Raw genomic sequence first — 144,179 nt, 5'->3', positions numbered from 1 at the left:
TAAACACCAAGTTCCGTTCTCAGAGGAAGTGAGAGGTGTCCAATGCGGTCATGTAGAACGCAGCTGGCAGCTCTAAACGAAACAAAGCGGCCACTCTGAAGGAGGTGTTGTCCCTGGGCCGGTCCAGGTTGAGTCAGAGCAGACGCCACTCCCACGTCAAAAATACTGGGCCACCGTCCCATGGAGCTGGGCCACTCACTCAGGTCACTTCCGCCCCACTCCTGAAATCCACACTAAAAGGAAAAAAGAAAAGGGAAGGGAAGGAGAAACGGAAAGGAAAGGAAGCAGAAACCAGGGTGGCGACAAGGAGAGCCACCCAGTCAGAGCCGCGCTTGTGTGCCTATGTGGGGTGTGCCAGGAACCTGATGGCCTCGGGCCGGGACGGTGCTTGTGCCCATCAGGCCATCTTAGCTCTGGTTATATCCAGGACCCAGGAGCATATCTATGCTGTGTGGGGCCCAAAGACTTGCAATTTGGGGCACTCCTTAATACAAAGAATATAAAAAGTATGAAAGCAAAATTAAGTACCAAAGTGGGTATTTTCCTTCGGAGGAGGGGGAGGGGAATCACAGCAAATTGCTGACACCCTGCAGATCGGCCCCTTTCTTCAGCAGTCTCCGTGGGCAGTTTACCAGAAATGTTCACACAGCAACACTTCCTGTTTGTAACCTGCCTTCTCTTCCCTGCCTAGAACAGTCCCAACGTCTCCCTGCTCTCTTGGGCGACGGAAGCTTGTGTCTCTTCAGCTTTATGGTCAGAGCACATCAGACGAGGCTTCTGAGTTGACCATTCTGAAAGCTGTGGGCTGGTGGACATCACCCAGGGCAGGTGTTCCTAACTTTCTGGGGTCTTGGTTGCCTTTGAATGAGAGTTATGGAACCCTCCCCAGAAAAATGCATACTCAAGTCCATCAAATTTTACATACGGCTTTAGGGATTTTTTTTTTTTTTTTTTTTGAGACAGAGTTTTACTCTTGTTGCTCAGGCTGGAGTGCAATGGCATGATCTCAGCTTACTGCAACCTCTGCCTCCTGGGTTCAAGTGATTCTCCTGCCTCAGCCTTCCAAGTAGTTGGGATCACTGACATGCACCAGCACATCTGGCTAATTTTGTATTTTTAGTAGAGACAGGGTTTCTCCATGTTAGTCAGGCTGGTCTTGAACCCCTGACCTCAGGTGATCCTCCCGCCTCGGCCTCCCCAAGTGCTGGGATTATAGGCGAGAGCCACCGCGCCCAGCCATGATTCTTAGATTCCCTAAAGCCTGTCTGCAGATCCCAGGTAGGGAACCCCTTACCTAGGAGGTCCACTCATTTCACAGATGAGGCAACAAATCCCAAAGTGGTGAGTGACTTTTGCAAGGTCACCCAGCTGGACTTGATCCAGCCCCTGACTGCCTCCCTTTCTCCATTGTAACAGTTTTACCTTCAGCACTGGACAAAGAATAGAGTCTCCAGGGGAAGGAGACCCCAACTTAGGGCCCCTAGAGGGTCTTTCTTATGTCTTTTGGTCTGTTTCCGAGACACGTATTTTTGCTTAGTGCAGCTCAGGGAGGGCAGGAATGATGGTTTTTAAATACACAGACAGGAAAAGAAGACTCCCACAGCATGTGAGTATGAATGCAATGAGAAATACATAGGAGAGAGAGAGAAAGCGAGGGAAGTTGTAAGCAAATAACATGCAAAGCTCCTGGGAAAGACCTTGGGCTGCTCTGTTTGGTAGCTGGAGACCTGAGCCCTGGGGAAAACCCAGGAAGAGTCAGATCTGATGGGCCCTGGCTGAGGCTCTGTCCTCTCACCACTCTCTCCCTTTTTACCCACTTGGGTTGGGGTCCTCTTTGTGCCCCAAGCTGTGTGCTTTGCACACAGGTGCAAACCACAGGTGTGGTTTCTTCTGCCTGCACAGCTTCTCCTTCCCCCAGCCTCAGCATCCCCCGCCCCGACCCCAAAGCTGCACAGCTGCCCGGATACTTCCTCTGAGCCCCAACAGACTTAGATCTCCTGGTACCACCCCCCTCAGCACCTGGCTTCTTTTTCATGGCATATAGAATCACTTACAGTTTTGTATTTGTTTGTTTCAGGCTGTGCTTTTATGAGACATTAAGCTCGGTGTGAGCAGGGCCTGAGTCCTTGGTGCCTTTGACCTGCATGTGGAGTCTGTCCCCCATCCCTTGGTGATTTAAACAAATGGTGGCATCTGGAGGTTTGAACGAGGGCATAGGAATAAATGCCCGCTGGCCCACTCATTCCTGAAATCCTGTTCAGGCCTGAGCCCAGCTGGGAGCTTGCTTAAGCCTTTAGCTTGTAGGCACAAATGGAAGGTAAGCAGGTGGCCAGCGCATTGAATGGGTCCAGCTCCTCAGAGCAGAGTCATCAGCCCAGCAGGCATAGACCTCCAAGCAGGGCTTTGCACATCTTTAAAGTGGGTTCTGGATGCTCCCTCCTTTTCTCAAGAGCCCATCTCTTTGAGCTGTGAGGCTCCCTCAAATTCCCAGTTGGCTGGCTCACCAGCGGTCAGGCCAGGGGCTGTCAGCCAAGGTCATAAGCAGATGGCTGACATGGGCGCCCTCTGAGAGCTACACTCACCAGGAATGAGTCAGAAGCTCCGAAACAGCGCCCTCTCCTGCCCACTGGACTCACCTCCAGATAATGCAGCTGTCTTGAGGGGACAGCCTGCCATTCATACCCAGTATTTTCCCTTTCATTCCATTTAGTTTAGGGTGGAGTGTATTCTTTTTTTTTTTCTACTTGACACCCATAACTTCATGACAGATCAACATCTGTCATGTTGCGTGACTACCTCCCTACCAAGACCCAGGGAGCCCTGATCAAGTCTTCTTTCTTCTTTTTCTTTTTTTCGCAGTGTTGGATTGCTGGGGTGGGGAGGGGAAGGATTTATGTGACACAGGAGCCCTGAGGTACAGCTTATTTCTTTCCTCCCAGGCTTGCAGCCTGGGGAGCAGGGGCTGTGGAAGGAGAGCACTGTTACCAACTGTAGCCAAATTTCCCTTAACAGTTTCTCACCCCACACTTGCCTCATCCCCCCAGCAACTGGGAGCAAAATCTGACCACAGATGGGGGGCAATGGGGGGCAGGGCCAGGTGAGTTCATCCCAGCAGGTGGGTGCTGCTCCAGCCTGCCCCTTGCTTCCTCTGAAACCCACTCTAGTGGCCCAGCCTCCTTCCCTCTCCCAACCTCAGGTGACATAATCAGTATGAAATTTTTTGTCTCCTGACAAGATGCCACGTACTTTTCTTTCACGAATCACCTTTGCAGGAAGATAGGAAATAAACTCTGATAGGATATTTAGGCAGCTGAATACAACCGATTGGTGTTCTTGGGCGTGAGATTTGGGGGAAAGGGTACACCAGTGTTCTCATCCTCTATTTAATCACTATGTGGCTTTCAGCAGAGAGCCACAGCCTCAGTAGAATCGAGACATCCTTATGGTCTCTCGACGTCATGACAGTGCCCAGCAGCCTCCCTCCCTGCCTTACTCAACGCTGACTGTGCCTTAGATCATTGCATCATGGCTTTAGCACTTTGGCTGTGTTCCGGAAAAGCCTTTGCTCTGTCATAGCTTCCCTGACCTCCCAAGGCCAGTGCATCAAAACAGGATCGCCCTCCTGAAAATAATGTTTCTGCTCCCAGGTGAGCAGCAGGCGTCACACATCAGGGTGTGTGGGGCTGTCAGGAAAATTGTAAGGAAATATTTGTGTGGAAAGAAACAGCTGGTTCTTTTTGCAGAATCTAGCACTGGGTCTTTATTGCTTCAGAGCTCCATACATTCTTGTCGAATGAACTGATGAATACCTAGGGTTCCCAAGGATGTGAGCTGTAAATAGGGGGGGCTCCGCACACAGTCTCTGGCGTGCATTGCCCAGCATCGAACCTTGGCTCTGCCCCTTGCTATGTCTGGCATTCTTCTTGATCTCTCTGTGTGCTTACTTCCTCACCTCTAAAATGGGGACAATAAGAATTAATAATTAAGCACTCTTATATGTAAAGCAGTTAAAATACTTCCTGGCACACAATGAGCATCATGTAAGTGTTCGCTATTATTAAGACTAGAAAAATAGTCACTCCAAGGAATTGAATGTTACTTTTAACCAGGAGCTGTGAATTTCCTTATCTTGTAGGCATTCACCCCTCCTACCGTCCCTCCCAAACTCCTGCCCCACCTATGACACCATCTATTGCAGGGATTTGCAGGTTTTACTGTAAAGGGTTAAATAGTAAATATTTTAGACTTTGCAGGTCACAGTTTCTATCACGACTACTCAACTCTACAGTTGTGGGTGTGACAACATGTAAATGAGTGAGCAAGGCTGTGTTCTAATAAACCTTTTTGATACAAAACAGGAGGTAGGTCAGATTTAATCCACTTTGTAGATTCCTGATCTATTGTAATTCATTTTACTAAACTCTGCTCAATTCCTACCTCTTTTAAAAGCCTACCTACTCCCCTGCTGTGAGATTGTACATTCCTCTCCCTGGATTTCAAAAGCACTGAGCTCAGAGGGAGCTTAGGACCATGGAAAGAATATGCAAGAAATTTGGATTAAGCTCTGGCCCTGCTGCATGACTTTGAACAAAGCACTTACACTCTCTGGAGCCTCAGTTTACCCACCTGTTAAATAGGTTTAAGATTTTTTTTTGTCTTACCTAATATGGTTTTTTGAAGATCCAATAGATGAATGCACATGGATGTGACTTGCAAACTCAAAAGCACTACACAGTGGAAGTACATCTTCATGGTGTTCCCAATGTGCAGCCCGGTGCTTGATACTCAGTCAGTGTTGACTGAACCAAATCCCAGTTGTGGTATTAAGTACAAATTTTTGTATCAGAAAAATGAGTAAGTGCCTATTTATCCCCTTGGCTGGATGGAGAATTCGAGGGACACAGGCCTGGGGAGAAGGGACAGCATTTCTGAGGCAGGCTCTGCAGAATGCTTATCTACTTGAGCTGTAGATCAGGGTTGCACTACAGTGGGTCTGGACAGCAATGACAAGACTAAGTCATCTACAGGCAAATGTGGCTAGAAATATGGGCTTGTTAACTGAGGCTCTGTAACAGATAACCACAAACTGGGTAACTTAAAGCAACAGAAATTTGTTCTCTCAGAGTTCTGGAGACCAGAAGTGTCCCAGATACTCAGGAGTCTGAGGCAGGAGGATCACCTGAGCCCAGGAGATTGAGGCTACAGCGAGCCGTGATCATGCCACCACACTCCAGCCTAGGTGAGGTGCCACCACCCTCAGCTAATTTTTTAAATTATTTGTAAAGACAGGGTCTTGCTATATTGCACAGGCTGATCTTGAACTCCGGGACTCAAGTGATCCTCCTGACCCAGCCTCCCAAAATGCTGGGATTACAGGCATGAGGCACCACACCCAGCTAAAACCACTATTTTTGATGGCTTATAACATTCCATGTTGTGGATATATTATCATTAATTCATTTTCCTCTTGTTTGGCAGTTAGGTTCTTCATAGTTATCCACTATTAATATAAGGACACATTGAATGGGCGTTAGAGTCTTATCTTCCCAGATGAAATTCTGACTCTGTCATTTACCAAGAATGTGACCTTAGTCAAGTTTCACCAACTTTTCTGAGCCTCAGTTTTCTAATTTGCAAAATGGGGATCATAATCCTTGCCTGGTGGGGTAACTCAGAGGATGAGATGAAAGAAAATAAGTGAAGTGGCCAGTGGCAGAATATTTGGCACATGTAAGTGCTTAGTAAATTGCAGCCACTTTTGTTTAACTAATATTGATGACATCTCAGTTCATTTCCTTAGGATGGATTCATAGACATACTGTTCCCAGATCAAGGGGTGTGGACAGTTTTAAGGCTCTTGGTTTGTACTGTCAAATTGCTTTCCAGAAAAGCATTGGCAAAGATGCTCAATCTCACTTAATCCTACATAGTGACTACTATCATGGATTCTGATGACTACCTTCATCCATGGACAAGAACTTTACAAGTTATAGAACCAAGGTTAGGCTTTGAAAAGCTTATAGTCCACTAAAGACCACCGAATTGCACACATGAAACAAGACCAAAAAAAATGGGATTCGGTAACTCCGCAAATGTTTATTGAGCATCTCCTACATGCCAGCTACTCTCTTAAATGATAGATATTATACCTTGGTGAACAAAGCAGAAATGGTCCTTGCCCTCATGCCCTTATAATCCTTGGGTCAAAACTAGGCTGCAACACTTCCTTCCTACAACAGAGCTCAGGGAAAGTAGACTCACAGAGACCAGGTGGATGGTGAGGCTTCAAGGAGGAGGACACGGACATGGACTTGAAGAAGGAGGAAGGACTAGAAGGAAATGAGTTGGTGGGTTTGGAGGCTTGTGACTTACTATCAAAGATGGTTTTCCAAGGGCAGGAGTGGGAAAAGGGCTAGGTAGGCTCCATCATGGAAGGCCAGGACAGCCTTGAGCATTGCCTTAGCTGGGGAGGTCATGTTTGTTTTGCTTTTGAAAATTAGAGACTCATAAAATTTTCTGAGCAGGGAAAGGCCCATGAAAGGCATTTGGAAAGAATGGAAGGGTCCGGATGAGTCAAGCTTGGAGTCAGACTGTCAGCCAGGCTTGGATTCTGTAACACTTAAAGCCTCAAACCTCCTCCCACTTCACAAGCAGGGGCTGGTAGTAGGACTTGGTAATAGGGCTTGTGCTACTTGGCGCATGGAGTCCTGAGTCCCATCCCATACCTTCCTCCACCCACCATTTCCTTCCAGTGCTGATACGGTTTGGCTGTGTCCCCACCCAGATCTCATCTTGAATGGTAATCCCTATAATTCCCATGTGTCGAGGGGGGTACCTGGTGGGAGTTGCCTGGATCGTGGGGGCAGTTCCCCCTTGCTGTGCTCATGATAGTGAGTGAGTTCGCATGAAATCTGAAGGTTTTACAAATGTTTGACAGTTCCTCCTTCTCATGTTCTTCTAGATAGAAGAAGCCATGTGAAGAAGGTCCTTGCTTCCCCTTCGCCTTCTGCCCTGATTGTAAGTTTCCTGATGCCTCCCAGCCACGTAGAACTCTGAGTCAATTTAGCCTCTTTATAAATTAACCAGTCTTAGGTAGTGTCTTTATAGCAGTGTGAGAATGGACTAATATGAGTGTCCAACACTGAGCCCTCGGTGAGCTCCAAGTTTCTTAATGAGTGTCTGCCTTTGCTTCTTGGGGGTGAATGAATCCTAGTTGTTCCAGTCTTGAGATATATTAATCTGATATTTTCTTGTTAACTGTCCAGGCTATAAGTGTACCAAAGCCATTGACTCGTCCAGGAATTTCTTTTGTTCCACTGTGATGTGGTCCTCAGGGTGTGGTGAATATCTAGTGATTGACCAGCTTTGTGTTCCTGATATAGTTGTATATTTGTCCTCAAAATCGCGTGATGAAATTTAACCCCCAGTGTTGAAGGCGGGGCCTGGTGGGAGGTGTTTAGGTCATGGGGGTAGAGCCCTCATGGCTTGGTGTTGTCTTCATGATAGTAAGTTCTAGTGAGACCCAATTGTTTAAAAGTACATGGCACCTCCCTGCCCTTCTCTTTCTTGCTCCTGCTTCTGTCATGTGATGTGCCGGCTCACCTTTTGCCTTCCTCCATGAGTAAAAGCTACCTGAGACTTCCCCAGAAGCTGAGCAGATGCTTGCACCATAAGTGTATAGCCTGCAGAACTGCGAGCCAATTAAACCTCTTTTCTTTATAAATTGCCCACTGTCCAGTACTTCTTTATAGCAACACAAGGACGGACTAACACAGTCCCCCTTGGTGATTCATATACTATTATAGTAGGGATGGGGTACAGAGAAGGAGGAAGTCTTCTCTCCATTTCCACCTGACCACCCAAGCTCTTGTCAGTGTTGACACGAGCTGGCAGAGGGAAGAAAATGTAGGGGACCCTGGCTGGGTGTGTTGGCTCATGCCTGTAATCTCAGTATTTTGGGAGGCTGAGGCATGTGGATCATTTGAGGTCAGGAGTTCGGGAGGCTGAGGCATGTGGATCATTTGAGGTCAGGAGTTCAAGACCAGCCTGGCAAACATGGTGAAACCTGTTTCTACTAAAAATTCTAAAATTAGCTGGCTGTGGTGTTGGGTGCCTATAATCCCAGCTACTCTGCAGTCTGAGGCAGGAGAATTGCTTGAACCCAGGAGGCGGAGGTTGCAGTGAGCTGAGATCGCATCACTGCACTCCAGCCTGGGCAACGGAGCAAGACTCCATCTCAAAACAAAGCAAAAAACAAGAAAATGTAGGGGACCCTGAACGGACTATGAGGAGACCCTGTGACCCTGCGTATGCAGGGAACCCTTCTTCCAACCCAACCATGAGGTCCCTCCTGAGTCACAGGTCTGGTAGGTGGAAGTGAGAGGCTGGCTCATTTAGAGTCTTTATAAAACTGAGAAAGAGACACTTCTCTAATTTCCTCCCATTCCTATAAATTGCACCTCACAATGCATGCCCTACCCAGACAGGCAAGGTGATTGTCTTGTATAGGGACACAGGCAGGCCCATTGAGGCCATCACATGTGACTCATGCTCTGGGGCTTTCCTGTTGCAGGGATCCAGTGACCCTAAGCTCAGGAGACCCAGGTGAGTCGTCAAAGTTAGAAATTGGCTTGAAATCCCTGACCAACCCCCTCATGGTACAGAGAAGGTCAGTGAAGTGCAGGGTCACCCATCAGGGGCTGGGCTTTAAACAACTGAGCCTCCAGACCGCCTGCCCTCAGACTGGAGCCCCTCCTACAACTTTGCCGGGCCTCTGAAAGTCAGTCTGTCCTTCTTGAAGGTGATTTTCACCAATGGAAGTGGTTTTGGCTTGCTGGCTTGCTATTACTTGGCACATCCCTCTTTAATTTAAAAATAGCGAAGTTTCTGAATAGGTCAGAAAAATCAATGGATCCATTTAAACCTCGAACAAAAACAATTCAGATAAAACCACAGAGGTTTTTTTTTTTAAAAAAAAAACTTGCCCTGGGAAGGCTGGTCTACCTACATAAGTATTGCTGAGGGCCAGCATTGAGATGAAAAGAAAGAAAAACTGAGGAAGTTCTCACTAAATGGCCTTTATTTTGAGAAGGAATGGAGTAAAGAGTTTAAACAGTAAGTGGGGAAGAGGGGACCTGCAGAGGGAAAGAAAAAGGACCCATGGAAGCTGGGAAACCCTCTTCCGTGCATGGAACTTTGTTCAGAGTGAGGAGGAAAAGGATGATGGGACGAGAGCCTCCAGCTCAGCCAAGCACCTTCTGGAAGTCCGGCTCATGCAGGAATGTGGCTCTGCTTGATCCCTACATCTGCTCCATGCTTTATTATCTTGGACCTGTTGAAAGAAAACTTTTAGGCAAATTAAATTTAACACAATTGAGCAAAGAACGATTCATAAATTGGGAAGGCCCCTGAACCAGAATAGGTTTGGAAGGACTTGGCACTGCCTCATGGTTGAAGAAGGTTTATGGATAGAAAAAGGAAACAGACCCACAGAAACCGGAAGGGAGATACAGAAATAGCTGGATTGGTTATAGCCTGGCACTTGCCTAATTTGAACGTGGTTTAGACAACTGATCAACCATCTTTGATAGGCTGAAACTTGGTGATTGGTACTACTAGGTTATGGTGTGTTTACACATCCAGTTAGGTTACAGTTCACTATGTACAGAGAAACCTTTAGGCCTAACTTAACATATGTAAGGAGGCAGCTTTAGGCTAAACGTAATTTAACAGATCCTTCGTTTTTGGTCTGCTGAAATGCTCCTCCCTGCCATCTCAATCAGATGACATTTTACCTATGCTTTCTTCTTTGAAAAAAGAAATTAGAGATGGGGTCTTGTCATGTTACCCAGGCTGGTCTCAAACTCCTGGGTTCAAGTGATCCTCCCACTTCAACCTCCTAAAGTGCTGGGACTGCAGGCACCCGCCACCATGCCTGGCCTACCCATCCTTTCATTTACTCCTTCATTCAGTGACTTATTCATCAATATGTAATGAGTGTTCATTGGAAGCTGGAGATGCATCTGAATAAGATGATCAGGGTAACCACCCTCTCCAAGCTCATGTTTGGGAGGTGACGGAGATGGAGGGCAGAGAAGGAGGGAAGGCAGATATCAGACAGTTAATAGTTAATTTCATGACTAATTATTACAAGACAATCTAGGTAAGACTGTGAAGGAGAAGTGCAGGGCTTCTGAGCATTTGATGGGATCTAGCCTTGTCTAGAGCAGTCAGGAAGGGCTCCCTTGTGGAAGCAACATTTCAGAGGGGCTCTGGAGGCTGAGTCTAAATTAATTAATGGGAGGTTGGAGGGCACAGAAGAAAAGGGGGCCAGAATGTGTGTGGACCCAGAGCAGGAGGGCTGTTTGAGGACAGGAAAAGCAGGTGTGAAGAGTGTGGCACAGTGAGGTAGTGGAGGCATGGGAGAGGGCATACAGCCAAGGTTGGAAGTCCTCATTTGAGGCTGTTTGCTTCAGAGAAAATGGAGGGGAAAGAATTAAAATTACTAAAATTAAAGAATTAATGGGTCATCTACCAGCTGCAGGTCAGAGTCACAAACTCATGGGCTGGGCAGATAAGATAGAGTGGAGCAGGCCTGTAAAAGGCAATAGGGAGTGGTGGGGACTGTGGAAAACTGAAGGATACACACACACACACACACACACACACACACACACACACACACACAAATACACTATGCCCAAAGGCATTTTCATTTGAAATGTGTTCAAACCTGTTGCTGGTCAAATAAAGCAAAATCTGCCAGCCAACAGAGTTCTGGGCCCCTGATTTCAGAGGAATAAGTTGCCTGGAAACAGAAAGTTTTGGGGGATGGGGAAGAGGTGGGAGCTGCTTGGCAATAGAGCCAGGAAAAGAGTCAAAAGAGCCCCTTTGAGGACTGCACACTTTCACTTACACTAAAGGCTTTGTCTCCCCAATCTGCAGATTGTTTTCCATAGAGAATAAAGCTCTCCCTTTCCCCCGCAGCAAGAGAGAGAGAGAGAGACAGTGAAAGAGACAGAGAAAGCGAGAGAGAGCACGCCCCTTTGGTTGTCTGATGGACAGCTCTCTACCCATGTTTCTGTGGTCCAGCTTGCCTCTTGTAATTCCACTCTCCCCAAAAGCCAAGTCAAGGACAAGATGTTAACCGCTGACTAACATGAATGGTGAAATGGAAACAGGGCCCCTCTCACAGCCATCCTCAGCTCGGGAAGGCCTGTCTGCTGGCTGCAAGCCCTGCTGATTCCTTGTGCTCAGTAACACTGGCAAGCTCCCATGACATTAGACTTGGGGGTAGGTTGGAGTTGGGGAAATAAACAGAAGGAAGATGCAGAAAGGAATGAAAGGAGACACCTAAACCAAGAAAATAAGATTAGAGGGTTGACATACTCATAGGTTATTTCAGTGTTAATTTCCCAGCATAATTTGGGGTCATTTGCATCCCAGTGTTGCCTCCTTCAAAGCTTGAGGTAGGGGGCTCCCCCACCTTCCCTGTGTGACCATAAACACTTGGCTGAGCTTGCTAACAATCATTTATTTGGCCAAAACAATCATTTTCTCCCCTCTTTGCAGATTCAAATGTCCTGACATGTGGTGGGGGTTTCCAGCACCTCCTGTCTTCCCAGTTGTGCAGAAGGAACATGCAGGTCTTTGCGGTTTTGTTTTTTCTGCAGTGCAGATTAAGAACTGAATTTGTTTTGCAGACCTTTGTAGGGCAAACATCTTTACTTGACACGGGAAGTCTTCTTCTATCTCATAAAGGAAGAAATCTTTTTAAAGGCTATTTCAACATATAAACACTTCTTTTGCCACATGCATGCCTTTAATTGCTTATTTCTACCACCCACTAAAACCTAACGCAGAGCTATTTGTTGAAGGAAACTCAGCTGTCTGAGCCGGAATTTTGAAACGACAGGCTTGTAAGCAGCAAATCCCCAAAAGATAGTGAATATTTGTGGCTTCCTGATGGCTGATACAGTTTGAATAATTCTCCCCTTGAATCTCATGTTGAAATTTGATCTTCGAAGTTGACAGTAGGGCTGGGGGGAGGTGTGGGGGTCACGGGGAGGATAGCTCTTGAAAGACTTGGTGCCTATCCTATGGTAATTGAGTTTTCACTCTATTAGTTCACTAGAGAGCTGGTTGTTTAAAAGAGTGTGGCACCCCTCCCCTCCTCTCTCCTTCTCTCTCACCATGTGATGCCTGTTCCATTTCACCTTCTGCCATGAGTGGACTTCTTGAAGCTCTCCCCAGTAGCAGATACCAGCACCATGCTCCCTGCAGCCTGCAGAACCATGAGCCAATTAAACCTCTTTTCTTTATAAATTACCCAGCTTTGGCTATTCCTTTATAGCAACATAAACAGATTGAGAAAGGGCCCAGCGTCCATTCCTGTAAAGCCCGAGAGCACCGGGTATTTGTTCAGATACCACTCCTTCCCCCTTAGTTCATGAGATTCCAGTGGAGTTGACTCTGCGTTGAATCTCAGAAAACGCATTATATTCAGGCTGGGACAACCAAATGACCACATTCTCTAATTAATTGAGGGACAGCCACTTTACCTAATTCTGGTCAATAAGAGTTAAGGAAACTCAATTGTAGCCAGTAAAGCCAGGGAGGACATGAAGCTTGGGCTGCCATGGCCATCCTCTCCACGCAAGGGGTACGTACGAAAAAGGAGCCAATACATGTGAAGGTGGAGCCAAAGATACGTCATTTGAGCATTGGAATCTAGCCAGACCTAAAGACAGCCCTACTCCATGGGCTTCTAAGCTACACAAGAGAATAAATTTCCAGTTTTTTCCTAAGTCAGTTTGAACTGCCTTCCGAGTATCATTTATCCAAACATAAAGCAACATGCCTGGTTCTAGTATATGATTCTGGTAGAATCTGTCCCATTAGTTTATAGTCATACCTTATTGTATCTGTAAAATGCATTCAACTTCTTAAAGTATTTTAACCAATGTGTTATTGCTTTTCATCCAGACCCCTCTTATGAGAGTTTGCCCACATTACCTCCACATGATAAGCAACTCTCCCAAGGTGAAGAGTCGTAGACAGAAGAGTCCTAATTTCCCAACAGTCACCAAAAAGACCACTCCCTTGTCCACATTCTCTTAAATATTAAAAAGACTACTCCTAGGAGACTGGGTCTGCAGAAGAATGAAACAGAGGTTCATATTCACTGCAGTCTTATTTATAATAGCCAAATATTATTTTTAAAAAAATTTTTTTTTTTTGAGACGGAGTCTCACTCTGTCACCCACACTGAGTGCAGTGGCGTGATCTCAGCTCACTGCAACCTCCACCTCCCATGTTCAAGTGATTCTCCTGCCTCAGCCTCCAGAGCAGCTTGGACCACAGGCGCATACCACCACACCTGGCTAATTTTTTGTATTTTTAGTAAAGACGGGGTTTCACCAAATTAGCCAGGATGGTCTCGATCTCCTGACCTCGTGATCCAGCTGCCTTGGCCTCTCAGAGTGCTGAGATTAAAGGCATGAGCCACCATGCCTGGCTATAAAAAACAATCTTAAATGTCCATTCACTGGCACCTCTATAGAGTAGAGTAGTATGAAGCCTTTAATGAGGCAGAGCAAAATGTCCTGGTATGACACAGTTGCCAAGAAATAGTTTTAAGTGAAAAGGCAAGCACTGTGTGGTATGCTATTGCTTGAAATTTTAAGAAAGAGAAAGTCTATGTACCCACAACCTTACACACGCATCGACTGTCTCTGGCATGAACTGGTGATGGTGCTACCTCTAGAGAGGGTGCTTGGGAGGCTGGAGACAGGGGTGAGAGCAAAGAGACTACGTTTTTCACCATGTACCTCTTTCTACCTTTTCAATTTTGTAAATGTACATGTTTTACCTATTTTATAATTAGATTAATTTTTTTCAAAAAGAAATACAACACATTAAAAAATACCCATTTCAGTGTGAAGACATCACAAAGCTTCTAAGGAGTCTCTGGGCTTTTAACCCTGTGACTTTCCTCCTTCCAGAAGCCGGGGCTGGGGCTTGTTCTACCTGGACGCTGATTTTTAGGTGCATGGTTGCCGATTGTGAGTCCGTTTTGAAGGCTCTTAGAAGGAAAAAGTCACAAAAGCTGTTGGAACAATTAGGCAAAATGTAAATGAAATCTATTTGGGGAGGGGTGGGGAAGGCTGCAAGATGTGGTTCATCAGTGGGGCTGCAGGGATCTGCAGCTGGAAGGAAAAGAGGCAGCCGGTTCTTTTCAGCAGGAAAAGGTAGGTCCTTGGTACTCTGTGTGTGCATTTAGTCAATGTCTTAACATTTCATCATGTGTCTTCTATTCAGTCAACAATCTGGGCTATATTCACAGGGGCCAAGGCCATGATTGTCCCATTGTCTAATGCTTCTGGGAGACCTTATTTTTGTACAAGCATATGACTTAAAAATTTCATATGACACACGCCATAAAAAATGTATTAAGCTCTTGGGGAGGGAACAAAGGAATGAAGGAGGCAGGAACTTAAGAATCTCATGGGCACCACACCATCCTTAGTCCTTGAGGAGGTGGCATCGGGAACACAGAGTCCACAGCAGGGAATCACAGCAGGAGATGGAGAAATACTTTGAGAAAAGTGAGTACCCAGCCTCCAAGGAGCAGAAGGGCCACAGGACTCAATCTGAGCAAACACCTGTGGTTCATGAACCAGCAGGCCAAATACTCTGGACAGCATCTCAGCAATTGCCAGGGGGCAAAGCTTGTGGCAGGGAGCCTGGAGGATCTTCCCACCCAAGACCCTTTCAGGGGTCCTTTCTTACCCCTTATGATGTCTGGGCACCAAGCAGGGGCAGGCTCTGCCGACAGGAATAACCCCAGCATTAAGAGGCTACTGAATTCATGGTGAATCCGTTCCTGGGATGCCCTGCAGATCCTGTGGGGAAGTCAGATAGGACCAATGGTATCTGAAGCTGTGGCTTGATGGTCTTTACTGCTGTTTACTCTTCCAAAGTGTGAGTACAACAGCTTTCATTTATCCAGTGTGCTCGGGTGGACATTTGGCTTATTTCCATTTTGCAACCATCACAAACCCTGCTGCCGTGAATGCTCCCATATCCACCACTGTGTTTGTGCACACGCTGCTGTTGGTTCCTAGGATGAGGACTAGCAGTGGAACTACTGCTCACGGGTCCGGCTTCTCATGTTCAGCTTTAGTGGAGGCTGCCAAAGAGTGCTCTGAAGAGCTTTGACAGGCTTACTTCCCACCAGAGTGTTCAGGTGCTCCTGATGCTCAGCATCCTCACTGACGCCCGGGATTGAGAGGTGTTTTAGTTTTTTGTGAGATGTTTTAGCTTGGTTTTTGTTGATCTGGTGGCTCTGTGGCATTCTTTGTGCTTTTAATTTCATTTCTCTGGTGATGGTGAGGTTGGACACTACTCACCTGTTCTTGAACCTTGGGATTTCCTCATATAAAGTGTCTCTCCATGGCTTTGCCTTTTTTTTTTTTTTTTTTTGCCCATTTTATTTGAATTAATGCTTATAACTCCTTTGACAATTAATGTGTTGAAAATTGTTCTGCCATGTTATGACTTGCTTTTTATCCCTGTGTGTCTTTTCATTGCTAGCATTTCTTAATTTGAATGTTATCTATTTCCCCTATGGGTGGTGGACCAGTTTTTCTGGTTTTATTTCAGTTAGTGGAAGACCAACATGTTCTGAAATGAAATAAGATTATTAAATACATGGAAATTTTTTTAAGTGCTAAGACAATTGTCAAGGAAAATTTGCTGCATCCTTTTCTGTGACTTTGGCTTTTAATACTCCACTAGGTTTTCTTTACATAAAGCAACTGTATAAAGTCAGACACATTTAGACACTCAATGGATGCTTTAGAATCGAAGATGGAGAGAATAAAGGTATGAAGCTGGCCCGGAATGCTGGAAATGAGGCATGAAAGGAAAGACAGTTGAGCTACCAGACATTAAAAAGAGGAACACTAGAAAACCAGGATAATGACAAAATGTCCTCAAACAGAAAAGTCTGAAAACAAGCAGATTAAGAGTGGAATACGCTCCACCCTAGCATATTTCTCACCATATGAAGTGGTCTACCGGAATCTGAGCAGGGAACACAGCGATCTTACTCATTTGCATGCCATTGCCCAGAATGCTCTACGGGTCCATCATTCTGAGAAAGAACTCTGCTAGCGTCAGAGTTTGGAAACGAAAGCAAATTAATTTTAGACATGGCAAGATCATCTATTCTCCTTACTCACGGAATTCTTCATTGAAGTTTTGGTTTCGCATCATCCAGCATCATTAATTTGCCCAGATGGTATCTGGAGTGTTATTCTCTAACCTTTCAAGCTTTGGGAGTTAACTCAGCATGGCCTATTTCAAACAGGTCTCCTTTAAAAGTCATAGTATGTGTTAACTTTTTGTTTAGCTGCTCCTCTGGGCCAGCTTTTTCATAATCAAAGATAGAGACAGAGATAGAGAGACAGAGTGTCAGAGAGACACATAGAAAAAGCAAGCATGCTATGCCAGTAGTGTCTTTCTTTGTAAGAATCACCTGCTCATTTTTCTTGATCTCATTTCCACCAGACTCTGGCAGATAAGTGGCATAAAATTATAACTGAAGATGGTGAATCTTTCCTGACTCACTTCAGTGTTCCATGCTGTTCAGTTTTCAGCTTGCTGGGCAATACAGGCAAAGAAATGGGAATGAACGCACAGTCCATTAACATCATGAATGCTTGGATTGTGCATGAATGTCTAGTCTATGAGTGCTGAATGTGTGGGTGTTGCCGTGTGGGTTGAGTGTGTGTGAACGTGTGTATTGAGTTGTGTTTCTGTTGGGTGTGTGTATGTTTAGCATGTGTGCTGAGTGGGTGTGTGTCTGTGTTAACTGGGTGTTGAGTGTTTATTATTGAGTGTATATTAGGTGTGCATATGTATTGAATGTGTGTGTTGAGTGTGTGGGTCTGCTGAGTGTGTGCCTGCAAATATGCTGGTAGTAGGGACATGTGGCAAAGACAGCAGGAGGATTAAAACTCACCTGCCTTAGGTCTCCGATGTCACTTCAGGAATCCAAAGGGCTGCTTCTGCAGTCTGACTTTGTTTGTGTGGTTTGCAGCTTTAGTACAAATAAACAGTAGAGAGAAGCTATTATTAATTTGAAAAAGAGAGAGGACCCCAGGTTCTGCTTCTGTCAGTCCGCACTCCGATCTCATGGTTAGTACTTCTTAGTTGCCTCTTTCTTTAGTGGGGCTCATGGCTCTCTTTTGCCCCCTTTCAGGTTGAAAAAAAATCTTAATTATCCAGAGACAATCACTGGATGAGACACAATTCACCAAGAAAGTCAATGGGGCAGGGGAGGGCAATGACAACAAATTGGTCACCAAGATATTGGTTCACAGGCTTTCTTGCCCAGTAACCTAAGTCACGTGTACAATCTAGACCCTCAACTAGATGGAAAAAGCTCTTCAAATGCTGGGATTTTCTCTTCATTTCCCTAACCGCCTCCTCCCCAGCTCTCTCACACTTGGCATTGCTAAGCTCTTAGTAACAATGGTGATGGCTAACACTGAGCACCTGCTTGTGCCATACCTGGTCTGAAGCTTCATTCCAGTTGAAAGGTGCCATAATGTGATTTGGCCCTCACAGACCACTGCCTTCGCAGCTCTGTGTTCTAATTACACCAACATTTTTTTTTTCTGTTTCTTGAATTCACCAAGATTGTCCCCCATCTCAGAGCCTTTTCATCTGCAGTTTCCCCTGTCAAATGCTGCTGAAAGGCCAACTGAGTCCACAGTAGAGCAGTAGTCACTGGACTTGGGCAACACAGATATGACTGAAGATCTGACGAGTGTCATCCCCGTGGCTGAACAGAGACAGAAGCCCCAACTGCAGAGGATAGAGGAGAGAATATAGAGTCAATAAGCAGAGACAGTAACTACAAAATTTTTGCTGTGAATGGAAGCAGAATAATAAGGTGATGGCAGGAGACAGATGTGTGGGGGTCAAGGAAGACTTTGTTTTCTTGCTTCCTTTAAAGTAAGAGGTAAGGCAGCAATGGACTGTCTTAGTCCATTTGTGCTGCTGTAATAGAATTCCTGAGACTGGATAATTTCAAAGAACAGAGATGTATTTCTTCTAGTTCTGGAGGCTGGGAGGTCCAAGGTCAAGTGGCTGGTGTCTTGTGAGGTCGTTCTTGCTGTATTATCTTATGCTGAAGGTGGAAAGGTAAGACAGCAAGAAGGGGCCAGGCTTGCTTTTGTAACAAGCCTATGATAATGGCATTAATCTAATCACTTCTTATTAGGTCCCACCTCTCAGCACTGTGGCATTGGGGATTAAGTTTTCCAACATGTGAACTTTGGGAACACATTCAAACCATAGCAGCCCAGATATGACACAGGTTCTGGAAGAGGGCCCAGATGCAAAAGAGAGAGGGAACACTTACTGAAAAGAGTCATTTTGGAGAACAGCAAAATGAAAATGAGATCTGATAGAAAAGGGTTGCAGGGTTGTAAGGCATTATTGAGTTTGTTCAAAAAATTTAATGGTCATGAACTCCTATCAAGCGCATATTGTTATTCTCATTATTTAATAGACAAGGAACCTAAGAACCAGAAATGTTAAGTCACTTGCCCACAATCATACTGCATCCAAGTGGAGGAGCTAAGATTTGAAGAGAGATTTTTGACTCAAGGCTTGAAATCCAGGTACTAGAGAAGTCAAATCGCTCTGATGGTTTATAAACGGGGACAATTTCAAGATTTTGTCTAGCTGCTAGAAAATACATCTGTTGGCAATGTCTTACTTCCCAAGGGGGAGGTGGACAATTGGGCATTTCTTTTGCGCTAAATCACTGAGCTGAACCACATTTCTGTGTTATATGCTTTTCTGTATGTGTGCATTATTTCCCAATAAAAGGTTTAAAAGCTTGCTTGTTGATGGTAGATGATATGGGACCATGTCCTTTCAAAATGTGGCCCACCTTAATAGTTCCCAAAACTGACTGGTCATCTGAACCACCTGGGGAACTTCTAAAATGAAGATTTCCACCCAAGACCCAGGGAAACAGAATTCGCTTGCACAGAACCGAGAATGTGTATCATCAGAAGGCTTCCTGTGACTCTCATGCTCAGCCAAGTTTGGGAACCACCAGCCTCAAGTATGCCCATTCAGTTAAAGCTCAAAACATGCCTCACACAAGACAGAGTCTGGTTAATTCCACAATGTTGCATGTTCTCTTTTTCTGCCCTACACTCTGAACGGAACATCATCCTCTCCCTTCTGATACTTTCATTACTCTGTACCACAGATACAATGTGTTATAAGAAAAGCCCTTTAGCTTAAACACCATATGGTCATAAAACGGATTGCGTCTCTTCCTTTAGCGTTTCTCTCTCTTGACACCTTCTGAGGAAAGACCTCGTGCCACCCTGAGATGAGAGCTTTATAGGAAGGTCAGGGTCATGGGTGGAGGCACCTGCTCCCACGTGGGAGTGGACAGGCCCCTTGGTTGAAATGAATGTAGTCGCGGTTAGGCTGTTCCCCTGCTTTGAGGGCCACAGCAGTATACCACTGGTTAGAGGAGGAGAAGTTCTCCACACTCTCCTGAATCTAGGGTCAGCTGAGAAACCATAGACTGTAGCCACTCCTCAAAGGAGGCAGACGAGCTCAGAAGGAGAAGCTGAGAGCAAAGACAGAGCCAGCTGTGCTGACCATGCAGACTCACAGAGGCCATATAGACACCAGCTCCCGGAGTATCACTTTCCCTCCTTCTCCAACCTAGAAAGAGTGCAGTCAAAACACAGTTCCATTCGTTGCCCTTTCCTGGGGGGAGAAAAGGAGAAAGGGGCAGGAGTTGAGGATTTGCTTTGCAATTTGAATCTCAGGAACGCATAAGAAATGCAGTTGGCAGTGGCTGCCTCTGAGCAAAGGCGCTCTATTGAAACTTGACTCATCCTTGGCAGTTTATTGTGTTTTTCTCTCTCTCCTTCCTTGTGACACAGAGGAGTGAGGTGAGTAATGCTCTGCGCAGTGAGAGAAAAATAGATCCCCAAATGCCTTCCATTATGCTAAAGGCCTGTGTTACCGGCTGTGGCGGCAGGGGGTGTGGTCCCATCCATTAGCAAGGGAAGATTCGGAACATATGACTCCCTCTCTCTGAGGCTATTTGTGGTTCTAAAAGATTGAAAACTGATAAACACAGAGAAGTCTGAAAAGCCCTGCTGGGGGTCCTGTGAGAGCCAGGATGGACAAGAGCTCTTATATGCGGGAGTTCTCAAGGCCACACAAAAGGAAAACAGTCAGACCTACTTTCCGCTGCCTAACAGCGCCTGGTCCCTTCCCCACAGGTATAAGAACAACCTCTTCTACCAGAGAGTAAAAATAGCTTATATTTTTTGAGAGCCTGTTACATGCCAGGCATTGATCAAAGCATTTTCTTTTATGACTATTATTATTATACTTTAAGTTCTGGGGTACATGTGAAGAATGTGCAGGATTGTTACATAGGTATACACATGCCATGGTGGTTTGTTGCATCTATCCCCCGGTCATCTACATTAGGCATTTCTCCTAATGTTATCCCTCCCCAATCCCCCCACCCCCTGCTATCCCTCCCTTAGCCCCCCATACCCCCCAAGAGGCCCCAGTGTGTGATGTTTCCCTCCCTGTGTTCATGTGCTCTCATTGTTCATCACCCGCCATGAGTGAGAAGATGCAGTGTTTGGTTTTCTGTTCTTGTGTCAGTTTGCTGAGAATGATGGTTTTTAGCTTCATCCATGTCCCTGCAAAGGAGATGAACCCAACCTTTTTATTGCTGCATAGTATCCCATGGTGTATATGTGCCACATTTTCTTTATCCAGTCTATCCTTGATGGGCATTTGGGTTGGTTCCAAGTCTTGAGCAAAGCATTTTCTATGGACTCTGTCACCTAATTCACATGCATGCCCATGCACACACACATGCCCATGCACACACACACATCCATGCACACACACATGCCCATGCACACACACATGTCCACGTGCACACACACCCATGCACACACACACATCCATGCACACACACATGCCCATGCACACACACATGTCCATGCACACACACATGTTGATGCACACACATCCACACACACACATGTCCACGCACACACACATGCCCATGCACACACACATGTTGATGCACACACACATGTTGATGCACACACATCCATGCACACACACACATGCACACACACATGTCCATGCACACACATGTTGATGCACACACATCCACACACACACATGTCCACACACACACATGTCCACGCACACACACATGCCCATGCACACACACATGTTGATGCACACACACATCCATGCACACACACACACACACCCCTTGAGGTGGGTGCTATCAGTATCTCCTTTTACAGATGAAGAAATAAGACTCAGGAAGGGTAAGTAACTTGTCCAGGGTTTACCAGGTTAAAACAGATCCAGGCAGTCTTCAGAAGACACCTATACATAAACACAGCTGTATTAGAATATCTGCTTGGTTAAATGTAGTTACTTGAACAATGAACAAGAGAAGTATAGGAAAAAAAATTTGTTGCTTCATTTATTTTGCTTTAGACAGTCTATGTCTAGATCTTACCCCAGAGGTAGGACTACGATTCGATAACCCCAGCCTTCCTAGAAGTGTTTTTGGCTGCCTTCTAAAAGGAGGAAGTGAGAATGTGGTCACTGCCAGAGTCAGAAGATGGTTAATAAGTCAGCAATAGGTACAGATCACAAGTCGTTATTATGAAGCGTCTCCCTCACTTCCAGAAACCATTTTTAAAAATTAAAAGCCTCCATCTTTCCCTATGCAGTTTTAAAAGTATATGTTAAGTTCCAGTACATAATAAACATATATTTCCCTTCTGGAATTGACCACATTTTCCTCCTATCCAACCAGAATCATGCTAGGGAGAAAAATAAATGTTTATCTCAACGGTATTTTCTCATTCGGCTAATTGATTTTTTTTTTTGAGATAGAGTTTCACTCTTGTTACCCAGGCTGGGGTGCAGTGATCCAGTCTTGGCTCACTGCAACCTCTGCCTCCCAGGCTCAAGTGATTCTCCTACCTCAACTGTAGCTGGGATTACAGGCATGCACCACCACACCCGGCTAATTTTTTCTTTTTTTTTAGTAGAGACAGGGTTTCACCATGTTGTTCAGGCTGGTCTCAAACTCCTGACCTCAGGTGATACATCTGCCTCAGCCTCCCAAAGTGCTGGGATTACAGGAGTGAGCCACCGCACCCAGCCAGTTTTTTAAAATAACAATAATGCCTGAACATTCAGCTACCTAATTAGTGGCGGTTTTTTATTTGCACTATCATTAACTTCACAGCTGCCTTGTTAGTAACAAGTGGTACCACAGAGACATCGGCCACAACTGTTAGTTTGTGAAAGGAGAAATGTGAAAAAGGACCAGTTCCTCTTTGGCAAAGGTCAGAGAGGGCTTCAGGCTGACTCCAGCAGCACAAGTGCCCGATTTCAAGTGGAGGAAGCTGCTTCTGGAACCATGTTGGGTGGATGGGATCTTGGAGAGCATCCAGCTCAATCCTCTCCATTGACAGGTGAGAAAAGGACCGCAAGGTCCAGAGAGGTTAAGCAAATTGGTTAGGATTATACAGCTAGTTACCTTCAGTGCTGGAACTGAAGCACAGGCCTCCTGATTCCTTTGTTACTTTTTTTTAATATTAATTGAGGCATACATACAGAAAAGTATACATATCATGAATGTACAGCTTAATTATATTTAAGTGGGCACATCCATGTAACCACCACTGAGGTGAAGGAATAGAACATTGCTAGCATTCCAGAAGCTCCTGATATTTCCCTTCCCTTTGCTACTCCTGATTCTGACTTCTAATGTAGCAGATTAGTTTGGTTTGGCCAATATTTTTTTGAATAAAGAGCTATTTTATGTGAAGCTCATCTCTTTAAAGCTGAAAAATGAAGCTTGTTCTTTCAAGGAGTATGTTAAATGGAATATTAAGAAAGCATGTCCCATTTGTTAAGGGACACAAAATTACCACGAAACAAGAGGAATTAGTTCTAGTGGTCCATACTACTGCGGTATGACTATTGTTAGTAATATGTAGTTACCAATAGCTGGGAGGATATTGAATGTTTCTAACACGAAGAAATGATGCATGTTTGACATGATGAATATGCTAATTATTCCTGATCTGAGCACTAGACAGTATATGTATCAAAATGTCACTATGTACTCCATAAATATGTATAATTACATGTCAATTTAAAAAGTAAGTTAGGGCCAGGCACAGTGGCTCACATCTGTAATCCCAGCACTTTGGGAGGGTGAGGCAGATAGATCACTTGAAGTCAGGAGTTTGAGAACAGCCTGACAACATGGTGAAACCCTGTCTCTACTAAAAATGCAAAAAATTAGCCAGGCATGGTGGTACCTGCCTGTAATCCCAGCTACTGGGGAGGTGAGGCAGGAGAATCACTGGAACCTGGGAGGAAGAGGTTGCACTGCACTCCACCCTGGAGACAGAGCAAGACTCTATCTCAAAAAAAAAAAAAGCTAATTAGGTCCGGTGCAGTGGCTCTTGCCTGTAATCCCAGCACTTTGAGAGGCTGAGGCAGGAGGATTGCTTGAGTCTGGGATTTCCAGACCAGTCTGGGTAACATAGTGTGACCCTATCTCTACAAAATTTTTTTTATAATAGGTGAGTCTGGCGGAGTACTTGCCTTTAGCCCTAGCTACTCCAGAGGCTGGGTTGGGAGGATTGCTTGAACCAGGAGGTCAAAGTTACAGTAAGCTCTGGTTGCACCACTGTACTCCAGCCTGGATGACAGAGTGAGACTCTGCCTCAAAAAAAAAAAGATCAATTGATTAATTTCTTAAAAAGAAGTAATTAGGTTTAAGCGAAATCATAAGGGTGAGCCCTAGTCAAATATGACTGGCTTCCTTATACAAAGAAGAGATTAGGATGCAGACACAAATGCAGAGAAGACCATGCGAAGACAGGGAGGAGAAGACAGGCATCTCGAAGCCACGGAGAGCTCCCTCAACAGAAAGCAGCGCTGCCAACACTGTGATCTCAGACTTAGGGTTCTCGTCTCCAGAACTGTGAGAAAATATATTTCTGTTGGTTAAGCAAGAAAGAAAATAGGAAAAGAAAAAAGGAGCTCCAGGAATGTCTATCCTATTGCCCATTTGGCACCTCCACTTGGCTGTCTTGCACAGCTGAGGCAGAAATGTGGATTCCTTTCCATCCCACCTTGGCTTTCTCATTTTTGTAAATGGCGCCGTCATTCTTCACCTAGCTGCTCAGCCTGAAGCTGAGTCATTGCGCTGAAATCATCTTTTCCTCACACCTCCCTTTAACCCACAGTACGTCCTACTGCCAAGCCTCCAAAACGTATCCTGAATGCAACCCCCTTTCTCCATTTCCGCCTCCACTGCTCCAACCCTGGCCTGGGGCCCTCCGTCATCTCCTGCCTGGACTATTGCACTATCTCCTGATAGGTCCTCCTTACTCCCCTCTTGCCTTCCTTAAGTCTAACCTTCAACCCACATCTAGAATAATGTTTTTAAATGCAAATCAGGTCTCAGTAACTCCAGTGAGTATCTGTTGCATTCAGAATAAAATTTAAATTCTCACAAAATTGAGGGGACTGCCTGAGCCCCCCTCTCTGCCCACTCCCTCTCTCTACTGGTCTCCTTACTCAAGACATCCCAGCCACACTCTCTCTACTGGTCTCCTTACTCAAGACATCCCAGCCACACTCTCTCTACTGGTCTCCTTACTCAAGACATCCCAGCCACACTCTCTCTACTGGTCTCCTTACTCAAGACATCCCAGCCACACTCTCTCTACTGGTCTCCTTACTCAAGACATCCCAGCCACACTCTCTCTACTGGTCTCCTTACTCAAGACATCCCAGCCACACTCTCTCTACTGGTCTCCTTACTCAAGACATCCCAGCCACACTCTCTCTACTGGTCTCCTTACTCAAGACATCCCAGCCACACTCTCTCTACTGGTCTCCTTACTCAAGACATCCCAGCCACACTCTCTCTACTGGTCTCCTTACTCAAGACATCCCAGCCACACTCTCTCTACTGGTCTCCTTACTCAAGACATCCCAGCCACACTCTCTCTACTGGTCTCCTTACTCAAGACATCCCAGCCACACTCTCTCTACTGGTCTCCTTACTCAAGACATCCCAGCCACACTCTCTCTACTGGTCTCCTTACTCAAGACATCCCAGCCACACTCTCTCTACTGGTCTCCTTACTCAAGACATCCCAGCCACACTCTCTCTACTGGTCTCCTTACTCAAGACATCCCAGCCACACTCTCTCTACTGGTCTCCTTACTCAAGACATCCCAGCCACACTCTCTCTACTGGTCTCCTTACTCAAGACATCCCAGCCACACTCTCTCTACTGGTCTCCTTACTCAAGACATCGCAGCCACACTGGCCTTCTTTCTGTCTCTTGAACAGGCCAGTCTTGTTCCTGACTCAGAGCCTTGACACCCGCTCTTCATTCTCAGAGCAGTCTTGCCCCAATCTTTAAACAGCTGCCTCTTTGTATCTTGCCATTATGACCTCAATTCAAATGCTGCCTCCTCTGAGAGAGCGGCCCTGTCTGAGAGCAGGTGGCTCCTATTTAATCTTAATAGCTCTTATTTATACCTAAACTTTTTTTTAATGTTGATGTCTACTCTAACGATTGTCTCCTCCTGCTGGAATATAAGCTCTTTGAGGGCAAGGACTTCTGTTTATAATTGTAACCCCAGTACTTAGAACACTATCTGGCAAGAGAAATCACTACATAAATATTAATTGATTGGCTGGATTTTCTCTCTTTTTTTTTGAGATGGAGTCTCTCTCTATCGCCCAGGCTAGAGTGCAGTGGCTCAATCTCAGCTCACTGCAACCTCCACCTCCTGGGTTCAAGCAATTTTCATGCCCTCAGCCTCCCAAGTAGCTGGGATTACAGGCGAGCACCACCACACCTGGCTAATGTTTGTATTTTTAGTAGAGATGGGGTTTTGCCATGTTAGCTAGGCTAGTCTCAAACTCCTGGTCGCAAGTGATCCACCCACCTCAGCCACCCAAACCGCTGGGATTACAGGCGTGAACCATCACGCCCATACTGGAGTTCATCAGCTCTGACCAGATAGGAAAGCAGTTACTTATCATACGGTCTCCATTGTTTATCATTTCAGGACACCAAGTTGTTAGTGATGGAAACCCAATACACACTGTTAAGCAATAGTTATAGAGAAGACCAGGAGTAGGCCTCTCTTCAGGCACAGCTGGTACCAGAGACTCAAATTACGTGACCAGAATTATTGTCTTTCAATCTATCCCCCATCTCCCCAACTATGCTTTTTTCTGAATTGGTTCCACGTGCTGCCAGGCCAGCACCATGCAGTGACTCCTGCCAACTCTGGGTCTACATTCTACATTGTATAGCTCAGCAACCTCAGCAGAGAAAAATTGTCCCCTTCTTAGTAGTTCTAGCAAACATCTCACAATTCACTTCCATTGGAATGACTGAGATCACGTGCCCATCCCCGAACTAATCACTGTGTCTAGAGGGATGGATTATGCTAATTAGCCAAGGCACTTGCCCGCTCCTAGATAGGAGAGCATGGTTGGCAGTGATCCTTTGCCACAGGGTTCCCATTGAAGCACTTTTGCTGGTTGAACCGATCTATCTGTACAATGAGAAACATAAAACTTATTTCTCTAGAGAAGTGGCTAACCTGACCCACAAGTGCTGTTTTATTCCCACCAGAATGTAAAATCCATAAGGACGGGGACTTGGTTTAGTTACTACTTCATCTACAGTCCTCGGCAAGTCTAGTATTCAATGACAATGAATTTTTTCATTCATTCACCAAATGCTTACTGAAGCATTTACTAAAGAGGGCATTACCTGAGCTGCATGATTGGAGGGCAGAGGAGGGGCGGTTCCCCAAGGAAAAGTGCAATACTATCTCTAGGGAGATAGAGAAGCAGGTTGAGCAAAAACAAAAGAAAAGTTATCTCAATTATCTGTTTGGGAAAACTAAAGCGTGTTACTGAAAGTTTTACCAGTTCTAGAAGAACCAGTAATTTTAGAGCTTAAGGATGAAAAACACTCTGATTGCTGCCATCTCACAGCCCAGCCTAGTGACTGCATTCACCCATTTAACATTCATACAGCACTGACTGTACCATATTTCACAGACCTTACCCTTGAAGGGGACACCCTTTGTCAGTCTCCTTTCTGTCAGCTGGAGCTGAGTTTTATTACTAACACCTAACTTCAGCATCTTAAGGTCACAGTCTTTGCTTCTTGTTCCCCAAGTGTCCAGGCTTTAAAGTATCCTGAGCCCTGCTCCATGAAGCCCTCATTTCCCGGGTCTAGAGTGTTTACCTTTGCCTGGTGTTACTACTAACCTTCCTGAGTTTGGCCATTACCTCAGGTTGCTGGACTGCCCCCCTTCCTATCCTACCCCTTGGAATTTGCTCTCGGACCAGCCCAGCTGAATCACCAGGCCTGTTGCCCCCAAACCTTTCTTCATTTCAGTCATTTTACTCTTTCCTTAATCTAAGTGATGATTAGCTAGGTAGCCACCCTAGCTAGCGATGACTTTCCCAGAGAAGTTATGGGATCATCCCAACACTTGTGCAAAGAATACATCTAAGGCAATCTTGAAAAAGAGTCTATCCTATACAAAAATTAAGAAGAAAGGCTGTCCCCCAGTTTAAGCTGCACTGGACAATCTGTACTTTGAAAGAATCCTCCCTTTGCCTGCTTTCTTGCAGATGGAAGACCCAGAGGTGAGCTGATCACTCTCTCTCGTGATTACCTTGCACTGACTCGAATATTAACATTCAGCAGGGCGTCAGTTTCCCCTTCTTCCAATTTCATTCATTTGTTAACATCGAGTTATCCTAAATCTTTCAGACTGTTACTCCTCACTTGGTCTTCTGCAGTTGAGAACCTGTCTTATGCTCTGAGGTTGAAATCTGGAACAACAGCCCTGTAGTTTTTCCTCTGAGTCATAAACTTAGTGACAAAGTATTCTTCATGATTCTAGTTGTTCCTTTTTTTTTTTAGCTGCAGAAAGTTACTCTTGTGGTCAGGTGAATTCCTAAGCAGTGATCCTTTGGCACAGTGTTACCATTCTAACCCCTAATGTTGGTTGAACTGATCTATTTGTACAACTAGTAACATAAAGATTATTTTTCTAGAGAAGTTGCTAACCTGACCCACAAGTCCAGTTTTATTCCCACCAGAATAGAAAATCCATAAGGAAAGGGACTTCTTTTAGTTGCTATTGTATCTCCAGTACCTGGTAGGTCTAGGCACTCAATGACAATGAAGTCATTCATTCATTCGTTCAACAAATGCTTGTTGATGCATTTACTAAAGAGGGCATGTGTCAGGTAATACTTGAGAAGGAATTAAAAGCAAATGTAGCCAGAAGAATATTTCAGGCACATGTAACAGAACTGCCTTAAACAATGAGGCATTTCCCGGTGCACAGAAATGGAAATCCAAATTGAGATCAGCTCAGGGTTGCTCCATCCGCCATCAAAGACTGAGGCGTTTTCACAGCATCATCTGAAGCCCTGTTACCTTTGGGGAAAGGAGAGAGGAAAGAGAAAGAGAAAGGTCCCAGAATGGCCGTCAGTAACAACTAGAGTCACGATAGGAAAGTGAACTTCCTGTATAAGGGAGGGAGACTCTTCCCAGAAGCCTCCAGCAGTCCTTTTGGGTCTCAATGGCCAGTCACATCCCCACTCCTGAATCATGGAATTAGGCTCAGACCAATCAGCCCTTCACCTGATATTGAAAGCAGGGTCAGCTTCCCTGAAGCAACAGGGCTGCATGGAGAAGGAGTGACCCTCTGAACAGAGCCTTTGGAAAAGGGAGGAGGAGTTAGAGGGGTTGGATGGGGTCAGGGGCAACCGCAGCATTCACTACGAGTCATAACTCGCATTTGTCATGGAAATCTAGTTTTTTTGTTGTTGTTAATCAATGAGAGCTTGTTGTGTTGTTCAGGTTGGCCTTGAACTCATAGCTTCGCCTCCTCAAGTGCCGGGACAACTGGCCGGAGCCACTGCTCCCGGAAATCTATAGTTTAAAAAAGTATCTTTCTACACGTTAACTCATTTAATCCTTCAAGTGATGGCAAGCCAGTGGTTCTTATTTCAGCAGCAAGTCGGAGTCACCTATGGAGTGATTTTGATTTCAGAAGGTCCCAAGTGGGGCCTGGACATTTGCAGTTTATTTGTTGTTGTTGTTGTTGTTGTTGCTGCTGCTGCTGCTGTTTGAGTCGGGGTCTTCCTCTGCCACCCAGGCTGCAGTGCAGTGGCGTGAACACGGCTCACTCTAGCCTCAAACTCCTGGGCTCAAGCAATCCTCCCACCTCGGCCTCGCAAGTAGCTGGGACCACAAGTGCATGCCACCATGCCCGGCTAATGTTTTTAATTTTTAATTTTGTTGAGACAGGGTCTCACTGTGTTTCCCAGGCTTGTTTTGAATTCCTGGGCTCAAGCAATCCTCTCGCCCCAGCTTCCACTGGGATTATAGTGTGAGCCACTGCACCCAATCTACACATTTGTAGAGATGGAGTCTGGCTCTGTTGCCTAGCTGGAGTGCAGTGGTGCAATCTCAGCTCACTGCAACCTCCGCCTCCCAGGTTCAAGCTATTCTCCTGCCTCAGCCTCCCGACAGCAGGTGCATGCCACCACCCCTGGCGAATTTTTTGTATTTTTAGTAGAGCTCCCCACAGGCCAGAATGCTGGTAAAAGTTCCCGGGCAAGAGTGAGAATGAAGAAAACTTGGGTAGAGAAGCAAGGGCAGTGATGTAGCCAGAAGGACACAGCATGAGCTGGGGTAAAAAAAGATGGAACAATCGTCAAATTCATGTGTCATCTTTCTCAGAGGACAGGATGATCTCTGTTGTCATATTAGTTTGTGGGAAAGGGAAGTTTTCTTATCATAAGCCAATGACTGGAGAAACTGAAGTTTGTTTCCAGAACTCGGTGAATCAATGCTACCTGAAATTCCTGATACTTTGCTGAAACTGTTTACCAAACTTCCTCTTAGAGTTCAAAGGGGATTTTAAGAGGCAACATTGGGGCTTTCACATAATTTATGTTTTTAAAATCAGATACACCCAGTGGAAAAACCCTATGAGATCACCTCTGTGCTCTACCCAAGCTGTGCAGGGGCTACACAATCATCTTCTTAGAGGAGGCATTTCAATTCCTTCTCAAAGCAAACAGAGATCAACCTGATCAAATCCAGCCAGGCTGCAAAAGTGATTAGGAGGAAGGCTGGAAACAACCTAGAGAAAACAGAGGAAGTTAATTGGCTGGCAGTTGGATTAAAGATGTAATCCATTCAATTAGTGACAGATTCAGAATAGTGTTTCCATCAGTGAGTTGTTAACTACTAGGCAGAGGCTTGGTGGTTTGCTGATAGCATAGAAGGTGAGTCATTGTTGGGCTGGGACAAATGTCACACACTCACTTTGATGGATACACCCCAAGCATAGAAATATGTGGTCAACAGGAGTTCAAGACCAGCCTGACCAACATGGAAAAACCCCGTCTCTACTAAAAATGCAAAATTAGCCCTGCACGCTGGTGCATGCCTGTAATCCCACTTACTTGGGAAGCTGAGGCTGGAGAATCGCTTGAACCCAGGAGATGGAAGTTGTGGTAAGTGGAGATTGCAGCATTCCACTCCAGCCTTGGCAAGAAGAGCAAAACGAATGAATGAACAAATGAATGAAAGAAAGAAAGATGGGAGGGAGGGAGGGAGGAAGGAAGGAAGGAAGGAAGGAAGGAAGGAAGGAAGGAAGGGGCCAGATGTTGATTTTTTTGAGTTTTATTATTACTCACTGTTCTCAACAAGTTACTTTCCTTCTTTGGTTTACCTTTTTTCATGCTACTTCTAATGCTTCTAAATTGCTTTTTAGTAAACCCTGAAGGGGTCTCCCTCATGCAAAAGGAGTTTCTTGGGGGTACAAAGAGAGTTGGCAACAGATGTTCAGCATGCGGCTTGGGCTGGACACTGGATGCTCTGGAGGAATATTGCCTCTCCCAGGTCTACTGAGTGGACTGAGGATAAGAACTCTGGGCTAGTCAAGAGATATCTACAGAAAGCACTAGTGTGGTAATTAGCTCCAGCAATGAAAATAAACAAAATATGTACAAATCTTTCAAGTACAGTCATAATGAAATCTTTATAAGAGAAATGTTATCATCTGGGAAGACAATAGAAGAGAAAGAAAAGCACCAGGTCACAGAATAGGGGACTGGCATAAACCAGTGAGGAAAGGTATGAGCTGGCTCATAAGGTCCCAGGGCCTTTGCTCAACCAGCTCCAGAAGACAAGAGGGAAGAGCAGGAATGTGTGGGAGGGCAGCGGATGTGGCTATGCAGCGGCAGAGAGGCCTCCTGACAGAGCTAAACATGACTGACGCCCATTTGTCTGGGACAGCCAGATCTTTCTGCAGGTCCCATTGTTCCTGACTGAAGCTGGTCTCTACGTTGAGTGAGAATTATTTTCCTGGGTGTCAACTCTGTGGTATTCCCTTCAGAGTGGACATGAAATCAATAATGCTGTTGAACTGAAAATGATTGCAAACAAAAGACAATATTTTGGAGAAATTTGGGCTTCGTTTTGGCAAATGAGTTGCTTAAGAGTTAGAAGCAAGGATCCTAGGGATGTGAATGATGGGTGTGAGCACTAGTCCACAAAAAGTGGTATGAAAAGCAAAGAAGGGTAGTCTCTCACCTACAACAGAAAAGAGTGCAAAACAGTTTCATTGAAAAAGATCACTCTCCAAGTTTAAGCTTGTTGCTGATCTACTCATATGCTAGTGACCATATAAGGTTAGGGAGGTGAATTGCTTAGCCCGACGCATCTCCTTGGTGGAAAAAATAAGCCCAGTTGCCTCACTGCCCCTTATCTAAGCCTGTGTACAAAATTCCTCTCCTTGGCCTTTGCCTCAGACTCCTTGCTAATTTTCTAACCTGGATAATCTTATTTGGGGAGGTTTATCATGGCAAAAGGAAAACTTATTGCCTAAGAAACAGATAGGCTCCATATAGGTAATCAATTCAAACTCTGTTAGACTCAGGGTTTTGCTCATTCAACAAATGGCACCAGCCATTTACCATGTTCTAGAGAGCTACAAATGAATAAGACCTGATGCTAAAGGAAAATCAATGATAAGAGCACAATGGAACACCAGATGTCATAGAGGTAAGTGAGCACAGATACCACAGCACTACACAGGAGGAACAGGGGGCATCCACTTTTATGTAGGGAAAGGTGTCGGGGACGTTTTCCAAAAGAAGACCCTTGAGTTGATTATTGAAGGATGAGTACAAATCAGCCTGAGAAACAGGAGAATAAGCTTCCACTAAAAAAGGTCAACATTGGCAAAGCCACAGAGCTGTGACACTGTGGCTGATTTGGAGATCTCCAAGTGATTTGGCATAACTAAGGCTGGAGAGACGTTGGGACCCAGATCTTGAAGCAATATGCTAAGGTATAGAAACTCTGTTTCCAAAGGGATGGAAAATCACTGGAAGATTTTAAATTGGGAAGTGACAAGGTCAGAATTAGGGCTTAAAATAACCATTCTGGCAGCTGAAGGGGAAGAGATCAGGATGACAATTTAGGAGGCTCCCAGGCTATAAATATGGAACTGAACTAAGACAGCAGCTGTGAGAGGGGAAAGAGGCTTGAGCTATGTAATGACATAGTAGATGGAGTTGGTGTCCCATTGAGGTAGAAAAGAAAGGAGAAGAATGAGTTCAAAGGGAATCTGGGGCTCCCTCTTGAAGAATGCAGCAGGTAGCATGATTTCCTAAAAAAGTAAATATAAGAAGAGAAGCAACTTCGGAGGGAAGAGGATAAATTCCATTTTGGACACATGTGCAAAATGTCCGTGACTTCTTTTACTTTTAGCAGTTTGAGTAAAATGTGCCTAAGTATGGTTTTCTTTGTATTTATCCTGCTTGGGGTTTACCAACATTCTTGAATCTGTAACTTTATGTCTTTATGTCTTTCACCAACTTTGGTAAAACTTCAGTCACTATTTTCTTATTTTTACTTTTCTGATAGGGAGTCTTGCTCTGTCGTCCAGTCTGGAGTGCAGTGGTGCAATCTCAGCTCACTGCAACCTCTGCCTCCCAGGATCAGGCAACTCTCTTGCCTTAGCCTTCTAAATAGCTGGGACTACTGGTGCATGCCATCACACCCAGCTAGTTTTCGAATTTTTAGTAGAGATAGAATTTCACTGTTGGCCAGACTGGTCTCAAACTCCTGGCCTCAAGTGATCCACCCATCTTGGGTTCCCAAAGTGCTGGGATTACAGGTGTGAGCCACTGTACCTGGCCTATTTTCTTTTTTTGTTTGTTTGTGGGTTTGTTTGTTTTTTTTGAGATAGGGTCTCACTCTGTTGCCCAGGCTGGAGTGTAGTGGCATGATCATATTGCACTGTAGCCTCAGCCTCCTGGGTTTAAGAGATCCTCTTGTCTCAGCCTCCTGAGTAGCTGAGACTACAGGTGTGCACCACCACACTTGGATGATTTTTTAATTTTTCTTTTATAGAGATGGAGTCTCGCTATGTTTACCAGGCTGGTCTTGAACTCCTGGGTTCAAGCAATCCTCCTGCCTTAGCCTCCCACAGTATTGGGATTATGGGCATGAGCCACTGCACCCAACCTCAGCCATTATTTTCTAATAAATTTCCTCTTTATTGAGAATTACAAGTGTGCCTATGTTAGAATTTTCTATATTGACCCAGAGGTCACTGAAGCTCTTAATTTTTCTTCAACCTTTTTTTCTCTTTTATCTTCTGTTCTGATAATATCTGTCTTCAAGCTCACTGATTTTCATCTGCCATCTCTAGTCTGTTAAGTTCATTGAGTGAATTTTTAATTTTAGATGTTGTATTTTTTACTTTTAGAATCTCCTTTTGGTTCATTTTTGTAGTTTGTCACTCTATGGAGGTTTCCTCTCTGTTCATTCATTATAAGCATATATTTATTTATGTCCTTGAGCAGAGTTATTACAGTTTACAATAGTTAAAATAATTGTATCCCAATTCAAACTTTTGGATCATCTTAGGTTCAATCTCTATTAATTGCCTTTTCTTTTGAATATAGGTCACATTTTTCTGTTTTCTTTGATTGTCCAGTAATTTTGGATTGTGACCTGCACATGGTAAATTATACATTATAGAGACCATGGTTTCTGTTATGTTCCTCTGGAAAGCTTTTAATTTTTTGTTTTACAAAATAGTTCAATTGGCTATACTAAAACTTCAAACTCTTTCTCTTGTATAATGTGCAAGAATTAAAATTTCCGTTCTATTCTTTTGTCATTAGCTAGGCTACTTGAGTTCTGCCCTTTATTGGTTTAATTAGGACAGTCAGAGATTTGGGGGAAGTTTATACACAGAATTTTTGGCTTCTCTTCTGTGGGTCTCTCCTTTTTAGGATACCCACCACCACAACTGTTTTCCAGTTGTTTCAAGAGCTGTGATAACCTCAAGTTCCGACTTCCAGTTCCTCAGAATTGTATATTTCTATCCAATTTTAACTATCCTATTATAGAGCTGACAGAGGCCTCTCCTCAGGCAAAAATTCATTAGGAAAAAAAAATGCAAACACATCCAGTACCATTTTCTCCTTACAATTGTAAATTATCCTCTGGTTTCTAGTTTGGTCACTCTGTATGTTTTTAGGTCAATTTTTTCCTCCAGAGTTTATAATTGTTATTTGCAGAAGGGTTAATCCAATATGAACTACTCTGCTATTAACAGAGATGGAATTCCAGGTGCTTAATAAATATTTATTCAATAGATTCAAGTACCCACTTTATAGCTACATGTTGATCATCGACAGACACTATACACTTAATCTAGCCCAAATTAACTAAACTCCTGATTCTCTCTCTCATTCCTAACTCCCGCCAACTTGCTCCTCCCCAAGTCTGAATATATTTTCAATTGCCTTGAGATTTCCAACTGAATAAATAAGAGGCCTTTCAAATTCAACATATTCAAACAGGATCACACCCCTTCAGGGTCTTTTTACTTGCTGTTCCCCCCGCCTGGAATGATCTTTCTCCAGATATCCACATGGTTCACAGTTCACGCTGCCTTCAGGCCTCAGCCCCAAAGTCAACTTTGCAGTGAGGCTTTCCTGACCATTTGCTGTAACACAAATAAACTCCTTCCCCCCTTTTCCACTACCTGTCTCCTTGCTCTCCTTTACTTTTCCCCATAGCACTTCTCTTCATGTAACTATTATCTGCTTTTTAAACGGTTGCTGTGTCTCTCCCCTCACTACAGTGTAAGCTCCACAAGGGCAGGGCCTTTTCACTGCTTTCTCCCAAACACTGAGCAAAGAGCAGGGTATAGAATAGCTGTTCAATAAATATTTGTTAAATGAATGTGGAAGCTACTTGAATCAAAGTGAAATGAAAACCTGGATAAGGAAGGAACATTAATATTCACCGGCCATGTGTTAGAACAAAAGCCTATAAAAACAAAGGGTTCCATCAGCCAAAGAGAGAAAATCCAGGAGAGAATAATGTCACAGATGCCACAAGAAGAATTTTCATAAGGAAGTTGTCATATATTGCAAAGATCAAGCAAATGGCAGAGTAGCTCTCTGCCTTTGAGAGTTAGGAGGGCTTTGATGACGTTGTGAATGACAGTCATTTCAGTGATACAGTGGAAGACTACGGTGGGCTATAAAGTGTCAGCAAACAGAAACATAGGGTCAAAAGCTAGGAAAAGGGGCTAAAAGGCAAGCAAGGATGAAGCTGCAGGAATGAGGGAATAGTGAGAGAGGAACTTTGGGGAGAGATAAGCTTAGCCCAGCTGCAGCGGTTTGCCCTGGACAAGAGCAAGGAGACCTTTTTTTGACTCTGAGACGCAAGAAAGGAGGAGAAGAAGGGTTTCTTTGATACAGAGTCAGGGCTGGTACATACGGGTATATTGGTTATGTCCTGTATGTGGACCCCTGGCTGAGAGGAGCAGTCTGCTCTCCAAGTCATAAGCCCTGATGTGGGGCTGTGTCTACCCAGAGGCGTTCTCACTCACGTAATATCTAAACATACCTCTGGCATCACATTTGCTGAAGGGAGGGATTACTTTTGAAATGGGAGTTTTCCCTTGTCTGCGTCACAGGGCATGCGACAAGGCTGTGGCTTGATTTTTGGTGTCCTGCTGCTCATGCCGCTAGTGGGAGTATGCAGACAGACGGGTCATGGGGAGCATTTCTGGGCTCCGACTTGCTGGCTGGCCTGTCTAGGGTTGAGTGCGAACAGCTCCCAAAGCCCCAGTGGGCATGTGTTACAGTGTGCTCTTTCAGTTTTGCTGTCTGCAGGTGGCTTATGTTAACCAGCCCAGTTAGACCCTCTGCCTCATTGCAAGGACAGAGGGTTTTCTGTATCCTGGGTTCTTGCCTTAGTGTACTGGAAAAATTGGGCCACATGTGGGCTTGGATGATGGGTGCAAAGTTTTTTTATTATGTGGTAGAAGTAGCTCTCAGTGAGATGGAGGGGGAGGCAAGAAGGGGAATGGAGTGGGAAGGCTGTCTTTCCCTGTGCAGCCAGGTCCTCTTCCAATCATGCACGCCCCCCTCCCCCCGCCCACCGCCACCAAATTGCACATTGTCCCCCATCGGTGGCCTGCCAGCATCTGCTCGTGTCTGTCGGTGTGCTCTTCTGCTCCTCTGTTCCTCTTAGCGTGTGTGTCCACTAGGATCTTTGGGTTTTTGTAGGCACAGAATGGGGGGTGTGGCAGGCCAGAGTGGTCTTGGTAAATGTAACATTTGGGCAGGAAGCCAGGAGTACCTGTCCTCACTTAGGTCTTTGGCCACAAGCCCAAGGGTGGAGCCCTCACCAGGGACCTTGGCCTTCTCTACTCAGCACTTCCCTGCCCCCCTCTCATATCGCCTTTTTCTAAGATTTACAAAAGTGGCCTTGTATTGAACTTACATATTTTTAAATAAATATGCCATGAAGACTCTTATGAGATCTTGATTTCTCTTCTTTTTAAACATATGAAACATCATATATGGAAGAAATAAAATATTATAGACATAGTGAAAAGCTTTCTGCAGTACCCCAGTGCCCCTCCTTCCCCAGAGACAACCACGGTCCTGAAGTTGACATTTTTCATTCCCATGCATGGTTTTAGACTTTGCCACTGATGTGTCCCCATAAACAATATGAAATATTTTTCCATGACTTTAAAATTTGTATAAATGGTCACAAACTATGCATATTACCCTGCTGCAATATTCTTTTCTTTCTTTTTTTTTTTTTTTGCTTAACATTTTTTTGAGATTTATCCATGTTGATATTGGTTCCTCTAGTTCATTTGCTTTTAGTCATTTCATAATTTTTTATTTGATATTTTATTGAATAAATATATAACACTTTCCCCAGCATTTTCTTACTGATGGGCATTCAGGTTTTGTTTTACAGTTTTTATTTTTAAAATTAAAGCTGTAATCAGGCTGGGCACAGTGGCTCATGCCTGTAATCCCAACACTTTGGGAGGCTGATGCAGGTGGATCACCTGGGGTTAGGAATTTGAGACCAGCCTGACAAACATGGTGAAACCCCATCTCTATTAATACAAAAAAAAAAAAAATTAGCCAGTCATGGCGGCAGGCACCTGTAATCCCAGCTACTCTGGAGGCTGAGGCAGCAGAATCACTTGAACCCGGGAGGTGGAGGTTGCAGTAAGCTGAGACTGCGCCACTTACACTCCAGCCTGGGCTACAAGAGTGAGACTCCATCAAAAAAACAAAACAAAACAAAACTGTAATCAGTTTTATGTGTCTCTTTATTACATATCCAAGAACTTCTCTAAGAGCGGAATTGCTGGCTCCCAGAGTACCCACCTGACCTTCACTAGATAATGCCAAATTGATCTCCACAGTTGATATAACAATATGTACTTCCACTAGTCACATATAAGTGTTGCTATTTGCTGCGTGTTTTCTTTTCAGACTTTAACATTTTCTCCTACCTGAGGGCTACAGTTTTTGTTAGTACATCCCTGATTATTCATAGCTTTTGAGTATTTTTCATATGTTATCACCATTTGGGTTTCTTTCTTTGTAAATTGTTTGTTTAGATATCCTCCTACTTTTCTTCTTTCTTCTTCTATTGCATTTTTCCATTGGGTTATTTATCTATTTTCTAAATGATACGTAGGATTTTTAAAATTATTATTATTCTGGTTACTAATTTTTTATCACAAATAACTTCTCATGGTCTGTGGCTTGTCTTTCACTTTTAGAGAATGTCTTTGTTTGTATACATGATTTACATTTTAATATAGTCATATTTTTTCAGTATTTTCAAGGATGAATAAAACCTGAAGGTGTGTATGTGCTGGAGGGGGAAGGTATCTTAGGAAGTTCTTGCCGAATGATCTTTCTTTTCTCTGTAAAGTGAAAGGGGAGAGCAACTCTTAGATATAGCTGTAGAGTTCCTGAGATTCTGCCTTCCATCACCTTGCGTTAACTGAATCCACACCAAATGGCTAGACCTGGGAGTTGGTTTCGGTTGCCGGGAGGGAGATGAGATAGGATTTCATACATGGAACCCTGTCTTACTAGAACTTACCATCCGAGGACTAATAAGGATTAGATATACTGTGTAGCTTGGATATACTGCAGTAGAAACTTGAAGAGGGAGACATTGAAGTAGGGCTGAGTAATTGCCTATGGATTGGATTCAACAGGGCAGACCATATGTCAACTTTTATTTCTTCCTATACGCTTAAGACTCCCAGCGTCAAAATGAATAAATAAATAAAAATTCAAAAATTAAATTAAAGAATCAGGGATACTGCAGCCGCAGGGGCGGAGCCAGGGCCCTTTGCCCGGCTTGGCGGCCGGCTCTACCTTCCCTGTTCTCACCTCTCGCTCCGCCATGGCTCCCAAAGGCAGTTCCAAACAGCAGTCCGAGGAGGACCTGCTCCTGCAGGATTTCAGCCGCAACGTCTCAGCCAAGTCCTCCGCGCTCTTCTTCGGGAACGCTTTCATCGTGTCTGCCTTCCCCATCTGGTTATACTGGAGAATACCGCATATGGATCTTACTCAGTCTGCTGTTTTGTATAGTGTGATGACTCTAGTAAGCACATATTTGGTAGCCTTTGCATACGGGAATGTGAAATTTGTTCTCAAGCCCAAAGTGGCACAGAAGAGGGAGGATGCTGTTTCCAAAGAAATGACTCGAAAACTTTCTGAAGCTGATAATAGAAAGATGTCTCGGAAGGAGAAAGATGAAAGAATCTTGTGGAAGAAGAATGAAGTTGCTGATTATGAAGCTACAACATTTTCCATCTTCTATAACAGCACTCTGTTGTTCGTGGTCTTGGTCACTGTTGCTTCCTTCTTCATACTGAGGAACTTCAACCCCACAGTGAACTACATTTTGTCCATAAGTGCTTCATCAGGACTTATCGCCCTTCTGTCTACTGGCTCCAAGTAGACCATGTCAGCTTACCCCCTGGTTTTGTGTCTATGGGTGGCCTGTAGTATATGGAAAAGTAGCAGGGTGGTCAGAGTGGGAGACACACAAGATGTTTTTACAGTCTAGAGCCTTCACCCAACAGAAAGTAATTAGTATTTGTTTATTGGCTGTTTTTGACAGATTGTTGAAATTAAATGAATTGAAAGAAAAAAAAAAGAATCACACCGTCTTAGGCTGCAAAGAAACATAAGTAAGAGTATTCAAGGATAATATCGTAGCTAATGGAGGGAGAAAAGGTATATTAAAAAATATAAAATTATATTCAAATTATGCCTACAAAAGGTATTTTTACACTTATATTTTAAACCATTGTATTATATATAGTACATATTATATTTGTAATAATATAAATGTTTATATTTTATATTTAAAACCATTAAAATTTTTTAAATTGTGGGAAATTTTATTAAAGGAAATTAATAGGTAACTGGTGGTCGATTAACCGTGGAAGGCAAATCTTCATCTATAGCTTTCATATCAATATTTTATCAGGAGATTTAGATATAGTAATTATAAAAGAAGTAACAATTTTATATTTTAATTAAATGTCTTGGGTTGAATTCATTAAATATCAACAGTATCAGAAGTAACTAATTGCCATAAAACTAGGTATTTCACTTTATGAATGTGATGTGCACACGAACTAATTTCTCTAAATGACCTTATTATGTAAAAGAATATGACATATGTCCAGAAAAAAACTTGCTAACAGATTTATTTAAACTTTCTTTTATTCCTACTGTTGGTTTTTAATAAAGTCTGAAAAATTTTTAGACAATAAATAGCTATATACAGTGAAAACATCTATCTCTTTATCTATATTAAATTTAAGTGTTATACCAATAAAAATATTTATGAGGTGATATTCTACACAGGGCAATGAGGTAAAAGTAGGTTGAGAATAAGTATTCTTGTCATTTTAGGTAAAATAAAAACAAATTTTAAATGTAGGGGAAAAAATAAATGAAATGGAGGCCCACTGAAGTTAAGATCTCTCTGCAGAAGGTCTCACAGCTAGTGAGAAGCACAATCCTTACTAAAGCTACAGATTCCTATCCAGGGTGCTGTTTCCCCTGCTCATCAAGAACGTTGACATGGAGCCAGGCGTGGTGACTCACACCTGTAATCTCAGCATTTTGGAAGGCTGAGGTGGATGAATTGTTTGATCTCAGGAGTTCAAGGCCAGTCTGCACAACATGGCAAAGCCCCGTCTCCACCAAAAATACAAAAAATTAGCCAGGCGTGGTGGCATGCACCTGTGGTTCCAGCTACTTGGGAGGCTGAGGTGGCAGGATCGCTTGAGCCCTAGAGGAGGTTGCAGTGAGCCATGGTTGTGCCAGTACATTCCAGCCTGGGCAAGACAGTAAGCCCTCATCTCAAAAAAAAAAAAAAAAAAAGAAGAAGAAGAAGAAAAGAATGTTGACATATCTTCCTTTGATGGTAAAATAGAATTTTGAGAGTGATGTTAAGAAAAAACTAGTAAATCAAAACAGAACATCAACACCCCAAAGCCCGTGACCGTTAAATGTGGTGCACAAACTGTTAGAAATGGTTATTATACTTACATCCATTTGTTCATCTTATGAGGATACAGGAAAATATGTTACCTTCATTTTGTTTTTCCAGATAAGATACAAAGAAGTAAAGTGACTTAACCCAGATCACTTTACAAAATCACTTTATTCTCATAGCAAAAGAGAATAAATGAACACAGTCTTCATGTTCAATACTTTCATAAGCCGCAGGATCAATGGCCACATGTATCCATACATCAGAGCCACTTTCTTGTTTCAGTTACACAAATATTGTTCCACTGACTGCCAGGTTAATTGGCTCCACTTAATTTTGCCTGTAGAGAAAGCATCAAACTTGGGCGGCCAGTAATGATGAAAAAATAAACCAGAGGCATGTTAATTAAATTGCTCATAATCAAGCTGCTATTACAGCTCTCATTTTTCCTGTCTATATCCTTACCAGCACACATGAATGTAAAAATCACTTTCAACTGCCTGTAAAAGACATGCTATCACTCGGATTAATCAAAAGTTCTTTCCATTATGAAAATGGCCTAAAACATTTGCTCCTTATTTCTTACTACAGTAATAAACTTATGAAGAAATTGATATGTCCAAGTGTTAGAGAAATATCGTAACGCCAATTATAATAAATCTTTAGAACATTTGCCAAAGTCAAATATAGTGTTCACTGATACCAAAAATATACTTTCTTTATGTTCTCAAGGAGATCAAATTTAGTCCAACTAAACAGTCGTGTTATCACAGAGGCTCATCTTGCCAGGTGTTGAAGATGCAAAGAACAGGATGTGACTACCCCCCTTGGATATAATGTCTCGAGGCTCCCAGTTCTCAATCGAGTGGTCCGGGGGCTCTTAACAGATATAAAACTACTAAGGGAGCAGAAAAGAGAAGCAAGGAGCTCTATCCATGAAAGCTGGTGAACTGTCACCAATACCCATCAGAACTGCATCTTCTGGCTGGGTGTGGTGGCTCATACCTGTAATCCCAGCATTTTGGGAGGCTGAGGTAGGGTGTTTGAGACCAACCTGGCCAACATAGCGAAACCCCATCTCTACTAAAAATACAAAAGTAGTACTAGCCTGGAGTGGTGGCAGGCACCTATAGTCCCAGCTGCTCGGGAAGCTGAGGCAGGAGAATCACTTGAACCCAGGGGTTGGAGGTTTGGAGGTTGCAGTGAGCTGAGATCAGGCCACTGCACTCCAGCTTGGGAGACTCCAGCCTGGGTGTGACTCTGTACCCACACCCCCAAAAAAGAAAGGAAGAAAGGAAGGAAGGAAGGAAGGAAGGAAGGAAGGAAGGAAGGAAGGAAGGAAGGAAAAGAAAGAAGAAAGAAAGAAAGAAAGAAAGAAAAGAAAGAAAGAAAGAAAAGAAAGAAAGAGAGAGAGAGAAAGAAAGAAAGAGAGAGAGAATAAAAGAACTGGGTCTTTAAAGGCATTCTTCCAGGCAGGGAAGTGGGGAAAGGCATGTGAGGTAGAGCAGACACTAGGAGCAAAGGCATGAAAGGGCAGGGCAGGTTTACATATGGTGAGTGTGCCAGTGCTAAGACTGTGATGACATCATCAATGGCCTTATATGGTGGGCTAAGAAGGGATTTCAGTGTGTAGGTGTGGGCATGCTAAGATTGGTGTTTCCAGAAGATCAATCTGATAGCCAAGAGTGGAAGACACGTTTCAGAGAAGGAATTCATTAGACTTAGGCTATTGCATTAGACCAAGTGAGAAATGATGGCAGCCTGGTTTGCAACAGAGGGGATGGAGGAAAGGGAATACATCCAATATTTTCAGAGGGGCTTTAAAATTAGTTAAGTAACTGTAAGGGAAGAAAGTGATTCCTTCAGCTAAAACTGGAAAAAGAATTAAGAAGAGCATCAGTGTCACGAAATACAATAAAAGCCAAGGACAAACAAAAATATAAATTTAAAATCTTCTTTATAGCCCATCATACATTTACTACCTGCAAATAGGCTATTTTCAGAAAATGTCATTTATTCTTCTTTTTCTTTCTCTCTCTCTTTTTTTTTCTGAAATGGAGTGTCACTTTGTCACCTAGGCTGCAATACAAAGGTATGATCTTGGCTCACTGCAACCTTCACCTCCCAGGTTCAAGTGATTCTACTGCCTCAGCCTCCTGAGTAACTGGTACTACAGGCATGCACCACTATGCCTGACTAATTTTGTATATTTAGCAGAGACGGAGTTTCTCCATGTTGGTCAGGCTGGTCTCGAACTCCTGACCTCAGGTGATCTGCCCGCCTCGGCCTCCCAAAGTGCTGGGATTACAGGTGTGAGCTACCGCACCTGGCCTTTCTTTGTCTTTTTATAAAACTCACTCAAATGACTTTTTGATGGACTGGAGTAAATCATCACCAATTGTGCCAAAATATTTTGGAGTATTCTTCAACAGAGGAAATGCTTAATCTTTGTACCTGAGATGCTTCTGCATAAGCAAGCTCTCCTACAGCATTATATATCAGAAATCAATTTGAAACAAACATATCACATGCAGGAAGTGCTGAGGCATTTTTCCATTAGTTTTAATCCAAGGAAAACAATATGAGACGGTGATGTTTCACAAGCTCTAATATTGGTAACTTCTGCAAGAGATAATGTCAGAGATACCCAAAACAGGAGTGATACTCAAAAAGTATGTCTTTTTCCCCGCTGTAGCAGATATTATAATACACTTTCAAGAATCCCTCTTTAGGACTGAGACACTCATTCTCCTAGCAGCTGGGCGTGCTGGTAGCTGACAGCTCTTAGCTGAATTGCTCTTAGTCCCTTTCATAGGGACAGCCCCCATCTATTGGCTGGTCAGTTGATGATGGGTGAACATAAAACCCTGGCCCCTTGACTTAAGGGACAGGGGCATCTCAGATACGGAAGGGCCATCCCAGTTCCAGAGCTCCCTATAGGACTGATTAAGGCCCCTGTTGCAACCGCATAACAGTTCACCTTCTTCATCTGTCCAGTCCTGCCCATCAACCCTCACAGGTGACGTTCCCAAGGGCACTCTCCAAACACCTCTTGCACAGAAATCTTAGAGTCCTTTCCCCATGAAACCCAATGTACAAAGCCAACCAGCTCCACCGGGAGCCTTTCAAGAGCAGTAATAGAGCATGAGGGTGTCACTACAAAAGTCCCCTGAATGTTTATAGGTCTTGAATAAAATGAGCCACACTTCCAACTTCTGCTCTAAGACTAATAACACAGAGATGTAAAGAGCATACAAGTGGTCTATAAAGGGCTTTAGATATAAAAGAATTTATAAAAGAGGAAATCACAGCAAGGACAATCAAACACATCTATATTAGAACCAAAATGGAAGTTCAGCACAGATAACTTGCAGTCTTTATCATTTGGATACTGCAAGCCATATTTTTTTGGGTATGTTTGTTTTTCCCCTGCTCCTCTCTCCCCTTCACGCTGCCTGGCAATATTCCTTCCCTGAGGCTGGAGGGGGTGGGGGTGGGGGGATTGGACATCAAAAGATGTATCCTGACTGCCACCTAATGGAATCTTTGAGCATTAAGATCTCCATTGTGTAGTTTTTTGGTTTTTTAACAGCTGACATAGTATCAACAAAATGGCTAAATGTCAAACTATGGCCCACTAGTCTTCATGGGGCAAAACTCTGGGATTCATTTTGGTTTTTGGAAAAAGTCAAGTTAATTGTTTTTTTTCCTCTCTACATTTGGGAACGTATATCCCCTGCCACTCATGGTTGTTTGGTTTAAGTAACCTTCATTAAAAGACTGCCCTGTACAAAAAGATTTGTATTGCACTGTGCGATACAAATAATGTGGACTATTTCACCCATTCCTCTTTTTTCTAAGATAAATGATCTGTAGGTGACATGAATATGGGGTGGGAAATATCCAGATAAGAAGGGTAAATTCAGGGGCTGTGATGCAAACAGATCCGGTTAACTCCAAGTTTAAGAGACTATCTTAAGACTGCTGCTGGAGCTGCTATACAAGAAAGTTAAACAGGGTAAAAGATGAAAAAAGGGTCCTATCACAGCATCAGAAGGCAAGGCCCACTGGAATCTCCTGCTTGTGGGGAAGTCAAAGTCATTCTTTCACATGTTAATGATGCTTTCCTTCCTGGCCTTCAAAGAGCTCCTGGTGACTGCTACAGCCTCCACTGCCCACATCTTTCCTGCCAAACCTTGACCCACCTGGCTTTCTATTGTGTTTTGCTCCTTACAATGCCTTTATAATCTCCTGTATTACTTCTGAGCTTGTCTAGCTATTGCTAATGCCCAGAGTTCTTCTGCTCTTCCCCATCATCCCCAAACACGCACATGCACACACCTCCCAAAACCATTCTAAAAGGTGTTCTAGCCAGTCTGTCTATACTTTTCATTTTGAAAAATTTGCAACAGTCACTTCTATAAATACCTCAGTATAGGATATTCTCCTAAAAAATCATAAAATAGTTTTTACAGCTAATAAAATTAGCAATACTTTAACATCATCTAATATTGAGTTCATATTTAAATTTTCCAGTGGCCCCTACATTTTTTCACAGCTTTATTTTCCTGAACCAAGATCTAATCAAGATTTATTCATTGCACTTGATTGTTACATCTGTTTATCTCTTAATCTAGAACAGTTCCCCACACCTTTCAATGTCACTGACCTTTGGAAAAATTCAGGTGTTTTCTTATAGAATGTCCCATATTCTGGTGTAATTCTTCCCTCACGCTCAATTTACCTGTTCCTTTATACCCATATTTCTTATACATGGAAGTTGGATCAATTAGCTTACTTGTATTCAGGTTAAGCATTTTTGGCAACCTTCCTTTACAGGTAAGGTTAGCAGTGCAATAAAAATGTAAGCAAACAATTCAGGATTGCTATGACTGATGAACATCTGAACACCTGCACTGACCAACACCATTTTCAGGTTGTTTTCCAACAATTTCAAATGGATGGTGCCACCTAAGCTTCATCCCAGGATACATGTGTTCCATGCACTGTATCCAAAACACTCAATAAGCACAAAAAGGCAAGTTGCTTATCCTGCAGCAAATTTCCATGCAAACATTCAAATCACTTATTATGACTAAAGAAAGGGGCATAAAACAATCACTATGATTACATACAACTCTAGTTTATCACCTTTGGCATTTGTCAAGATAGGAAAAAATGTGGCCAAATCAGAGGGTACTTTCAGTCAGGAAATGATACAGTAAAAGCTGAGATAAAGAATACAGTCTCTGCCCCAGGGAGGTGGCTGACTCTATAATCCCAGCACTTTGGGAAGACAAGGTGGGCAGATTACTTGAGCCCAGGAGTTTGAGACCAACCTGGGCACCATGGCAAAACTCTGTCTCAACTCCCCCAAAAAATTAATATAGAACTTAGCCGGGCACAGTGACGTGTGCCTGTAGTCCCAGCTACTAGGAAGGCTGAGGTGAGAAGTTTGCTTGAGTACGGGAGGCAGAGGTTGCAACAAGCTGAGATCAAACCACTATACTCCAGCCTGGGCAACAGAGATAAGATCTAGTCTCTTAAAAAAAAAAAAACTACTTGATCAACATATATTAGTTTATTGCATATTCTTCTGCTCTGCAGTGAGCTACCATATATCCAAAGACAGCTATACTTTAAAAATTCTTGTTTAATTTTTAAAATTTGAGACAGGATCTCACAATGTTGCCCAGGCTGGAGCGCAGCGGCTATTCATGGGCACAGTCACAGTGCACTGCAGCCTCAATTTTCTGGACTCCCATCTCAGCCTTCCAAGTAGCTGGGTGCCCTGGTGTCATATTTTAATTTTCTTTAGTAGAAAGGAAATAGTTGTATATTCTGATGACAACTTGGAGCCTTTAAATTGTATTTATTTACTGCCTTTCAATAAAATAAATATCAGGTTTCAAAACTAAAGGTTCAAGATACTGCTCTTTTGAATAAACATGATTAAGTTTGAATGCAAATGTTTTAAGAAAAATCAGATGCTGAAAGTAAATTTTGACACTCCAAAGGAAGTGGTAATTCAGAAAGCCTATTCGAAGTATCGCTCGTAGTCAAAGCTTATTCTTGCTCCAGTTTTGTCTGGAGCAACACCACATACAATTGTGAAAATTAAATGAACACGTGTAAAGTGCTTAGAATGGTAACTGGTGCGTACAACTGTTACTTCTTTGTGAAAATTAAAATTCAATATAGCTTTTCATTATAAATGAATGTTACATAGATAGATTTGAAACAATCCTGAAAACAAAACTATTAAGATGGTATAGAACTCATAATGAATATTTCTCTATTTTCTGATCTATGGGGTTCAGGGAAAGTTCTCTTATTTAAGAGATTTTTACACAACTGTAAAGTTTACTTTATAATCAAGGATGTTCCTCCTGGCATCAGTTCTTAAAAGACACAATTAGAATAACAGCAGTTCTCCAAAACTACATTTTATTTTAAACAAATCTCTTTAAAAAGCACATGCTTTCTGGTTTGTCTTACCTCTTAATTCTAGCTACACACTGCTGCCCTCTGCTGCAATTTCAGTCTTTACAAGTTGCCTACCATCCCAATCACACTCACAACCTGACCTAGTTTCCATCTCTACAGGTTATCTGACTCACTATAAGGGTTATGCGTGTTTATGTAGAGAACAAAAGGGAAGGCTCCTTGAAAAGAAAACAAGAAGGAACTAAAGGTGTTGCCACAGTTAAAAAGAGGCCATCTGAGAAGTGGGCCTTTTTTTTGAGATGGAGTCTCGCTCTGTCCCAGTGGCACAATCTCGGCTCACTGCAACCTCTGCCTCCTGGGTTCAAGTGATTCTCCTGCCTCGGCCTCCCGAGTAGCTGGGACTACAGACACGCCACCACACCCAGCTAATTTTTTTTTTTTTTTAGTAGAGACAGGTTTTCACCATGTTGGCCAGGATGGTCTCGATCTCTTAACCTCGTGATCCGCCCACCTAGGCATCCCAAAGTACTGAGATTACAGGCGTGAGCCACGGCGCCCGGCCAGAAGTGTGCATTTTTATGGGTGCAGCAACAAATTCCCAACCTCCCAGGAAAGGTTGCTTCTTGGCATCTATATAATCATTTTTGTCTTAAGCCTTTATTGTATTTAATTGAAATAAAATCATATACATATGGTTTTTTAAAAAAGAAGAAAAGGGTAAACTACAAAGAGGGTAATCAATAAAACATTTGGCTTCCACTCCAAACCTCTGGACAGGTTTGTGTATCCGTCCAGAACGCGTATATATATATTACAAACATACACAAGGGACATTTCATTTTGAACATAAATGTCAGTATTCCTACCACTCTGTTTACCGTAATTCTAGACTAACTTGGATTTTGTTCTCTATCAGGCGAGATTAACCTAACTTAATTAAAACCAATTAGGTTTTAACAAAATAAAGAAATCAATCTCCTCTCCAACAGGTTCTTTCTGTCAGGATTTAATCAGCTGTCTGTTGCTACTAAGGCTTTTATCATATAAAGCAGTTGTTCTCAGGCTGCGCGCGATGGCTTACGCCTATGATGCTAGCATTTTGGGACGCCGATACGGGAGAACTGCTTGAGCCCAGGAGTTGGAGACCACCCAGGGCAACATAAGGAGAGCCCCCAACACCCCCTAAAAAGCAGTGGTTCCCAAACTTCAGCTGGCATCAGTATCAACTGGCGGGCTTGTTGAAACGGACGGTCTGTATTCAGGAGGTCCGGGGCGAGGCTTGATAGTCACATTTCCAATAAGTTCCAAGCCGGAACCCCAGGAAGATAACCTACATTCCGCGCCTGGCGCAGCCCAACTACGCCATTTCCTTCTTAGGCCCCGCCCACTTTGCGTCCCTACCTGCCAGGGACCGGCTAGCGGGCGCGCGGAGTCACGTGAGTCAAGCGACCTCGCGCGATTTTTTTTTTTGTATTTCTCGCGAGACTTCAGCACTTCTGTCTTCCTCCTTCCAGTGCCCGGCTTTCCTCCCCTCCCCCTCGCCACCGACCGAATTTTTCCTTTTCAGACTGAGTCGCCTTGTTGTCGCCGCGGATATTTTCCTGCTACTGCTGCTGCTGCCGCCGCCACTACCATTGGGCTCATTTGCCCCGACCCCTTCCCGCCGCCCCGCCCCCAGCCCCACACAAGGTAACAATCTTCCCTGAGGAAAAGAGTGAGGCCTGGCCGAGCCCGGGTTCCTCCCGTGGTGAAGCGGAGGCCCAAGGCCGAGGAGCCCGCCTCGCCGGAGACGCCCGGGCACTGGCCCTGGAACCCGGAGCCACGGCCGTCTCCCAGCTGGAGCTGAGCCGCGGCGACCGTGAATACGGCCCGTAGGGGACCGGGTCGGGTGGGGCTGCGCGCCGCGCGGTTCCGTATGGAGCCTGTTGTAGCGCAGCGGGGCTCCGGCGGTGGCCTTGGAGCTGGCGTTTGGATTTCCAGGTCTGAATGATCGAGTTGTGGCGGGCTTTGAGGTGCTGCATGGCGGGGAGGAGAGCAGCCTGGCTCGCTGTAACCCTCGGGGGGCCCTTTCCGGGCTCCAGCCTTAGGTTGAACGGAAATTTTACGAAAGAGAAGGGTCCTCGGAAACGTCGTACGTTTGCTTATAAACCATCAAAAAAGGTTAATTGATAGTCTTATTTTCAGGAAAATGAGTGAGCTGGATTTGGCGAAAGGCACATTCCTTCGAATGCCTAAATGGGAGAGTCCTGTCGTGTTCTTTCTACTAAAGTTAATGCACCGATAAATATTTAAGCGACTGGGCCCAAGAGTTTTGTTCTGGAGAAGCACGTTTAAATACATTCTTAATTGAATAGTTCAAGGAGAGAGAGTTGTTTGTGTAGTTAATTTGAAAACGTACTTGTTTGGCTTTAGAAGCATACTTTAGCGCTTAAAAATAAGTATTTGGATGGTTTTTGAGAAAGTTTCGACTCTTCCAACAGAGTAGTGCTTCATTAAAAAAATAGCATTGATTATTGAGCCAAATTCAGTGCCTACCCTCTGGATAGGAATTAAAAGAAAATTAGAAATTTCTTTGTCTCTGTATGCTTTTTTAAAGCATGGAAATGTATCTCACAAGTTTATAATCCTCAGAATCTGTTGCCTTGAAGTTTGTGATTTAGCTGAAGTCTAAACAGAGAGTAAAGGTAATGGTGGTAAATTAAGGTGCATTGTTAGAAGGAATTGGAGCCAAAAACTGATGATTCAGGCAGACAAGGAAGTTAGATTTTTACGGCTTGATTTTTGGTTCAGTTTTCGTCTTTTTTATTTTCCCCAGATGTCAGAGGATTTAGCAAAGCAGCTGGCAAGCTACAAAGCTCAACTACAGCAAGTTGAAGCTGCATTATCTGGAAATGGAGAAAATGAAGATTTGCTAAAATTGAAGAAAGATTTACAAGTAAGTATGGGTAGACAATTGTAGGGGTTTTTTTGTTTGTTTTTCAAGTTATTTATTGCTTGAATCCATAAGGACTCAAAGCACCTTTTGAGGGGTTACACCCCAGCCTGTGTATATATGTAAATTGTGTAGGTACTGTGGCTTGTAGAAGTAGGGTTGCTTCCCAAATTCTCGGTTTCTGAACTTCATAATGAATGAAATGTTCTTTGTTATGTAAATCTTGTGTGCTTATATAATTTTTAAAAACAAAAGTTGATAGAAATTTTTAAGTCTGTCCAGTTTTCAAGAGGAGAGGCACATATAACTTCACAATGAAAAATGCTTTTATTTTTTAAGACCTGGCAAATGAAATTTAGTTCAAAAAGTATCAGAGATTGAAGGAGAAAAATAGAACCTTAAGATTCTTTTTAATACAAAAAGATTCTTTGAAAATGGGTGACTACTTTTTTTTTTCCTAAGCTAGTGGGCTACTTATTGAAAACACACCACAGAAATGCCTAAGGAGAGACATGTTCTTTATATAATTGTTACATTAGATGTTCGGATTTAAGGCTAGGTTTTACAGTGAAGTGGTTGACACTTATGGAAATTGAACTATGAGGTGAAAAGGAGATCTTTGTCATGGGAGAGCTAAGTAGATAGGAAACCTTTTTAAAAAGGTTTCATAATTAAGTTGCCCAGAGTTGAAACCTGCACTGGGATTTCAAGACAGAGCCGTGATAGTAAATATCTTTTGTTTCTCAGGACACCAGACTGATTCAGGAAAATGCCATATATAATTTGTAAACATATATGACTTTTAAGAACTTCTTTAAATTCTGAACCTGATTTTTAAAAAGTTTCAAGGATGTTTTGATTAGAGGTTGCTTTACCAATTGAGGACTAAACTCGAATCTGTATCCTCTCTAAAAATTCTTCCCTCCCTTTATCCCAGTGCTATTTTAGGGCTATCCCATTAAAATTATTGCTATTTTAGGGATATCAGAACTGCAAACAAACTTACCTGAAATAGGATCCAGATTTGGGATTCTGAAACTGCTTATCTGGGCATAATTAAGTTGCCCAGAGTTGAATATTTTCAAGTTCTAGATTTAGAATAAAATGGCAGTAGTATGTTATTATAAAATACAAACTATATGGGATGATTTCAGTGTGAACAAGACCCCTCTTCAATAGGCAGAAGCCATGCCTGTGGACTTCAGGGTGCGACTCAATCAGAAAAAGATGTTTTGAAAGCAATTTCTCCCACTCCCAGGCCCTTAAGTAGAAAATAACCCAGTGGTTTGCCACATGTCCATTTGATCTGCTCACGTGTTGTGAATATACATTGAAGATGAGGCAACAGAGGCACACTGACCTCTTCTTATCTTATACTCTGTAAAGCACTGACTTTGTTTGCCCCAAAGAGAGATGCCTTGACTACCTTTACCAACTTAAGCAGTTCTTTTTAAGGAAAAGAAAACATTGGGTGCTAGTGTTTTGTATATTGTTTCCTGGGCAGTGGGAGGAGAGGTATTTGTTGAACTGGTCAGGTTGGGGAAGTTGAGAATGGAGTTAGAAATAGCATTATCATCAGGTCTTTTTAATATTTCTAGAATAATTTGTCTTTAGAGCCTGGGCAGAACTGTCTTACTATGACATGATCATCGTCGTGAGAAAGTACTGTAGGGGAAACCATTGTGATAAGCATTGTAGTAAGCACCTAAAAGGCTTGCCTGGGGTGGGGGTTCAGTTAGTAATGACCTGGAAATCATTTATCTATAAAGTTTCCTCTTTTCTATAACCATTAAGAACAAGTACTGTCCACTAGAACTTTCTGTCATGATGGAAATGTTCTATATCTGCTGTTCAGTACCATAGCCACTAGTCACATAGGGCCATTGAATATATTTGAAATACTGCTAGGGTTACTTAGGAGATGGTTTTTAATATAGCTTAATTAGCCACCTGTGACTACCAAATTGAATGGTAGGGATTTAGAAGTGTAAGTTCTAATGCCTCAGATAGTAGTAACAGAATGTTTTTCCTGACCAGTCTTGATCAGAGTTTCTTCCTGTCTTATTAGAAATTTCATTTTGATTACTAGATAAGGTCTGTTTTGGATTGAAAACTACTCAAAAATGGAAAGCATCTTTTAAGGTGAGGTAATATTCTGAAAAATATTTGGCTATATGCTTCCACCATGTAAGTGTTGTCTCTAGTGTAATTGAGACAACACTTACAACTTCTTTTTGCTATGGGGTTTCCCCCCATTCCCCTCTTTTTTCCTTCTCTGCCTTCTGGGCTGTATCTCGTGCTATGGGTATTTAATTCTGCCTGTTATATTTGGTGAGAAGTCTGTACAGACTGATTTTTGTGGCTTCCTCATATTAATATTTTTTGACCATCATACGGTTTCTAATTTATGTTCTTCTATAGAATTATATCCTTATTAATTTGTTTGCCCTTTGATTTATGACAAAATCTTTTTCTGCATTTTTTCAGTGACTTCATTTTGCCAGTAAGGTTTCCATATTTATCTCTTTCATTTACTGTCTTTCGTAGAGACTAAAGTTATTCAGCAGGCAGCATATTAATCTACTAAAGTCCTGCCTTTCTTTTTTCACTTAAAAAAGTGGGTGTAATAAAATCCAGGCTAGCTAGCTAACTAGCTCCCCGGGCAGTCTATGATAATCACAAATAGTCAATTTATTAGGCTGTTTTGCTGAATAAGCTGGTTCTAAAGGAGGCAGGGGTCAAGTCACTTGTCTCATATATTACAGTGGCTCTCTGCATCCCCGAAACGCCTTCCTTCAGTAAGCAGAGTGCTTGAGTGCACCCCCTTTGACCTGCTGATATGTAGATCACAACACCTGATGCTTCCTGGAATTGCCGATTACTGTAACTGCTGCCCATCTGTCGATGAAGGAGCAGTTTCAGAACTCAGACTTGAGGGAGGAAAAGTAATTAATGGTATGTACCTTCAAGAACCCCCTCATACATAAAATAGTTTTTCTAATACTTTGGTCCATACGCACATGTGAAGAAAAGAAATTTAGAAGGTTCTTCATAGTTTGTTGGGAGGGTTATGAAAAACCATGATGAAGTTAAAGGACCTTAGGAGTAAATCCTCTGGATTTTTTCTAAAAAAGGGTCATTCAGCCTCTGAATGGTTTGATGACATATGTTTCTTTAACAAAATATATTTGGAAAATGTTCTGTCCTAAAAAAAATGGAGTTCTAAATCTGAAAACTACAAATGCAGAATTCATGTCTGTGCTTAGGTTAAATGATCCCTAGGTGGATGTAGAAGTATTTAATGATAAAGATTGTGTGGACTCTTAAGTCAGGCTTACTAGATTACATTCCTAGCCCTAAAAGTGGTTAACTAAAAACAAGACCAGATAATTTACTCTTCTTTTTTGTACTACTTGATCTAGTTATTTGGAAAGTTCTTTGCTTTATTTGCAAAGGACTGTCTAATTTAAAAAATCTAATTAATGGCTGGTTTTCAACTAATACAACTTATAAGATATTATTTCTATTGAATTTTTAACTCGAACCTAAGTGTTCTATTTATTTATTTATAAAACTAACCTTTCTTCAAGAGATTTAAGACTCAAATGTTAGTTTTTCAGAAATAGCCAGGAAGATTTAGAATCTTTAGGAGAGAGGTAATTAACTTTCTTGGCTACTGAATCAGAATTACTATTATAAAGCCTCAGTAGGAGCTAGAAGAAACTCAGTACACAGTTTAACTGTTAATTTTTCTCCCCAGACACACAGTATGATGTTTTAAATGCAACAATGGGTAAACAGTTACGCAAGTTCTTAGATAAGATGCATAGTATGGATCTTCATTTACAATATAGCATATAGGTAGCAGAATCTGTCAGCTTGTACTATTTTCAGTTTTTATAACCATCCCTACACCAAACATTTTTTAATGAAGCCAATAAATGTAAGCCTGAATTTGAAAAAAATATTTGCCACACAGAAAGGCATTGTCTGCCTATATGTATCACCCCCTGCCTTTTAAGTGAAGCTGTGCTAATGTGCTTAACATTAAGGTATGGAACATTTAAAATCTAACCTGATAATTTGCTTACCCAGATGGGGTGAGTTGTACAAAAATTGAATAGGAAGACTACCAGTTTCTTTTACATATGCCTGCAGTATTTTAGTAGAGATATAAGTAGGAACATTTGTGTAACTAATAAGGCTGCTTAAAGTGATTGCTAGGCAGTTAATGCTGCTGAGTAATGCCCTATAAAACAGTACAGTTGCATAAAATATATGTTCAGTAAGAGTATCTAATTCAGTCCCTCATACTTTATCATCTTTAGAGAGATCTAGTCAGCTAAAATAGGCACTTAGAAATGGTATAAGCTCAAGTCTTAAAAGTTTCATTAGTATTTGTGGTTAAGTTGAAAGACAACTATGTGGGCTTAAATCACAGCTCTACCATTTGTAGAAAATACTGTATCTTAGTTTCTACATGGGGATAATCAGTACTTCCTTAATAGTGTTATGAACTGCAAATGAAATATATGTAGAATACTTCATTAATGTACACTATGAAGGCTGTCATCAAAAAGTTGACAATGAGAGTTATAAAAATAATGTCGTTTTTTCTTTTTTAGGAAGTTATAGAACTAACCAAAGACCTTCTGTCAACTCAGCCTTCTGAGACGCTTGCAAGTTCAGACAGTTTTGCTTCTACTCAGCCTACTCATTCATGGAAAGTAGGAGACAAGTGTATGGCAATCTGGAGTGAAGATGGACAGTAAGTGTAGAAAAAAAACTCTAACTATAACATGAAATAATAAAATACAATGGTAAGAAGTTTTTATTCAGTTTTAACTACCCTATTTTAATCTTTACTTCTATTCGGCAGTATGATTTATAGAGCCAATTTGATTCTTGGGTGGTTGCCATTATTACAGTTTAGTTTTAGCTTTTGATTAAGTTTGGAGAAGAATGGCTTGGATTCTAGAGGAAAGAAACACAGGACAATGAATGGGTGTTTTCTAAATGCTTTTCTTCTCAAATTGAAAATTGAGTGAATGGTTGGTTTTTTTGAGACTTCTGTGAAGAGCAGACACTGAAATCATTCCTATAAGAAGTATCTTTTCGCTGGGTGTGGTGGCTCACACCTGTAATCCCAGCACTTTGGGAGGCTGAGGCAGGCGGATCGCTTGAGGTCAGGAGTTTGAGAGCAGCCTGACCAACATGGTGAAACCCCAACTCTACTAAAACAAAAATCAGCCAGGTATGGTGGCGTGCACCTGTAATTCCAGCTTCTGGGGAGGTTGAGGCTTGAGAATTTCTTGAACCTGGGAGGTGAAGGTTGAAGTAAGTCGAGATTGCGTCACTGCACTCCAGCCTGGGTGACAGTGAGACGCTGTTGCAAAAAAAAAAAAAAGAAAAGAAAAGAAACATCTTTTCCCAAAAAGATTAAAGCACGTTGGGTAGATATATGTAAGAGACTTTCCCAGCAATATTTTGATGAGGACATCCTTTTTTGATGGCAGATGACTAACTTCAACCACTCTTGTGTTCTCTTTGCTAAAACAACCATTTGACTATAGAAGTTTTATTATAAACACATGTAATAATTGTATCACTGCAGTATAAGTCTTGTAGGCTGAGTACTAAACCTTTACTCACCTGCTTACAGCCATGATATCTTTACAGGTGTTATGAAGCGGAGATTGAGGAGATAGATGAAGAAAATGGCACCGCTGCAATCACCTTTGCTGGTTATGGCAATGCTGAAGTGACTCCACTGTTGAACCTCAAGCCTGTAGAAGAAGGAAGGAAGGCAAAGGAGGACAGTGGCAACAAACCCATGTCAAAGTAAGTGACTTTGACTTTACCATTTCAGGTGTAATCTTCCCCATTTGGATATTTGAGGTAGTCTGCAGAGAGAATCTATGCATAAGAAAGTTACAATACTGTTTTACTGTTGTTTTGGAGATTAGCGACAAAAGGTCAACATTGTGTATCTGTGTCTAAGTAAAGTGAAGATATTTTGATTCCCAATTAGGCATTCAGTAAATACTAAAAAAGATACTATGTACAACGAACATCTTCCCAGTATGTTTGATAAGCCAGCTGCTGCGGCTACACCACAGGAGACCAATTTGGGCCTTGTCCCAACTGAGTATATAGAGAAGTAAACTCATCATTAATGAAGTGCTTTAATAATAGAGTGTAAACATTACAAAGGGGATATAACAGGTACTGTAAGGGAACAAGAGGTACTCAGTCTACACTTTTTATTATTAAGGCAGATTTCTTTGTGAAAATGACATGTAAACTGAGATTGGAAAAGAATAAGAGATGGACAAGTACAAAACTGCAACGTGGGATGACAGTGATCTGGGGTTGAATTCTTTCTGTTATTAATGAGCATTATGACCTTGGATAAGCTGTTTAACTGTTTCCTTGTCTGTAAAATAGGGGCAGTAGTTTATTGGGTTGTGAGGATTGAAATAAGTGTTAGTAAAGCTTGTAACACAGTTCTTTACACGTAGGTAGAGCTTAGTAAATTTTTTTAAAGGGAGGTGAGCACATAAAAGTAACAAATCCCTGTAGTAAAAATTTGGGACTTGGAAAGTGGGTGGTCTAATAGAGAGGTAAAGTCCAGAATGTGTGTAAAGAGCTTGTAAGTCACTGATAACATTTTCAATAGAGGGGATATGCTGGGATTAGATTTGAGCTTTAGAATGATTACTGTCAGTACAGAGAGGCATCTACTGCTGTGATCCAGGTATAAGATGATGGCCTGAACCCAAGGAGTAGCAGTGGGAATGGGGAACTATGCAGTTCTGAATAGCATTTAAGAGGCAGAATTAACATTTTTTTGGTGAACTTCTGCATATTTGCCATAACTTAGTCTTTTGTCAAGAGTTTTCAGAACTCAAGTTGCTACATATTTATATTTGAATATGCAAAAATTATATATTGAAATAACATAAGCATTCCAATAAAATCAAATTCTAGAACAGTGTGTAATTTTTTATGTCTTTGATGTCTGTGTAAAAAGCCATAGCTACATAGTGGTGATATGGTACCAGGGAGTCTAGATATTGCTCCTCTTGAAATTATTGGGAGTTTTAGGCTCTGATCCTATTTAGTATGTTTTTGAAACCTCCAGGTGTTTTGTTTTGGTGAGAATCGTTAACTAGCATTTCCCTTTGTGCTGCTGCATTCTTCCAGTGTAGGTGAAGTACTTTTATCAGCATTAGGTCTCTTCATACATTTTTTTCTAAATGCTTCACCTGTTAAATCTGTCTATTTGGAAGTAGATGAAGGCTTAGATACCCATTAATACTGAAACTCCACTTATTCCTAAAACAACTGGCAACAGCTGTATATAGAAATGTAAAATAAAAAGTAGTAATTGAGGCCGGACCCAGTTAATGCCTGTAATCCCAGCACTTTGGGAGGCCAAGGCAGGCGGATCACTTGAGGCCAGGAGCTCAAGACCATCCTGGCCAAGATGGCAAAACCTCATCTCTACTCAAAATATAAATATAGGCATGGTGGTGCACACCTCTAGTCCCAGCTACTTAGGAGGCTGAGGCACAAGAATCGCTGGAACTCAGGAGTTAGAGGTTGCAGTGAGCCGAGATTGCGCCACTGTACTCCAGCTCCAGCCTGGGTGACAGAATGAGACTGTCTCAAAAAAAGAAGTCATAGTTGAAATATTTACTTTATCTGGGTAAAAAGATTACAGTTATGTTTGAAAGCTTCCAAGGATGCTATTAAAAAAAAATTCTTAGTAATTCTGGGTGATTGGTATTGATTTTAATGAGTTAGTGCTTTTATTCACAGACCATTTTATATATGTTAGTTTTTTTTTTTTCACTGCCAGTGTCTTCAAGAAAGTCATTCTTTTATAATAAGTCTTAACGGTTGACATTTAACTTTTTTTTCATGAAGAAAAGAAATGATTGCTCAGCAGCGTGAATATAAAAAGAAGAAAGCTTTGAAAAAAGCTCAGAGAATAAAAGAACTTGAGCAGGAAAGAGAGGACCAGAAAGTGAAATGGCAACAATTCAACAACAGAGCCTATTCTAAAAACAAAAAAGGCCAGGTTGGTAAATCTTCTTATGACACTTCGTAAATTTGAGAAATACAGCTGTCATTAAAATAACTGTAAAATGAAGACAGAAGTATGTAGATTTTTTTTTTAAAGTATGATTAACTCATGTTGAGACTCCTTATTGATGGTCAATTTAGCTTATTGAAAAATGTTAGGCATTGTCTCTGCAATAAAAATACTAGGAATGAGAGAATTTACATCAGGAATTACAAAAGGTCTATGTTCTTTTCCTTCTATAAACTAAAATTGGAAAAAATACTTGCTACTTAGAGGCAGTGTTCTTAACTCTACCTGCTTTGGTTAATGTGCCTTGATGCTGGGCATCACTGGTAGATTTTATTTAAAAGAGCATTCAGTTTCCCTTGATGCACTTACCTTTCTAAGTGTGTGTTGGGTAGAAAATAACTGTAGCATTCATATAGGAAGTTCAGAATAATGAAAAGACTTGCACCTATGTGTTATTCTTCATTGACATCAAGGTAGCCCTTTGACTGATGGACATGGCTTCTGGAAAGAAGCGCTTCCTTTTCATAAAGAAGTTAACTTTGTGACAAAGGCCTAGGGACTTCACAATTTAGATATTGTAACAGGCCCACAGTAAACTGCAATACAGCCAGAGTTTTAATCATGCCAAAATGGATAGCTCACAGCTGAAATTAGGATTGGAGTTTGCAAAACTAAAATTGTGAGATATCGGAAGGCAAGTGTTATGAGTATTAATAAGTGTCTAGTGATATTTTGAACAACTTAGAACTTAGAGTAAATGGCTTCTAGCATGGGACCACTTCCATATCCATTAAAAAATGGATATGGAAGGCAATACACTTTTCTTCTTTTAAACATTGAAATCAGAATATATTTTAACATTACTTAAAATTTGAATTTTTTTATTTTTTCCAACACTCATGAGAAATGATTTCTGTTTTCTTCTAGGTAAAGAGGAGTATTTTTGCTTCACCTGAGAGTGTGACTGGCAAAGTTGGAGTAGGAACTTGTGGAATTGCTGATAAACCTATGACACAATATCAAGATACCTCTAAATACAATGTCAGGCATTTGATGCCTCAATAATCAGAAAAACTGTTGGATTTCATCTCTTCAGGGCTTTACATTTACCTTTTTATCCTTATATTTTTCTAAAGGTAAATTATTTGTTAGATGAGTAAGCAAGATACCATTGTCGTCATTGGTTGACTTCAATAGAATGAAACGTGAAGAAATTGCAATTGATAACTGGTATTCATTTAACTTTTCTTCTTACTACTACCACAGTTCCCTCAAAGTTTGTTGAATAAAGCAACTTTTGTAGATGCTGCTTCATACAGTACTTAGATGAGCTGTTGATCGTCCTAATACCAGGCCCCCCCACTTAACCTATGGTATGTACTTTTTGTAAGTTGTAACTTGGAATTTTCAGATGCTTTGAACTTGACACATACTCTAGCAATTCATTGGAACACCAAGGCAAAAAACACCAACCTGCTAAAGAGATCCTTTCCTTTTTCTTATTTTTAATTTTAAAACTTAGCTGTCATTCAGTTAAGCCTAAATATAGGTTAATTTGTAAATGGCAAAGTTTGTTTTGAGGTTTTTCCTCAGTTGTTTCCTAGGCCTATTGGGCCATCTCTAAAATTGATCTAGCTCTTTTATTTTTATGTACTCTTAGTTTTATGTAAGAAACCATGTTTAGGATGAGCTCCCTTTTCTAAGGTGTTTTTGGTTTTTGTATGTTTGCTTTTTTCCTTTTTTTTCATTTTCGGCAGTGGTACCATGTTTTGGATGTGTAATGTTTATATGGGAGAACAAAAAGCTGATGTATAGCCCTGTATACAGTGTAGATACTATTTTTGTAAAAACACAAGGCTAAATTAATGAGCAAGAGTACTGAATGTTTCATCATTAAATATTTCTCGTATTTCTTGTGCATTAATCTGACCATAATTTCCCTGTATATTATGTTCATTTAGCTGAGTTTGTAATTTTTGTTAATTAGATCAAGTCTGCATTTGTTGGTGTAAGTAAACATCACAGTTATCCTGAGTTGAGTTTAAGCCAAATACATGCATAGAAAAGGGTCTTCCTATTAATGGAAGAAGGTGATTTTTAGGATGTGTATTAATTTCAGTTTTGTATGTTTAACTTTTATTAAATAAAGTGTTTTTAAAATCTCTAGGGTGTGTTAAAAAAAGGGTTAAGTCTTTAGCTGCCATACTTATAGAGAGTAAACCTCCAAGTACTTGCACACAGCATTGCCATGGAAAAGAATACTGATTGAGAAAGGTTTCAGTAAATCCTTAAGTATTCCTTCCATTAGACAGAAGAAATTATATCCTAAAGGACAAACCAGGCATGTGTTTATAGGATGTCTTCATTTTAAGGGGTGTTTGTAGGTTTTTGGTGGAAGGGGAAAATAAGTTTTTATTTCATGAATTTTAATTTTTTTTATAAATTGAAACTTAGGACAGTGGTAGGTAGAATTCTTCATCTCTTGCTTCCACCCCAACCCCCTTTTAACCCAGGAGGGTCACTGTTCCATATAATTCGTGGCCACAGGGTAGGACACAAAGGACAGAAAGGTACAAATTGCAGTAGAAAAAGGGCTCCTTGAAGCCTGAAAACTTCTAAACCAAATATACTGATACTTTGTTATTATTGCAACATCTTAAGAGCTTATCAATAATCAAGAGTAGCCCTGATGGACTGCAAGATAATCCTTCAATTTAAAAAGCACTGGAAAGAAATATGATGCCGTTGTGTGACCCCAGAAAACGGTTTTTGTTGAGATTACCTTGGTGGTGTTTGAATGAATAGTAATTCACCTGATGTTTGTAAACAGCCTTGTCCCTCTTTTGACCCTGGTGGGAGGGACCTTAGTTTTCCCAGAGGACTTTGCAGTAGGAGAGAGAAAAGGAATAAAAGTGGCCTTATTAAAAAAAAAAAAAATCAGTTTTGAAAGTAGATGTATAGAATGAAATCAACCTTTGTGTCAAAGACTTAGATGTAACCCTTTGGAAAATCCTAGTGTCAGGATGATGTTCGTGTCTCTGAACTAAACTAAGAGGTAGGACTCCTGGGGAGACAGTACCTTTCACAGTGTGATACTGAATTTGAGAAGATGCTCAATGAGAAGTATGGTACAGCTCTATTCTAAAACAAAATATAAACCTTGGCCTTACGAAGCTCTGTTAGAAAATTTAATGTAGTGTTTTCCCCATTAAGAAAAGAGATAGTGACAGACTGAAATGTTAAATATTGAATTATGGGCCCCTAAGTAGAAATGGTTTTATGTAACTTAAGCTTGACATTTGACTGTTGTTACCATTTCAAGGAAAGCATAGTCCTAACATCCCCAAAATTAATAACCAAATGTTTAGTTTTAGTAGTAATCACAGGTAACAAGTGCTGTTTTAATTACCATATAGAGAGGCCACAGAGCATATTGGAAAACAGCAAGGACTCTAGAATGAGACTAGTGTTTGAATCCTGGCTTCCCATTTATTAACTATGTATTCCTCTGACTCATTTTCTCAGCTGTAGAATGGAAAAATCTTTCAGTTTTAAGGATTGAGTTCATGTGTGTAAAGAGCTTGAGAGTATCTGGCATAAGCACTATAGAAGTGTCTGCTATTAGTCTGCAGAGTGGCAATGGTGAATTATCTGATATTTTTTCCTTAACTTGCAGAGCAGTCCACATTAACAATGGATAACAATACCCATTGCTTATGATTTGAGGCATCCAATTATAAGTATATTATTGAAGTGTTACCAAATTACCAAGGTGATAAGATATATTTACTATTCCTAAAGGTTTGAATTAATTTTTATACCTAGGGCATGTTTCTTAATGGGAAGGGGGTTAAGGTTATAGTAGAAGTCACCCCTAATGCTTGTTTAAAATTAAAGAGGAACTTGTGGGCTTGGGACCAAGCTTAGACTTATCCAGGCAAAGTATGTCTGTCTGACAAACACTGTGGGTGATCCTGATGTGCATCACCGTAAAGAACTGTTTTGTTAACTATAAAAGTTAGACTTTTGAAATGAAGAAAATTACCTTTTAGCCTAATTATGAAGACTAGGCATCAAACCAAAACAAGATGCATCAGTAATGTAGCAGCACTTTAAAAAAAAAAATGTTTGTCCTCACAATGAATGGCATTATGTGTATCTGTTTCCGGTGTGCAATTCTAATGCTGAATGTCTGCCTTAAAAATAGCAAGGGAGACCATCAGGTTAACATAAAGGAAGATCGTAGTTTTGTGACTCGTGTATATCTATAGATTGTAATTTTATAATTATAATTTTTATAAGGTAAAAACTACCAGTTGTAAATTCAACCAAAAAAAGATATTTAAATCTTTGATTTAGCTTTTTGCCTTAACTTGGGTAGTAACTGAAATAGAAAGGAAGAAAATCTCTTAAAACCAACGAGATTTTATATTTGTTAAAATCTTGAGGATTCAATAAATATCTGCTGAATTAAGTAATACTACGAAGCAATCAATTAATATAAATGACAATTTACAAGTTCAACAGTAAATGTACATTCTTTGTATCTAGGATTTTTGAGTTGCAAGTTAAACTGAATTTTTACTGCAGTGAAGAAGAAGAGCATAGCAGGCAAAATAACAGGTAATACTGTAGTTTAAACAAACAGAAAAACCCGAGTAATTGGCGCCCTTTATCCTATCATTTAAAAGGCCTATATATGTGTATAGTTATGTTCTTAAACATCTTAAGAGGTTCAGAAATCAGTTTTATAGATGGAACATTCTAATGATTTGTTTTGGCCTAGCCAAAATTAAGTTAAACAAAATGGTGTTAGATTTCTGTGAGGTGTTTCAATTGCCTTTTCTGCCTTTCATCTTACCTATATAAAGGTTGTTCTTTTGTGGCCTCGATTGGGGTAAAGCAGAATTAAGAACAACATGGGGTTTGTGGTAGCTAAAGTAGCTAAAAATATCAAGTTTGGGATATTTAATCTTTCAGTTCCCAGGCAATAAAAACTGGAAATTTACTTCCACCACATACCAGTTCATTTAAAACAAAACCAGTATAGTCACTGTAATTATTTAAACTGTAATTTCTCCACTTAGTCTTTTTTAAGAATACAGTCGAAAGGGCCATGGTTATATTCATTAGAAGAAAAGTGTGGCATTTTGTTTGAAGAGCAACTTTCTCAACTTGGGGCTGAAAGTTACGGTTGTTGTTCTCCTGGCTCAAGATTTCCCTTTCCTTGGTGAAACTGATGTGCTTTCGTTTTTTCCCCTTTCAAGCCCTGTACTTACTTTAGCAAGATGCAGTGAATTTCTGACCAGAGAAACAAAGAATTCAGGCTTGGAGGAAACACTTGACTATATCCTGGGAAACTAGAGTTGAAGCCTGAGATCTGAAACTAGGCTAGTAATCATTTTAATAGATGGTAACTATTCAATTGTTCATTGCTCAGGAGTAGCAGGAAGGAGTAAGTATCCCTTTAATTCTTTTGCCTGGCCTTTTTCCCTCCAAAATCGCCTTCAGGTTTAAGTGTGATGAAGCTACTAATTTAGAAACCACTGATCTTAAATTTATATTCTTTGTATAATTTTAGAGGTACTTTTATAGGTTTTGTTATATTTTTACAATGCTATTCTGTGCCCTGGTGTGAGCATCTAAAATAAATATATCAATTATTACCCTACTAATTAAGATTTTTAAAGCATTCCCCATGGCAAAGAGCTATGAACTTGAGGATATGGAAAAAATTCCAAAACTACAGTAAGTTAGTTGGCAGAACCTTAAAATAACTTCATTTAAGGCTGTTTTCTCTAATTTATGACTATATAGAAAGGTAGAACAGGAAGTGGTCAGCCAGTACATTTTTGAACTGTGCTATTTAAAACAATCTAACATTCCACACCAAAAAAAAAAAAGTTTGCTATTATATCTGTACATAGGAAAGGAGATAGCTGCTGATTCTCTTTTCTTGGCAAGGTCAACACTAAATATTAACCTAGGGCACATTATTATTAGTGTATAGTATGTTCAACTTGAGGTTAGTCCTTTTTTTTTTTTTTTTTTTAGAAAGACCAAATGACTAAATCTGATGCTACATTAATCTTATAAAGTCTTCATTTAAGAAATTCTATAGGAGGCTGGGTGTGGTGGCTCATGCCTGCTATCTATCTCAGCACTTGGGAGGCTGAGGCAGGTGGAACTCCTCACCTGAGGTCAGGAGTTCGAGACCAGTCTGACCAACATGGTGAAAACCCATCTCTACTAAAAAATAAAAAAATTAGCTGAGCGCAGTGGCAGGTAATCACAGCTACTCAGGAGGCTGAGGCAGAATCCCTTGAACCCAGGAGAGAGAGGTTGCAGCAAGCCAATGTCACTGCACTACAACCTGGGTGACAGAAATTCTATAGGAAATAAAAAATGACTTCTTACTAAAGTATTGCCTACCATGGAATTTTGTTTTAGTGAACCAATATTTAGAAATAGTCCTTTTTCTGTAAGATCTAGAATCAAAATAACTAAAATTCAGGATTAAGGATGCATTAGGTTGCATTCATCAGAGAAACTAGGGAAACACTTTTTAATTTCCTTAGTGCTACATCTTCCTAGATGGCAGTTGGCAGGTGGGGTGGTATTTATATCTATCAGCTTAAATCCTTACAACCTTTCAAGATAGACGTAGTACTTAACTTTTCTGGAGGAAAACGTTTCCATGAAGAAATTAACCAGGGTCAGCAAATGTTGGAACTGAGATTAAAGTGTAATTAAAACACTTGCTTTTCCCACATTTTACTATTTTGGGTTAACTGTTGGGAATCTGATTTTGGTCAGGAACTTTGCCTCAACAATCCTGCCTTTTAAAATCCTTTCAATGCTAAAAGCAGTCATTGTCCTGGAGATTAAATAGGCATTTCTCTGGGAGTTGTCATCCCTACTCTAACCAGAAATTTGAGTTGCAATGACGTCAGAATCCTTTAGTCACAATGCTCTACAGTAGGTTTTACCTGTACCTTTTTGAGACGGAGTCTCACTCTGTGGCTCAGGCTGGAGTGCAGTGGGTGGATTTCGGTTCACTGCAACCTCCATCTCCTGGGTTCCAGTGTTTCTCCTGCCTCAGCCTCCTGAGTAGCTGGGACTACAGCATATGCCAACACACCTAGCTAATTTTTGTATTTTTTAGTAGAGAGGGGGTTTTACATTGTTGGCCAGGCTGGTCTCAACTGCTGGCCTTAAGTGATCGACCTTGGCCTCCCAAAGTGCTGAGATTACAGGCACGAGCCACCACACCGTCTCCTATAGAATTTCTTAAATGAAGGCTTTGTAAGATTAATGTAGCATCAATTTTAGTCATTATTTGGTCTTACTATGGTCTTTAGTGATTATTTGGTCTTTTCTATGTATAGGCGCATGCCACCATGCCTGGCTAATTTTTCGTATTTTTTTTAGTGGATAAAGGAATTTCATCATGTTGACCATGGTGGTTTCAAGCTCCTGACCTCAAGTGATCTGCCCACCTCTGCCTTCCAAAGTGATGAGATTACAGGTGTGAGCCACTGCGCCTGGCTTACTTATACCTTTTAATATGTCACTCAGGTGTTTTATAGGGTACCCCAAATAAGGTTAGTGAAGGCTTAATGGGAACTTCCAGACTTGTTTGCAATTTGAATAATACTGTAGCTAAAGGGATGCTCCCAAAAGTTAGAGAACAGATCATAAGAATGGCTTTGTGTGCTACCTGAAGCAATTAAGATTATTATTAACATGGCACATTAAACCACATTCAATTAGGTTGTATGGAGTTACCAGTCAGACGGTCCTTATTTAAATTGCAGAACAAGAATAGCAGTTATAATTCAAACTGCCATTTGATTTGGCATTGATACTGATTCGGTATCAACATAGACATTTAGGAGATAGCTACCTCTTAAGGTGTGGACACCCAATTCATGGTTTTGCCTTCATAAAGAAGGCTGGTACAAAAAGAACTCGGGTATTCTTCGTTCACAGTTTTTATTTCTTCCAATTAACTTTTATGTCTTCAAAGTTGATTTGCCGTCTTTTAAAAAAGTAATACTTCATACAATCTACCCCACCACCCCAAGGAAGACAAACCCAGGGAAGGAGTAATTTAGTAGGGGGCAGTTAAAATATGCACTATAGATTTATAACAAATGCTTTCCAGCCCATAATCCTGTACATATACAACAAAATGGCAGCACCTCAAGTTTATCTGAATGAAGGCCCAAATAATGCCGTAGGCCAAATAATGCAAGTGAAGGCCATGAGAATAACAAAACAGGACCTTAGTCACTGGCTTCATTTAGTTTCCATAGTAGCAGAGTCTTCAAACTGTCTCACACTTGGTCAAGAGTAAGCAAATACAGAGATCACATCTCATCCAGTAATAACTATAAGTGAAACCAGAAATAATTTGCCCAGGCCACAGAAATGAATTGTTTTGTCATGTTTTTCATTAAGTCCCTAGCACCTGAAACGTAGCAAGTTCTAATACTGGGCTTCTAAAGGCATGCAGTTTTTCACTCACATCTACTTCAAATAATTTCTTCCACTCAAACAGTACAGTCAATGAAGAACTTCCAGAGGCACAGGAAGAGCACAAGAACAAGTATATGCTGAGGCATAACATGACCAAGACGGTACACTATAGCAGCAGTGAATGCTGTCCCACTCACAAAGGGATAGTCTAACATTAACACACAACTCAACTGCACTGCTAAATATGGTTGTCTTTATTTTCTTTTTCTTTGCCCAGCCCTATCTAAACATAAAATAAACTACAGGACTGAAATTAACAATCCATTAAAATCAGCAATAAGTTATGAAAATCATAAAGCTTTTTTTTTTTTTTTTTTTTTTAAGTAATTAAGGGTAGTTAAATTATTTAAAGTATACAAAGTCCAAACAGCCAGGGATAAGGTCTCCAAGAAGCCTTCCCAGGGTAAGGGAGAGGGCCACAGGGAAACCTTGGAGTTTGAAAGACAAAGGGAACACATGACATCAAAGTGCAGGCTAGAAATTTCACTTAGAAGAAAATAACATTACTGAAAATATTTGTAAGAATAACAATAGCACCTGCACAGTGGGACTGTGAGGAAGAGAGACACGCCTGTAGGACAATGGAAGCAACAAATCTTTACATTAAAATGAGACAAGTGCTGAACTTAACTATGTTAACTATGATAGTGTGTCTACTATAGATATCAGATGGTTAAAAGCTGGTAAAAGGTAATGATTTTAAAAGAAAACAAAAACAGCATTGACCTTTTTTCTACCTAGCCCAGGCCTCATTCATTTTGTGCACTATAAAGAGTGAATTGTGAGGTGTTTTATCATTATCAAATGCTGCATCAAAATAGATGATTTTTCCCCATGTGTTTTTTCACTATAAAAGACACCTATGTTTTTTTAATGGATAAGCTTTAAAAAGATGTCATTTTGGTTTTCAACACATATAAACAGTTATCAAAATCTGAAATAAAAATGCTGTGGCTCAGACCTTGGCCTGCTAATCTGCGTGCACAACTCTTCTGACCCACGCAGACACAGAGGCACGTGGAGCTTTTTCCTTCTGGCCCCCTCAATCCATACTCATAGGCCTTGTATGATAGAGGCTGTCATGCATGGACTGCTCCCATGTGGCCTAAGGGCAGCAGGATGGAGAGCTGGCAGTTGGGTGCTCTAGTGCTAACAATGCAGGATAAGGGTAGCTTGCTTAGCATGGAATCCAACAGAAAGCTGAGCTGCATGATGATCCCTTTCAAAAGGCTTCATGGGAGTCTCCTTTTGCAGAGCACGAAATGAGCTTTTTTAAAAAAAATAATTGATCATCCACAGGCTTCGTGATAATTGTGCCAGGCTGTTTTAATAGCTCTTTAGCTATCCAAGATTAATGCCTGATTTTCTTGTCTTTTCATTCAATTAGTTCTTATTTTGCTTTTAGGACCATAGAGCTCACAGGAAGGGTTCCTAATCCCATCCTTAAGTGTGTCTACTCAATGTAGTATGAGCAAACTAGAAAAGAGAAAAAGGATGGCATCTCCAATTTCCTCTTTTCAGTCAACTCAATCAAATCAAAATTTCACACAAGTTTTCTGCTGCCATTAGAAATTGTGATTTTTCCAATATGATTATTCTGAATATTTGTTCTCCTTGGGAGGCTCTGCCCCACTTTTTGCTAAGTATTTGCTTAAATACAGGTCCTTTGACCCTTTTGTTCAAGTATAGTTTTGTTTAAAGAGGAGACTGCATCATGAACCCAATTTAAGAGATTGTTTGTACTGAATTGGCCCAGTGAATATTTTGCCCTGCACTCTTATGTCATGCTGGGTTCTATGAAGTGAATGAAAGTTTGACACTGGCACTGGAGTAACCCTCGTCACTCCCAATACTCTGCAGGCTGCTGTGGTCATCAATGTCACTGATGCTGGTGGTACTTATATTGTCCACTTCTCCATGGGAGAACTCTGTGCTTTCAACATCCACTTCAATCTCCTCTGCCAAAGGAAAAAAAAAAAAAATTAATAATTGATACAGTGTACCTTTAAAAACTAATGGCATGAGGAAAAGAGGTAAAAAGAAATGTTATACAACAAGCTTATTATCAGTGATCCCTGGAGAACAGAAGAACTGAAGGTGGAGACAGGAATAGTTTTTGACAAGGAGAATGTCTGGTTACAGTGGTGGTCTTAATTTAGCCAGCAAATTTATTAAATCCTTTGACGCCAGTCCATCTGGACCTCCCACTAAAATCACTTGGCGTATTTGGGAATTAGTGCTTAATATTAAAAGGTCCCAACCCCCAAGTAAGAACATCTGTTTGGCATTAAACCACAAACTAATTCTCAGTTCTGTTTATTAATCAGGGTTGCCTTAAATGATGGGCAGGGGCATAAACTTAATACAGGCAAACTAGAAAATGTACCCATCCAGGCCTTTGGTGGTACCATTCTACAGATAGTCCAATAGACAGATTCTAGTATTCATCATAAAGATCTTTGTCAGTCAAGCCAGTCATTATAAAGCAGATTTTGAGGGATATGTCTTAGATTTAATTTTCTTGCATCAAATACAGGTTGAAATAAGGGCCTGAGACTTAAAAGTCTCCAGATTATAGTGAGATCCATTTTGGTGGTGGTATATAGACTTAAAAACCAAACATTAAAAAAAACCCAAATACATATTTGACTCAGCTATCAATAGATAATTTTGCTGGGTGCAGTGGCTCATGTTTGTAATCCCAGCACTGGGAGGCTAAGGCAGGAGGATCCCTGGAGTGCAGGAGTTTGAGACAAGCCTGGATAACAAAGTGAGACCCCATTTCTACAAAAAAAAAAATAAAAACTCACAAAAATTAGCTAGATACACTGGGTGAGCCGGTATTCCCAGATACTGAGGAGGCTAAGGTGGGAGGATCAATCTTGAGCTCAGGAGGTTGAGACTGCAGCATGCCAAGGTCTCACTCACCACTGTACTTCAGCCTATGACAGTGAGACCCTGTCTCTTAATTTAAAAAACCTTAATTGTTAAATACTATTCAATCACCAATAATAAAGCAAAACACATTAAAAACAAAAAGGAATTAAAAAGTTGTTTTCTCCCATCAGAGCTAGAGTGAAACCCAAGATTTTTCAGTTACCTTAAAACAAACTCAAAGCCTGATGTTTCACATTTGGCACTGACAAAGTGATCCCAGCACTTTCGGAGGCCAAGGTGGGAGGATCACAAGGTCATCAGGAGTTCAAGATCAGCCTGACCAATATGGTGAAACCCCGTCTCTACTAAAAATACAAAAATTAGGTGGGCATGGTGATGCACACTTGTAGTCCCAACTACTTGGGAGGCTGAGGCTGAGGCAGGAGAACTGCTTGAACCTGGGAGGCAGAGGTTGCAGTGAGCCAAGATCACTGCACTCCAGCCTAGGAGACAGAGTGAGACTGTCTCAAAAAAAAAAGTGGATTCTTGTGAGGCCAAAAAGACAGGGTGAAGCTATTTCCAGGAGTATACTTTTCAAAAGGGCTGTTGCTTCAAAAGTTTTAGAGATTTTAGGCATGTGTTTTTAAAATATTGGCCGCTATCCAAATAATCTATGAATTCCTATTTGTTCTATATCCATATTGCTTCAGAAGCCACTGTTTCCCAGCACCACTGAACAGTCATCCAACCTACAACTGGAAAATAATAACAAGGCACACTATCCAAAATAACATGCTGAACTCAGTCAAAGTACAAATGATGGCCAGCACAGTGGCTCATACCTGTAATCCCAGCACCCTGGGAGGCAGAGGCAGGCATACTGCTTGAGCCCAGGAGTTTGAGATCACTTGGGCAACAAGGCAATTTGTTTTTTTAAAACATCTCTATTTTTAAAAAATTTAAAAATACGTTTAAAAATTTAAAAAACAAGTAAAATGAGAAACTGCTTTAGCCAAGTGCACCAGAGATGTTACCTAATAGCCTCTATAACACTATAAAAAAGGAGGCTACCAGCTCAAGATAAGGATGGTACTTGGTAAGGTACCACTAAAGTAAGGTACACTGGGAATACTAAAAAAAAATGAGAACTACAGTGGTGAAAATACCCCCTTTGAAATTTGGAGGTAATGGGGGTGGGTACCAAGGTCTGGGTTATTTCTGCCAAAGCTCACTGTCACTCATAAATGTAGCGCAGTCCTTCATGTTCTTGCTACTGCTTCTGGTATACTTTTCTTGAAAACCGAGTGCCACAGAAAAAGAAACTTTTACATAGAAAAATAACAAAACAAACAAACTCCTAGGGTTGTGTTAAAAAGGATCAAAAAACTATTTGAAAGGCTTCTAACTCACCAAATCTGGGACAATTTGAGCATTCAAAAGAATTTAAAAGAATGACTGTAACGGATCAGAACACATTCAGTACAGCAAAACATGAGTTCATGATATAATCAAAAAACAGTGAAACCAAAACTTGGTACTTCTGGAAGTTGATATGGTACCAATTCTGTCGAGGAAACTGATAAAGCAAAAAACAAGACCAAGCATTTATCCCTCCTTCCCTGTATGAACTTTATTTCAGAATAACCAAAAAGTTGATGAGGAAATGTTTATAGAAAAACAGTTAATAAATACAAGAGGAATGATACAATTGGAATATCACTATTGCATAAACACCCAAATGAATTAAGGGCAATAATTTCTAAAACAATTATTAAAGGCTGATATATTTATATAAATGTATTAAAATGACCTTGCCTGAATCTACTTAATGATCTATTATTAAAAGTGGGACAACAACTAGACACAATACTGATGCAACACAAAGTACAAAGCACCACCTATGAAGTGTTCTGCATTTACCAACCAGTTTACAGTAAATATAAGGAATATAACATGTTAAATGACACCATGAGGATTCAACCAGCCAAATCTAGAATGTGGGAAATTCTATAAGAAAAATGACTCAGTCTCTTGATGTTTAAAAAAATACGTATTTTGGTATGTTTATATATACACATGGAGATCTATACCTATATATTCATTCATGTTTTCTCTGCCAAAGAAGTCTTTTTGAGATGTTATGTAGAAACCAGTTTTTTTTGTTTCTACCAAAATGGTGTGGAACAGGAAAAATTATTATAGATTAATATCTTAAAAGGCACATCAAACAAATGGAATGTGGTCTTTGGATCCTGACTTAAACATACCAATGGTAAAATGCCATTTTTGAGACAAGTGAAGAAAATTTATCACAAACTGGATATTAGATGATATTAACTAAGATTATCTGATTTTATTAATTTTGTTTGGTATTATAATAGTATTATAGTTTTAAAATCCTATTTATTCGAGATACATACTATTTAGGGACAAAATGATGTTATCTGGGATTTGATTTAAAGCATTCCAGAAAATAGGGTGAGGACAGTGAAGAATAGATGAAACAAGAATGACAAAATGTTGACAACTGTTCAAACTGGATGATAGGTATACAGGAGTTCATTATTCTATTCTACCTTTAGGTATGTTTGAAAATTTCCACTTAAAAAAGTCAAAAACAACAAACAAAATCAGAGTCCTAAAAACAAACAAAAAACTTGTCTCCTGTTTTAGAATCCTGAAAAGCTCACGAACTCTTTTCCCTAAATGTAAGGCTTCAAATCACCAGTGTTCACCTCTGGGATCTTTTAATGTAATAAGAAGGCTGATGTGGAAGATTTAGAAGAACAGATCAGTAGGGATTCAAACCATTATTTTTTGGTTGACTTCTGTTCTTTAAATTCTGTCAAAGACAAATATTTTAGGATAGATGGAGAGAGAAATTAAGGATGTGGTATTTTTTGAACTCTACATATAAAAATTCACTTCACCAGTAATAAAAACATTGACATCATGTATCTTCCTGACAAAATGGATTGAGAAGGGCACAACATCATTTCCGTGACATTCCTTGCCCAAATGTATACACGCAATCTAATCATTTGAAAACATCAGACAAACCCAAATTGAGGGACATTGTATAACACAATTGACCACTATTCAAAAGTGTTATTGTCAGGAAAGAAAGACCAAGGAACTATAATGCAATGTGGGATCCTGCATAGGATCCTAGACCAGACAAAGTATGTTGGTGGGGAAACTGGTAAAATTTGAATAGAATCTGTAGATTACTTAATAGTACTCTATCAATGTTAATTTGCCGGTTTCAATAATTGTATTGTGGTTATATAAGATGTTAATTTTAGGAGAAGCTGGGTGAAGAGTTACATGAGAACTCTATAATTTTCTATAGGAAACTTAAAATTTTCTGTAAGTCCGAAATTATCTCAAAATAGAAAGTTAAAAAAATAAACATTTTGAGGGAAATTTCTCCTCAACCTCATGGATTTACCTTCCCTGTGCCCTGAAAGAACTATGATCATAGTGATGAGCGAGTTCTGAGTATTCAACTTCATCTTAAAAACAATACTACTCCACATCTTTCACAAGGCATAATTCAGCAGTTAACAGTGTATCTGAACAGAAAATCCACAAATATGTTCACAGTTTACCCCTACTCCTTAAAGACCTGTAATTGAACTTTTAGTAACTGTCTTAACTGCATCATATATATATACACACACACACACACACATATATATACACACATATACATACATATATATGTGTGTGTGTGTGTGTGTATATATATGTATTCAAAAAAACAGTTTTATAGTCCACACTGGCACTGCTAGACAATATTATGATTGCATAAAACCTAGAATATTACAGTTGGCTAGAAAGAAAGTAAATACAGTGCCTCCCAACATACCACCTACAGAGATATTTAGTATTTCATTATATCTCCAGATACAGAGGTATTTAGTATTCCATTATAGAAGAGGCAAGCTGCCTACCTCGCTCTGAATCAGAACGATCTGAAGAAATAGTTGATCCAATGCTGTCCATTCGTATTCGTTCCATCTCCTGAGGACCCTGCAGCTGTTCCAGTCGCCGCTTTAAAAATCTCTGTTCTCGTTCCAAGTTCTCGAGCTGGTGCTGGCTCTTCCTTTCAGCTTCTTCAAGTTTCTGAAATGAAATGGTATTTACATTTGTGTATAGTCCAGTACAAACAATAAAACTGATTCCTTCTTTGGCAGAGAAAACATGAATGAATATACACAAATTGTGTGTGTGTGTGTGTGTAAAATATACACATTGTTTAAAGCCTCCAAAATGTGAATGTATATAAATACATATTTTTAAAAATAAAATATAGTTCTGTCTTTTCCTTTTCTGTGTACGTAATGCATGCTATGCTACTTGAACAAGATGGACTTCTAAAAGCCTGTAAACTAATCTCCACGGAGAAACTTCCTCTGTGTGGTATTTGATGGAAAAATACTGAAGGACACAGCCAAATGAAGTCATCTCCACCAGAGGGCACAACTGCCTTCCTTCTGAGTATGAAGAAGGTAATTGTTATTTTCCTGGTGTTCCCAGCTCTTCAAATGGCCACGTTGTCAAAACAGTTTAATCAGGTTATGTTGTTCCCATCAGATTAGCTGATAAGTTTTTAGAAAGATTTCTCTTGAGGTCATTTATTAAGGAGGGCATGGTGAACTAGCTGATGTATATGAATAGGAATCACTGCCAATAATTAAACCAGAACTGAGTGAATTATGCAAATCTGAAAGTAAAAATTCTCACCTTGATGTGTGCTTTGGCTTTGTTGAGCAAACCAAGTGTTGTGTGCCTGGTGCAGTCTGGTCCTAGTGGAATCAGAACTTTTAAGCGTTCTAAACAAAGGCGCAGATGAGCTCGTCTAAGAAAGACAAAAAGTCAACACAATCTGGATATTCCACTAGAAATATCATAAAACCTATTTTCAGATAAATAATTTGCATTTATTCAGCCTATAGGGTGGATGTTACACCCCTAATTCTCCACTTTCGAAGAATCCGCAAGTGTAGGGGGTGGCTGCATTTCAGTCTGCTATTTCTGTTGTACTCTGTAGACAACAGTCACTTTAGATTATTATCCCCAATGGTAATCTCTGTCAAGATGGTTTATTTTTTAACTCACCCCATAAACTGTCTCAACTATATTAATATGGAAGTGTGTAAACATACCAGGACAATTTAATCTTGAATAAAACCATAGGCAAGAGGAGGGGTTTTCAGCTGTAGTACCTCAAGGGAGTATAAAATGCTCTTAAGTTTCTATTTCCTCCCTCCTACCTTTTACTTGCACACACAACACACACATACACAACCTACCTCTCTACAACTGTAGCCATCCTACAGTGTTACATTTGTTGTATATTAGGTTGAACCATATGAAATTTCTGATATTCACCCATTTTTCACTTATAAAAATGGTGATTTCTTATACTCCACAGAAACAGCAAAATTCTGTTGTGGCCAGCTAGGGTAGGGTTAGACAAAATATATGCCCTATGGTCAACTCTAGGCACAGAAATAACTCATAAAATAATCCCCTGCCTCTTAACTGTACTAGCTTATTAGCTTAATATTTATTTTTCTCTTCTCTCTCCACCTGCCTCCAGTCGACAAGGACAACAGGTGACAAAAATTCTTTACTGAAATTCATTGCATTCTCTAATCTACCCTTCCTGTGGGAAAGTTGAAGGAAATTTCTCCTCAACCTCCTGGATTTACCTTTCCTGTGCCCTAAAAGAACTATGATCATAGTGACGAGAGAGTTCTCAGTATTTAACTTCATCCTAAAACAATACTACTCTACATCTTTCACAAGGAATAATTCAGCAGTTAACAGTGTATCTGAACAGAAAATTCACAAATATGTTCACAGTTTACCCCTAACTCCTTAAAGACCTATAATCAAACTTTTAGTAACTGTCTTAACTGCATCAAGAACAAAATACACACCCTCCATTTTCTTCTGAAAGAGGACCAAAATGGTTTTGCTAATTCACACACCAAACTATGCACTTTCTCTGTCTTAAAAGACAAGAAATAATGTCAAGTGAAATGCTCAAAGGCTAGGAATTTGAAAGAGGGTAGGAGAAGGCAATAAGCAGCCAATTATGTCATGACAAGCAAGGATGATTAAGGGTAGTGAGGTCAGAGGTTTGGCTGATGAATTGTTAAGATTCTTTCAGCACCTACTAACCCAACTATAGTTAAAGGTCTGACAGTATTTCCATTCCAAATTTCTTGATTGAGTTCAATACCTCAAGTCTAATAATTGGGTCCAGGCTGAAACCTGACATAACTAATGTGGATAAAGGAATCCCTCAATTAAAAGTATATCCATGGATTCTCCTTAATGATATTTAACAACTTCAAAGTCACTTTCCTCCCCTACTATCCTACCCAAATGCATTGAACCTTTAGCAAAATGTTCATTTTTAACTGGAAAATTTCTTAGGTGACAATTCTCAAGTGATCACAGTGCTCCTGTGCAGCAGACCAAAAAAGCAAACAAACAGCAACAACAAAACATCAGAGTAAAAAGTGTCTTTAAACTCTTCATTAAGATCATTTTGGCATATGATAACAGTACTCATATGATCTGACTGAAGCATGGAAAAAAGACTGGAGGTTACACTAATAATTAGACATTCCAGCTTTAAATTCAGTCTTCTAAAAAAGTCAACAAAGCAACTAATAAAGTTAACAAGCACCTTACTGCAAAAAGACCTTATCTATTTTGTTCAAATTACTTAACTCCAAAACTTCAGTATATATAAGAATTATTTTTTATTTTTTATTTTTTAAAAAACTTCAAAATGGGCTGGACAGGTGGCTCATGCTTGTAATCCCAGCATTTTGATAGACCGAGGTGGGCAGATTGTTTGAGGCCAAGAGTTCAAGACCAGCCTGGCCAACATAGCAAAACCCCACCTCTACTAAAAATATAAAAATTAGCCGGGCATGGTGGGGCATGCCTATAATCCCAGCTACTCCGGAGGCCGAGGCCAAGGCATGACAATCGCTTGAACCCAGGAGGCAGAGGTTGCAGTGAGCTGAGATGGTGCCACTGCATTCTACCTGGCCCACAGGGTGAAACACTGCCTCAGGGGAAGAAAAAAAGGAACTTCAAAATGATTCCATAAAGTTTCACATCAAGGAAAAGAAAGGTGGGTCTATTTTTTGTTTTGTGATACTTGCTAAAACCTAGAATGAAAATAACATGTTAAAATATCTTTTTCTCTCTTTAATCATTCCATGTATTTATTACATGACTTTTACGTACTCAGCACTTTTCCAGAAGCTTGAGAAGGAAAAGTAAAAAAGAAATGTTAACTTTAAGAGTTTAGACTACAGAATGAAACATACTGTTTTGTCTCATTTGGTCCATACTGAATGAGTCACACAGATATCAAGGACAACAGAATCTGAATAAATGGAGAGATTGTAATTGGAGGAGGTAGACTTGTAAAAGAGGTTGCAATTCGACTTTGGACTTGAAGAATATTGAATGTGTCTATGAAAAAGCGAGGATTTTCTAGGTAATTTTAAAAGGACTTAAATGTAGAAATTGGGACCAAGTTTAAATGTAAAATTTAAAATGCCTTCTCTCCTTCAAGGGAACACACCTGAACTGGAATTCCATAAGGAAATAACAGCTAGTTCTGAGGATTTGCATAACACTAACAAATCAGGACATTCCCAGACCAAGGTTTGAAAAATGCCTAAATTAACAGGGAAGGCAGAATGCCCTAAAAGATATTTTTTATTTAGCCACTACTGAACATTTCTTCAGTCAAATAATTACTCATCTGCTCTGAAACACAACTTACACCAAGAAAATATACCGAGATATCTCACAAAGGCCAGTGATGCCATTCTTCATGTTTTGTAAATACAGTCCTCCATAATTGATGTTAATATGAAGGATGAGCAGTGAATTATTTCCTCTGCTCTTGTGGAGACGGGTGTACTTGTGGAAGATAAATGTCATTTCCTTAAGGTTTTTATTTAAATGAAACAGGCATTTGGAGAGTAGAATAACAAATGGTTAATGGCAGTTGAAGAATAGCAGCTGACCAAGAGGGAGAGTCCCATCCAAATAATGCACACATTTACCACAGGTGCTTAGATGCCACTTAGGTAAACATACTCTTCCAAGAGCAACAGATGCCCTGTAATTGTAAGGTGGAAAGAGTTAAATCAGAAAATCCATTCTCCTCAACGTGGAAGATTTTTCTCTCCCGCAAATTCTTGGAAGAGGAATTGTATGGCAAAATTATTCTCCCCTTGCAATGGTGCTGCTCTCCACCCTTTCCCCTATAGTCTCCCTGTTGGTAACCAGACTGTAAGCTTAACCACCAGTGACCTAGAAAGGCATATCTTTTGATGCCATCTGGTCCTTTCTTTTCTTGCCTTCATTCTCATGTGACTGGTAGCTCAAGAGCCTCCTGTATGAGGATGCCAACTCATGGGTGCTGTAAGACTTTGGAGGAAGGAAAAAGGACAAGCAATAGACAAAAAGGCTTGGTTTGATATGAAAATCCTTATTCACAGTCTGGGTGCAGTGGCTCACATCTATAATCCCAACACTTTGGGAGGTCAAGGTGGGCGGATCTTCAGAGATCAGGAGTTCGAGACCAGCCTGGCCACATGGTGAAACTCTGTCTCTCCTAAAAATACAAAAATTGGGCCGGGTGCGGTGGCTCAAGCCTGTAATCCCAGCACTTTGGGAGGCCGAGGCGGGTGGATCACAAGGTCAAAAGATCGAGACCATCCTGGTCAAAAAGGTGAAACCCCGTCTCTACTAAAAATACAAAAAATTAGCTGGGCATAGTGGCGCGTGCCTGTAATCCCAGCTACTCAGGAGGCTGAGGCAGGAGAATTGCCTGAACCCAGGAGGTGGAGGTTGCGGTGAGCCGAGATTGCGCCATTGCACTCCAGCCTGGGCAACAAGAGCGAAACTCCGTCTCAAAAAAAAAAAAAAAAATACAAAAATTAGCTGGGCGTGGTAGCACCCACCTGTAATCTCAGCAGTAGCTAAGAAGCACTAAGGAAAAAAATTCCAAGTATCATACGATGATGTTTTTCAAGCCTCCAAGGGATAGAAGAGTTGACATAGAGAATAAGAACTCATTCCTCAAGGAGAGCAGAAGAGGCAAAGAGTTTAAAAAAAAAAAAAAAGAATAAGGACTCATGAAAGGCATGGTCCTGCACTTCTAGTAAATGTATAAAAAGAAGGATAGGGAAAGTTAAGGCTATTGTTCTGAATATAATGAACAGTAGACCAACAGCAAATAGAAAAAACTTGACACTGAAACATTTATAGAACTAGACTTACTGGAAAAATGCCTTTTTTTCCAGTAAGACTCTGTCTCCCAGGCTGGAGTGCAGTGGCACGATCTCAGCTCACTGCAACCTCTGCCTCCTGCATTCAAGCGATTCTTCTGCCTCCACCTCCCAAGTAGCTGGGACTACAGGCATGTGTCACCATGCTCGGGTAATGTTTTTTTGTATTTTTAGTAGAGACGAGGTTTCACCATATTGGCCAGGCTAGTCTCAAACTCCTGACGTCTTGATCTGCCTGCCTTGGCCTCCCTAAGTGCTGGAATTACAGGCATGAACCACCGCACCTGGCCGAATAATGCTTTTTAAAAATTTGGCTCCTTGCTGAACATTTATTTAATACAAACTTATTTTAAAAACACATGAACAGCTAATAACTATAAAGTGGAAATCTTTCCTACTTTAGTTGAGTTACAGTAAAACAAAGTTAGAATTAGGTACTGCAGCAGGAAGTGCCCTGTGAGAAAATGGGAGTACCCTTGCTGAGAGAGGGGCTTAGAGAATGAAGAGATACCAAAGTACTTTTATTTTCAAAGACTCTTAGAGTTCTGTTTTTAAGTGAGATTTTAAAGTGAGTTTTGCCCAGGGGAAAAGGTAATTCCCAGCCACTGACCCTGTTAGAGAGAAGAGTCCTATCAAAATTAACCACACCTTCAAAAAGGGCAAGCCCCTTGTGGGATAAACAATTAGAGTCTGTTTGGCTTTTATTTTGGTAGATTGTGATCACTTTTCCCTGGAGAAACCAATGCTGCTTTTGATTTCAAACCCTGTAACCTCTACTGCCAACATGATGTACCACAGAACATGAAGGGAAATGATTTTACTATAAAATGGCCTCTACTAGTAGCTGTGATATTTTAAAGCACAGGTATATCAACTATAGGTAGCACACACTGTTGTGGGAAGAGAGAGGAAAGAATATCCTTTCAGAAAAATCTCTGAGTATCATTTGATGATGTTTTTCAAGTAGTCTTTCAAAACTCTAATCTCCCTGTCTAACAATAAGAAATCTAACCCTCACCTGGCCCCACCAACTGGTGGATGCCTCTAAAGGCATGGTCCTTCACTGGAATTTGCTTATCTTCCATTCTTCCACTGTAGGATACCTAGACTTTACCAAGTAACTAAATCAAAATGAAAAGCTAGTCAAGTGATGGAGACAGTGCTTATATTTTCCTCTCTGCTGAACGTTACGCAATGGGCTATGAATCCTCCCATGAGCCACATTCTTCAAAGCTGCAGTGGCTTGTGGCCAGGTTTCCCAACTCCCCACACACACTCCTGCATGTGACAGCAGCTAGCTGCTTCTCCTACACATTCTATATACCAAAGTATCTCTAAAACTTAATGTGTTGAGAATCTTCTAAAAACCCAAATTTGCCCCCCTAAAAAACCCTGCCTGCCTGTTTTCCTAATGGAAAAATAACATTAAAAATGGATCCTGATATATCAAAAGCATATTGTGGCTCATGAGTTTTATTTACTAAAACATGTATGATCATGTTCTGATGTTCAGCTTATTCTGTTCATAAAATAAGAAAGTTAGACAAGCTATTTCTACAAAATGGCATCTGATAATTGTATGTTTCACCTACAACTCAAATATTATTTCCTTCACAGAAAATAGACTATTAACTCCCATGTAGTAACTTGGCAAGTGGCATGTCCCTAGTATCAGATCTGATTGTGGCAGTCATAAGACTCAATGATGACGGGAATAAAAACTTAGGAAAATAGCTGGGACTCTCTTCTCACTTTTCACAAAGAAGCAGCTTTCACTTAAATAGTCTTAATTTGTGTCTTATAAAATAATCAAATAGAAATATTAATAAGTGTTATAATAAAGTTATAAATTATACAAATTATATATAACATATAAAATGATAATATAAATTATTCTGTCACATTGTCAGCCTCAACATGAAAGGGCTTATCTGTATACAAATAAGAATTAAAATGGTTAAGATACATGTTATTTATTCTTTTTTTTTGAGACAGAGTTTTGCTATTGTTACCCAGACTGGAGTGCAATGGCACGATCTCGGCTCACCGCAACCTCCGCCTTCTGGGTTCAAGCAATTCTCCTGCCTCAGCATCCTGAGTAGCTGCGATTATAGGCACGCGCCACTATGCCCAGCTAATTTTTTGTATTTTTAGTAGAGACGGGGTTTCACCTCGTTGACCAGGATGGGCTCGATCTCTTGACCTTGTGATCCACCTGCCTCGGCCTCCCAAAGTGCTGGGATTAGAGGCGTGAGCCACCGCGCCCGGCCTTGTTACTTATTCTTGAGAGACTTTTTAAAACCACTTTCTTTCAGTAAAATCTAAATAGTTCTTAGCATAGACTATATATACCTCTAGAGGTATTCAACACCAAGCCAGAGAATATTTGAAGACACTGGGTTATAGTATCCTTTCCAGAGTCATAATGTTTTCAAAAATTTGGAAGAAAAACATTTTATATTAAAACAAGCACAGATAATGCAAAATGTATTTTAAAAGACTTCAAATTTCACATTATTTCAGACAAGCTGAGTATTCCTTATGTGAAATGCTTAGGACCAGAAGTGTTTTCAATTTCTCATTTTTTCAGATTTTGGAATATCTGCATTATACTCAGCTGGACATCCCAAATCCAAAATTCCTAAATCTAAAATGCTCCAATGAGTATTTCTATTGAGAGTCATGTTGTTGCTCAAAATGTTCCAGATTTCGGAGCATTTTGAATTTCTAGACTTGGGATGCTTAACCTTGTTATACATCCCAGGACCTCCAGGAATCTATGTTCAAACTGCTAGAGCAAATCACTACAGATCACTATGGACTCTAGAATATCATTTCTGACTCATGGCTGGGATTATGTCTCTCAAAGATTGAGAGAGGAAAAGAGAAAGGACAGGGGAGAAGCAAGAGAAAATATGGAAGAAAGAGGAAAGGGAGATATAAATGAAGACAAAATAGTAGCATATTCTTTCTCAAGCTACACAGATACCATGTAGGCTGAAATGTTATTTAGTCTTTACAACTTAGAAATATGAAGAGCATGAAGTGCCACTCAGTCAATAACAATGATCATCAGTAAACAACAGTGCCCTGTGATACCACTGAGTTAAATGCTGTAACGATTTTTCAAGTTTTCAGTAGTAAAATCTTTACCTGTTTGGAGGCTATAATTTAGTCCTCTGCCTACCACCTTTCCAGCCTCATTTCCCATTACTCATTCTTTTGCAAAACTTTTCCACAACCGAATGTACTTTTTTTTTTTTTTTTGAGACGGAGTTTCACTCTTGTTACCCAGGCTGGAGTGCAATGGTGCGATCTCGGCTCACTGCAACCTCCAGCTCCTGGGTTCAGGCAATTCTCTTGCCTCAGCCTCCTGAGTAGCTGGGATTACAGGCACGTGCCACTGTGCCCAGCTAATTTTCTGCATTTTTAGTAGAGAAGGGTTTCACCGTATTGACCAGGATGGTCTCGATCTCTTGACCTCATGATCCACCCGCCGCAGCCTCCCAAAGTGCTGGGATTACAGGCTTGAGCCACTGCGCCTGGCCCAAATGTACTTTTATACTTGCCAATTTTTCTACCTGGAATGCCGTTCTCTTCAAATATCCACCTGATGGGCATCTAACTCATTTTCAGGCTACAGCCAAACTATTTATTCCACGAGATCATCCTTGTCATACTCGTTCCTCAGATGATACCTGATGTTATACTGATTACACTGTATTTCAATTAAGACTGAATCCATATTTTTAGTCATTTCTGTTTTTCAAATAAACAGAATGACTAGCACGGCAGTGAGGAAGAGAGATGTAATATTTCTAGTGGTATAATCAGATGCTAGGCCAGCATTTGTGAGAGATTGCTTATGAATGCCAAAACTCTTAACCTTTTTTTTTTTTTTTCTGGTGCAGCTGAAGTCACGAGCAAATGTTAAGGTGCACACCACCAAAGATGTCTACATGTAGAGTAACCAGCAGTCTCCAACCTAACTCTTGATGAGAGTCAGCACTTTTTTTTTTTTGAGATGGAGTTTCACTGTGTTGCCCAAGCTGTAGTGCAGTGGTGCGATCTTGGCTCATTGCAACCTCCACCTCCTGTGCTCAAGTGATTCTCCTGCCTTGGCCTTCTAAACAGCTGGGATTACAGGGGGGTGCCACCATACCCGGGTAATTTTTTTGTATCACAGTAGAGAAGGGATTTCACCAGGTGCCCAGGGTGGTTTCGAACTCCTAAACTCAGGCAATCCGCCCGAGTTGGCCTCCCAAAGTGCTGGGATTAAAGGCATGAGCCACCGCGCCCAGCCAACACCTTTTTTAATAGTGAAGCAAAAGGTTTAAGAACTGCAGCTTTTACAACAGAAAGACTTTATCAAAGTATTTACAGTGATAGGGGCCTAGGACTAGGAAAATAGAAAAGAGATTGCTAAGAAAACCAAGGTATGAGAAGGGAAAGTCTAAAAAGAAATATAGGCGGGCGGATCATGAGGTCAAGAGATCGAGACTACCTTGGTCAACATGATGAAACCCCGTCTCTACTAAAAATACAAAAAATTAGCTGGGCATGGTACCCCATGCCTATAATCCCAGCTACTCAGGAGGCTGAGGCAGGAGAATTGCCTGAACCCAGGAGGCAGAGGTTGCGGTGAGCCGAGATCACGCCATTGCACTCCGGCCTGGGTAACAAGAGCGAAACTCCGTCTCAAAAAAAAAAAAAAAAAGAAAGAAATATTCCACAATGCAAAGAAGAAAAAAATTATATCAACAGTTGTTAATCTCACATAATAAATGAGAAAATAGTGTATGCATAGGCTTACAAGATCCATGGACTGCTTGCTAAGTTGAAGACTATAGTGCAGAACACATAAACAACTATATTTTTTAATTATCCTGCATTCATGTCTAAAGAAAACTTTATTTTTGACAGCCTCATTTGAAAAAAAAAATTAAATCCTGTTCCAGAGGCATTTGTTCTTCATTGGAACTCCCCACAAGGAACCCAATCTCCAAAGTGATTTAACAGAAATTGCTCACTTGACATCCATTCTCTGCTAAATTTAATTTCTATGCATACTTCCTCTCTCTTATCTGTTTATATGGATTTAGTTAAAAAGAAAAACTTGATCACTCATTCACCATATTTCTTTGGTCACACAAGAACTTTCTGTATTCCAAGTTTCAAAGTCTGGGAAATAGGGCTACATCACTGCAGAAAACAGTGGCAATTTGTTCTAAATACAAAATAGCTTATTTTCCTTTGGCAACTCTCCAGGGGTTTGGGTGGAGGGAAAGGATATTCCTCTCTAGAGAGATCAGGCTCTGAACCTGGACTACTGTCAAAACTTAGCCATCGATGGGAAAGAATATTTTTTAATTATCTTTCACATCAATTTGGAAACTGATTAAAGATTTTTGCCTTATTAACAATTTTTCTACTCTTTGGCCTTTTGTTGGTGTTCATCCCTATTCTGGCAGCCCCCATTGGCTGATTTAATGGTACCAAGGGGCTGAGAAGTGTTGCTGTCCAAAAGAAAAAGCATTCTCTCACAGGGACTGGGAAGGCAATCTGCAATCCCAACAGTAGCTACTTGTTAATTTTCTATTTGAAACACAGTGATGTCAATAGTATTGTACCCTGCCAGCCACCATGGGGTAAAGTACATTTTGAAACAAAAACAAATTTCCTACGTGCTGGCAAGTGAGATCTGAGACACAGTGATAACACTCTATAAGACACTGACCTAGTTTTATATACAAAATACAAGAATTAAGTCTACTCTTGCACAAAAGTTTATGTCTAACTCTCACAGTTCTATTCCTACCCAGAGCCCAGTATGATTGTTTCATTTTATCAAATTATTGTCCAGGATGGAAGAGGGAAATGAGGAGATGCTGTTACTGATCTCTAATAAAATGGTAATCTTTCATAGCACAAAATAGCACATTTAAAGAGTGCTTTGTAATATAGCTGTTCATCTAGAAGCATAAAATGAATAGCAAAGCACGTTTTAAAAATGGCCCCATTAATAAGATGTGATTTGTTTAATAGCTCATTTTAAGGGGATATATTCATGTAGTAGGAAAGACATTTTATTAAATGGAACAGGAACAATCTGGCCAAGAATTAATGCATCCCTGGAAGGTGAATATTCATACATTGTAGTGAATATGAGTAACCTGAAATAGCTAAATGATTAAAAGTGGTAACCATGCTTACTACTGGCAGATGGCAAATGGTTTGACATTGCTGGACATCTGCCAGTCCAGTCAAGCCAGCCAGGAATTATTTTTAAAGTCCCATTTTAGAACAATTTTCCCAAAATCAAAATGCAGTTTGTTTTTTGGTGAGGAGGAGATAAAATGTATGGTAGAAAAAGGGTAACAAAGAGGAATTGTTGGCCAATGTATATGTGTTGTTGTTAATAACTGAGGCATTTACAGGCCATTTGCAACCTCTGGAAAAATGGAATACATAGAATTAAAAATACACCATAGTCCCTGATGATAATAGAGGATCAATGTTTTGGTATGTCTTTTTATTTCTAAATTACTTAAATGTTCTGAGCTCTCTTTCATTATACAGTATCACTTTTTTTTTTCTAACCACAAAGGGCCCAACTGAAGAGTCATTTTTGAGAGTAACTTTTGGAGGCAGCCTAGCATAACATAACACCTGGCACCAATCCTGGGCATGTTCTTTTCTGATAAGGCAGAAATGTTCTCAGTGTTATAGTAGGGCACTTACAGATTAGCACTTTTAGGCAGGTAAAAGTGAACATGCCTTAAGAACTACTTTATTTTTAAAAACTCTTCTGAAAAGAGATAGGTGTTTGATAGATTAACAACAACTACAGTTATCTCATCTTTATTAAGTAAAAGACTGAGTTAAAGTTATATCTGGGTTGCAACATTACACTGTGTGACTTGATGCTATTTATATTTGTCTAAGTCTTAATTTGACTCTCCTCTAGAAAAGCCCAGGAAAAGATTAAATGAGAGAGGAATCAGAGCTCTAGTATTTATTTTATATGATTCCAGCCTCAGCTCAATATTATTACAGTTTTCTAAGGACTGCTACAAAAGCTGCAAGTTCAAGTGCTACTATTTTTATTTCATCAATAGCTCAGGAGAACAGCCCTGAAAAATCTACACAGTTTCATGGATTTGGGAAAAGAAGGAAGAGGCAGGCTGAGAGGAACGTGTTTCATTTTGTTACCACTGCCAATCAAAATTTTAGTTGTTCATCAGGCAGGTTGTGTGGCTCTCTTGCCTGAGTACATTCCAACAGCAAGAACATGTTGACCACTACCCCCACTAAAGAAGCCAGTAGCGTATGGAGGTTAAGTCTTCCAAACTTGGCTACATTTCCTTTCAGATACTGCAGAATGAAAGTTCTAAAACATCTTTCAGGAGCACCAACAACTGTTATCTCACAGAACAAAAGTCATGTGAAGGATACTTTGACACGGTGGAAAATAAGACCCAACATATATTATGTATTTTTTTCTAAAAACACCAATATTTCTTGAACATTGCAAACCAGCAAACCCATGTTCCCTCATTCATCTGACCCAATATATGCTAGCAGTAAATTCCAGCTGTTTTCAAGGAAATTCTAAGGGCTATCACCAAACTGCTTCTTTAAAAGAGAAATCCTTTTCCATTATAAAAATAGCAGTCTTGAAAAGTCAATCAGTTCTATCTAATTGTGTTATGTTTACAAATGTTTTAACTGCAGAGATGGAATTTCTAATCAAAAAAAGAATCTTATTTAGAAAAGACTGATTTTTTTCACAGCTTTGTCAAATTCAAGCTGTTCTGTAAAGGAATAATTGTGAATCAGACTGGAATAAAGTGAATCAAGATAGAAAAACCCTACAAACATTACAATTCTAAAGAAAAATGTCCTATTTGGTTGCACCAATGGTCCAAATGCCGAAGAGTTCACTTTTAACAATGACACCAACAGATGGCTCAGAATGGCATGGAAAACCATGACAGTAACCAATATTATAGAAACATACCCCTAACATCTCCTTTCTAAAGCCCATTAGCAATCCGTTATCAAAGAACTGATCTAAACTTGGTGTGATTTTATTTCTATTTTTTATTAGGGTAATAAGTCCCTAAATAGTTATCACATATTATATTTAAGACTGTTTTTTAAAAATTTTGAAAATTCCTCTTATACAATTCAAAGGGAACAGACTCCCTCATTTTAGTCATTATGATTTTTGATGAAGAAATCTAAGTGTACCCTTTTCTAATTTCCAGGTTTCTCCCTTGTCTTAATTTAGCCATTACACTTCCATATTAGAAAGCCGGTATTTTTCTCACTTAATTTTAGATTTTAAAGGGTCAGCTTTGCTCTAGTTACTTCAAGATAAAAGTATTAAAAAATAAAGCATTCTATGAAACATGGATTTTCTGTAATGGCATAAAATCTCCTATCAACCTCAGGTTTTAGGGAAGCTTTAAAAAGGCTATGGGTTACCATTTTAAAAAATCAATAATCTTGGATTGATGCACTAGTGCAGGCAGAAAGTTTTAAAAGGCACAGGATTTCCCATGCAAACCTCTTGCTTAGGGTTCTCTATTAAAGGATGAGAAGCATTCAGATAAAATACAACGTACAAGGGGAAATACATGATCTCAAACTTACTAGGCTCTTCATCATATAGAGCCTACTAGAATAAAGTTGGTATCTTCAGTAGTACTCCAAAACAGAATGACCTCTAAGAGATCATGGAAGGCTAAGGAATTGGATGTTCAGCTATCTTTATTTACTCAGAGGTAATGATAGATTGATCTGTCCCAGTTGGAGCTTTGGGCTATTTTCACAAGACATTTGGGCATTCACCAACATTGCCACCACAACAAGACGGAGAACCATTGCAGATACTCCCTCACAGAAAACACAGCCATTAAAAATGACACTATTTTAGCTGCCATCAGAGACATACGAGGAAAGTGACCATAAATTAATAAGAAGGTTGCATCACATTCTCCAAATGTACTCTCAGGCTTATATCTACCTTATCCATGCTGAAGCTGCAAGTTCACTTTCAACCCAGAATAAGTGGCAACTATAATGATTAAAAGATATTGTAAAAAATATTCAGATGTAGTTATTTCTCCTGAAAGCCCTTTTAAACATACTGAAAACATGATAAAAACCAATTATGGCAAACTCCTAGAGAGAACCATGCAGAGGAACAACCACTCATGTCCAAGCTGTTCGCATTAGCTTCAGCCCATGATAACTCCCTGCTATGAGTTTATGTCAACTCCCATCTCAAACACACACAAGTCCAATTACATGCTGCTTACAGGAGCTAATAAAAATATTTTTTGTCTTCTACCTAGACTGTAAGTCCTCCAGAGCAGGACTCAGGACTCCTACTTCTCTTATCCTATCCCTAGCACACAGTCAATGCCTAATAAGTGCTTGTCAGTTGATTTGTAATTATCTTTAGGAGTCCTCTGTCAGTGTCAGAACTATACCCCTTCAAATGAACTCCCATTTCCGCCAAAAATTTCAAGTCAGAAAACATGATCTTGGGGGTAGATAAGACTGTTAAGAGACATTGGCAAAATTACCCATTATTTATAAGTCATCCTAGATTGATAATCAAAGAAAGTTCAAAACAAATCCTAAATTTTCAAGATCAAGTCACCAACAAAGTTTGAAACAAAACCTAAATCTAAACTTTTAATGTATTTCCTTGTTATCTCATTAAAAGGTCAAAGGGTCAGGAAGGGAAGAGAGTCAGAGAGAGGAGCCAAATTGTACTTTATTGAAAACAGTAAAACTGATGCTAAAAGATTAATAATTTTTAACTATTGTTTATTCCTAATGACTGTTAGGCCTGTCCTAGCATGTAATCCTCCGTACTCAGAGCTCTACCAAAACCTTCACTTGCCAAGAAAGATGTGTCCATTTTGCAAATTGGAGGTGCCAAGCTCAAACCTATGTTTGAGCTCCCGCTTTTCCCTATCCAAACTAAAAAATACTATATAGAAGTAGAATACACCTCTCTATACCATTTCCAAAAAACATTTCTCCATCAAGCACCAACTGAAAAAAAAATAGTAATAACATAAAGCACTAACCAGCACTAGCCTCAAGCTAATGTTTAAAAATCAATTTTTTTCTATTCTATTCAACTATTACTAAATACTGTTGACTACAATTTTAAATGAATGGGATTTTATAAAAAATTATAATGCGAGTTAATATCTACAAAATGATATGATAAAGTTAACAGGAATTTGCCTGAGTAAATTAATCTACATAAGAAATCTTTATCTGGATGAAATTTTAAAATGCTATGATCTCAAGAATATTTAAAAATCAATTACTAAAATATTTCCTTCTAAGCACAGCAAATCAGAATGTGCTAAACAAAACTATTTTCAAAATATCTGATAAAATGCCCAACAGAGCAAGAACAAGTTTCAGTATACCATATTTGAAACTCACTAAAATAGCTATACATTACTTTCTTTTTAATAACCTCTTATCTCTAATTGCTTCACATCTTTCAAATGAGTCAAACTCAGAACCCACATATATGTAACTCATATACCTTTGTGGAAAAAAAGATGGGTATGTATCTCTTTCATACATACACATACACACACACACACACACACACACACACACACACACACACACACAAATTGTAGTAACAGAAAAGTGGCTCCAGATGAACACCTGTAAGTACCCATTGTCCATTTCGATAATAAGCTCAATAGCTAGCAGCATGTATGGAAGTTTAGAACATCCTACGATATTTTCCTAAAACTATTAATTCTAAACTAAGAGAGACACTAGCTTTCCAAAAAGGATAGGTCTTCCTAAGGCTCTGTCCAAGATCACTGTTCCAGTAGATCACGGAAACTTCCATGAAAGATTCCATTTCTGTACATAATTCTACAGGCTTTAAACGATGTCAAATTAAACAGTTGAAGAAACAAAAAATTATAAGGAAAATAGGATTAACACAAATGCAGATAAAAATCATAGAAAAGAGTATATCTCAAAAAGCAAGCTGAAAATAAGATGCTATGCCAAATTATAGAGCTACTTAGACAGAACAGGGTAACAACACATCAAGGGCCAGATACTTGTATAAATTCCAAAAATTCTGAGGAAATGTTTTCATAAGAAAAAAGATCTGTCACAGCTTCTATGCTAATTATAGTAAACTTTAAGTCACAATTGAGTTTCTTCGTCTGCTGCACCAATTCAAATACAGGAAAAAATGTACTTTCATCTGTAAAACCATTGCTAGAGCATGGTTTTATGCCAAGAGGCATTTTCTCATGGTGCAACTTTAGCAAAAGAGGTCCCATTATGAAGCACAATCACCACATATTTCCTAAGTGGGTCATATTACCTAGAATATTCTATGGGGACAAACTGTTCTCTCTGAAGCAGGAGTGGAGAACAAAACTATTTTCCTTGGAAAGGGAATATATTTGCAGGGTAGCAAATATCTCACTATGTGACTTCCTAAAATATTTTCTATCTTGACATGGCAGGTTTTACCAGCAAAAACAAAAACAAAAAAACTCAGCTATTTATTTGACTTGGCAGTCAACTTTTTCTCTTAATCCAATGAAAGGTGCAGAGCCTGTTACAGAAATGTTCATTACTAATTCAGCTTAAGTATTAAGTGCAAGGCACTGTGTCAGATACGAGCAAGTTACAGTTTCTTCCTCATGGAATATATATGCTCTAGCAAGAATATAAATGATCTAGACAGGGAGGAAATAACAGTATAAAGTAGTGTGGGTTAAAATTCGTACAAGTGACACAAACAGTGAATCTGAGATAGGAATTTAAAGAGCTCAGTTTGGATAATTTGGTAACACTTTGTGAAAAATTATGTATCTTAGCTGTGCACTTTGAAGGTAGTGTAAAAAAACTCTGGTCTGTGAATCAGAAAACCTAGGTTCTCATCCTGACTTTGTCATTAACCAGACTGGTACAGTATATTACTTAGAGGGACTTAGATTTTGAAATACTCTACTAGATGATCTTCTAAGGTCTCTCTCACCTTTATTATCTATGGAAATGTATGAATACAATACACCTATTCCTTTTTTAAAATCTTATTTTAAAGTACTGTAAACTAAATGGCTCAAGTCTTTAAGTTCACAAATTAATGCACTCTTACTACAGAAACTATAACAATAAAATCAACATGATCGTTTCCCCTTGAATCTCACTCCTTTCCTCAGAAGTAACAAAGTGTATCAGTTTGACATCTCTTTTGAGGTGTACCTTTTCTGATGCATTTACATACACATACATGTACATAGAGAAATACAATTGTCCTTCAGTATCGATGGGGGATACCAAAATCTCCAGATGCTCAAGTCCCTCATATAAAATGGTATAATATTTGCATATAACCTATGTACATACTCCTGTATACCTTAAATCATCTCCAGATTACTTATAATACTTACTATAATGTGAACAGCATGTAAATAGTTGTTGTACTGTTTAGGGAATAAGGACAGAGGGAGGGGGTGTGGGTAGGGAAAGTCTGTATATGTTTAGCATAGATGCAATTTTTCCCCACAATATTTTCAATCCGTGGTCGTTTGAATCCACGGATGTGGAACCCACAGATACAAGAGCCAACCGTATGTGATTTTGCTTTGTTATTTTTTAACATAAATGAGATATTGAAATGCTATTTTGCAGTTTGCTTATTTTCATTTAATATGTCTTGGAAATCTCTCCACATATACATATATACATCTATGCCATTCTTTTTACTTGCTACATGGTATGGATATATCATTTAGTCATTCCCCTGTTAAGAGAAATTCAGGTTACTTCTAATTTTTTGTTATTATAAACACCTTTGTTATTCTTGTTCATGCCTCTCTGTACATGAGTTGAAGTTCAAAGGCAGGGGGAGTATATGGTCCATATGAGCTAAAGTTATCCAAGTAGAAAATATAAGAGAACATGAAAAACTCAAACCAGGCATCCACATTTTCAGCAAAGGGAGAAAGGAAGAGTCACAACAGAATACCAAAAATACCTTTAGACTAGGAGATGGGAGATATGAGTCCTAGCTGTTGGTTCAAAAACTAGATCTAAGAGTAAAAAAGTGGGATTGGGCACTTGAAGTCACAGAAATTTTTAGTTTAGAAGAAATCTTAAAGATCATTCAATTCTATCACCTAATATTAGAGGAACTCCAGTCCTGTCTGTAAACTAGAATATGATTTGATGACCCCTAACTTTGGCTTTTGCCTCACACTCTCTTGGAGCGGTTAAAAAAAAAAATGGTTTGTATAGTCATTATGATAAATGCTAAAGGGGGACAATGAGAAGTGAAAATGGCCAATCCACAGAAGGCTGCAATTAAAACACAGCATAAATATCTAGTGGACTCAGTGAGCATAGCTCTGGTTTTCAACAACACTTAGCAACTCTGAAAGCAAAAAAATAAAAATAAACAGTAGACATGTCCTAGAATTAGGAATGGAACTTGGCAGATTATCAAAGCAGTGAGCACATTACTTAAAAGCTACTTTTATTGTCTAAATGGTAAGGAAGAAATATTCCAACATACTGACCTACAGCTACTCCATCCAGTGATCACTGGAGCCTATTAAAGTGACTGATTAGATACAACAGTACAATACAGTTACAACCATAAAACCAGATTTCTGGAGCCTGAGCAAATATAAACTTGTTCATGAGCATTTAAATTTTCAGAATTTTTATCTGTATCTATCTATATGAGTTTGTGTGTGCTTGTGTGTATATACACAACTTTGAGGAATGTGTTTATAGTATACACACAAATATATGTTTCTTAGGGCAAATTCTAGTCTTATATAAATATTTACTACTTATCAAAGTACTTCATTAAAACCTTATCATTATATCTACAGTACCATGTATTATAATAATCTTTAGATATTTACAAAGTACCAAATTTTAAATGCAGTGAAATTCTAAGCTTTTTTTTTCTGCTGGTCGTGTGTGTGTGTGTGTGTGTGTGTGTGTGTGTGTCTCTCTCTCTCTCTCTCTCTCAAGTGTTACATATGCATATAGGTATTTATATATACCTTTATCCAGGAAAATGCTTCAGAAACAACAGAGTAACAACTAAGTTTCTAATATGCCAATAACTACTGAACTTAAAAATTCACAAAACTGTACAAAACTTTATATGTAGGCAGGGATTTCAAAGATCATCTAGATTTCCTCCTTTAAAAGCCAAGAAAAGCAAGACCCCAAGAAGTTGTATAACTTATACAACATTCACAGCCTATCAGTAGTAGAGATGAAAGGAAAAATTACGTCTTCTGACTTCTGGTACGATACTCATGTCAATGCGTTACATATCACCCAAGAAGCCATCTGTGTTGGATTCTGGCATCATTTTTGACAATTTGACTCCAAAATCCTGTTTAGTATCTAAACCTTTCTCCACTGGCTTTTTCCAAAATAACAACAAAACAAGGAAGACATTTACTTATGAGTTAAATTCCAACTTTTCTTGATTTAGAAAACGTGAGTATAAGCAATATGTCATGTGTTTGTCATAGTGCTGATTAATTATTTTCCAAACAAATTTTTCTTGAAGAACTGGTTAGCTAGTAATCAGGTTAGGAAATTCTGTTGTCATTACTGAATCCTAGTTTAGACCTCAAGTTTTTCACCAGTAACATTTATGGGGCTTTCACTGTCATGGGATTGACATTATTTAATAGAGTAAGTAGAAAAAGATAGGCAAGCACAAAATAATTATCTTCTTCCTCATAACAGCTCAAATATATCAAAACAGTCTGAATCTCTTCATTTTTAGAGTATAAATGCAAGATACTAGCAAAGTCTCCCATCTAATAAAAAGATAGATTTTTTACTGATATTTCTTCTTGGCATGCTTTAATTGCCAAAATTTGTACCAGAATAGAAATTATCTTTAAACGAATAATATTCTAGTTTAAGAAAAGGTATTTCAATTTTGCTTACTATTTTATCACAGCAGTAACAATGGACAAATTTCTTTACAATATGCAGCAGAAGAATCTGACAAAAATAACATATTGCCTTAAAGTCTAGCAGAATTCACCTGTGTAATTATTACAAGCATCAGTACTAAAGGTATAGTCCAGTTTATGGATCAAACACATTCCTCAAAGCTGCATATAAAATAAATTTGTGTATATTGCATTATTTAAAATACCTCAGGAAAATCTATTCATTAGACTCTTCCTGTTTTTTTCGTTAAATTACAAATTCATAGTTTGAGAAGAATTGTTTTCTTAAACAAGTTACAGATTCACTAAGTTAGGCACTACTCTGCAATCACTTGCATAAAAAGCTACCACACCTTTGCTGGAATATACCATGTCAATTATTCGAGGTCTGACTTATTTATTTCTATACATAATTTTAGAAGCTGAGTTTCAGGTTACAATACTTCTGATTATTTTTTAAGACTTAAGGATCTCATCTTTTCCCACACATCAGTTGTAGAATTGCTTTAAATCTTATTAATTGGATAGCTGAAGAACTAAGAACACTTGGTTCCTACGATTCAGTCCTTGTCTCTGAATCAGCCTGTGTCACCTTGCTGTATATGTAACCTAGGTCAGGGAACAGAAAGCTTAGTCTTAATGAGCTATTTCTGACAAAGGTCAGTATAGAAATTGTGAATCTATCTAGACACAACTGCAATGACTTCACTGTACCGACTGCATTTTTAGACGTGTAATTTTATCCTGACTACATTTCCTCTATTTTATCTCTAAAACCTGTACATTACTTCATCTTTATCTCACATAACATTCAATTCTAACTCTGACAGGTACCTGTCTCTGCGCTCTGACAACTATTTTTAGTTGGTCTATAGCTTTCAGTATTCTTATCCCTATAGAAATACAGTTAAAATATTCATTTACTTGCATACAAAAAGAAATATATGAATTATGTTTCTCTGACAAATACTATTCTTCATACTGTTTGATGTTAATTTACATATTTATCTCGTTCCTAAGAAAATTCAAGTAAATGAGTGTCCCCTACTTTCTAAGAGTTTCGTAAGAAAATTGAATTAAATGAGTGGCCCCTACTTTCCAAGACATAGACACTTTTTAAGTGTTCTACATTAACTCTCTATAATTCAGCCCTGTAACTGGACTCCTATTGTCTAAAAAAGTACATAGAATGTAATTATCTTATTCAGGACTTTTGCAATAATTAAAAGCATGGGTATCAGTTTTCTACCTTTAGGCTAAAAAAGGGAAGTAACCACAATTTTTATTTGCCTAATCAGAAAACTGGATCAGTAGCTACTTCTTGATCACTGGACAATGTTGTTTCTCTTTTCCTCCACAACTATACTTCTTAATTTTGTTGTTCAAGGCATAAGAAATATAATCAGGTTATATTGTTACATCTTAAATGAAATTGATAAAACTAGTAAATTCTTTCAATATCTGGTCTTAATTTTGTTAGATTTCATTGTTAATTAAAAGTCCTTAAAACCTGTACCTTCCCTTTGTTTCTAGTCCAGAGGTTTTTTTTTTTGTTTGTTCTGTCTTTTTGTTGTTGTTGTTACATCTATTATGCCATGAATTCCCAGGGAATAGGTTCCAGCAGCTCAGGTATCTTTCTACTGGTTCTTACAAAGTACGTTTCTCTGGATGGAGCAGGCTGGTGCTTCAGCTGAACCCAGATACCTTTCTCTTTGGCTTATTTTTCTGATCATTTTCCTTCATGCATTTCAGGAAGCTACCTCAGCTCTTGGAGTGCTTAAAAAATATGCTCAATACACATGTTAATTCTCTTGGCAAGAATCTTGCCCTTTGCAGTGGCTCACACTTGTAATCCCAGCACTTTGGGAAGCCGAGGCAGGTGGATCACCTGAGGTCGGGAGTTTGAGACCAGTCTGGCCTACATGGCAAAACCCCATCTCTACTAAAAAGACAAAAAATTCGCTGGGCATGGTGGTGGGTGCCTGTAATCTCAGCTACTCAGGAGGCTGAGGCAGGAGAATCACTTGAACCTGGGAAGCGGAGGTTGCAGTGAGCTTAGATCATGCCACTGCACTCCAGCCTGGTCGACAGAGTAAGACTCCATCTCAAAAAAAAAAAAAATTCCTGCCCTTAACTTGTTCATATACAACAATGCTAATATCATGCTTGCAGTCTTCCAGTTTTGCCATGGTAACATTTGTGGACATTTCTTTTAGAACAGTACCCATTCCTTTGATGTCCACAGTATCACCTTTCTTGTAGAATCCCATGACTGTGGCCAAAGGAACAATTCCATGTTTTCTAAAAAAACCCAAAGAACATGTATCAGGAGCCTCTCCTCTTTCCCTTTATGTTTCTTATTTTGGCAAATTACTGGAAGATGGCAGTTCCAGCTGAAAGGAAGGTATATTCTTTTCCCATGCTAAATTGAGCTCAATCTTTCTCCATTATTAAATGCTCATACCATATTACATACTAGTACCACATAACTGTAAAGTGTTGAGCCATCTGTGCAGTGCCATCAGCTGATGATGACATTATCAGGTTTTAATTGCCAAACTGCAAAATCAATGGACTTTTCAAGACCTTTTCCCCATTCAGTGGTATCTGATATGATAAATGGATGACTACAGAGTTGGTGAGCAACCCTAGATGGACAGCAACTGTGAAGTGGTATTTTAGAGTTTTGATTCACATTTCCCTAATGACTGATAGTAATCATTTCACATGCATATTGGCCATTTCTTCTTCTTCTTTTTTTTTTTTTTTTTTGAGACAGAGTCTCACTCTATCACCAAGGCTGGAATGCAGTGGCATGATCTCGACCCACTGCAACCTCTGCCACCCAGGTTCAAGCAATTCTCCTGCCTCAGCCTCCCAGGTAGCTGGGATTACAAGCAACTGCCACCACACCCAGCCAATTTTTGTATTTTCAGTAGAGACGGGGTTTCACCATCTTGGCCAGGCTGGTCTTGAACTCCTGACCTCATGATCCACCCGCTTCGGATTCCCAAAGTGCTGGGATTACAGGCATGAGCCACCACACCTGGCCAATATTGGCCATTTGCACATCTTATTTGGAGAAATGTTTTTTCTGATTCTTTGCCCTTTCTGGATGAATCATTTGTCTTTTTATTTCATTGAAAGCATTATTTGTTTTGCAAATATATTCTTTCATCCTATAAATTATCATTTCACTTTCTAGATCATGTCCTTTGAAGCACAAATATATTTCACTTTGATAAATTCTAATGTACCTATTTTTTTCTCTTGTTGTATTTTTGGTGTCATATGTAAGAAACCATTGCCTAATGCAACATCAAAAAGATTTACACTTAGGTTTTATTCCAAGAATTTTATTGTTTTAGCTCTTAAATTCAGGTCTATGATCCGTTTTTAATTTTGTGTATGGTGTGAGGTAGGGATCCAACCTCATTATTTTGTATGGAGATATCCAGTTACGTCAGCTCTATTTGTTGAAAAGACATTGAATTGTCTTGTGATCCTGGTTAAAAATTAGTTGACCATAAATGTGAGGAATTCTTTCTACACGCTCAACTCTATTCCACTCATCAGTAAGTCTATTCTTTGGTCAGTGCCATACTACTTTGATTACTCTAGCTTTATAGTGAGATTTGAAATCAGGAAATCCAAGCTCTCCAACTTCATGCTTTTCAATATTGTTTTAGTTATTCTAGATACCCTGCATTTTCATATGAATTATAGGATCAGTTGGTCAATTTCAGCAAAAAAAGAAAACTAGAACTTCCATAGGCCTTGCACTGAATCTGTAAATCAATCTGGTGAGTATGGCCATCTTAACAATATTAAGTTTTCCAATCCATGAGCATGAGATTTCTTTTCGTCTATTTAGGTCTTCCTTAATTTATTTCAAAAGTATTTTGCATTAATAGTTTTCAGTGTACAAATCTTTCATCTTCTTGGTTAAATTTATTCCTAGGTATTTCATTCTTTTGGATATTGTACGTGTAATTATTTTCATCTTACTTTGCCCAATCCATCAGAAGATTCACTGTCTATGGCAGATATAGTCTTATGAAATATATTTCTGAAATAATAATATTTGAAAGTTAAAATTGCACCTTGGTCCAATGGGCTGCAGAATGGATACTGTGTTAGCATAGATGAAAATAACATTAATATCCTTGTACATCTCCATCAGAGCTCCTGTGTAACCAGTGTATTGTCAATGGTTAATAATCTTTTAAAAAATTTTTTTCTGAGGTCTCAGCAGGTTTAAAATAGTAAACTATGCTATAAACTATGTGCTGTCATTCAGGCTTTATTGTTCCATTTACAGAGCACAGGCAGAGGAGATTTAGCATCATTCTTAAGGGCCCAGAATTTTCAGAATGGTAAATGAGCACTGGCTTCATCTTAAAGTCACCAGCTGCATTTGCCCATCAGACCCTATTAAGACAGTCAGCCCAGCCTCTGAAGCTTTGAAACCAGGCATTGACTTCTCTTCTCCATGACTTGTGCTCTAGCTATGAAAGTCCTGGATGGCATCTTCTTCCATTCGATAGTGGTTTCGTCTACTCTGAAAATCTGTTCCACCTTCACTGATTATTTTAGTTAGATCGCAATAATTTGCTACAACTTCTACCTTAGCACCTGTTGCTTCACTTTATATTTTTGTTAGGAGATGACTTCTTTTCTTAAACCTCATGAACCAAACTCTGCTACCTTCCAACTTTTCTTCTGCAGCTTCCTTACCTCTCTTAGCTGTCAGAATTGAATCGAGTTAGGGTCTTGCTCTGGATTAGGCTTTGGCTTAATGGAATGTTCTGGCTGGTTTCTATCCAGACTACTAGAAGTTTCTCCATATCACCCATAAGGCTGTTTCACTTTCATACTTGTATGTTCACTAGAGTAGCACTTTTAATTCCCTTCAAGAACTTTTCCTTTGCATTCACAACTTGGCTATTGGCACAAAAGATCTAGCTTTCATTCCATCCTGATTTTTGACGTGCCTTCCTCACTAAGTTTAACCATTTCTAGCTTTAAATTTAAAGTGAAATACATGTGACTCTTCATTTCACTTGAACACTTACTGGCCATTGTAGGGTTATTAATTGGCCTAATTTCAATATTGCTGTGCCTCAGGGAATAGGGAGGTCCCACAAGAGGGAGAGCGATTGGGCAACAGCAGGTCAGTGAAGCCATCAGAACACACACAACATTTATTAAGTTATGTGGGCATGATTTGTGATACCCTAAAACAATTACAATACTAACGTCAAAGACTACAGAGCCACAGATCACCATAACATATAAAATTATAATAATAAAGTTTAAAATATTGCAAGAATTATCAAAATAAAACACAGAAACATGAAGTGAACATTTGCTATTGGAAATATGATGACTGACTTGCTTGACACAGAGTTGCCACAAATGTTCAATTGCTAAAAAATGCAGTATCTGCAAAGTGTAATAAACAAAGTATACCTGTACATAAGATGATGATATGTGCAAACAGAAATGGTTTTCCTTCTTTCTTTCCAATCTGGATGCCTTTTATTTCTTTTTCTTATCTAATTGCCTAGATAGAACCTCTAGTACAATGCTGAGTATTAAGTCATGAAAGCTGACATCCTTATTTCTGATCTTAGAGGGAAAGCATTCAGTTTTTCACTATTACAAGTACTATAAGCTGTGGGTTTGTCAAAAATGCTGTTTATCAGGTTGAGAAAGTTACTCTAAGGTATTTTTATATTGACATACTAATACTCTTTGAATCTTAGTGAAAACCAAGGTTAGAAAGGGATTTGACTAAACTTTCTAGAATTACAGGACCCAATCTAAAACTGTAGACTTTTTTTTGTTTTGTTTTGTTTTTTTGAGACGGAGTTTAGCTCTTGTTACCCAGGCTGGAGTGCAATGGCGCAATCTCGGCTCACCGCAACCTCCGCCTCCTGGGTTCAGGCAATTCTCCTGCCTCAGCCTCCTGACTAGCTGGGATTACAGGCATGCGCCACCATGCCCAGCTAATTTTTTGTATCTTTAGTAGAGACGGGGTTTCACCAATTTGACCAGGAGGGTCTTGATCTCTTGACCTCGTGATCCACCCGCCTTGGCCTCCCAAAGTGCTGGGATTACAGGCTTGAGCCACCGCGCCCAGCCAAACTGTAGACTTTTAATCCAGCTGAATGTATAGGTTAATTTCAAACCTACAATAAAAGTTTGATTTACCTAACCCTGCAACTTGGCTTTAATCCAAACAAATATCCTTTAAGTACTATTAGTGAAGAGTTTTAAAGAAAGTTCTGCCAAACCAATGTTGTTTCTTTCCTCCTAACAAGTGTACATTTTTTTCTAGAATGTGCACACTGTGTTTAAAAAAGTATCTTCTTTTAAACAAATATCTTAAAAGCACACAAAATAGGCAGTGAAAACCATTTCAGATATGCTCTTCCTGCCAAGGAATCCTAAATTAGTCAGATGATGTACCAAGAGAACACTGCCTAGCCCACAGTCATAAAGATTATTCCTACGTTTTGTTCTAATACAAGGCAGACCAAAATCATCTGTCAAAATATCCATGTAAAATGGGGACATGATATGCCGTACAGAAAAAAATAAAAAATGTTACATTCATTATGGTACCCAAGCAATTGGAATAAACAGAACTAATACATCAAAAATTCTAACATGAAGAATTTGAAATTTTTTACGGTATTCTTGTCTACAAGTATAAATAAATCTTTTCCTTGTAAAAATGCTTACCATTTTCAAGTCATAGGATGAGAAAGGAATAAAAATCACACAAGGAGAACATAAACTCCATCAGATAAACTGTTCTCCTTCACAAAATTACCTATCCTTATCTTAGTGTACTGTATGATATCTTAAAGAACTAAAAGAGTCCATACACTTCTAAAAAAGTAGGATAAATTCTGGCATGGTAAAAATCCTTTAAGGTGTTCTCACTGATCAAGTTTTCTCATATAATTTATGTATATTTTAAGAATTCATTGAATTTTCTATTTGCCTGTTATAAAATTCTTTTATTATATGTCCACTGAACTCTCTCAAGAGTATATCTTCATCACTTTTCACTGAAGTCATTATAATGCAGTAATACATTGATTATAAATCTACTATCACATACCATTTTTCATTCAATGAATTTTTACTAAATGGGTGCTATGTGCTAGGGTAAATAAGACAAAGTCCGGGCCTTCCTGAAACTTATATTTTAGTGAAAGAAGTCGGACAGCATAAATGAATAATTCCGACAGATGTAAATGTTAAGGTGACATAAAAAGTAACATGATAGAGTATGACCAGGAGGTGATTATCATTCTCTAAGCAGATGACCTGAGAGCTGAGAACTAAATAATGATAAAGACCTATAGCAAGGGCTTTCCAAACAAAAGGAACAGCAAGTGCAAAAGCCGTAAGATGGAAATGATCATGCTGTGTTTAAGGAAAAGAAAGGAAGCAATGTCAGCAGGGCTACAGGAGATATGGGACAGAGTGGTGCATTTTGTAGGCCACAGATTTTATCTAATTGTAGTGAGAAGCCAGTGGAGGATTGTAAACAGAGAAATGACTCAATTTGATATATTCTTTGAGAAGATCACTTTTTCTCCTTGCTGCAGTAAAGGCACTGAGAGAAGATCCCTTTTATGGCTATTTGAAGAATGAAATGTAAGGAGATATTTGTAGTAGCAATTAACAGAAAATAATACTTTTTCTTTACATTGTTTCTTATACCTTTGTTTTCCTTTCTGTTCCCAATTCTTTTTACTATATGGACTACTTCAAAAGCGTTCAAACTAGTCTCCCTGCTTCTACGGCTAGATTGCACTTTTTTTTAAGGGTTTGTACATGCCAATCTCTTTGCTTCAAAAGCCTCAAAACTTCACCACTGCCAATAAAATAAAATCCAAATTCCCTGACATTCAGTAACATTCCACAGTCAAACCACCTTTCCAGCCTCATCTCCCACTACTAATCTGATAGACTCTACTATTTAACTCAATATGGTCTACTCACTCCTTCCTGAACAGAGCTTATGATACTACCTTCCTGCTTCCACAGTTTTACTCACATTGACTACTTTCCTTATTCTTTTCTTATATTCAAATCCTCTCTCTTCTTCACAGCTCAGTATACATTCTCCTTAATTACCCAGAGTAGTAAGTTTTGGCTATGACCCACAGTATTTTATATCATGATCCAGTATACACGTTTCACAATTCCATATTTACTACATGCAGTGCAGCACTTTGGTATTTTCTTCAATTTCTTTTTCAAAGTGACTCACTAAATGATCACATAGACCACTAATGAGTTTCAATTTTCAGTATGAAAAATACTATTAGTGTATCTTTCTAGACATTTGCTGGTCACTTAACTAGATCATAATACCGATAGATGAAATGTAAACACCAAACTACAATGTCCTTAACCTTAAGAATAGAATAGGATATCTTATATTTCATTTGATTTATCATGATGCTACACACAGTATTAATCGTTGAAGAAAAAGACTGATATCAACCATAGCTCTCATATTCATGATAAAAAACAATCATGATTAGAACTATTTTGTGTTCATATCCATCTTGAATATGTACATCAAATTGTAGCTGTGATGATAAAATGGCCAGTTTTTGACACTTTGACTCAAACTTTCTGCCTTTCTCCCTTACAGAATTATCTAACCGCCTTGCATAGTGGAGAAACACCGTAAGAACTCTATAAATGCTAATTTTCATTTTTCCCTGGGAGGTATGTGAAAGTCCCTATATGGAGGACACCTATTACCATTCACTAGACATCTTCTCTTTTGTTAATAAATACCTAGTCACTTCTGCTCTGCCTAGGAAAACATTATTGGTCCAGTGTTCTCTTTTGCCTCTTCTAGCTTTGCCAATGTTGTAGTAAGGATAAGCTTTTTTGTTTTGATGGAACAAAAATCTACTTAAGGTTAAATGGCCTCTCCTGTAGTCAGCACTAAGGTTCTTGACCATCATCAGAGTCCTGTTAAAGTTGTTGATTCTTTTTTAAGACAGAGTCTTGCTGTCGCCCAGGCTGGAATGCAGTGGCACAATCCTGGCTCACTGAAATTCTCAGGTTCGAGGTTCAAGCAATTCTTGTACCTCAGCCTCCCAAGAAGCTGGGATTACAGGCATGTGCCACCATGCCCAGCTAATTTTTGTATTTTTAGTAGAGACGAGGTTTCACCTCGTTGAATGGCTCTTGAACTCCTGGCCTCAAGCAATCTGCCTACCTTGGCCTCCCAAAGTGCTGGGATTACAGGCATGAGGCACCATGCCTGGCCAAAATTGTTGATTCTTTCTAAAACATCATCAGCAATTTGAATTAAGAAAATGAAAAAACAATGAGGCAATCTAAAATCTATACTGAGACTGTATTGATACTGCCTGTATCAAGTTGGCAAAGGACCCAACTTGTAAGATAAGCCAATGGGCAAAGTAAATTCTTAATTCTTTAATCTCAAAGTCTCATTAAGTTTACCACAAGATGATTCACACAGGATTCTGAGGAATGCAGAACATCTGAAGTACTTTACTTCCCCCTCCATCTCCTAGGCCTATTATGACCTGTTGTGGCCCTAGTGGGCTAGGGTTGGTATACAGGTAACAAATGCTCTGAACCACCCAGAGCAGACTCAGTATAACAAACAAGGATTTAGCCAGAAATCAGCTCCCAAGATCTATCCGAGAAAAAAATCTGAATTTTTCTATCAGTCCTGAAACTACCTAGAGCTCCCCAATGGGCTATAGGAATCCTGGGATAATTGTGGATCAAAACAAACTACTGTGGGCCTGCCAATACCCAATCTCCACCACTAGGTTTCCCCCTGAGATCTGGTCATACAAATCTCAACATTTGGTGGCTATTATCTCCTCAAGGCCAAATGCCAGGGCTTCAACAATCTTAGGGCTTTGTTTGAGATAGCTATCTGGAATTACTTAGCCATTCACCAGCAATTAAAAATAACCCACTCCAAATTTCACTGCATTTGCTCCAATAAAAAAATACTAACTCAGAGCAGCTTATATCCAAGATTTCAGAACCATGCTAAAAAGGAAAAAAGCAATTTGACATGAATATGTTATATAAAGTGGCAAATTTTAAAGAATATTAATTACTTCAGAAATGTCTTTTCAGAAGGAAGACAAAATTAAATTGATCTTTTGATAGTTACTGTCTTTATATAACATCACACTCAAAAGTAGATCAAAAGTAAAGCCAAAATTCTATTTATTTTAAAGGATGCCAAAGCTAGATTAACTTTTCTTTCTTTAACACATCAAATAAAAAAGAGGCCTTGGTAAAAAGGACTATTAAACAGAACTAGATGGGAGCCTTAAAATGTAAAAACAATATAGGCTTAGATTTTAAAAATATTCCTGTACCACCTTCTTGCTAAAACACCTCCCCTATCCTATGTCTACCAGTATTTTTCTTTTTTGCCAGACTGCCACTGGTCACTTTTCAGAAGTGGGGTACAGATTATTATTCTAAAATTGAGTTTTATTTTTATTGATAAAAATTCCTTTTAAAAACAAATATATCTTGGAAAAGTTAATTCTATATCATTTTTCAATGAAGACTTAGGGAATAGAGAGAGGAAGGGAGAAAAAGGAGTAAAGAGAGAAGGGAAGAAATAATTTGAGAAATAAACAATGTCTATTAGTCCTTTGGGCATTTCCAAGGCTATTACTAGAAGACAATGAGGAAATGATGCCTTAACAGAGGACGAGGAAATCATGTCTTAACAGAAGTAAGGTAGGGTAAGAAACCAGTCTTAAAGTCTTATATCTAAGGAACAAACTACCTTAATTGGAGATGGTACACAGCCCAGGTAATAAAAACTACATGTGTTATACTTGTGCCACAGCTAGATGCTAGATTAAACAACTTACATGGCATACCAAAGTAATACTACGGGGGTGCATGTATCGTCTGTGAGGGTTTTTAAAAACGTTATCAGTAAGTCAAAATAATCTGCAAAATGCATTCAACAAAATTGAATCAAATATTTTTAAAGATCCATACCAAATAGTTACTAAAAAGAGTCTCTACTCCAGTGTTAATGGTGTTTTGTGAGGTTTCCAATGAGGGTCCCCCAGGGACCACATTCAAACGAAATAATTATAAAAGCCACATTTTATCAATATTTACGCATGGGCCCAAAATATACTTAGAGTAAATAAACTTCAATTTAAGGTTTTATTTTTAGGATCCTCAGAACTGTCATTTCTTAGTCTTCTTTGCAATGTTTAAAAGAGCCAGATACGTCCTACCTTTATCCATCCAGATCTTTAATAAACCAGAAATAAACGGCAAAAAAAGAGATTCTTTAAAATGAAGGAGTTTCTACCACTAACTAGCAAAATGTCTTTGACTAGACCATTCAACTTTGAGCTCCAGTTTTATCCTTCACTCAGTATTACAGCCATTGTCTCCTGTTCGCACATCAAATGCTAGGCACTGAGGATACAAAATTGAGCAAAATGGAATCTTTGCATTTGGGGCATAGTCATTTGGCAAAAAGAGACACATGAACAAATAATTACAATGCTACCTATTCAGTCTTACAACAGGAGACATGAATACAGCATTGTGCAAACAAAGTAGTAAAAGGCACTGAGTTTGCCTAAAAGACTATGCTAAGCCTTTTCCAAGGGATTTGACATTTAAACTTATTTTCAATGAGGCAGTTAGGTTAACCAATCTATTTTTCGTTAAACAGATGACAAAAAGTTGAAGGTCATGAAATCTTGTCAAAAACAGCTGGTGCATATAATTTCAGTTTGTTATTCATTTAACCTCTCAGCTGGACGTGGTGGCTCACGCCTATAATCCCAGCATTTTGGGAGGCTAAGGCAAGTGGATCACAAGGGCAAGAGATCAAGACCATCCTGGACAACATGATGAAACCCCAGCTCTACTAAAATACAAAAAAATTGGCTGGGTGTGGTGGTGAGCGCCTGTAGTCCCAGCTACTTGGGAGGCTGAGGCAAGAGAATTGCCTGAACCTGGTACGCAGAGGTTGCAGTGAGCCAAGACCGTGTCACTGCACTCCAGCCTGGCAACAGAGCAAAACTCTGTCGCAAAAAAAAAAAAAAAAAAGATTAAATTTTTTTTTTTTTTTTAAAGACAGGGTCTCTCTCTATCACACAGTCTGGAGTACAGCGGCATGATCATGGCTCACTGCAACCTAGGAACTCGTGGGCTCAAGTGATCCTCTTCCCTTAGCCTCCTGAGTAGCTGGGACTGCATACCACCACACCCAGCAAAATTTTATTTATTTTTTTTGTAGAGATGGAGAGCTTCTCACTTTGCTGCCCAGGCTTGTCTTGAACTCTTTGCTTCAAGCAATCCTCCCACCTGGGTCTTCAGAAGTGTTGGGATTACAAGCATGAGCCACCATGCCTGGCAGAGAGAGATTAATCTAATCTCTATACCAAAAGGAGAATATTTTACTCCTACAATTCTTATGTTTTCTTCTAAACTTGTCCTCTTCTTATATTTCTTTTCTCAATTAATAATAATATCATCTAAGACTCAACTGTCCGTAGCTAACTAATCACCAGTTTCTATAGACTCCATTTCATACTCTACTTTGTCTACTTCTGTCTCAATGGCCACCATCATCTCTTACCTAGATTACTGCAATAGCCTTCAAAAGGGTCTTTATGCCTCTGGTATCCCTTCTCCCAACCAACCAATTCTTCAAACTATAACCAAAATGATATTTCCAAGACACAGGCTTATCATACGATAACCCGCCTTAAAATTATGTAACTGCTCCACATGGGTCTCAGGAAAAATCTAAACACTTTGGCATGGTAGACAAGACTCTTCAACACCTGGCATGCTTTACCTTATGTTACAATCTTTTATATTCATACTGAACCTTTTGCAGTTTCCTCAGTATACACTGCTCACTCACCATCCTCTGCAGAACCTTCTAAGACTCCCTTTAAAAAGGAAATCAGGTGATCTTCCAAAATGATCTTTCAGTATCCTCTAGTACCTTCTGCTTCTCCATTACCATACTTACCACATTATATACTACTTTAAGTACCTGTCTCTCCCTTACAAAGTTCTGAATTCCTTAAGGACAAAAACTATCTCAAATATTCTTGTATTTCCTATGTAAAGCATTCTGGCTGTCTGGTACTGACATATAGCTCATGTTTGATAAATAGTTCTTGAATACCTGAATAAATGAATGAACAAATTACAAAGAAAGAAAAATTCAGTGCCCTCCATTCTGTGATGTTTATTACCTACTCTTTAGAAATCCTACCCTTTAGCAAAACCACATTTAAACCATCCACTTGTAAAAATTAATTTGTTTTCAGAGACAGAAATAAAAGCTACACCCTAAACTCAAATTCAAATAAGCTTTGAAAATGTATTTACGTCTTCTAGTTTAGCTGGTATAAGCTTACTATTTAAGTCATTTTTCGGAGAAAAAAAAAAAAAACACATATATATCAGACTCACAATAGGCTACACATCTGAAAAGTAAAATTACAACTATATAAGTATGATTACATTATTTTCACAGGTAAAATGGTGAGTTTGCTTTTAAACATAAGTGAAAGCTGCACCTCATCACAGACTCACCGATTCTTTTCCAGCTCATTGTGAGTAGATCTAAAAGAAAAAAAAAAAAAAAAAAAAAACACATTAGCCATGCTTTGTTGCTAAAGGTACAGAACGACGAATTAGTTACTGCTATCCCATAACCAGTGAATTTATTTAACAATGCAATATATAGTCAGACTTCTACAAGCTCACTCATCAAGAGGAAATAGTCTACATTCATTAGGATTGTTTATTCAAATATAGTATTTTCAGTTAACTCTAAATATTCTGAAACTGGAGTTTCATTGTTATTTTAATAAAAGTAATAGTAGCACATGTTCTCCCTACTTCTAGCATCCTAGATTTTGTTGGTTATATAAGAAATTTTAAACATAATACTGTTTTTGTTTAAAAAGATGAAACAAGTGTGTGTACTTCCATGTCTACTCTATCTCCATCTACCCACTCCTAAACAGAGAAAAAAAAGTTTTGGCTAGCATAGAAGCTGAAAAAGGCTTGCCTTACTGCTAAGTGATACAGGCAAATCCAAGTCTTCCCACCTTATTTTGTGAAACAAAAACAAGAAAAAGTCATACATAAAGAAAAATATTAATATAAAGAAAAGATATATTAATAAAATCAAGAAATATGTTTTACAAGACTGAATAATTTGAAATGCTAGCAATGGTTGTTGTTTTGTTTTGGTGACTTTTTTTCATTTTGCTTCTCATTATTTATTTTAAATGATACCATTCATTGAACAAGCATAGCATCTGCTAAACAGTGGGCTAAGCAGTTAACATATTTTATCCCTAAAACAACCTTTGTTTTATAAACAAGAATACTGAAGCTCAGAAAAGTCAAGAAATATACTCCTGTCCCAAGAGTATGAAGTGGCAGCCATGATTTATACCTAGGTCTATCTTAACAACCTCAAAATCTTCACCATTCAGTGAGAGCAATACTGAATAGAGGTTAAGGGCACAGACTCTAAGCCCAAACTGCTTAAGGAAGTTTAAATACTGTAAGGTCTCAGTAAAGTCCCTTCATTTCTCTGTGCTTGGTTTCCTCACCTATGAAATAGGAAAAATAGCAGTATTTGCCTCATATGGTTGTTATAAGGGTTAACAAGTTTACACCGAATAGCAAAATATAATAAACTCCAAAGTTACCTACTATCAGTATTACATTATACTAGCTCCCTGGAATTAACATGTGTTACTTTTACAATAACTTTACATTAAAAGCAACAGGAATTTTATAAAGGACAATTTAAATTCCTGTCACTAGAACTAAAACTTTATTTTGTAGATTCCGGTTAATGTCAAATGCTTAAAGAATATTGACTGCTTTAATATGATTATTTCAATGAATATCTAATAATCAGATTCTCAACCCTTAAAATTAAGAGTGCTTTTGCTGGCCGCATAATTTGTGTAAATTTTACTCACTATCTTAGCTCAAAGGCCAAAAGACTTCTTTGAGTTACTGTCTCCTGTCCACTTTTTGCTTCATGAGTAATTTCATAAAGTTCAAGAGATCTGAGATGAAAAAGACTGATGTTCATTTAAAAAATATTATCTTAACAAAAGAACTTCTCCCTTGAGGGAAGCAAAAAGAGTTTTAGGATGTTTCAAGAATCCAGATAGAAGAAACTATAAAAGCCTAGTCAGAAATCCTAGTTTAACAGACTCAGAGCTCAAAATTCAATTAATTATAACCACAGCCCTTATCACCACAAAAGTATTTATTTAAAGTTCTGTTAATCTTTGTTTGAATTAAATGTTAAAGTAAATCAGTCAAGTCAGAAGAAGGAAAAGGCCTATTTAAAGCGGTTTAGAAGAAAATATATCACTCAAAATTTAAATAAATCATCAATAATAAGATCCCCCACCCCCACTCGTGAGCAAGTTTTGGTTTAATTGCCTCTCCCTGAGAAGAAAACTAAAAACAAAACAAAACAAAAAGATAATGCACATATAACACACTACAGTAAGTAATGAATGAAAACATTATATTTAGAGAAGAGTAGACTATTTACCATAAACTCATTCTAAACAGTCTGGCAATCCCACTGACAGCTATCAATGCAAGAGATAATATACTTGACAATAACCAATTGTTGAATTCCAATATTATATTGAACCTATTATTAAAGCTAGCTCCAAAAGAACATAATCTGACCCACTGCTGTGAACAAAATTAAAACAGCAGGTTCTTCCTGCCTCTGTCAAACAGACATTTCTTATTTATCCTTTTTTAAAGAAAATGATAGCTAAGATTATGAAACTTTTCACCAAACCAGGAAATGCATGCCACATTTAATTATACCACCAGCAAAATTTAACAAGATTTTCAAAAAACAAGAAGCACAAATGATCATAAATATACAAATTGTTAACATGTTGCCATGTTCTTCCAATTTTTTTAAAAAAAGGCATCAATAGTGTTTACTCCTGTTTTGATGGGTTTTTACCTGTAACTTCAAGTCGACAAATAACCGAGCACCCTCAGTGTTCAAGGCTGTCTTACACTACAGGAAATCAAAGACAGTCTCCAGTTGGTAAATTAAGATATGTTTAGGAATAATTATAACTGAAGGCAAAATAAATATACAAAGAAAGGTACAAAGTATTGCAGGAGTTCAAAAGAGACAGTTTACTTCCAAATGGCACGGTAAGAAAAGCTTTAGAAAAAGGTGGCATTTGGTCTAAGGCTTAAATGATAGGTGCATTTGCTACTAGAAGAATCTGAAGGTGTAACTCTGGGACAAGTTATTTAACCTCCCTGGTTTACAGTTTCCTCATCTGTAAAACTGGAGTATTACACATGCCTTGGCCAGGTTACTATGAGAATTAGAGAAAAATACGTAAAAGCATCTAGCTCATAATATTTAATAGATGCTAGCTACTGTTAGTATTTTTGTTATTTTTGAAAAAGACTAAAAGTATACTACCCAAAATGTTATTAACTATACTATATGGGACAAAAAATTGATAGGTTCTCAATAACACTTTGAATTAGCCTGGAACTAATCAAGCAAACAACCACCATAATGATGGAAAGAGAAACTGAAGGAAAAAATAGGTGACTGAAGCTACTTGACCATTTAGTCAGCTGTGAGGACAGTACAAGGTTTAGGTTTAGTGTATCACAGAGAGAAAGATAACCTAATTATATATACACAGAGAAAGTAATCCAGACAGTACAGGCAATAAACAAGTAATTAAACATATCACACACTAGCACATTCACAAACAGCCTCTTCGCTTCTCTGAGCTATGTGTCCAACCAGGCCCTTCCAATAATGTTCCATTGAAATATTCAATTATGATAAATTCCCTGTGTAAGGCTGAGATGTTCAGAATAACCCATCTGTGTAGCCCACTTTTCTTCTCCCAATAAAATGTACCTCCAAGAACAAACACTTATGAACTGTCTTCCTTTCAGACCACTTTACCCTGAATACTTCCAAGGATAGAGAAAAAGAAATTTCTATCATTTTATCATAGAATCACAGGTAATCTTTTTCACAAACAGCATCCCTTTAAGAGAGACATCCTAATGTATTCCCTATTTGAATGGGAATCATTATCTGTGAACTGTGACTACCTTAACCAGACATGTGACTTTTCATTGACTATGACATCGTTTCATTGACTACAACATAGCTCCAATACATAAACTTGTGATTATTTAGAGTATAGTTTGGTGGCAGTCAAAGAAATGGGGCACAGAGTTGAAACTATACAAAATGGTAGTTTGGCACAAGAGCAGTACCAACATGGAAAGAAAATAAAAACCCCCATTCCAGAATTTCAATACTCTCTTCTAGCAAAAGAAAAGACCTCTAACTTTGCTGAATTAATGAGCCAACCCCTACTTTAACATTTTCATTTCACTTACTTTCTAATCCTAAAATGCCTCACAGACATTGCCCTCCACACAATGAAAAGAACACATTCTATGCAGCTAAATTATAACTGGTATCCTAAAGCTTACAATTCTTATACATTTACGTATAGAGCAAGAAAAACAGAAAATTTTAGCTATAGTAGAGCAGGTATCTCTCAAGGATATACCAAAGGGTTGAGATTGAAAATATACTGAGATTAGTGGAATGGTAAAAGTTCTATTTATATTTATTATTACTCTTCTTTTAAGATGGTAGTTTTGTGCATTTGTTTCCATCAAAAAGTACATCTCTTTAAAAACCATTAGACAGTACATTTGGAATACTGCAAACTTGTAGAAGAAAATGCCTCTTAAGAAATGTAATGCTTCTTCCTTAACAATAACAAAACCATTACCACCACAATAACTAAGCCCACAAAAAGCAAGTATCTAAACAGGATGCACAACAATAACTACAATCAATAACCTTTTTTCTTAAAACTTAGATATCAAAGCTGGATTCGTAAGGTTTTTTATGACTAAGTATTTCCATTTATAGGCATATACCAACCCAATATATGTTTACATGTTTACCGAAGAACATATAAAAGAATGCTCATATAGAACCCTTCATACTAGCCCCAAACTGGAAACATTCATCAATAGTAGAATGGATAAACAAATTGTGAAATATTCATATAATGTAATATTATACAGCAATGAGAATAAACTACAACTATTAGGCGATATAATATAATCCAAGTTATATTAGGCAGTAACATGGATTAATCTACACAATTTCAACATAATGTTGAATGAAAAAAGCCAGACACACACAAAAAATACACACTACATAAACTCCATTCACATAAAGTTCAAAATTGGCAAAACTAAATTATGATATAAAAAGTTGGAATTAAAAAAAGAAAGTTGGAATTGCAGTTAACTTGGGGAAGGGGTGACAGTGACTGGAAAAATCAGGAGAGGGCCTTCTAAGATTTGTAATATTCTACTTTGCTTTTGTAAAAATTCATTGAGCTATTCACAGGATTTGTATGCTTTTTTGTATGTATATTTTACTTTGGTAAACAGGAAGAAAACTTTTAATAGCATACAAACTGAATTCTTTAAAGATCAATTTTTACTTCAAATATAGCAAACACCCTAATATCAGTCCTTGACAAATCTTTTGGCATACTACATAAACATCTCAAAGAAATGTGCTTTGTAAAGGATAATTTTTAACAAATCTAAAATAACTGAAATCATACAGAGTAAGGTCTCCAAACACAGTGAAATTTAATTCGAAATCAGCAACAGTAAGCTAATTAGAAAAATTCCAATATTTGGAACATAAATCACAACTCAAAGAACAAATTGCAGAGAAATTAGAAAATATTCTGAACTTAATGACACAACATATCAAAAGTTGTTGAATGTAGCTAAAGCAGTGCTTAAACACAACTGTTTAGCTTTAAATCCTTCTATTGGGAGGGTAGTGTCCAAAATCAATGATCCATGATTCCATCTTAAGAAAACAGAAAAAGGAACAAACTAAACTGGAAGAAGTTGAGCAATGGTTCTCAATAGTGAGCAGTTTTGCCCACCAAGACATCTGACAATGTCTGGAGATATTCTGGTTATCACGACGAGGAGGTGGCTACTAGCATTTTGTGAAGAGATGCTAGGGATGCTGCTTAAACATTCTATGATGCACAAAACAGAATTATCTGACCCCAAATGTTAAGAATGCTAAGGCTGAGAAACTCTGAAGTAGAGAAATATAATAAAAACTAAGGACAGGAATGAAAGAAATAGAAAATGAGAAATAGTGAATATCAGTAAAATCAAAAGCTGACTTAGGCCAGGCACGGTGGCTCATGCTGGTAATCCAGCACTTTGGGAGGCCAAGGCAGGTGGATCACCTAAGGTCAGGAGTTCAAGACCAGCCTGGCCAACATGGAGAAACCCCATGTCTACTACAAATACAAAAAAATCAGCCAGGCATGGTGGCGGGTGTCTATAATCCCAGCAACTTGGGAGGCTGAGGCAGGAGAATCACTTGAACCCAGAAGGCAGAGGTTGCAGTGAGTTGAGATCGTGCCATTGCACTCCAGCCTGGGCAATAAGAGCAAAACTCTGTCTCTTTAAAAAAAAAAAAAAAAAAAGAGGTAACTTAAAAAAAAAATCAATATATTGATAAACTACCTCTAAGGCTGATGAAGAATAAAAGACAAAAATTACAATACAAAAATAGTATCAAGAGTGTGTATCATTAGAGATTCTACATACATCATACATTAAAAATATAAGAAAATATTATGAAAAACTATGCCAGTAATTGTCCACATCATCTAAATTTGATAACTTAGATGCTATGAACAAATTTCATGAAAGATATAAATGATCAAAACTGACTCAAGAAGAAACAGAAACTGTGAATTGCCTTTCATCTATTAAAGAGATTGAATTCATAATTTTAAAAAAAACAAAAACAACAAAAAAACAACCTTCCCACAAAGAAAACTCCAGGCCTGTAAGTTCTTCGTTGGCAAATTTTACCAAGGACTTAAGGAATAAATAAAACCAATCCTACATAAAATCTGTGAAAAAATAAAGATACAGGAAACACTTTCCGAATCATTTTATGAGACCAATATAAGCTGATACCAAAACCTGACAAAGAAATTACACAGAAAACAAAGACTAACATCTCTCATGAACATAGACACAAAAATTAGAACAAAATGTTACCAAATTGAACCCAATATTATATAGAAAGTACCCTAGTTCCCGGGACAGAATTCTAAAACCTTGAAATTTTCTGAGTAATTAGGAGTATCTTCATTATTCATGGTGGGCCTTTGGACCACACCTGAGTTTATGCTAAACAGAGATAACTCAGAACAGGGGCTGATCACATGAGAAAGACCAACCATGTGATTAGAAGTTTGGGGCTTTGAGTCACTGATACTGGCCCAACCACCAGGGAGAGAAGTAATGGGGACTGACAACCATATAACCAATGACTGAATCATGCTTATGTAGTAATACTCCAATAAAAACTCTGGAGCCTGAAACTTGGGTAAGCTTCTTGGGTTGGTAAACACAACAATGTGCCAGGAGAGTAACGCATCCCGATTCCATGGAAACAGCACAGAAGCCATACGTCCAGGTTCTTCCCAGACCTCACTCTGTGTCTCTGCATTTGGATGGTCCTCATCTATACTATTTATAATAAAATTTCTAATTATAAATATAGCAGCTGGGCATGGTAGCACATGCCTATATTCTTAGCTACTTGAGAGGCTGAGGCAGAAGGACGGCCTTGAGCCCAGGAGTTTGAGGTTGCAGTGAGCTGTGTTCTTCCCACTGCACTCTACTCATATAGCAGTTTCCTGAGTTATAAGTAGTTCTAGCAAATTATCAAACCTGAAGGTTTTTTGTAGGTGATTAATAATAAACAGTACTACACCGTGTTTAATTTGGAAACATCATTCCTTTGGGGAACATCTGCTCTCATGTACTTTTAAAAAAATCTTCATTTCTGACATATGATTAATCTGCTGAGTACAAGACAGTACAATTATCATCTTCTATAGCAAGAAAAGCTTCTTATTTAGAAATATGAAGGCAGACAACAGAAGAAGCTGCTAAATTATTGCAAGTGGTGGCCTCTAGGAAACAGAAATTGGATGGAGAGAGATGGCACACGGAGATGTTATTTTTCTTTATAAGCTATTTAGTATTGACTTTTAAAACTCTGCATATATTACTTTTGCAAAATGTTAAGAATTTAAAATTACTATTTCACCCTGTAGCAGCAGAAATTAAGAAGCATCTTATACATTCTAAAGTTAAACATTATTTGTAAAATAGTACTTCTTTGGTAAGGGAGCAACACTAGAAACTACAGAGAATTCTGAAGGTTAAAATAACTACTCTCAAACATATTCTCAAAGTTAAAAAAGACATTAAGATAAACCAGTAATTATCTAGACTACTTCACTGGTTAACAAAAAATTCTATTATAGAGCAATATTTTTAAAAAAAAAAAACCTTTAAAAGCAGAGAAAATATCAACAATTTCCTAACCTGACTTCCAAATGGTAATTATTTTAAGAAAGAGTCAGGCATGAAATAAACATTCAGTAAATAATTGTTGGGGGAAAAAATGAATGGTACCATAGATGTATGACACCTGCATCTATGGGGGGGAACTGAGTATATTAATAATAACATAAAAATTAGGAGCAACTTCAAAAAATAGGCTTGATATTATGGGTAATGCTGTTAATGATGGCACCATTGACTGCAGAAAATATAAAAATAAACTAACAAAAAACTGCATGTTTACATTTCATCAGCACTATAAAATCAGACTAAAAATGGGATCTAGAAATACACTTTGTCAAAGCATACCATCAAACCTCTTTGATTAGATTAGTATCTAGAAAACTGTCCACACTGAAGAAATGACAAAGAATCATGCTATATTCAAAAGGAGGCAATGTTTGTTTTATTTGTAAGGAGAAATCCAGAAGAGAAAGCTTTCTTCCAGTCAACAGTATTGCCTGATTACAATGATGCATATATTGCTTAAAATCCAGCTTGACAATAAAGTCAAACACCATCTATAGCTATAAGGCTTAAGCAGTCACCATCTCTAAGCCACATGTGCTCTAATCATAAAATGAGTGATAATATTTTGTCTTCATAAAACAGAGAACTGTACTGATGAATTCCCTTTCCACATTTTGTGATCTTCTACATCATATATTCAAAATTTGGATGAGAATGGCTTTCATCATAGGAACAAAAACAGCTGTCCTCCTGACTTACAAGGTATGATCATACAAGTCTCCTTCAAATAATACTTCTGTAGAGGAATATAACCTTAAGAAACCCAGCAATAGCAAACTTACACTTCAAGGAAGCATTTAAAGGAAAGCCTGAGTTTTTTTTAAGGCATATAAGTACTTGTTGGGAATTTTTCATTTAACTTAATTTTGGAAGAAGACAGACTATCACAAAACACATTGCGCTGAATATGTTAATCACTCAAAATGCAGAAAATACTGAAGAATAAAAACAACATCATTAAGAGTTAACCTGTCATATCTACATTTTTGTCCCGAAACTTTGGGAGTTTTCGATGGGACAAAGATCCAGAAACTGTTTTTTAATATTAAAAAATGTTAAAAACACAGAATAGTAGAAAGAAATTACACGAAAATAAAAATAAGCCTTCATCCAGTTCTTCTTTGAACAAATAGATTCATGTAGAATAAAGAGAAGATAAAGCATGTCAAATTACTACTGAAAAAAATCCTTTGTAACTATCCTAGGAAAACAATTCACCACCATCCCTCCCCAAGAAAAACTAAAAATCTATCAAGATAGCTGAAAAGGATATAAAGCTGAAACTATAACAATACAATAATTCTATCTAAAATAAGACTAAAACATTTCTTTATTCAAAATAGGAAAATTAAACTAAAGCCTTATAAGCAAAAGAAAAGTTGTTTTTTAGTGTCCTCAATCTCAGAAGATGGAACTGAAATACTGCTGTTATGAGATTATTTAGTATCCACAGGACACTAAAGAGAAGAAATATATCAACCTGAAATTAAAGCATAAATTGGCTATTTACTACTTCCCAGATTACCTTAAAACAATGCAATTACTGTGTACATGTCACAGGCTCATGTGAATATTTACTGCCAATATTTGACAGACTTCTGATTCTTTCAATATGCAAGTTTTGATATTACTTTATTTTCACAACATAGGATGACACTGAATGTTCTTCAGAATTAAGTGTAGCATTCAGTAGCCTACCTGTTTAAAAGAATTGACAGCTTCGAGATTTTTAGTCTTTAAATACTATATATTGTTTTTCCAAATGTATCATTAACAGCCCTTGGAACACAAAGTAAATAGAGTTTGCCAAAGCAAGGGCTCTATCATCCTTCCTTCCAGTCTAATATGGTACTCAGCACAAAAAAAGAAACTCAATTTAAGACAGTCTACTTGGAGTTTGAAAACTTTCAGTTCTTTAAGAAACACATAATAGGTACAGGACACTGTAATAAGTACTGGGGATAAATGTTTAAGCAGAAGAGACTCAATTCCTGCTCGCCTCACGGGGTTTTCAGTCCAATGAATAGGATACGAATTTAAGAAACAATTAGGTAATTGTATTTCTAGAAATGTGATGAACACTATGAAGGAAAAGTAGGGGTGCTATGAAGTATGTGAAGACTTGACCTACTATGGCAGAAACATTCCCGAGGAACTTAAGACTGAGCTGAAAGAAGAGTGTTATTAGAGATAACTTGGCAAAGGGGGAGGAAAATTGATTTCCACAGGGAACAGAATGTGCTCAAAGAACTTGAGGAAGAAGAAAATACGGTGTATTGAAGGAATTGAAAGAAGCCAGCCAATATAATTCATAAGACTGTTGGGTCGGGGCGGGGGGGGGGGGGGGGCGCAAAAAAAAAAAAAAAAAAAAAAAGACTGTTTGCAGGGACACCAGGTAGGAGGTTACGGCAGTTGTCCAGGTGAGAGATGATGGTAGCTGAGATTGGGAGGATAGTAATGAAGGTAACAGGAAAGAAGGCAGATTGAAGAGATATTAGGGAAGAAATCAGTGTTACACTGCAGCCATGGCTTGTTTAGTAGAGTTTTAAGAATGACCGACCTTGAGATATTTCAGTTGTGATACCAAATAGTAAAGAAGCTGAGAATTTGAGCTTATCTGATGCTCCCCAAAGAGCCAGATAGCTACTGTAGCCACATTCTCTAACAGTAGTAATATCTTAGCAATGTTGATTTTTGGAAGTGTGCCAGAAGGCTGTGACCAAGACCACAGTAAAATAAAGCATTTATCTTAAAAATAGTTATATGTCCCACTTCCAACTGTCAGAAGGATCCCAAATGACAAAATTACTGGTATTTGCAAGGAACATATTTATAATATCACATTATATCATTTATTTTCTCTCCTTTGTACTTCTATGAAAATAAGATTTTAAGGCCTAGGGGAAAGGGAAATAGGAATTTATAATACTATGAGTTAACATCCAGCATAAATTTATAAAGCAACTTTTTTTTTTTTTGAGATGGAGTCTCCCTCTGTTGCCCAGGCTGGGGTGCAGTGGCACAATCTCGGCTCACTGCAACCTCCACCACCCAAGTTCCAACAATTATCCTTCCTTAGCCTCCCAAGTAGCAGAGATTACAGGCACACACCACCATGCCCAGCTAATTTGTGTATTTTTGGTAGAGACAGGGTTTCATCATGTTGGCCACACTAGTCTCAAACTACTGACCTCAGGTGATCCCCCCACCTCAGCCTCCCAAAGTGCTGGAATTACAGAGCCACTGTGCCTGGCCTAAAATAACATTTTTATCAGGTATATCATATAATACCTGAGAATATGGGGTGAAAATAGTCAATCACCATTATATCTTAAAGATGCTACGATGTCAGAGAAACAAATGTCATTTTATAACATACATCAATGTTCAAGATGTACAGTAATAACAGCAACTCCTACATAGTAGCTTTTTGATCAGGAAAAAATAAAACATATATACTTATCAACTCTATTCCTTTTCTTGTTTCAGATGATGAATACATGGAAATTTCTGTAAGTCTTCTTTCTGCTTTATGTAACCAGTATAATAAAGTCTCTACTAAAATCCAACAGTAAACTTAAAATTAAGATGCCGACAGTGTCATCTTACAAATGGAACAATACTATTGTCCAAATACCGCAGTATTGGAATTTCTACCTCAGCTCTCCTAACTTCCATGAAGCAGGCATTTTAAATAAGTGCCTAAGGAGAAATAATTTCTACTGTTTCATTTTAACATACTAGTTCTCTTTCATAGGCCCCAGCGTAAACCCCACATATTGGTGGATCTTGAGATCTTTCTTTGTTGCTACTTATATTCCCATAAAAATACCTTCCTTTGTTCTAGGTGGTCCAATGTACACATATTCTCTTTTGGGGACTATCAGAACTATGGCAGGCTTGCCCTTTTACAAATTTTCTGACATGCTATGCTAAAATGCAGCAATTAGCACTGTGGTCCCACACATAATATTAGAATCCTAACAGAAACACTAACATGAAAGAGAAACATCACTTAGCCCAAATCCCAAGCTGAGCAAAGTGTAAGTCAACAGATGATTCAGAGTTTCTTATTAATGACCTGTAACATAATTGATAAAAACCTAGGAATGTGCATTTATGCCTCTATAATCCTTGAGTTCCTAAAAATGTCACATCTGCAATGATGGGGAGATATACTAAATTACTAATATAGTAACCAATCTCTAAAACTGTCAATAAATCAGAGTCACAGAAGTTCAAGGGAATGAGGGACCTTGGTGAGAATCTAATACATCTCATTTTACAGATGAAAATAGTATATATGGGAAATGTACGAAGTTATATACCTAATTCTACGAAACAGGAAAGGCTTAAATACTTGCAGCATGCCAGAACCCAGGTCTGGTTTCCTATATGTTCTCTTCCCATGTCTCCAAATTGAAAGAAAAAATAAAAGTTTTTTAATCTACATGGTTTGAAAGATACATAAATTCCTGAATGGGTCTTAATTGTTGACAGCTTTAAACATTGAAACTGTAAGGACAAGCAAAAGTACATTTTTAAAAATGCTGTATATCATACTACATATTTTCATCTCAAATACAGCAAATACAACAAATACAACAAAATCTCTAGACCCACACACAACACGTATAGTACATTAAGCTTACATTAATTATTTTTATAATTTAAGAAATTAAGTTTAAAAAATATACAACAGTCTTAATGAAAAGAAGCTAAAAAAGGAAACACGCAGCTCTACAGAGAAGTCAAAGGGAGAAAAGTGAATCCTACCTTTTCCTCAGTGATGTCTGAAACACAGAGTGGGATGATCCAACCTGATGAGCTCTAACTGTTATCTATAGAGGCCTCAGGTTTTCTGCATCAAGAGCCCCATTCCCTCCCAATCTGTCTCCCCAGATGACTAACCAACCACCTGACTGAAGCTCCCCAAAGCCTTCAGGAAAATTTAGTTACCTAGGGATTGCTCTGTCCTCCCCAAAATGAATGCTTATAATATTCTCTAGAAATAAAGGTCTCATTTAATTCCCCTTATCAGTGAAAAAGGCAGTCATCTGTTAATCTTCTGTTATTCACTGGCTCCCTAGAATAAAAACACTGAAGAGACAGCCAGACACTACCCAGCTTTTCAAAAATGGAAGTCTTAGTATATTACTATTTTTCTCTTTTGAGACAAAGTTTCACTATGTCATCCATGTTAGTCTTGAACTCCTAAGCTCAAGCAATCCTTCCACCTCAGCCTCCCAAAGTGTTGGAATTACAGGTGCAAGCCACTAGGCTCAGACTATCTGAGTACATCTAGACAAGTATATTCTAAAGGATCTATTCTGTTTGAAAGATAAGCAGATTTTTTTTTCATCTTTGCTTTAAGAGTCCACCAATCAATCTAATCTTATTTAAAGAAACAAAACTTTTACAGCATGGTCTTCCCTTTCCTCCTTGAACAACAAATCACCAAACCTGCTCACTACCAAGTCTACCTGAATATTTTTATTCCTTTAACAAAGCCCTTGATTGTGCTTTAAACACTGCCAGACCTATTTCTCATTTTTTTAAAAAATCTTCTTGAACTGTCCTAAACTTCGCCAGAATATTGAAAGCCAGCCCACAATTACTTTTAGCAGGTGGTTGCCTGCATGGACACAAGCTGTCAAGTCTCTCAACTGACTGTCCTCTGAGTCATAGACCTCACCATTTTAATAACCCCAGCAAGAACCTCTCTGGTTGTCTTTCCAGATTCTATTCCTTCCCTTCCATGCAAAACCAGGTTATGATTCCCAGCCTTCATTATTTTAAAGGAGCCAAATCTCTAGGGTAAGTGGTAAAGGAACCCAACAAGTGCTGCTCCTCCAGACTTGGGATTACAGGAGAAATGTGCTCCTTCCTCCAGTTCCCTCTTCTAAGCATTCCCAACTTGCTACCTGTTGGCAGTGCTGGTGTTGCTGCTCCCGCTGCTGTGTTTCTGTGCCCGGCTCAACCTCCGTGGGGGCTTTGAATGCTGCAGTCGGGGGCTCGGCATGGAGGCAAATGAAGACGCGTAGCCATGTTCACACTCTGAAGAGAGCAAGAAAAAATCTATGTTAAGAATATGGTACCCAAATCCACTGAACAACAAATCCGAGGTCTTTGCACAAACAGGTTTTCGAAAGCAGGAAAAGAGGTAAAACGTTTCCACTCTTGATTAGAAGATTGACATCCCTGTGGCATCCTACCAGCTGGAAGGTGTTTTGATACCTCCTCTAATCCAAATAATTTCTTACTCCTTCCCCAAATCCTTCTCTCCCAAGGAGTTTTTTGTTGTTGTTGTTTTTTGGAATTTCAGTTGCTTTAGAAGACGTTTTTGACCAGTTACCATTCATTGATTTCACTTGCCTCAAAATTCCCCTTTACCTTCAACTCTCTTTAAAGTGTCTCTTTTTAAGCACAATATTTTTGTGTACTTTAAACAGTCTTAAAAGGACATTTTCTCTCTTAACACCACAACTCCCAAGATCCCGCTCTTCCTGCCCCATCTCTACATCCCCTTGGGCTGCCACCCCTAAAGGACCCCATCTCATCACCCCGCAGATCCTCAAAGGCCTCTTCCCCACGCTTCGAGTCATCTGCCCCCTCTCCACCCGCTTTCCCCATCTCGGTGTTCTCCTGGCCTCCTCTCCTCCCCAGACCCCCCAGCACTCGCGTTCCTCTCACCTCCCAGCACCCTCTCCAGCATCGGGGCCCTCCCGGCTTCACTGTCACCTCATCAGCCCGGGACAGCCCTGTCTCCAACTCCCCTCCACCTGCTCCTTCCCGCTCCCCGCACACCCACAGCCCCATCCTCCGTGCGCACCCAGGCACCTTCCCAGAACCTGCGCGACCTCTCACACACGCCTCCACTCACGATCTTAGCACACACCTCGCCATGCGTACCTCCTCACGCGCAAGCCCGCGCAAGCCCCCTCCCACGCGCCCACCCCTCCCGCACACCCTCCCTCCCACGCGCGCCCCTCTTCACACGCGCACGACGCTCCCCACACACGCCTCTCCTCGCACACGCGCGGACCCCGCTCCTCACACGCCCCTCCTCTCACACGCGTGCTCCCCTCCCCTCACTTGCCCCTACCCACACCCGCACGCCCCTCCCCTCAAATGTGCGCACCCCTCCCGACACACGAGGACGCCCCCGTCACACTCGTGCTCCCCTCCCCTCACACGCCCCACGCCTCACACCCGCGCGCCCTTCCCCGCACAAGCCCCTCCCCTCACACGCGCACTCCTCTCCCCTCACACATACACTTGCCTCCCTCACACGCGCGCACCCCTCCCTCAGACGTCCCTCCCTTCACACTCGCACGCCTCTCCCCTCACACGCGCGCTCCCCTCCCACACCCCTCCCCTCACACTCGCGTACGCCCCTCCCCTCACACGCCCCTCCCCTCATGCGCGCACCTCACACGCGTGCCCTTCCTCACTGGCTGCACCGCACTCCCCACAAAGATTAGTACCGCGCGGGCTCACGCAGCGGTGCCCAGCCATTACCCCGCTCCCGGCGCTCCAAAAACTCGGCAGCCTCCAGCAGACGCTGCACGTTGATCATCCGCACCCGCTCCATGGGCACCGCGGGTGGTGACCGGCGCCTCTCCGCACTCCCTTCGCAGGCCAACAGGAGGCGCCGCTGGCGGCTACGGCCCGGCGCCGTCCCGGAACACGTGCGGCGGGCGGGCGGGCCAGCCCGGCCGCGGCTCGGCGCGCTCTCCGCCGCCCCCGCCGCGCCAGCCGCGCCCGCCGTGCCGCGGGCAGCCCGCGCGTGGTTTGTTTACCTCTCGGCGCGAGCACGGAGGAGGGGCGGGAGCATCGCCAAGGCCCGCCCCCTCCCGCCCCCGCCTCTGACCCCTGGGAAATGTAGTCCGGCCCCCGCCCGCGGCTGCCGGGAATCGTAGTGCGCACGCCGCTTCAGGGCGCCTGCGTTCCTCACGATTCGCAAAGGCCGTCGGAAGGCGTAATTTCGCTGGGTTTCCTTTCCTGTCGCTAGGGAAGACTAAGAAGTTGCGGGGCTTTGCTTCTGGGAGGGAAGGATTTTATTTTTTCTCTCCAGACACGTTGTAGGAATGGGAAGGACTTGAGCGAGCGGATTTTTTTTTTTTTTTTTTTACCCCTCCAGACACGATGTAGGAATGGGAAGGGTTTGAACGAGCTGGGAGTCTACTCCCGGGAAAACTTGCTTCTCAGCGACTCCCTGCGGGTGCCCAGGAACTGAGGCATTCCTTATTCGAAGTGTCATGTTCCAGTCCTCTATCTCCTACTTTCTCACGTTACTTATGTGCCTCAGTTTCCTCATCTGCAAAATGAGAAGAGTAACACACCTGTACCAACAGCACACACAGAAACTGGAAAAGCCAAAATTGCTGTTCAAAAACGAGGATGACTTCATGAGAGAGTTTCCATGAGGCCGTTCTTCCACTTCAGCTTCCACACAGACAAGTCATTACTTTTTTTCTTTAATGGTATTTAAAAATTTCTCCTCCCTCAGTCCCTCACAAGTGCTTTTAGGCGCCAGAAAATTCTCCTTGTTGCTGCAAGGGAAGGATATATTTCATTGGATAAGAGTTGGTGCCAGAGTTACACGGAGTTTGGTTCCAATCCTGACTCTGCTACTTATACCGACTGTGTGAACTCTTCCAGCCTCATTTTCCTCATATATACTGTGGATATGATCATATCCACGGCCTTGAGGGTGTGCCATGTGCCAGGCACTGTACTAGACTTAGTGTGCATGGCAATGAGACGAACAGGTGGAACCTGCTCTCGAGGTTCGTGTATTCAGTAGTGCTTTTTGTGAAGACTAAATGCAGTAATTCCAGCACTTAGTAGTATATACTAGGCACTCAGTAAATAGAAGTGACGATGATGTTTTCTCTTATGCTCTCCGCTGTAGCTAAAAAGGGTAAAGTTAGCTAAAGGGAGCAAGAGACCACTTTAAAAGACTACCACTGGCCAGGCGCGGTGGCTCACACCTGTAATCCCAGCACTTTAGGAGGCCGAGGCAAGTGAACCCCTGAGGTCAGGAGTTTAAGACCAGCTTGGCCACCATGGTGAAACCCTGTCTCTACTAAAAATACAAAAATTAGGTGGGCGTGGTGGTGCATGCCTGTAATCCCAGCTACTTGGGAAGCTGAGGCAGGACAATCACTTGAACTCAGGAGGCAGAGGTTGCAGTGAGCTGTGATCATGCACTGCACTCCAGCCTGGGTGATAAGAGACTCAATTAAAAAAAAAAAAAAACTGCCACTCACTGCTCTCATGGCCACTCGCTTTCCAAGTCCTCCATTTAAAAATTTGCCCTCTGGAGCAGGGTTCCTCGACCTTAGCATCATTTACATTTTGGTCTGGGTAATTCCTCCCTGGGGCAGGGCCTCTGTTTTAAGCTTTGCAGGATGTTTAGGAGCATCCCTGGCTTCTAAACACTAGATGCCAGTAGTACACCACCACCCCTCAGATGAGACAACCAAAAATGCCTCTAGACATTGCCAAACGTCTCCTGGGGCACAAAATCCCTCCCCTTCCCCCAAGTTGGTAACACAGGATCTAGGGAGAGGAAGGACAAGAGGTTCATGCTTGCTGAATCTCTAGGAGCAAGCTGGGAACCGTGTAAACATAGCCATAACGTTTTCCCACCCCAATTATTTTAACCTGCTGGTTGTCATCCAAAATAACAGGAAGCTCCTGGTGAGGGGGGAGTTTCCCCCTCCCTGTGGTCATTCCATTGGCTCCTGCAGAAAATACCATCTTGGGATAGAAATCTTACCCTCTTAAAAATGTTACCAGCTTCATGCTGCATTTTAACGTACCTTTCCCTCATAGCTTTTTTTTTCTTTTCTCTCTCTTTTTTTTTTTTTGGAAAGTGAACAAAATCTCCAATGAGGTCACAAGCTGCAAAATTCTGCCAGTCTTTTTAAATATTACACTTGGCACCACATTTAAGAACCAAATAGCTGTTCCATCAAATGCAAGAAAACCCAAAATAAGAGGTGTTCCCAAGCCACAGAAGAACTTTTTTTTGTAAAGGCTTTGAAAAACGGACTGTGCTTTTTTAGCTGTTGACTAGGTCGCTTTGGATCTGGGCTTTCCCATTGAGTGTTGGTAACAACCACCCTCCACCTTCAACAAGGTTCATATTGGGTAGGGGTGGGACTATTTAAAAGAAAATACTGTTCATTTAGAACATCTGTTAGCTGAGGGTAGAAAGTATTAGGCTGGAAGCTGGCTTCCACCACCTTGGATAGGTTCTTTAAAAGCTTTAGATCCAAAATTGCCATGGGCTACCCCAGGAGCTTAAAAGAGGCAGTTTTAGGACAAATACAACTCTTTTTTTTTTTTTCTTTTCTGAGATGGAGTCTCACTCTGTCACCCAGGCTAGATCCAATCTCAGCTCACTATAAGCTCTGCCTCCCAGGTTCAAGTGATTCTCCTGCCTCAGCCTCCCAAGTAGTTGGGATTACAGGCACCCACCACTATGCCCAGCTAATTTTTTGCATTTTTCATAGAAACAGCGTTTCACCACATCGGCCAGGCTGGTCTCAAACTCTTGACTTCGTGATTCGCCCACCTTGGCCTCCCAAAGTGCTGGGATTACAGGTGTAAGCCACTGCACTCAGCCAGAACAAATACAACTCTACTTTTCTCAATAGGAGGTAAACTTGTGTGACAAGCAATCAAGAAAAGTAGCACAAACTGAAAATATACATGAATTCAAGATGGTTTTAATTCCAGAAGTCACAGAGCCATGCCTGGTAAGGAAGAGATGCCTGGATGCAAGAGGCCAGGGGCGTACGCCTGGCCTTCCACAGTGAGTTAACCTAGAGCCCCTCTTCTAGAGCCATGGCCAAGAGGGAGATGAGAACATGGAAAGTAGAGTGAGACTCACCAAAAGGCCACCTGCATTGAAGAAAATGAGAGACGATAATCATGGCGGGCAGTCTTAAGGGCTGATTCATATACAGGAAATTCCAGCCTTTTCTAAAAGCAATTGAGATGTCACTTCCTTCTCCCTGTTCTGGCTGCCTCCTGGAGTCCTTCCTGGGACATCAGCTATAAGGGCCTCCCCAGCACAAAGCTTAGGGCTCTATCCACGGGAAAGTAATGGTACCCACAAACCATCCCTCGGCAACAGTCTCAGCCGGAAGGAACCCAGAGGCAGCCATGGCCTTTCTTTTCCCCGGATGAATCAAGTTTGTACTACAAATGTAGATGGGGAAACAGGAAAAGCAAGGCCTCTAAAGTCTACTGACATAACCTGGAATCCTACCCATGGCCTCTGTTCTGTACTCTCCCTAAAGTATATCTCTGTCTCTCAAGGGAGTCATTTGAAAATGGAAAAAGGCCCCAGAATCCCCCAGGCCTATAACCATCACAGCCATGGATGGGGACAATCTGCCTTCTGAAAGAAGCATGCAAAGCCCTTAATTCTTAAGGATCCTTTCTCAGCGCAGTTTACTTAGTGACAATTTCCAAGTGATGTATTGCAGATTCATTAACAATGGAGGGTGATATGTTTTCTTCACAGAGGAGAAATGGGGAGACAGGAAGGGGCCACGAGGTTAGGTTACAAGTCCAAAGTCACTGTGTTGATGACACCTTGTGCTTAGGAGAACTTCCCTGAAACTGCAAAGTGTTTACCGAGTAGGGCACTCTTTTCTGCAATTATCTTTAAGGATGGGTGTTTTCAAATAATCAACGTTGGGGACAGGGGAGGTGAACTCCAAGCCCTTAAATGAGAACCATAACAGCTATACATTTTTCCAACCCCCACCCCAAAATGATTACAGCAGCCTCCTCTCCTCCTCTCCCCCCAGAGCCCAGAAACGTGAAGAACAGCAGAAAACCTTTCCCTCTGCCCAGTGAGTCAGCCTTGCCTAAGTTCATGCGTAAGCTCTCCTCAAGTCAGCGGCAGCTCAGAGCTGCGGGTCTGTGTGCAGCCGAGATAAATTTGGGTCTAGAAGGGATGACGTAATGCTAAACCCGAGAGGTAGCTGCTGCCTCCCAGGGCTCCAGTCGCCAGGGCTGCCGGCTGACATCCTAACCACACAGAAACGCACCAAGGGACTCAGGTGCTGCCCGAGCAGGGGAGAAAGGAAAAGAACATGGGGTGGGGGGAACGCCGGCGGGAGGCAGTGTTTATCTGAGAGACCTGAATCTGGAAGTTTGTTGTTTTTTAACTCCAGTTTTACTGGTGAGATCAGACCACTGGCAAAGGCTCAAAACAGCTGCACTTGACTTCCATCCTGACCCATCTCTTCCCTCTTAGAAAAGGGCTTCTTACATGTTATTAAATGGCCCTTATTACAGCAGCCTATTTCAGTGATTATAATGGATGTATTAATCTCGCAAATGTCCTTTTCCTTCTTTTTTGCACGAACTTGGATCCAAGAAGAAATCTGCATTGCAGGACTCGATTACTATGCACATCTAAGTGGCTTGCTTACTCTGGAGCACCCCGCTTGGGGTGACACCAGGGTGCTACTGATAAGGTATTTGGGAGGATTTTGCTAGGGCCATGCCTACTGAATATGTCCCCAAATAACATTTCATGGTTTATGACATAGAAGTTTGTATCATTAAGCTTATTTCTCAATACAGTCTCCATTTTTCAGTTAAGAAAATTGAGGCTGAGAGACGTATGATAACCTACCCAAGACCAACAGCTGTCAAACTGATGGAACAAGGGTTAGAACTCAGGCCTTTATAAACCTGTGGGGCCCAATCCTTTAAATATCAAGATCAAGTTACATTCCCAAAGAATCCGAATGCTGGTTCTTTCTGTTCTTGGTTCATCCTTCCCCAAGGAAAGGTTGCTGTCAGAGCCGACTCCTTCACTCCTGGTGATGATCACAATCCTTGGACGAAACCTCACCCTTCCACTATAATGAAAAGACTACCACAGGAAAAAAACATCTTTGTTGTATTGAAGTAGTTTTCTTCATTAGAAATGCCTCCCAAATAGTTTTCAACATTTGTTAGTGTAATCGCATTTTATTCTTTAATTTGTGCCTGTAATCATTTATGCTGGTAGATTTTGTGACTTTCAGCAATATCTGGCAAATAACCTGGTCAACCATGGTGCATTATTCTTTTTGAAGCACTGTTCAATTCCGAGAGTTAATATTTTTGTTTAGGATTTCTGCATCTATATTCGAAAGCAAAAGTAAACTGTATTTTTTATTGTGTTTGCTGGATGTTGGTATTATAATAGTTGTTCTTTCAAAGTTAGATGTAACGTGTTTTTAAATCCTTAAAAAAAAAAGTCTGCAAGAGGCCTGCTGCTGCTGCTAAGAGGATGCCCCACATTCTTGCCAAAGCCCTGGGTAACCCTCCCTCCCATGCCAGGAGCTGGCCTCGAGTTGCCCTGCCCCCACCCCTTGGCATCACCACCCTTTTCCAGGCAGCAGAAACTTGTGGAGGTCACGCTTAGGCCCAGCCAGGCCCTGAACACTAAACCACACAACAGGCTCCTGCCGCCTTGTGTCTGAGTTCTCTCAGTCTCAGACGCAGCACTTATAATAAAAATACCATAATGTTGCCTGTCCAAGGCATAGCTGATCTCACCAGCTCTTCCAGCAATAGTGTTCTGATTCTAGGAAGCTGGGATTCTCCCTAGTTCCTAGAACAATACGCATCCATTTGCCTACTAGCCACCACGTAACTAGGGCCGACATGCTGCTTCTCTGGTCAGTTCATTTAATCCTTAGCACTCCTCTGAGATTCCCATTTTACAAATAAGGCCCAGAACAGTGAGGTGATTTGCCCAAGGTAACACAGGTTATGAACAGATTTGAACCTGAATTTTCTGACTCTTGGACCCTACAACATACATCATGTTATGTTCAATCGTGTCAGGTCAAGCAAAATTGGTTAAAGCAATGATCTCAACCAAGGGCAATCCCATCACACTAGGAGGCTTCAGAAACATTGTAGGAGTGTCTTTTTTACTGTCACAGTGACTGGGAGGATGGGTCCCAGTGGCATTTAGTGGGTGGGAACCAAGGATGTTAATGCCACATTCCAGACTAATCTGTACAAGAACTGAACTCCTATGTTGAGAAACACTAGGCCAGAAAGTTAAAGAAAGAAAACTCATCATTTATTCAACAAATATTCCTCAAGCATCGTTATGTACCAGGCCCTAAGCTAATGCCAAAGATAAAATAATGAACAAAATTACTTATGGTCCTGCCCTCTATGTGCTTCTATTCTAGCCCTCCAGACCGATGATAAACAAGTAGAATAAGTGTAAATTGTGATGAGCAGGATAAGGGATAAATGATAAAGGTGGAGTAACGTTTAGGTGGGTGGGTGGGGAGTTCTGGGATGATCACAAAAACTGTTTAGGACATTTTCTCAAACTTTAAGGAGCATACAAATCACCTGGGAATTGTGGCAAATGCAGATTCTGCTGCAGCAGGCCTGGAGTCTCATTTCTGACAAGCTCCCAGGGGGTACCAAGGCTGTCCATCCTCCAATCACACTCACTCTGAACCGCAGTGGTGAAGGCTATGGCAAGAAGTTTGGACTTTAAGTGAGGCAGGATGTATTGAAGGGCTTTTAAAAATTGAGTAACATTAACCCAGTTATATTTTGGCTTTTTTTTTTTTTATTTTTTAGATGGAGTCTCACTCTATCACCCAGACTGGAGTAGAGTGGCAGGATCTTGACTCACTGCAATCTCTGCCTTTTGGGTTGAAGTGATTTTCCTGCCTCAGCCTCCCAAGTAGCTGGGATTAGAGGTGCCTGCCACCATGCCCAGCTAATTTTTGTATTTTTAGTAGAGACAGGGTTTCACCATGTTGGCCAGGCTGATCTAAAACTCCTGACCACAGGTGATTCACCCACCTTGGCCTCCCAAAGTGCTGGGATTACAGAGGTGAGCCACTGGGCCCAGCCAAACCCAGTTATATTTAAGATCTCTCTTGTTTCCTAGCTCTAGATCAGTGAAAGGAAGAGGTTGGCTTATGTCATCATCTGACCGGAACCAGCTAGCCCACACTGTCACGGTGACAGCAAGGACTTAATGCTCATCTCTGCAGCTTACACTTGCTTCTCTCCTCTGGCTGCCCTGGCAGAAGCCCTTGGCTCCATGTACAGGCCAGCTCAGTTACCCTACAAGCTCGGGCGCCTCCAGGAAGCCTAATACGGCCTGATAGGGTATGGATTCACATCCTGACATCTTAGTGGGCAGAACCACAGGAGACCTACTGGTTGGGTGAGTTCCCCAGGGGGTGCTGGGCAAGGTAGTACTGCACAGGCAAGCAATGACACCCTAGACCATCTCCATCTAGAGAAAGGGACCATTTGGCTCCACTGTCAATGCCCAAAGGGCCGTGGAGGTTCTGACTGCCCTCTCTCTACCCTAGCATGAGTGGGGAGAAAAGGAAGTTGCTCCAGGGAGGCATCCCCAAGGGGACCCTCAGCCTGAACTTAAAACATTCCAGATTCCAACTCTTGCCTCTTGGAAATTTCTTACTCCCTGGGGCTTTTCCCAGAGCCCTAAGGTTTCTCTAGGAAGAAAGCAAAACCTGGAGTTTTAGTCTCTACTCTGCTATTTGTTAGCATGTGGCCTTGGGAAAGTTAGCCTTGCTAAAACTAAGGCTTTCTTCATCTATAACATGAGGGTTATTATAGCACCTGACTATTGGATGTTTGTGAGAATTTAATATAAAGCACTTAGCATTGTGCTGGCCCATAGTAAATGCTCAATAATAGGAGGCCATATCACTATTAATTTGGAAAACAGAGAAGACACTGCACTTGTCAGCAGCTCTCTTGGGGACACGTTATCACACTCCCAAAGATAGACAAGAATTGTTGATTGATTGCTATTTGTCTATCATGTTAAGTAGAATATAGACCTGGAACTGGAGATCATACCTGCTTTACTTTTTGGCTCCCTGGCAGGTTTTGGAAATTATTTGTTGAACTCAGCTCAGTTTTACAGCTGGCAGAAAAAAAATGAAAGTCGTATGCAAGGCACGCACAGTCTTGGGAGCCAAGAAATATGGCAGGACAGTCAGGCTGTGGTGGAGGTAAGAAGGAGATAACACAGGGGCACCATAAGGTAGTTCTGGGCCCCTGCAGAAATAAAAACAAAGTCCACGCCAGCTCTCACTTGCCCAGAGCAGCCCTGGGCATGCCCTTCACTTTAATACAATAGCCTACCTACTCCCAAATTATCTTTATTCAAACATTCTTACTAATGGCAATAAAGACACAGAAAAAGAAATTTCAAATAGTAGGTAATCCAAATCCCCTTTTATTGGCTTTCGTTTGAATTTCCCAATCTCCCTCTCCCTCAAGACAGTGTGTTTATCTTTAGAATTTTGCTGTGTTTAAATTTCCTTACAGACACTGGAGTTGGATAGAGGTCTATGGCCAAGAGCCTGTTGTACAGGCAAGTGGACTTGGGAGGAACACTGGTGTGGACAATCCTGCAAGTGCAGAAGGCCCCTATCTGTAAAGAACTCAGAGTGGAATGTATTTATTTACAAGGCTGCTTACAGTTTCCTAAGCTCAGGCAGTAAAAGAAAAAAAAAAAAAGATCTGTAGAAATTACAAGGACAAACACAAAAACAGAAAGGATTTTAGGCTGGGCAGGCTGGTTCATGCCAGCAATCCCAGCATTTTTGGAGGCTGATGTGGGGGGGTCCCTTGAGTGCAGGAGTTCGAGACCAGCCTAAGTAACATAGCAAAACCTTGTATCTACAGAAAATACAAAAAATCAGTGGGGCAAGGTAGCACACACCTATAGTCCCAGCTACTCGAGAGGCTGAGGCAGGAGGATCACTTGATATCAGGAAGTAGAGGTTGCAGTGAGCTAAGATTGTGCCACTGTACTGCAGCCTGGGTGACAACACACACAAAAAAGGATTTTAAACATAGATTCAGGAGGCAGGGAGGGAAGGAACTATACCTTTTGGAAGCTCAGGCTAAATTTTTATTCTGTCTATAATGATAGCTAGAACCAAAGACAAATAGCTCAAGTCAAATGCCATCCTGCACTATTGGGGTTCACTTTAAGACAAGTGAATTTCTAAAACCTGGCAGTGGAATAATACACTCCATGAGGACAGGAACTCTCCCTCTAAAACCTGGCTCTGGAGCAATACCCTCCATGAAGGCAGGGACTCTACCTCCAAGACCTAGCACAGTGCCTCCCATAAAGCAAGTATATACTCTCTAAGTACTGGTTTCATTAATGAATGAATGAATGAACACAAATTTAGGGAGAATGATGGGTTCACAACGTAATTCCACATCTTATTAAAGTAGTTGCCACAAGGGCCTTTTCAAGAGAGTTTCTCTAATTTTTTTGAAAAAGGATTCTATCTACATATACTTCCTGGAGTATATTGCTCAAGCCAAGGGTCACCTGAACTTTCAAAATGTTTCATAAGCAAGGGGCCCAGCACCCATTCTGCCAAGATGAAGAAGCAAAGAATGAGCCTCCTGCTCAACATGATGGTGGCAAATGCCCATTATTTTTGACCACACACATCAAGTCAGCTGTTGACAGCTTTTACACCTCTAGCCAGGTCACTCAGGTACAATGACATCAAAGACAGTTGCTTCCTTTAAGTTAGAAGAGCCAGGTGTCTGTCCCTGGGGAACTGAAGCCTCTCCCATTCCTTTCCTTCCCCCCTCCCTCTCTTTCTTTCTCTCTCCCCATTGTGAGCCCAGAGCGCCACTCTCGACCTCCAGAAGGAACCCCCAAGACTTTAATTCCTCCTCTTCAGTCAAGGCTTGGGATAGCCATCTTGTCACTGCCACCTCCTTCTAGCTCCTCCTCCTCAAATGTAAAAGACAATATTTTTCTAAGTATGGCAATTTGAAGTTAGCTTCATTTTGAAAGACTATTGAGAATGCTGCAATGACCTTTGCAATACCCGACACACCCTAGGATCAGTAAACCAGGTTTGAAAACTGCTGACTTCATGAGCACTGGACCTGTGAAACAAATGCCGGGGGTGGGGCTCTACCTGGAACCCATTCTCATATCAGGTGGGAGGGAACACAGCCCAGAAGGACCTGGTTCTGCCTCTGCTGTGTCATCTTGGGCAAGCCAGTGTCTGTCTCTGGGTCTCAGACTCCATAGTACAGTAAGGATGATGGATGCTCTGTGACCTCTGGGGCTCCTTCTGTTCCTGATGCTCTATGCTACTACCTGCCTCCTTTAAAAACAAAACCTGAGTGAAGGGAAAAGAAAAATGGGAAGAGAAAAGAATGATTCAGAAGGCCAAATTATCATAAAGCCCCCCCATTTCTGCCTGCTGAAAACTGCTTTCCTCATTCTGCAGGAAGACTCCCATTTCTTGGTGGGTTGTTACTTTTTTATTTCTTTTTCTTTCTCTCCCCACCGCCCACCCCCACCTTTTTTTTAAAACTCAAAAGCCACAAAACCACAATTCATCTCCCCAAAACAGGTCACTTGGAAGCCAGAACTGTCGGGGGTTAGGTGTGTCAGGCCTGACATACTGGTGGTATCTAAGTGAAGACTGGGCCAGGGCAAGCATGTGCTTCTCCTCCAGAAACCCAGTTTAAATCAATATTTATCCAACTGTATTTATAGAAAGTGGTGGTGGTAGGCAGGAGGGTGGGGGTAGGGAGGCAGGGGGATCTAAAACAGAACAAGCCACAATGACTGATGCAAATCTTTGTGGCCAATTCGCTTCTGCAGGGCTGGGCTTTTTTTTTTCAAAAGGCAAAAGACCCAGCTTTTGATGAACCTGCTGTTGGCCCCAGTACCATAGCAACAGCCCAAGTCCTCTAACATGCCCAGAGGACGGACTTGGGAAAGGCAGCAGGCGGGGCGTGGTGTTTCCTGGGAGCCCTAAACTTGAGTTAAGGCCAGGAGAGTTGAACGACTCTGAAAGACAAAAAAAAAAAAAAGGTCTCTGGTTGGCTATTCTATCTCCAGCTTCACTTCTAAACCACTTCTAAGCAAGGTGTGTACAGGAAGACCTTGGACAATAAACAAGGTGTTTCAAATACCAGCTCGAATTCAGGTTCCTGGTAACCTTGAGTAAGTCATTTCACTCCTCTGGACTTCATTTGTTGGCTGTAAAATGAGTACGTGTGTATATAATTAAGAGCATAGGTTCAGGTTGGGCCCAGTGGCTCACACCTGTAATTCCAGCACTTTGGAAGGCTGAGACAGGTGGATCACCTGAGGTCAGGAGTTCAAGACCAGCCTGGCCAACATGGTGAAACCCCATCTCTACTAAAAAATAAAAATAAAAAGTATAAAAGTTAGCCAGGTGTGGTGGCACACACCTGTAGTCCCAGCTACTTGGGAGGCTGAGGCAGGAGGACTGCTTGAACCCAGGAGGCAGAGGTTTCAGTAAGCTGAGATTATGCTACTGCACTCCAGCCTGGGTGACAGAGTGACATTCCATTGCAAAAAAAAAAAAAATGAAAAACAATAACAAAAAAATCATAAAGGTAGAAAATAAATCTAAATTGTGGCATCACTATATTATAACTAGAATTATAAAATGACTTATTTTGGTGGCAAATACTTTTTGCAACAATAAAGCCTTATGGTAATTAAAAAAAAAAAAGAGCATAGGCTCTGGAATCAGAGACCTAAGTTCAAATCTCAGCTCTGCCACTTACTAGCTATATGTCCTTTGGGCAAGTTACCTGGCATCCCTGCTCCTCAGTTACCTCCTCCATTAAAGGGGGTAATAAAATTGTGTCCATCATAAGGTTGTTGTGAAGATTGGGGGAGATAATGAATGTATAGCCCCATACTTGGAATACAGTCAGTGTTCAATAAATGCGACCCATTACTGATATTATACCATACAATTAGTTGCTACTGCTGCCTGCTGGCACCCTCCTCATTTTCATCAGTTTAATCTGTAGACTTTTGCTCAGGCATCCCCAGATGATAATCCCCATTTCTGGAGGGGTCAGTGGGAGAGTGTTGTGATCAGAGACAAGAGATGGATGAGCAGCTACTTTTTTGCCGTGGTAGCTAATGGAGCCTCCTTTTTGCTCCCAAACCAGGAATGGCTCAATTCAGCTTCTCTAACTTCCAAGGTCCTGTTCCCTCTCCCTGGAGCTCTGGAATTCTGAAAGCCATAACCATATCCTCAAAAAAAAGTCTTCTTCTGGCCAGGCATCGTGCCTCACACCTGTAATCCCAGCACTTTGAGAGGTCAAGGTGGGTGGATCACAAGGTCAGGAGTTCGAGACCAGCCTGACCAACATGGTGAAACCCTGTCTCTACTAAAAATACAAAAATCAGCTGGGTGTGGTGGCATGCGCTTGTAGTCCCAGGTACTCGGGAGGAGGAGGCAGGAGAATTGCTTGAGCCTAGGAGGCAGAGGTCAGAGTGAGCTGAGATTGCCCCACTGCACACCAGCCCGGGGACAGAGTGAGATTTTGTCTCAAAAAAAAAAAAAAAAAAGCCTTCTTCTGGCATTTACCAGTTGCAGAGATCATATTTAAAACTGGAAAAAAATAAAAAAGAGTTGAATCTGGGGAACATAATTTAGGATGCAGAGGAAATAGGGCCCGATTTAAGAATGCTCTTCACATAACTCCACTAAACACAAACACCCTACTCCACCCCCACCATATTTCAACCTACAGAGTTTTCAGGAGGAGGCATCTGCACATAGTAGATGTTCAATATACATTTGAAAAATGAATGAATTCATAAGATGGTTGTCATACAAAAATGTGACCAGCTTGAACATGAGTTGCCATCAAAACCCTCTCTTTCAGCACAAGTCACTCTAGTCTCCTATTTTCTTATTTGTTCTCAGGGTCACAGCTGTTCACAGAATGCAGTCTCAGCTCTTCAGGTCTGAACTATCATCTCCTTGCAGGGATTGGTCTTACCACCCAAAGGAGTTGGAGATCAGTATTTCTGACTCTTCCCCAAATCTTCAGAAAGGCTGTCATGTGTCCTCTGGCCTCCAAACCTGATCCTTGTACCATAGCTAGTGAATGGCAAATCTAACCAATCAAGAAATTTACATTAAGGATCTACTACTCTTTGCCCAGTGGTGTGCTATATGCAATGGATAGCATACAATGAATACTGTAAGTGATACTTTTCTCTTATATTACTAATAATCTCCTTGTAAAGATAAAGCGAACACACATGAAGGAAGTAGAGAAGTGCATGGTACTGATTATCAAAGCTCAGAGAAGTTTCTATTTATCATGCACCTATTATATTTCAGGTTTGTTACATATTTAAGTGCAGTGCCTCGTTTAGTTGTTTGACAATGATATAAGGGTCATACTTTTATCCCCATTTTGCAAAAAGGAAATGGAACATCAGAGAGGCTAAGTAGGTTGTGTCCAAAGGCACATAGCTAGTAAACAGTAGAGTAGCAAGTTGGGCCCTGCTCCACATGACTGCAAAGCTTTCATCCTCTCAACTACAATGACTTAAGAAATAGAGCCAAATATGCTGAAATAGCCAGGGGAAGCTTCCTGGAGGAGGTGGGAACTGACCTAAGTCTTGAAGAGAAGGTATGATACAGATGTCTCTAGGGGAGTAAGAGAGTGAAGGCATTCTAGACGGGAAGAGTAACAGTCAAGCACAGAGGTTCGACTGTGAAGCCTGCTTGCTGGTGTACCTGCTGGGCAGACACAGAGGTTTCAGGGCAAGGCAGAGGAGATCAAGTCAGGAAGGCAGGGTGGGGCCAAATAACACCACACAACAGCAGCTTTCCCTACCAGGATGAAGAGGCTGCTTCTTGGGCTGTCCATGCCCCTAGGAAAGCACCCCACCCTGAAACCCAGATGATCCACTCCAAGGAGCCTTATGGCTTTCTACTCTCATCTGATCGTCCTTCCCTATCTTAAGTGTTGCCTCCAAAACAACCTCCCCCAGACACTGGGAAGCCCATTTCTTTCCTCCGTCTTAGACCTTACATGCTCTCACAGCTTCTTTCACTTACCTGCCAACCAGCTCTTATGCACATAACATCCCTTTATGAATCTCCTCTTCTCTTTTAGTTTTAACCTTATCCAAAATCTTTTTCTACTTATTAGTCAGTCCTTAATTCCTACCCTTCCACTGGACTCAAAATGCATGTAGGTGATGATGTTAGAGGTTATTTACATGTAACTTCTGCATTTGTGGCAATAGGGTCACAGCCTTCATGATTAATATTTCTAGAGGCCTTCAATTTTTGATCCGTAGAGATTCACATCAGTTGGAATTTTGGGAGAATGTACCTGCCTTTCCTAGGGAATTCCCTGCCTAGCACATAGAGTCAACACTGGGTGACTTAACGTGAACCCCTCCCCCAAGAAAACTCAACCTCTCTACTGGAAATAATTCAGCAATTGGGCCACAACTTGGTGAACACTACCAGTACGGAAACCTCAACAAGGCAACGAAAACCAGTTCTGGCTACGACGGAAAATAAAGCAAGCTCCTGCCAAGTAAGTACTTTGCAAGCAGCAGTCAAAATGGAACGTGTTAGCTCAGGGTTCACCATGCATCTCAAAAAGGTCTCACAGAACCTGAAATGGAGAATCGGGCCCGACACTCATCTCCAGGGAGAAGAGCGTCCCTTCAATAAGAGACTGGACCAGCTGGCCGCACTACAGCTCCCAGAGATTTCCTGGCTTGCATCCTGGCTCCACCCCCAAGCCTCCAGCCTCAGCAACGCGTGACGTCAGAAGAGGGTGGAGCTGCCGATTGGCTGAATGGCGCAGCTAGGTCAAGTCCAGTCGGAGGAAAGAAGTTTGTCTCCATGTGGAAACCATGTGTCTCTAGCTGGGAGGGGGAGGAGGAGAAGGCGGAGAAACCGAGATCAAGTGATTACAGGGGAACTCGCTGAAATGAAGGCGGAGAGATTGTGCACCTGAGCCGGCCAGCAATGCCCTTTGCAGTAGTGACCTAAAAAAAAAAAAAAAGGGGTACACAACAAACTACCCCACCCCACCCCCAACAATAATAACTAAAAAGCCAGGGTCCTTGCTTCCTTCCAGAAACCAGGGACCTGGTAGATGCTGGAATCCTATCGGAACGCCCAGATCCCTCTCCCTCCCCCAACGACTGAATGATGTAAGCGTTTCGGAAAGCAGAGCTCCGGAGCAAAACAAGCCCCGCGCGCGCGGAGCGACCCGCAGTGCCCGAGCCGGGCGCACGCACGACCCGCCCCCGACTCGCGTTATTGCTGTGCACACGCGGATTGCCGTGACGCGCGGGCATTGTGTGCAGCGAGCAGAAAACAACGGCGAGCGCCGCCGGCGCGAAGACGCGCCCCCCCATAAAACGAGACAGATGTAGGGCCCGCCGTTTTCCGTACCCAGAGACCCAGACCCGGCAGGAGGAGGAGAGGAGAGGGGGTGGGATAAAGTGGCCCCTGTGGGCCGCCTCTGTTTGCAGGGGGTATAACAGAGGGCCTGGCGGCTGGTCGCACGGAGTTTACCGTTGGTCACCCTAGCCTGTCCGAGCTGTTGGGGACGGGGCGAGGGCCTGGAGCAGGGTCTCTGCAGCCAAACTGGGCACGGCGCAGCGCCCCAACCTCTCGGGGAAATCTGGGGGCCGTTGGCATCACGTCATTTAGAGCCAAACAGCAGCGGCGAAAAGCGGCGAGAGAGCTAAAAATACTCCAGCCTGGAGCCGGCCGGAGGAGGGGGGCTGCGCGGCCGAGGGACTTATTACGCACACGAAGTTGACTTGGACTAGGGCGCTAAGGTTCCTAGCCCCTCTTGGGGGCTGGCAGATTTGCAGGGCGGACGCCTTGGGAGACAAGCTAGGAGGAAGCCCCTCGGCTTCAACAGCCTCTGGAGCCCGGTTACGCCGCCACGGGCCCGCCCCGCGCGGGACAGCCCGAGCCCGCGCCCGGCTCTCTGCTTACGTGACTGGTGGCCACGCCGGAGCCCCAGCACGGGGTAAACAACGAGGTGGCGGCGGCCAGGGCGGCGGGGTGGGGGGTGGGGCGGGGGGAGGTCTCCGATTGTCTGCGGGTGCGAAGTGGGGGCGGGACGCTGAGGAAGCTCCGACTGCCTCAACACACCTCTCTGGGGGGTGGGGGGGGCAAGCCAGGGTCGCCACACACTGCCAAGGTGCCCTCTTGGGGTGTACCCCTAGTCCAAGCCGACGCCACGGGACAGACTCCAGAGAACTGGGAGCCGGGAAGAGGATAGCTAAAGAAATCGCGCCCCTCCCCCTTGCAACAAAAGCAAACACACCAAACAAAACCACGTCTTCACCCAGCTCCCCACCAGCTCTGGCTTTTCAGAAACTACCCTCCAGACAAATGCACACATAGCACACCACTACCATGAATAATTGCGAAGCGATTCGGCTACACAGCCTGTGATGCGCCTCTCTCGCAACCCAGGCACTCCGGGAAAACAGGCGAGAAGAGAAAGAAAAGAACGCACCACCGACCTCGCAACACAAATCCTTGTTTTGGCCTTACAGCGTCTGCACAATTGCGCTGCCAACACACGGTTACTTTGACCCTGAAGACCTGGGGTGTCGGTCAGCGATAGTGTTTTTGTGTCTGAGGGTTGTGTTGGGTGGGGGGAGAAGGTTGCAAGATCTGACACGTTGCAATCGGACCTTTCTTCTCTCTCTCTCTCTCTCTCTCTCTCACACACACACACACACACACACTCGCGCCTCACTGATCTTCCTACTTGTTCGGACACATTAAACATCCCGGTTTCCTCCTGTCTGTTGGTCTGTCTGCCTAGTCCCCCTCCTTTTCATAGCTATTATTCTGAGGACCGTGCTGGATACGCTGCACACGCGTGCCCCCGTTAGGGCGCTGAGTCGACTGCCTGGGGAAAGCTGGGGGACCTGGCTGGTAGTGGCAAAAATGAAACAAATAAATACAAAAAAGAGGCCAAGCCAGGGTGCGGTTCCCAGCACACCCCCACCCACGCACTGCTCTCCACGTGAATCTGGAGGTGGGAGGGGGAGGTAGAAATCGACCAGGAAGGCGTTTGCCTGGCTTGCCCTGCGCGCTCACTCAGGAGCCGTTTCCCGGAAAATAAAGAAAAAGCACACAACAGCCCACACCTTCTTCCCTAACTATTGTTTCTGCAAGATCCCAAAGTTTCCTTCTAGCCGCGTCCCCACGGCCAAGTTTCTCGGGCTCAGGACGGCGTGTCCAGGGCGAGCTGCTGGCGTTGCCTGGCCCCGCCGGCCTCTTTTTGGGGGGGGGTTGGCGGTGGCACCCCAGGACAACGGAGGTGCAGGGGGACTGTGTCCGTGGACATGATGGCCTGAGCCCAGTCCTGCTGCGAGAGGAAAGGAAAAAGGCGAAGGAGGAGAGACACACAGCCGAGCCCACGCCGTGGAGAGCTGTTTGGTTGTTATTGTTGTAGTGTGTGTCTGTGTGTTTTCTTTCTGGAACCTCTGAGCTCTGCCTATGGTTTCCAACTTTCTTCTAATCCCCACCCCATCCAGGAACGAGCGACAGAAAAACAACACTTGTCTGCCTGAGAAGGCTCCGGAAAGAAAAAGAAAAGAAAAAGGAAGAAAGGCGACCTCAAAGAGATGAGCTCTCGGCTCAGTTGTCAGCAAACAACAACACTCCCCCGCTCCTCCGCGGGGCCATCCTCCCAGCCCCAGCCCGCCGGAGACGGACAGACCGACGCACCGACAGGCCCCTGTCTCCTCCTTGCCGGTCTTTGTTACATCTTTAGCAGCTTTGTGCGTGCGTGTCCTTTCTCCAGTGTCATCGGCTTTACTGCCAAGGGCTGGATGTGTGTATGTTGGGGGCTGGCGGAGCGGGGGGGGGGGCGGGGGGAGGCGCTGGCCGAGCTCGCTACAGGGATCGCCCAAGTGGGCGAGAAAGAGTCGGGCGCCGAGGAAGAGCAGGGGCCCCCAAACTTACTTTTGTTTTCTTTCTCGATCTGCTCCAGGTAGCTGGCGGCCTCGAGCAGAATCTGCACGTTCTGCAGAAAAGTGTTGATGTGCTTCTCCATCGAGTTCTCGCTGGTGTTGAAAATGTCCGAGAAGGGGCACCTGGGCTTGGCCCCGGCGGGCTCCTCGGGCAGAGCCGGGGTCTGGGGCGCGGCCACGGCGGGGGGCACAGCCGGGGGCGCGGCGGGGGCCAGCCCCGCGCCCTCGCAGCGCGCCTCCTTGCGCGGCCGCCCGCGTTTGCCCATGGAGGAACGGGGGTCCGCCGAGCTCCTCCTCTAACGGGGCTGCGCGGCCCGGCCGAGCTCCGGGCCCCCAGGGAGACCCGGCCGGCTGGAGCGGAGAAGGCGCCGGGGCGAGGAGCCGGCCTGACTTCCCGAGCCTCGCTGCCTGCAGTTGTGTGTGTGAGTGTATGGGAGTGTGTGTCGGTCTCGCTGTGGGTCTGTGTGTATGAGAGATTGAATGAACCTACAGGACAGACGGAGGCGCTCTGGCGCCTGGGTCCTAGTGCGAGCCTATCGCCACGGACCGGTCAAAATAAAAGGTGGAGACTAGCGAGGCAGGAACCGCCCCTGGCCGCCCCGCAGCCTTCTCTGCCTCTCCCCAAGTCTTTCCACAGAGTAGAACATTGTGTTTTAACAGAAATGGAAAAAAAATACGTGATGTCTCTGCTTGCACCTCCATAAAAACAAATTTTTTCACAGAAAAAAGCTCAAAAAGTGTTCAGCACAATGCCAGGCACATAGTTAGGTCCCCATACATGGCTGCTATGACTTAAATAAGAGCCCTCAATCCAAATGGGAAGAAGGGAACCATGTATGTAACCAGAAGACCCCCGCCCCCCACACAAACACTCCTACACACAGACACACGTGCATACGTAATCACGCACACACTTGCAGGCACCTGTGTGTGCCTTCACACAGCCAAATGAAATCCCAGGCCGCCCAAATCCGAGTTACAGATTTACTCACTCCTTTCTCCCTTCAAATGCAAAGTTATTTTCCAGAAGTAGGAGGAGATGTCAGCATGCCTCTCCACACTCCTCTCCCCAGCCTTGGTTCAGCTGTGCAAAGCTCACACCAGGATACCTCCACACCTGGCTCCCTTTTATTTGACCGAGAGGCAGAAGTGGCAGCTTAGGAACCACCCTCCTGCCTCCCTCACTGAATTCCACCTTTTGCCTCTGAAGACCCCTACCCCAGCTGACATTGTTTCACTGCCATTGCTGTCAGCAGTCATGGCTGCTCTCCAGCCCTGGGAAGTACTGGAGGCCTCAGGGGATAATTAATAATTGGCTGCTCTAGAGTGCCAAAGAAAAAGGTTCAAATCCCACCTCTGCTGCATACAGACTGTGTAAGCTTGGACAAGTCCCTTAACCTCTCTTGGCCTAAGTTTTCACATCACTGAAATGTCTGATAAGATGCTTGTATATTAAATTGTATCTGACTTAGCACACTCTGGCCCATGGTAAGATCTTTTTCTTCCAACCCAAACCCAGGCCAGGGCCTGAGTCCCCTATTCTGATACAACTTGTATCTAAGAAAGGAACAAGATGTAGTGAACAAGACTCTTCTGCACTTCCTTGGAAAATATCTCTATGACAAGCCCATCTAAATATGGTTACTTTGCAAGGCCACCTGGAGTTTTCCTCCAGGGGAACCATTTATATAGAGGACACAGGCAATGCTGCCCCCTGGAGGTGTGCGATGCAGCCATCCTACTCAGAGGCAGCTTTATATACATTGTCATAAAAACTCTTACAGAACATGGAAACCTTAAAAAAAAAAAAAAGAAAGGAAAATACATTTCTCTGTGAAGAAATGTATAAAACTTACAGAGTATGTATACATGCACACTCCCTCCCAGAGCCTTCAAGAAAGGCTTTGTGCACTTTTAAAAACATAATAACCTGCTACTGATATGACAGGAACAATTAGCAACTGTCATTTTAAAGCCAACATATTCATATTTTGGACCATAATATAATTATACCACACATACGCGTTGCTCATTTTCCATCTTGTGACAAATTTTGCCTGGGTGATCCCCGAATCCTTTGGCTACGATAGAGCACTCCTTCTAAGTGCTGGAGATAAAAGTTCATCTCCCATTATTAGAACAATTACTGACTTTTTTTGTTTTGGGAACCACAACCTGAGTAACTCATGTGGAAATGCCTGTAAACGTCTACAGATGTTAGGAAGACGTCCTGTGTGCAGTTTCAAACAAGCTTTCTCCAATGCCATTTTGCAAAAACCAGCCCTTGTGTGAAACAGCTCTGA

The 144,179-nt window shown here is 40.8% G+C and overlaps 3 protein-coding genes and 1 pseudogene across 16 annotated transcripts; 3 read left to right on the top strand and 1 right to left on the bottom strand.

The window, feature by feature from the left end:
• Positions 1-38,914: 38,914 nt before the first annotated feature.
• Positions 38,915-39,671, top strand: LOC100411223 (signal sequence receptor, gamma (translocon-associated protein gamma) pseudogene; annotated as a pseudogene).
• Positions 39,672-49,047: 9,376 nt separating this feature from the next.
• SMNDC1 (survival motor neuron domain containing 1) lies at positions 49,048-60,746 on the top strand. Of its 4 annotated transcripts, XM_009010265.5 has the most exons (7): positions 49,048-49,238; positions 50,365-50,484; positions 53,247-53,436; positions 55,107-55,249; positions 56,161-56,322; positions 58,414-58,567; positions 59,510-60,746. In XM_009010265.5, exons 3-7 carry the CDS (start codon positions 53,434-53,436, stop codon positions 59,645-59,647), a joined length of 600 nt encoding a protein of 199 aa, XP_009008513.1. In that variant the 5' UTR covers positions 49,048-49,238; positions 50,365-50,484; positions 53,247-53,433; the 3' UTR covers positions 59,648-60,746. The 4 variants fall into 4 exon arrangements, with proteins under 4 accessions (XP_009008513.1, XP_002756635.1, XP_035124949.1 ...); XM_002756589.5 differs by lacking the exon at positions 53,247-53,436; XM_035269058.3 differs by lacking the exon at positions 53,247-53,436 and having other exon boundaries at positions 49,232-49,529.
• A 6,548-nt stretch (positions 60,747-67,294) lies between these two features.
• Positions 67,295-142,346, bottom strand: MXI1 (MAX interactor 1, dimerization protein). 11 transcript variants are annotated; one of them, XM_002756588.6, is made up of 6 exons: positions 141,869-142,346; positions 121,931-122,063; positions 108,009-108,038; positions 74,750-74,864; positions 73,957-74,128; positions 67,295-69,081 (listed from the first exon to the last, which is right to left on the bottom strand). In XM_002756588.6, exons 1-6 carry the CDS (start codon positions 142,140-142,142, stop codon positions 68,918-68,920), a joined length of 888 nt encoding a protein of 295 aa, XP_002756634.1. In that variant the 5' UTR covers positions 142,143-142,346; the 3' UTR covers positions 67,295-68,917. The 11 variants fall into 11 exon arrangements, with proteins under 11 accessions (XP_002756634.1, XP_054099283.1, XP_078202601.1 ...); XM_054243308.2 differs by lacking the exon at positions 141,869-142,346 and adding an exon at positions 141,632-141,723; XM_078346475.1 differs by lacking the exon at positions 141,869-142,346 and adding an exon at positions 123,809-123,841.
• LOC144578535 (uncharacterized) lies at positions 131,189-141,738 on the top strand. Its single transcript, XM_078344116.1, has 5 exons — positions 131,189-131,244; positions 139,002-139,249; positions 139,402-139,445; positions 139,583-139,910; positions 141,439-141,738. Exons 1-5 carry the CDS (start codon positions 131,189-131,191, stop codon positions 141,675-141,677), a joined length of 915 nt encoding a protein of 304 aa, XP_078200242.1. The 3' UTR covers positions 141,678-141,738.
• Positions 142,347-144,179: the final 1,833 nt, after the last annotated feature.

Source organism: Callithrix jacchus, chromosome 12, assembly GCF_049354715.1.
Source record: "Callithrix jacchus isolate 240 chromosome 12, calJac240_pri, whole genome shotgun sequence".
In the NCBI taxonomy this organism is placed as follows: domain Eukaryota; kingdom Metazoa; phylum Chordata; class Mammalia; order Primates; family Cebidae; genus Callithrix; species Callithrix jacchus.
Note: the sequence above shows the minus strand (reverse complement) of the source record. Positions and strands in the feature narration are given on the sequence as shown.

Coding starts and splice junctions, on each gene's coding strand:
- SMNDC1 (XM_002756589.5), top strand. CDS start 50,365: ATGTCAGAGGATTTAGCAAAGCAGCTGGCAAGCTACAAAGCTCAACTA. Junction 50,485..55,106: donor AATTGAAGAAAGATTTACAA/GTAAGTATGGGT, acceptor TTTCTTTTTTAG/GAAGTTATAGAACTAACCAA. Junction 55,250..56,160: donor ATCTGGAGTGAAGATGGACA/GTAAGTGTAGAA, acceptor ATATCTTTACAG/GTGTTATGAAGCGGAGATTG.
- LOC144578535 (XM_078344116.1), top strand. CDS start 131,189: ATGGATTCACATCCTGACATCTTAGTGGGCAGAACCACAGGAGACCTA. Junction 139,446..139,582: donor CTGGTCGCACGGAGTTTACC/GTTGGTCACCCT, acceptor CACGTCATTTAG/AGCCAAACAGCAGCGGCGAA. Junction 139,911..141,438: donor CGCCGGAGCCCCAGCACGGG/GTAAACAACGAG, acceptor CACCCCATCCAG/GAACGAGCGACAGAAAAACA.
- MXI1 (XM_002756588.6), bottom strand. CDS start 142,142: ATGGGCAAACGCGGGCGGCCGCGCAAGGAGGCGCGCTGCGAGGGCGCG. Junction 74,129..74,749: donor AAGCCAAAGCACACATCAAG/GTGAGAATTTTT, acceptor ATTTCATTTCAG/AAACTTGAAGAAGCTGAAAG. Junction 69,082..73,956: donor TCGTTCTGATTCAGAGCGAG/GTAGGCAGCTTG, acceptor TTCCTTTGGCAG/AGGAGATTGAAGTGGATGTT.